Here is a 123,830-nt window from a genome sequence, read left to right on the forward strand (position 1 = left end):
TGAGTCTCAAGACTGCGACCCCATCCTGCAGATTTTGGACTTCCCAGCCTCCATAATTACATGCTCCGATTCCTTAAAATGAATCTCTTTGTATATATATAAATATAAACATAATATTAAGTAAAAATATATAAAACATAAATTTGTAGAAATATGAATATATTACATAGATCATATATTAAATATATTTTATGTATATGTACTTAACTCTAAATCGGCTTGGAGTCCTTGCGTATTTTCACACGGAGGGGTAGATGTTACAGAAATCAGAGTAAAAACTACACATGTCCATGTATCTGCTTTGAGAAATAGAGATCAAAGACCATTTTGTGGGGACACCTGGGTGGCTTAGTCAGTTAAGTGTCTGCCTTTGGCTCTGGTCGTGATCCCGTGATCCCGGGGTCCTGGGATTGAGCCCCACATCAGCGGCTCCCTGCTTGATGGGGAGTCTGCTTCTCCCTCTCCTCTGCTCCCCCCTCTGCTCATGCTCTCTCTTTCAAATAAATAAATAAATAAATAAATAAATAAATAAATAAATAAATAAAATCTTTAAAAGAAAAAAAGAGACCCTCTTGTGGATCTACTTGCTCGTTACTGCCTTTGTAGACACCCCTGGACTATGAACTCTATTTGTCTACTACCAACCATGATGGCAGCCTTGCTTCTAGTCCCCTGGGCATTTCCTGAACACTGGATCCGGTTCAACTCCCGGAAGCACTATGTGCAGCTATGACTTCATACCTTTGCTACATTCCTAGAGTTTGCACTTGACACAGTCTCCCAGTCTTCCTGGACTTCTAGTTCCTGGATTGTACCTTCATGTCCAGGTAAGTAATGTTCGCTCCTTTCCTCATTAACCAGACCCCTGCTCTCAGCCTCCAGGTGTTCTCTGCTTTCCACCATAATGAGTGCCATGGGTCTCATGCTGGTTTTCCCTGATGTTCACAACAACCTGACAAACCGGTAAGTGTCTTTTGTTTTCATTTCTAATGTAGTTCATATGTTTTTACATTCTAGTCTATAATGTGAAGTTGGCCTCGATAGGAAGGACAAAACTTTACAAATAGGAAGACTATTTTTAAAACATTCAGTGCTCAGTATGTCATCACAAGCACATGGGAACCTTGGGGAGGATAACTGAGACCTGATGATTCTAATACAATAAATAGTCAAATAAAATAACTGAGCGGTACTTAAGCTGTTAATAATACAGATCCAGATCTGCAGTTCTACCTGAAATCAGTCAGGGTGAGGTCAGGACATACGCACCACAGCAGTTGGTCTAACAGACAGAATTTAATGTGAAGTGTTATTAACCAGGTAACTAGAGTAGGTTTCTATTACCGCGATTAACAAATTACCTCCCACGGAGTGGCTTGAGACAACACAGATTTGTTACTTTACAATTCTGGAAGTCAGAAGCCCAAAATCATTTTCAACTGGGCAAAGATCAAGGTGTCAGCAGAATTGTGGTCCTTTTGGAGGCTCCAGCGAATCTGTGCTTACTTGCCTATTCCTGCTTCCAGAGGCCACCTGCATTTCTTGTCTCAGTGGCCCTCCCATCACTGCAACCTCCACTTCCATTGTCACACCCACTTTTCTGACTTGGAGCCTCTACCTCCCTCTCGTGAGGACCCTTGTGACGACACTGGGCCCATGCAGATAATCCCGGATAACTTTCCCATCTCAAGATCTTGAACTGCTAAATTCCTTTGGCCGTGCGAGGTAACATATTCACAGGTTTTGGGGGTTAGGCTGTGGATGTCTTTGGGCGGGACTGTTACTCCGCCCATCAAAGTAACCGGCAAGGCAAAAATGGAACACTAAGGTGTCACATTTTATAGACTGAATTAGCGACTACAGGAAGCAGCGGGCCCCTCGAGGCTTCCAACAAAGGGAAGCTGTTGGCATGGTGAAAATTTAGGAGCTTAAAGGAAAGGCCCACAGAGCAGAAAAAGCCTCCAGCTCTGAGGACAAGAGGCCAGCAGCTAGTGGTGACCTCCCTGAGGGGACAATGAGGCAGGGGCTCCAAATGTTAGGAGGACTGCAAAGCGCTTCCTCTGGAACAAAGTGCAGCTTCAGTGGGGACAAAGCGGGGACGAAGTGGGGCTTCTGATGCTGACCAGAACAGGAAGCCACCAAAAGGAGTAGGTCCCTTTCCTTCTTCCTGCCTCTTAGTCTTCCTCCAGTGCTCCTCACTGGCACTCCACGAGGGAGCCAGCATGCACAAGAAAATGGTGCGTAGAGTCCCAGGCCCCGCGTTACAAAGCGGAGCATAAGGGGTAAGTCAGAACCCGAGAGACAGTAGTTTTACAAGTAGCACATGACTCAACGTGATGAAAAGAAAAAAGCATAAATCCATCAACTGTTTTGATTCTGTATCCCTGAAGCAAGCTTTTTTCGCTCAGTTCATTAGTTTTTTGTTTTTTGTTTTTTTAATATGTTGTAGCTTCAGATCACTTTAAGACACATGTATGGTAACTATATAGTGTTTTCAGATACACTCTAGATAATGCAGTGATTACCACACTGCTTAGAAAGGATGTACTCTTGGGTTATTTTGTTTTATGACACTCCATGGGATCTCCTTAAATCCCTTCTGGTATATTTTTAGTTTGTAGTTAAAGCAAATTAAAGCGATTAACTCATTTGGGGCACCTGGGTGGCTCAGTCAGTTGGGCGTCTGCCTTGGGCTCAGGTCATAATGCCAGGGTCCTGGGATCGAGCCCACTGGCTCCCTGCTCGGTGGGGAGCCTGCCTCCCTCTCTCCCTCTGTAGCTCCCCTGCTTGTGCTCTCTCTCTCAAGTAAATAAAATCTTAAAAAAAAAAAACCCAAAAAACTATTAGTTCATTTGTTTGTGGATTTCATACCATTCTTTGAAACAACTAAAGACAACTTAGGATACTCAAAAACAAGAGAATTTCTGGGGCAGTACAGTGGATGGTTTCATCAAAACTTTCATAACAGTAAGTGAAAAGAAACTCATAGAGGAAACATCAAGTCAGAAGTCCAGGTTAAGAGAATTGTATCCTATTTTGAGAGCGCAATCTTTGCACTTTCACTCATATTCTGACCTCATATTTTGATGGCTTGTGTGAGGTCTTTCCGGACCTAGTTTTCAGTTTTCGAACACCAGATTTGTGTTCTGCATTACTATATATGTTCTCTAATATACTCTCCATATTATCAAGTAGTTCTTCAGTTACAAAAGCAAGACTAAGGGGCGCCTGGGTGGGCTCAGTCGGTTAAGCGACTGCCTTCGGCTCAGGTCGTGATCCTGGAGTCCCGGGATCGAGTCCCGCACTGGGCTCCCTGCTCGGCGGGGAGTCTGCTTCTCCCTCTGACCCTCTTCTCTCGTGCTCTCTATCTCTCATTCTCTCTCTCTCAAATAAATAAATAAAATCTTAAAAAAAAAACAAACAAAAGCAAGACTAAAAGAGCTGAACATTCTTGTGTCTATCTAGCATTATATGCTCCATGTTGACTTCTAGAATGTACCAGGCTTGAGCACCTGCGGTGCTGTACTTGATGTTCTCTTTCATTTTCAAGGAAACTGATCACAAAGCTCTTAGTCCTGGCTTTAGTTGGCTACTTCGGCTTTCAACCTCATTCAGTACACTTTCTTGTCCTAATAACCAAGAATGACTTTAAGTTAAAATATTTGTTGGACTGCTTCTCATCCTTCATTCTTAATAATTCTGATTCCTTTCGTCTCCTGCATTTATAAGTGCATCTTTTGACATGGAAGAGTGGCACTAGATTGCTGCAACTCTGGAAGTTGTACTCTCCTTTAAAGTCATTGCTTAACCACTTCACTGGAATCCTTTCGTAAGCAGATTTTTAAGAAAAAGAAGCCAATACAAGGAAACCACAAATTATACCAGGAATTTATTCCAAAAGCATTGTTCAGGATCAACTGGGTCTATGTAAATTCTTCCGATTCCCATACACATTTGGCATTTCCATCTTCCCAATAAAGACTATGTTCAAAGTGCTAATCCTAAAAAAAACTGATGATAAAGTCCTAAAGTAACAAAAATTCTTGAAATACATGATATGCATTGTAACTATTGAGGCAGAAAATAATAGATTAACTATGGAAAACTGATTTTTCAACAAGAATTGATATTGAAAGTTTTCTGTTTAAGAAATTTTATTTCCTTGAATTTTATTTTACCACCACTTCATTTTCTATTATTTTTGTTGGTGATAAAGCTTCTTTGAAGATTGCTTTCTTTCTTTTTTTTTTTCAAATGCTACTGTGCTTTTGTTTTATTAATACTACTCTGCTCTTAGTTTGGCTTTTATTCCCCGCCATTAACAGCAACCATAGAGTTATCCTAATTTTTATATTTTAAATCTCTACTATTCTCACATCTTCTTATCAATTCATGTTTTGGATGGCAATTGTTTTGTCCCTAATAATTGATTGACCATTTGCATCTTATAATCTTATTTTATTACCTAAGTAACTGTAATATATATCATTCATCTTTCCCCCCTCAATTTCTTCTATATTATCACTAAGAATTGAAAATTGGGGTTTATATAACAAATTTCATTACATTTCCCAGGCAAATGTACCAAAGTAGGGAGGTGATTAATCATAGAGTAGAATATATACAGGAGATAAAATATATAGAAGATAACAGAGGTATTGAAGACTACTGAGAAGCTAAAGCTACGTTTCACTTGTACTGTTTATGTTCTTCATAGGTATGTTCATACACATATGATTTCTTTTTTTTTTAATTTTTTTATTGTTATGTTAATCACCATATATTACATCATTAGTTTTTGGTGCAGTGTTCCATGATTCATTGTTTGTTCATAACACCCAGTGCTCCATGCAGAACATGCCCTCCTCAATACCCATCACCAGGCTAACCCATCCCCCTACCCCCCTCCCCTCTAGAACCCTCAGTTTGTTTTTCAGAGTCCATCATCTCTCATGGTTCGTCTCCCCCTCTGACATACTCCCCTTTTCTTCCTCTCCTGTTATCTTCTTCTTTTTCTTTTTTCTTAAAATATGGTGCGTTATTTGTTTCAGAAGTACAGAACTGTGATTCAACAGTCTTGCACAATTCACAGCGCTCACCGTAGCACATACCCTCCCAATATCTATCACCCGCCACCCCATCCCTCCCCACCCCCAACCACTCCAGTAACACTCAGTTCTTTCCTGAGATTATAGAATTCCTCATATCAGTGAGGTCATGTGATACATGTCTTTCTCTGATTGACTTATTTCACTCAGCATAACATATGATTTCTAATATTTGTAGCCTACCTTTTTTTCACTCTGATTCTTTTCATTTATACCTAAAGATTTTTGTTCTGGGAGTTCTCCTTCTGATTGTGGGTAACCTAAGTAATTCAGATTACTCTTTTGCTAAGAACTAGAAGAGCTGAAAAATCATTTTTTTTAAAAGTGTTTGAAGGCATCAAGGAATTAAGAAGTCAGTGAAGAATCAGGGAGGCAAGATCTTAGAAAGAAGGAAACACAGGAGATGGCATTACATCTGGGTCTCTGGAGCTTCCAGAAGAGGTGGATGAGAGGCTGAGGAGTTCAACAGAGGGTGACAAATTCATGAAGTTAAGGAGAAAACCCTGGAGTTCAGAAACTACCAAAGAGGAGGATCCAAATACCCCTCTAAGCTTTGGATAAGCTACACAGCTGCACCTGGGGACTAACTGTGAACTATAAAAAATCTGATCTCAAAGGTACTAAAGCAGCTACAAATAATCCCAGTCCTTGACTGAACTCAGGTTATCAGGGATAGCTTGAACGCTTAGCTATTAACAAGAAGAAAAACATAAATCCTCTCTACTGAAAGAGACTATCATCCTAAACTTCAGTTTTTTGTCTACAATTTTTCATATACAATATCCAATATTTGTTTTAAAATATTCAAGACCATGAGAGACAAGTTACTGTGATAGATAACAAGGTGGGAAACACAACAAAAATAGACTTATGGGTATCTGGGTAATCAGACACAGACTCAAGATAACTGTACCTAATATGTTTACAGAGATAAAAGACATAATTGAGAATTTTTGCAGAAAAAATGGAAATTATTTTAAGAATGAAACTTCTAGAACAGAAAAAAACTGATAATGGGTTTAAAGGCTGGAGAGAGAATTAGGGAACTGAAAGATCAGTAAAAAAATGCAAAATAAAAGCACAGAGAAACAAAAGAATAATAAATGCAGAAAAGGACGAAGAAACATAAAAGATACAGTGAAAAGTTTTATGATATGCACAATTGCTGTCCAGAAGGAGAAGAAAGAAGAGAATTGAACGGTATTGCTATTTGCCAAGATAACAACGGAGAATTTTCTAAAATGGATGGATGATATCAAACTACAAATTCAAGAAGCACAATAGAAACCAAGATGGTAACTCTAAAAACACACCTAAGCCCACCACAGTACAAATGCCGTAAATGAAGGGTAAAAAAGGTCTTAAAAGTAGCAAATGAAAGAAGAAAATTACCTTCAAAGTAGTGACAATAAGACTGACCATTCATTTTCCAATAGAAACAATAAAAGCCAAATATCCTCAAAAATAAACAAAAAGAGAATTCATCATCAGCGGACCTACACTAATGGAAAGATTGAAAGATGTTGTTCAGTCAGAAAGAAAATGATTCCAGATAGCAGTTCAGAGATGCAAAAAAGCTGAAGAGAAAAATAAAAGATGCACAGACAAGGAAATATAAATAAATATTGATGATTGCAATCATGGTAATAAAATTTAATGGGGTTGAAATATATAAAAATCTAAATACATGGCAAAACCACTTTGGAAAACAATTTGGTAGTTTCTTAAAAAAAAAAAAATTAAACATACCCTATATGTGACCTAGCAATTCCAATATCCATCAAATTGCAACTGTATAAACAAATTGTGGACTATTAACAAAACAGAATATCATTCAGCTATACATAACAGTGAACTAGTGATATCTGTAAGAACATGAATGAATCTCAAAACATGATGATCTTAAAGAAGTCAAACACAAAAGACTACAAAACAAACCTATAATAACAAAAATCAGGTCGATAAATGCCTGAGCAAGAGACGACTTTTCAGGGTGAAGTAAATGTTCTATATCATGTTGGTTTTGTGGGTGCATACATTTGTCAGAACTCATCAAACTGTATGCTTAAAACAGGAACATTTTATGGAGTATCAACTCCATCTTAATAAAGTTAATTAAATTGACAAACATATGGAAAAAATAGCATCTCAGTTGGGTAAGAAGGTATAGACAGTTAAGGTGCTACAAGGTCCTAGCATTGTCCAGGAAGAGATAAAAGTATTTGTATTTGATGTTAATTTTTTCAAAAAGGGTGTATGTAATAATATCTAGGGTAACTACTAAAAGAATAGTAAAATAATGTATTAATACCAAAATAAATGGGGAAAACGAAATAACGGAAACAATCAATTTAAAAGTAAGAAAAGAAATATAGAATAGGTGGGACAACTGAAAGCAAACGGTAAGATGGTGGATCTGATTAAGAAAACAACCATATGCTGCTTACAAGAAACACATCACAAAGGTAAGGACAAGGAAATATTGAAAGTAAGGGAATAAAAAAGAGATGTACCATGTAAACATTAACCAAAAAAAGCGAGGGTTATTATATTAATATCAGACAAAGTGGACTTCAAGGAAAAAATTATTGATAGAGATAGACTATTTTATAATAAATAGTTTAATTTTACCAGAAATATGTAATGATTCTAAAACTGTATGCACTTAATAAAAGAGCCTCAAAATGTGTAAGCAAAAATCAACGTAACTATTGGGAGGAAATAGATAAAATTTTCACATGCCTTTGTCATTAAGGAGGCAAAAAAATATAGATTTGAACTTCACAATTAACAAATCTGACCTAATTGATATCTAAAGAATATTTCACCTAACACTGTAGATTATATTTTTTAACATTACACTTGGAGTATTTATAAAAACTACCACATGCTAGGTTTAAGTCAAATCTCAATGAAAAACAAAGGATTCAAATCACACAGTTTGTTGTCTGGCAGTAGTGGAATCACATTAGAAATAAATTATAAAAAGATAATTTGAAGACCCCTCTAGGTATGGAAATTAAGAATTATCCTTTAAGGGGCACCGCAGTGGCTCAGTCGGTTAAGCGACCAACTCTTGATTTCAGTTCAGGCCATGATCTCAGGGTCATGAATTTGAGCATCACACTGGGCTCTGTGCTGGGCATGGAGCCTGCTTAAGATTCTCTCTCTCCTCTCCCTCTGCCCCTAGCCCCCATGCTTGCTCTCTCTCTAACTAAAGGAAAAAAAGGAAAAAAAAAGAAAAGAAAGAATTATCCTTTAAATAACCCATAAATCAATGAAGAAATAACAATGGAAACTAGAAAATATTTTACCGGAATGATAATGGAAAATATTGCAAAGCATGTTCAGTTGCAGCTAAAGTGATACTTAGAGGAAAATTTATACGCTTACAACACATACAATAGAAAAGAAGAAAAGCTGAAAAGGCAGTGATCTAAGCATCTACCTCAGAAAGTTGGACAAATATCAAACCCAAAGTGGAAGGGAGGAAATCATAAAGACAAGAGGAGAACTGAATGGAATATAAGATAAATATAGAATAGAGAGGCTCACCAAAACTAGAAGTTGGTTCTTTGAAAAGACTAATAAAGTCCTAATTCCCTAGTGAGATCAAGGGAAAAAAAGGTAAATATGTTAAGAATGGGAACGCGGATGGGGCGCCCGGGTGGCTCAGCCGGTTTAAGCATCTGCCTTCGGCTCAGGTCATGATTCCAGGGTCCTGGATCGAGCCCCGCATCGGGTTCCCTGCCTGCTCAGTGGAGAGCCTGCTTCTCCCTCTCCCGCTCCCCCTGCTTGTGCTCTCATGCTCTCTCTCTCTGTGTCAAATGAATAAATAAAATCTTAAAAAAAAAAAGAATGGAAGAGGGGACACTGTTATAGATCCTACAAATATTTGAAATATTGTAAGGATATTAAAACTAATGTTATGTAAATAACTAGAATTTTTTTTTTTTAACCAATGGACAATTTTCTAGAAAAGCACGGTTTATCTAAATGGACACAAGAAAATCTCTACTGGCTTGTAACAATGAAAGAAATGGAATGAATAATTTTAAACTGTCCATAAAAAATCTCAAATCCAGATGACTTCACTGGTGAGTTTTATCAAATAGTTGAGAAAGAAATAATGCCAGTTGTACATAAACTTTTCCAGAGAATAGAAAGTGAGACACTTTCCATTTGTCTTCTGAGGCCAGTGTTACCTTGATACCAAAAGCTGATGAGAACATTATAAAAAAGGAAAATAATAGGCTAGTATAACATGTTTTACATAAATGTAAAAAAAAATTAAATGAACTATTAGCAAAACAATCCAGCAATGTCTGGTGAATACACTGTGACTAAAGTGGACTATTCCAGGAAGGCAAGAATAGTTTTACCATTTGGGTTGCCCTGACAGGATGGAGAGAGGTCATCTGGCTGGAGATACACGTGACACGCTGACTTACTGTGAGCTAGAAATGGTTGCCAAGGATGTCTTCAACAGAGGACTTGTGTTTGGTATAGTCAGTAGATCTGAGAACCCAATCCTGTGGCGGAGTGGAATTTTCTACTTCCAGTCATGCTTCCACAGATACAGGGAAAGCATCAGACAACCTAGAGACCAAATATAAGATCTGTAACGAGGGACTTATTTTCAACCAAAAACGAAAGAGACAACTCCCTTGAGGCAGAAATGTCTTTGGAGAGTAAGTTGGTTGAAGGGTTGAAACAGACTCTTGATACCATATTTGTACTGAACACAGGACAGAAGAGTGGGAAATTGAAGTCCCCTATCAATAAGATTGTCTCCATCTCAACAGTAATGTTGATATAGACTTTTCTGAACCAACCATTTATGATTGGGTTGTGTTAGCCTTTGAAGGTTGGCTTGCTGGCTCTCAGATGAGTTTTGACAGAGCCAAATCTAAACAGTCACAGAATAATTTTGCCCTGGGTTACAAGGCTGCAGACCTCCAGCTGCACCATCAAGTAAATGATGGCACTGAACTTGGAGGTTGTATCTACCAGGAGCTTAAAATGAGAAGATTGGACCACCAGTGAGCCTTGCTCACATAGCTAGCACTAACACCTGTTTTGACGTTGCTGCTAACTACACACTGGCTTGTAGAACTCCTTTATCTGCTAAAGCAAATAATCCCAGCCTGATTGGACTGGGTTATACTCCAACCTTTCAACCAGGCGTCAAACCAACCGCATCAGCTTTAACTGATTAAAAAGAACTTCAGTGCAGGAGGTCACAAGGTTGGGGTGGGATTCGAACTAAGAAGCTTAATGTGGTTTTGAGTAAAGCATCAGTTTTGTCCCTGGCGATGAAGAGACGTGAACCTGCTGTGTTTTGGCCTTAAAATTCTCCTGTGCAATTTCAGAAGTGTGAACTCTCTGTTCTTCCAAAGAATGGTAATCTTCCCCACGCCGAAGTCTACAGACTGGAAGTCCATCCTAAGGTCGGTGCTTGAAGGCACGCCTGGAAGTTGTCGTGTCTGTGGTACATTTCAGCCTGGTGCTGTACTGTTAGTTTACCTGCGTGCCTCAGTAACAGTGTAGTGTCATGTTGTAAAGGAAATGACCCAGTCCTCCAGTTTGTATTTCATGTCTTGCATGTGCCACACCACTTTTTCAAGACTTTTAGAAATATAATGGTCTCTGTGCTGTAATGGAATCCTTGGTTTTACAGCAGAGTAAAATGAAATAAGTCCACCATGGGGGCGCCTGGTGGCTCAGTCGGGTCGGCCCTCGGCTCATGTCATGATCTCAGTGATCCTGGGATTGAGCCTCACATGGGCTCCTTGCTCAGCGGGGAGTCTGCTTCTTCCTCTGCCCCTGCCCCAGCTTGTGATCCCTCTCCCTCTCTTTCCCAAATAAATAAAATCTTAAAAAAAATAAATCCAGCATGCTTGGAACAAAGAAAGAGAGAATGGTTTAATGTTTGAAAAAAATGAAATTTGTCACATTAAAAGAATGAAGGGGAAAACATCATATTACCTTCTAAATAAATGCTGAAAAAGAACTTGCCAAAACTCAATATACATTCATGATTAGAACTTCTAGCAAATATAAATAAAATTGCCTGAATCTAATAAAATGCACCTATAAATAATCTTACACAAGCATGATTAAATGTTAAAAGCATTCCCTCTGGAATTGAGAGTGAGACAAAAATGTCCTAGCCAATTTGATAAGCAAGATAAGGAAAACAAGTATAAGAATATGAACACAAGGATAAAAACAGCTCCTATTCACAATTGGTGATGTACATAGACTACCCCAAAAATCTACAGATAAATTATTAAATTTAATTAGTGAGTTTAGTTAGCCAAGTTATTGGATACCAATATACAAAAATCAATTGTGTCCTTCTAGCCTAACAACAAGCAAAAATTAAGTTTTTTATTTTTATTTATTTTTCATTGTTTTATTATTGAGGCATAATTAACATTTCAAGTGTGCAACGTAATGATTTAAAAAAAAGAAAAAAGAAAATACATTGTTAGGTAGATCAGCATGTAAGGACATGGAAAAAAGTAGCCATAATATATTATTAAGTACAAAATTAAGTTGTAAAATACTATATTATAATGGATTCCTATTATTAAAATGAAGTCTATAATACAGAATTACAAGAATTCCTGGAGGATAAAAAACTCCAAACTCACCAACCCTTCAGCTCTAGGGATTACGAGCTGAAGGAAAAAGGAATTTCACTTTCTACTTTTATATGCATCTTTATGATTCTAACTGTTTTCCAACAAGCATGAACCACTTTTGAAATTCTTAGGACAGCAGTAAAATGTTCGAATAAATGCTTTTCCTATCTAAAAAAAATAATGATTTCATATTTGCATATACACTACAAAGAGATCACTACAATGTCTAGTTACCATCAGTCACAATATATAGGTATATTTTTTTGCTGTGATGAGAACTTCCAAGATTTACTCTCTTAACAACTTTCAATTATGCAATATGTTATTAATTATAGTCACTATGCTGTACATTACATCCCATGACTTACTTATTTTATAACTGGAAGTTTGTACTTTTTGACCCTCTCCATCCATTTTGCCCACCCGACTCCCCCTCTCTTCCGACAACCACCATCTGTTCTCTGTACTTATGAGCTTGGCTTTTTGTTTGTTCGTTTATTTTTGTTTTGTTTTTTTTATTTTTTTTATTGTTATGTTAATCACCATATATTACATCATTAGTTTTTGGTGCAGTGTTCCATGATTCATTGTTTGCTCATAACACCCAGTGCTCCATGCAGAACGTGCCCTCCTCAATACCCATCACCAGGCTAACCCATCCCCCTACCCCCCTCCCCTCTAGAACCCTCAGTTTGTTTTTCAGAGTCCATCATCTCTCATGGTTCGTCTCCCCCTCTGACATACTCCCCTTTTCTTCCTCTCCTGTTATCTTCTTCTTTTCTTTTTTCTTAAAATATGTTGCGTTATTTGTTTCAGAATACAGATCTGTGATTCAACAGTCTTGCACAATTCACAGTGCTCACCGTTTTGTTTTGATTTGTTTGTTTTAGACTCCACATGTAAGTGAAATTATATGGTATTTGCCTTTATCTGACTTCTTTCACTTAGCATAATGCCTTCAAGGTCCATCCATCATGTTGCAAATGGCAAGATCTCATTCTTGTTTATGGCTGAGTAATACTCCATTCCATATATATCTACCCCATCTTTGCTCCTTATCCATCTATCAATAAGCACTTAAGTTGTCTCCATATCTTGGCTATTGTAAGTAATGCTGCAGTGAACATGGGGGCGCAGATATCTTTCGGAGTTAGTGTTTTTGTTTTCTTTGATAAGTACCCAGAAGTGGAATTCCTGGGTCATATGCTCTATTCTTGACTTTTTGAGGAACCTCCATACTGGGTCTATAGTGGCTGCACCAATTAACGTTCCCACCACCAGTGCACTAGGTCTTTGCCTTTCTTCCACGTGTTTGCTAACACCTGTTATTTCTTGCCTTTTTGATGATAGCCATTCTAACAGGTGTGAGGTGATATCTCATTGCGGTTTTGACTGGCATTTCCCTGATGATTAGGGATGTTGAACATCTTTTCATGTGTCTGTTGGCCATCTGGATGTCTTCTTTGGAAAAATGTCTATTCAGTTTTTCTGTCCATTTTTTAATCAGATTGTTGTTTGCTACTTCAATGGAATGAATTGAGTTTTAAGAGTTCTTTATATATTTGGGATATTAACCCCTTATCAGGTATGATTTGCAAATATCTTCTCCCACTCAGTAGGTTGCCTTTTCATTTTGTGGATGGTTTCCTTTGGTGTGCAGAGGCTTTTTAGTTTGACGTAGTCCCACTTGTTAATTTTTGATTTTGGAAATTAAAAAAAAAATCATCACCAAGACAGATGTCAAAGAGCTTACTGCCTATGTTTTCTTTAAGGAGTTTTATGGTTTCAGGTCTTACATTCAAATCTTTCATCCATTTTGAATTTAATTTATTTTTGTAGATAGTGTAAGATGGGCGTCCAATTTCAATCTTTTGCATGTAGTTTTCTAGTTTTTCCAACACCATTTATTGAAGAGGCTCTTTTTTTTCTATTATGTATTTTCTTCTTTATCATCGATTGACAGGAAGTCTTAAACAAGACAGAAAGTATTACTGTAAGGGAAAAGATTGACAAATATGGCTACATTGAGAAATTGTTACTCAACTTTATGTAAATGATATTCTTCCCTGAACGGCTCCCCCCGTCCCTCCCCCCCCGGAAAATTGTGCTTGTGAGAGTCATCCATACTTTTTTAGATGCTTTATGTTTTGTGTATGGTCTGAGATAGGGGCCTCCGTCCATTGGCTTAAACATCCACAAGCAAGTGGTTGGTTACCATTGGGGAGGCCTGAAGGGAAAATGATCGGGAGAGGAAACCAAGAGGGCTCTGCATTGCTGGTAATGTTCCATTTCTTGTCCTGGAGGTGATCACGTGAGTGTGATTCCTTGGCGTAATTCACTGAGCCGTATGACAATTTGCTCACTTTTCTGTATTTGTGTTATACTTCAATAAAAAGTTAAAGAAAATGTATCTTCCTTTCCCTTAGAGATATAGACTAGCGATAAATACATTGGTTCCTTTGCCCCTGAATTGTCCCCAGTTTGTTCCCTTTTGCCAACTGCCATCTCACCATGACCTTTAACATTTTTTATTGGCCACCAAATGCACGCCCCCTACGTTGCTAGATTCAGTTACATATATTGTCACATTGAATCGTCACGACAACTCCGTGAATTGGACGTCATTACAGCTGAGGCTTGGAGCGATTAAATGATCTATCGAAGTCGAACACAAACAGCAAGCAGAAGAGCCAGGATTAGATTCTGGTGTGTTTGCTGCATTCTACTGTGCTTTTAAAATCCAAAGATTAAAAATAGAAAATTCTAACACTTACCAATTCACTTGGGAATCTCATTGATCTATATAAAAACGCTATAAAAAAAGCTACATCTAAGTAAAATGAAAAATAAAATATTCTTTTCTATGTACCTGGTATAAATTAACAGCGCTTGTCAAGTTTGTGAAGCTTTTAAAAGTGGACATCAGGGGCGGGGGCACCTGGGTGGCTCAGTCAGTTGAGTTTTGGCTCAGGTCACGATCCCGGAGTCCCATATCGGAGCCCTGCATCTGGCTCCCTGCTTAGTGGGGAGTCTGCTTCTGCCTCTGCCCCTCACCCTGCTCGTGCTCTCTCTCTTTCACTCTCTCTCAAATAAATAAAAAATCTTTTAAAAAAGTGAATGTAGGGCGCCTGGGTGGCTCAGTTGGTTAAGCGACTGCCTTCGGCTCAGGTCATGATCCTGGAGTCCCGAGATTGAGTCCCGCATCGGGCTCCCTGCTCAGCAGGGAGTCTGCTTCTCCTTCTGACCCTCTTCCCTCTCGTGCTCTCTATCTCTCATTCTCTCTCTCTCTCAAATAAATAAACAAAATCTTAAAAAAAAAGTGAATGTAGGGGGGAAAGCATAGATTTATAGTCAGGTAGCTCAAATCCCAGATTGGCTACTTAACACTTGTGTTTCCTTGAAAACTTCCTTAAGCTATTAGAGGCTGGATTTCCTCATCTGCAAAAAGCAAATAATAACACCTTTGGTAAGCCAAAGGAACTGTGTAGAAATCATTTGGGACCGCAGATAAACTGCAGCCGGCCTACTAGCCTGAGAAACTGAGAAGACCCAGCTTGTAATGACTGAGGTTGTAGCAGAGGGCTGAGCTTAGTTAAGTACTCAGTACATTATAAAGGCAGGTAGAGTCTAACTTACCCGAGACCCACATCGTCATACTTACAGCTAAGTAGTCCCCACTCTCCACCCTCTACCTGTTCCCCATCCTTCCACCCTGCCTGCCCCCGCCCCCATTGCTACAGATTTCTCCACTGCCCATGTCATGAGAGCTGCTGTGAGGGACATGGACATATTAGAGATTGTCCGAGTGAGGTCCAGTAACCCACCAAATGCAACTTCAGCCAACAAGATACCATTGTTGTCAATCAAATCAGCAAAGACAGGTCGTATGAAAATACTCAGTGTGGAAAGAGTACGATTAACTTTCTCATGAACAACTGGAAGACCCAGGAGCCTTTCTGGAAAACCATACGAGAAACAAATTGGAAAGAAAACATCAAGAGAAGTTTAGATAACATAATTGTTACAGTAATGCACCTTCCAGAAATCTATTACTGGGAAACAGTACTATCCGTCACACACTCAGACAGAGCTTTATGTCCAAGGATGTGGCAGCCTTACCATGGCAAAAGTCTGAGGTAACCTAAATGTTCAAACATAGGAGAATGACTAGGTCATCTCTTGTGCACTCGTAAGGAAATTGTCACTCAATCAGATAGAATGTGCCCCCCCAAAATAAAATAATAAAATGGATAATTATATATGACAATAATAACCAAATTTGTGATATAATTATATTTGTGAGTATATATAATATATTGAATATATATAATATATAGCATATATATAACAAGAAATATATAACACAAATAGAGAATGCTCATGAGTAAGAAATTATAAAGTGCAAAAAAGGAGTTGCAAAATGGTAAATACTGGAAAAACCCAAATGTTCATCAATGGCTGAATGGAAAAACAAAATGCGGAATATACATACAATGGAATAGTACTCAGCCTTAACATGCTCCAGTGTAGACGAACATTGAAAATATTATGCTAAATGAAATAAGCCAGAAGCAAAGGGACAAATACTGTAAAATCCCATTTATAAGAGGTACCTGGAACGTGTAAATGTAGAGAGACAGAAAGCAAAAAGAGGTTATCAGGCACTGGGGGAGGAAGGAATGGGGAGTTAGTGTTTAATTGGGACAGAGTTTCAGTTTGGGATGATGAAAAAATTCTGGAAATGGACAGCAGTGATAGTTGCACAAATTGAGAAAGTACTTCCTGTCACTGAAATGTATACTTGAAAACGGTTAAAATCATAAATTTTATGTTATGTGTATTTTACCACAATAAGAATGCACGGAAAAAAATTATATGTACAAGTTTACCCAAAAAAAGTGCTTTGAAATGTTGGATAATATCTAAGCTGAGCTTAGTTAAGTACTCAGATATTAAGATGTAATCTCTGTATACTGATTGATTCGTTTTAAAAATATGGATTGATTCATACCAAAAAAAGGTGTTATAATGGACACCTACTATGTGCCGCTTACTCTTCTAGGATCTGGGGGATAGAGCTTGGTAAACAAGACATATGACTCCTTACTCTTAGTGCAAAAGATAACAGATATTGAGATTACAAGGAATTTTCTGTTTGACCCTTTCTGTATTTTCTGAATCCTTTTCAATGAGTATGTCATTTTTTAAAAAGAGTTTATTTATTTGAGAGAGAGAGAGAGAGCACAAACAGAGGGAGGGAGAGAGGGAGAAGCAGACTCCCTGCTGAGCGAGGAGCCTGACGTGGGGCTCGATCTCAGGACCCTGAGATCATGACCTGAGCAGAAGGCAGGCACTTAACTGACTGAGCCACCCAGGGCCCCAAGTATGCTATTTTCATATTTAGGGAAAAAACATAAGTGGAAGAAGGGAAGCAATTATGAAAAAAATACTAGCTCAAGATGGGGTTTTCTCCCTTGGTGTAAACTCATCCGCTCATAGAGAGGAGCAGGTTTGGTGATGCTGGATGAGGACATGGGGTGGGGCACAAAACTTAAGGAATGAGACCTGTCATTCCTGCTCAGTCAACCATCCAGCTCTTCTCCTTGTTATGTGTTGGGGTTTCTGGCTTCTAGAAGCATGTGGACCGCAGTTACCCTGTTAATCCTGCTCACTCTTGTCCATCACCAGCATAGTTTACATCAGTGTTCAAAAGACTAAAAGCTCCACTTTTCTGGTATATGGATTTTCTTCCTTTAAAAACAGGGCTGCAATAACTTTTGAATAATTGTCTTGTCCCTCTGCCTACTTCCAATAGGACATTACGCATCTTCTAGAGACTCACAGAGCTGATCTGAAAATATCGGGCAGAGGTTAGTAGACTTCCAGGCTTTGCACCTCTCCACCAAGAAACGGTTGTTAATTTTTGGCTCCTCTTACAACAGAGCAAAACTGAGAATAATTTCAGGGCTTTGCAATGTATAAAAGGTCCCCAGTGGCCTCGTTTCTACACACTCTCTCCGGCCCCAAGTCACTAGACCCTAAGTTTTTGTTCATTCTTGTCTGATCTTGGCCAAAATTAGGGGAGGGAGCCTGACCTGGATGAGTGGAGTTTGAGTTTCTTCATCATGGCACAGAAACCCCCCCTCCACCCTTGCTCTGCGCAGAGACAGGAGGGATCCTCTGAGTGAGAGAAAGAGAGAAAGAGAGAGAGAGAGAGGTTCCCCCCTCCCCCCCGCATCTTTGCTGAAGCCCTCCTGTAATTCTCCTGTGACCTTTGGCCCAAGGATCTATTTTAGGCAGTGATTTCCATACTCCGTCAGAAATCTCTTTTGTCACCAAACTAGACTTCAGAGGTGTGCAAACATCTGGTTTTAGCCTGTGAGTCTCCTGAAAGCTGATACCACGTTTCCTTCCAACTATTCAATGAAGGTTTAATTTATCGGTATATGACGATGCATGAATAAACCCAGCTTTGAAGGCTTCGTTTTCATCTTATTCCCCAGACAACTTTTACTCTCTGTTTCCCCCCTACACATGGATATTTTTCCCCTCCAGTTCAATTCTTTTCCTCTCCCTCTCCCCCAAATCTCCAGCTATCAGTCCTTCCCGTGGAAAATTCCTTCTCTACGCTCTATTGCTACTTGTTCAGGATCTAGCAGCTTTAATCTAGGAGAGAAAGACTGTGTGGTTTGGTGGCTCAAAAGCATAGGCTGCCTGAGTTCAAATTCTGGGTGCGATTCCACCACTTTTGGCGACTTCCGTGTGCACCTCAGTGACGTCATCCATCAATCGGGGCTAATAATAGAAACTATGTGACAGGGCTGTTAGGGGTGGTGATACATGTATCACACACGGAACCTGGCAATGGAAGGATTTAATACACAGTCATTGGTAGTGATGTTTCCTAAATGGGTATAGGCTATAACAGTATTTAGGTAGGCGGTTCTTTCTTCACAGCCTTTGTCCAACCCCAGACTTGATCAGATGAGGAGAAAATAGGTAATGGACCTGTGAGGGAAAATCCGGGAGAAGGTTTTTGCCCCAGAAGAGAGGTGACTGGGAAGGGTAGCACTCCACCCGCCCAGCACCTTCCAGCTCTGAGAGCACTTCCCCGAGCCTCAGCCCCTTTGACGCTCTAGCTGCTGGGCCACAGGCACAGACTGAATTTTGGGCCATCACCAGCTTGCTGAGATTCAGTGTCCCTACTTATCAGCTATGTCATTTCTCCCTTTAAAAGGAAGAAGCTACAACCTAGAGAGGACAGAAAATTTGCCCAGAGTCAGGCAAACTCCTAAGTGACAGCACTGAGTTGCGATTCTAAGGTCTTCAGAGGACCGATATAGGACCTTTGGGACACACAGAGCTCTGGGTCTGTTCTTCATTTCTATTTAATCTTCCCTGCTTCTGGGGCCGTTTCTTCCTAATCCCCTCCCAGCTTCCTAATCCTCTCGTACCCCCAGCCCTAGAGCCAGCCCTGAATTGCCACAGACCCAACACATAAGGGTCTCCACCCTCCTCACATATCTAGTGTGGCTTGAGAATAAGCCACCAGTCCTGTGGCCTGGCCACAATATCTGGGCTCAGGTGACTTCCAAGGGACCTTGCTGTCTGTCCGACCTGGTGGCTTCCAGAAGCACTTCCCATAGTCCCCAGCCCTCTCTTTTGCTGCACTCATCTCCAGCTGGGTACTCCCTCCTCAGGCCTGATCTGTTGCCCTCTCTAGTCTCTAGGCCACGGGGAGGCCAGCCTTATTCTGAATTCCAGTTCAGTTGGTGGTGGCCTTGGCACCCAGCCTGGCCCTATCTCTGCGGCTTGAACTGACCCATAGTGTCATATCCTGCTATAAACAGCCAGATTCCAGAGAGCAGTTCTGAGCACTTGAAGGCTGCCTGCACCCCCCCCCCCAGCTCCAGGCCTTACCCACCCGATTATAGACTCTTTCTTTACCCACTGCTTCAAAAACAAGGGTCCTCCTTCTCTCTTACTCCCCAGCACCCATTTTGTCAAAGGACCTGTGATATTTTGCATCCAAATAGCCTCAATTTGAACACAACTGTGGGTTTGCTCCTGTGTCCTTTTGGAATGGACTATCCACTCCATCTGTGACATTGGGCAAATCATTTTCCCGCTCTGAGGAAATTTCCTTCTAGTTAAAATGGGCATTAAATTAGATTACCTCTTTTGGCTATAAAACGCTGAATTTAGAGCTGAGACATCTTTTCTGCTACCTGAGGACTCTGTGGGGAGAAAGCATGGTTCTTGGACTAACTCTTTAAGTAGATCTATGTGTCTTCTAGGAGAGTCTGAAAATTCTCACTGCAGATAAACAGCTCTAGTCTATTTCCAACTCCTATCCCTCATGCTATTGCTTCAGAATGACCTTTCCAATCTTTATAAGCTGTATCATACTGGTCAGGTGTTTTTACCTTCAAATCTACCTTTGACACCTCTGTAAAATTCCCTGAGCCTTGTACATTAAGATACTTGCATGCAAATCATAATAATTTCCTTCAGTCCGAAAGTGTTTTGGAGACCTAAAACAAGAAAAATAACCTTTGGGGCGCCTGGTTGGCTCAGTCATTAAGCGTCTGCCTTCGGCTCAGGTCATGATCCCAGGGTCCTGGGATCAAGCCTCGCATCGGGCTCCCCGCTCAGCAGGAAGCCGGCTTCTCCCTCTCCCACTCCCCCTGCTGGTGTTGCCTCTCTCGCCGTGTCTCTTTCTGTCAAATAAATAAATAAAAAATCTTTAAAAAAAGAAAAAGAAAAAGAACCTTTAAAATGAAATATCCCCCCGATGCAATTATGGAACATCAAAGTCACTAGATTTCAAACATTTCAATGCTGTATACTTTTTGTCTCTTGGTACACACTCTAATTGTTGGCTAACTGATTAATTTTCATAGCTCTCTTCTCATTTCTGCTTCTTAGAGTTTTACGTTTTCTTTGTTTCTTGGTGGGGCAAAATTAGCTTCCACTGTATCACGATAGAAGCTTCACTGATTTAACAACACATGCATTCAACAAATAAATTCTTGCAATCTTCATTTACTCGGATGCTTTTACCAAAAAGCATATGGGATCCCTCTGCTTTTTGGGTTTTCACAGCCCAAAATATCTGTTTGAAATAGAAAGTTAAATCATCCCACATTTATAGGTATGCTGATGGGCAGAAAAATATGAATCACTAACCTGGATTTATTTTTTACCCAACCCAATACTATATTTTTTCTCTAAAGAGATTGACTTACCCAGCCTCTTTCATCCTCCTAAGAACACAGTAGAATTAATTTCCCAATCACTGTAGCATCTGCAGGAGGCGGTATAACCAGCGCTCGTAAATGGAATATAGTGGAAGTGATACTGGCCATGAAGGGCTAAGGAAGTTCTGCCCCACTCCCCCATCTGCTGACTGGATGATACCGGGACAAGCTTGAAATCCTGTATTGACAGTGGAACTGCATGAAAGAAGCCATGTCCCTGAATGATCATGGGAAAGACCACATGCCTTCCACATGATTGGATGTGAGGTGAATCACTGGAGCTCTGGGATGGTTTGATACAGTTAGCAGACCTGGCTGACACATTCCTCTTCTCCTTCACGTTGAAGAACTACACACTGCAGTCTTGGGAGTAAACAGCCTTGCTACGTGGCACAAAGATGGTGCTTTACGAGTGACTTACGACACTCCTGGTACTTACTCTGTCTTCACTCTAAGTAATGAAAGTTACATCTCCGCAGCAGAATTAGAAGGGAGTTCAAAGTCATGAACACAGTCTCTCCTTTCAACTTATCTTTGCTGCTCAGCCACGGTGGCCAGTCCCTCCTGTCAAACCTCATAAACTTGTCAAGGTCATTGCCCATTTTGGCAATTTCACGAATACGGCAAAATGGCTCTGTGGTGGGTCTCAGCCTCAGAAACCAACACAAAGCCTCCATATCTAGCCCTTTCATTTCTTTCAGATCACTCAATAAACATAATCTGGTTTCTTTCAAAATAATATGGTTATATAATTTCCTTCATTAGTAGCTAGTTAGGCAAAGCTTCTGGCTTCTTATGACCCAATTTACTGAGTCCCTGAGCTCATTTAAGGCTTCTCCTCTTACTCTTGAGGACAGTCACTATATTACTTCTGTAATACAAACTCCGGGTTTTCTGTTGAAGTGTATTTCTTGTTTTTTCTGTTATTAAAACAAAAATGAATGTCTTGGATCCCCCTTTCGCTACTTCCAGGCTACTGATCCTCATTCTTATCTGGGTCTCTTTCACTCCCATTCCCTGAAAATGTATCTCAAGTCATTTCTTCAAAGAGCTCAGTAGTATAGAGATCTACTGTTGCTCTTTCTCTGGACCATAGTTGTTATCAACCTTTTTTTCTGAACCACCTCTCCCAGTCCAGGCCTTATCTTACAGGATAAACTAAACACAGATCATTGATTGCTAAATCAAATCAAGCAAGATAATGCCCAATTTGCTCTCTTTTCTCTCATGCTTCTCCTAATGTTTAAATTTCTCAATCAATCAATTAACAAATCACTCCGTACACTTTGCCAGGACCTTTGAGATGGGAACAGAAAGAAGATGAGAACAGAAGAAATACAAGCAAGTGCACAAGTCACATGTGAGTCTTATTTACAGGAAACCATTAGAGAATAAGATAGTATATAATACTAGTCATCTCGTGTATACAAAAAGTGTATTCACAACTGTCGAGGGGAGAGATCAGTGTTTGCTGGAGTAGAGCAGAGCTTCATAAAGGTGGGATTTGGCCTTTAAGAACTGTTAGGTTAGACCAATAGGAAGGACAAGCATTTTATATGTGGGTAAGATCATGAACAAAGGCACAGAGGCAGAAATGACACCACCCGTCGCAGTGGGTCCTATTTATTATGCACCCGTTACATGCCTTGCACCATGCCATGCCCTGTATATTCATTATATCTAATCCTCACAGCAATCTGGGATTTTTGAGACGGGTATTTTACAAATAAGAGAACTCAAATTTAGAGAAGTAGTAAATGTCAGAATCGTGACTCAATGTCTGTGCTCCACCCACTACATAGGAAGGTAGGGGCAGTTAAGAAGAAGGGTCTCCCTCTATTGCCTCTCTCTCTATGGAGCTTCCTCATTGCCCCAGCTGGTCATAATATATGCCTCCTCTCAAATCTTGAAGAACCCAGTCAACTAGATAGCTTGGTGAAGCTCGATTATGGACACACTGGATGTTGAACAAGGGTGCTAGGCTTGACCCGATAAGTAACAGGAGACCGCTGGAGATATTTTAGCACATACACAGCACGGAAGACTTTGGAATTAGACAAGATAATGAGTTCACGGCCATACTCCATGTTACCTGAAGGACTCTGGGAGACAGCTGAACTTGCTGAGGTTCAGTCTTCTCGCCTGTAAAATGTGTTTGGCAGTAGCACCCGTTCTTAAGGGAGGTAATGTGTTTGAAGCTTCTGCTAAAGTATTTGACGTATAGTAAGCGTTTGACACATAGTATTTCTGCTACTATCACTGCTGCCAAAACAACATTCCCAGATGATAATTTAGAGAAAAACAGCTTGCAGGTTATACCCTGGAGACATGTGATGAGGGGCCTGGGATTCTTGGGAGGAGAGACAGCTGAGGATGAATTCACAAACACAAACCCAAAGATGAGTCCACGGGACCTGGCGGCTGATATAGGGGACAAAGGAAAAGATAAGCCCGAAGACACACATTTGGAAGCAACGGAGAAGCATGATAACATGACCAGAAATGAGGAAGCGAGGGAGGGAGTTAGTTTGAGGAGCTAGGTGATGAGTTAAGTTTTGGGTATTTTGAGTTTGAAAGGATGGTAATGCATTGAGGACCAGGCACTAGAAACTTTGACAAAAAGGTTGACTCTGGCCACGTAGATTTGGGGATTGCTATAATAATTGTACTTCATTTGAAAAACAAAAATGGACTCGAGCCTGATATAAAGAGAGAAGACCAGAGGACTCTAATTGATACCTGGAGGTGCCTGCAGTTGGGGCACATGAGCTGGGAGAGGAGCCATTGAAAGACCAAATGAAGGAGTAGAGGGAGAGATAAGATAAGAATGAAAAAAAAAAAAAGACAATAATGCAGATCACAGAAGTCACAAAACAGAGAAGGGATTTTCCAAAGGAGAGAGAGGTCTGCTGAGGAGAGAAAAGACTGAGGGGACTCGGAAGAAACTCTGCAGTTGGTGAGGTGACTGCTGGAACCCAGCCTGAGAAGAAGCAGGTGGCGATAAAAGTCAGCAGCAGGCACCGCCCATTCATCCATTCATTGGAGAACCAGGCTGTGGCCAGAGGTAGTAGCAAAGGAAACACAGGAAGTTATTTTTTGTTTTTTGAAGAGGCCAGTACCACCAATAATTCTCAGAGTGCATTTCCGTTTCTCCCCACCCCTTCCCACAGCATATCTCTTCGTGGACACGTCCCCTTGGCCCATCGCTAGGTCCACAGCCTTCGTCTGACCTCTGTGAACTCTCGTCTTCTCCTTCAGGTCTCACCACTCTTCAACCCAAGCCCACCATGTTTGACGATATCCTGGGGCCTATGACCTTTAACAACCCCATCAAAGATTGTTTCTCTTTCAAAGGCATCATCAGGATTGAAGGTTATTTTACCTAAGTTCTTTTTTTTCTGGTTTGACACAGGTGTCTAAAAACATGATAGCCAACTGTTATCGTTGTGGGTTTTAGATCACTCCTCACACGCACTCAAAGTTCCTTCCCCTCTTACCCTGGAATTCCATCATGAGCTGTAGCCCCCAGCTATTACTTGGAGCATGTCATGGGAATCACCTCCCTGCCCCGGCCCACTTTGGGAGTGATTCTTAGGGTCATATTTCCTCCACAAAGCCTCTCCTGTTGGATTTCTCAAATTCCTGCCCTGGGGAAGCATGGGACTTTGGTGATTCGTTTCCATCCATCCCCTTCCCAAACATGACGCCTATTTTCCATCTCAAGTGACAAATATTATGTGCCAAAGAATAATGTAGGCACAATTGCCACATCTGTATAAGTAATGTTTACTTTTCCTTCTGTTGTTGGTTTCACCCAATAAGCTAGCTTGAGTTAGTTTCATTTGACATTACCTTGCATCGTACAAGTCAGAAGCCATGTCTAATTCAGTGTGTCTAACTAGCGGTCACTTTCTGCCCTCCAGTATCCCCACCCAGTGTCATGTAAAGAGTGGTACTTTATAAGCACTTTTTGTCGCTGGTTGATAATGATGGTGACCCCGCTCCTTTTCTCTGCAGGTACCTCTTTATGGTGACAACGAGGTAGCCTTATTTCTCTTCCACCTCCTGCCAACCCACTGCAGATATTGCTTCTTATCTGGGAGTCTGTCTTCCTTTCAGAGACTTTCAGGACAGACCCTCTTTCTTCACACTTGTATCATTACGTTTTCTGATTTCCTTGCATTTTTTTCTGCCTTTGGAAAGGTACAGCAATGACGTCCTAATGAGAAGCATTCTCCATGGACAAGCTTCTGGTTATGTACATCTTAACTTTGTTTCTCCACCACTACACATATATTTCCAGTCTAATTCCAGATACCACAGGGCACAGTCATATCACAGTATAACCTTGCGTTCCGGACTTTAGTATCACAGGGCTGGGTGAGTCAGCCAATAAGCTCTAAGAGTATTCCTGGAAGTCATTCTACTTTGGGATTCCCAGTAATACCTTAACTATATGCTGAAGTTCCTGAAAAACACATCAATCTATCCTATTCCACCAAAAATAAATGTATCCATAATTTGATTTCTCCTTAACTAGATCTCCAAAATGCCAAAACCTACTCCCATGACACCTGACACAGGAACAATGTGATGGAGGGGAGGTTGAAGTGAAAAAATGTGGTAGATTTAACCAATTGCAGTTAATGTATCTTACCTCTGAACATTTACCAAACGTATGACGATGTAACCTCAATTCTGGGCCCCTCGTAGGGCTTTGGAAGAAGGTGTCAGTGCTAGTGAGGGGCACTGAAGCTAAAGCTTCATTAAACTCATGGTAAATCCACTTTCCCATGCCATCTCTCTGAGTTTCTTTTTTCATCTGCAAAATAAGAATACTATTTACTTTCTATCTGGAAAGCTGTTGTGCTATATGTACCGAAATCATGTATGTTTTTATTTTTATTTTTTAAGATTTTATTTATTTATTTGACAGAGAGAGGGAGAGAGAGAGAGAGAGAGAGAACACAAGCAGGGGGAGCGGCAGGCAGAGGAAGAGGGAGAAGCAGGCTTCCCCCTGAGCAGAGAGCCCGATGCAGGGCTCAATCCCAGGACCCTGAGATCATGACCTGAGCCGAAGGCAGCCACTTAACCAACTGAGCCACCCAGGCACCCCTAAATCATCTATGTTTTTAAAAAGCACTTGATATTACTATTTAATGCATTATTGGAGTTTCTTCTCACATATATTTTCTGACACTGGCTACAACAATATCTCCCTTCCTGCACTCTCTTCTTACAAAGACTTTGATGCTCCTACCATTGAGAGTTGCAGTCTCTGTTCCTACTCTTTGAATTTGGGTGGGCTTGTGACCACAGCAGAAGTGATACTATGACTCCCCCAAAAACGGTCATAAAAGGTAAGAGATCTTCCATCTGGCTCTCTTGGAATGTTTACTTTTGCAACCCAACAGCTGTGAGGAAGCCCAAGCTATAGAAGAACAAACAGCCACCTCCAACCTTCCGGCCATGTGAGGAAGCCATCTTGAAAGTGCATCCCCCAGCTTCAGTTAGGCTGACAGTGATGGGACAAAGCCATGTTGTAGAATCCTAAGAGAAGTGATTGTTGTTATTTTAAGCCTTTAGGTTTTGGAGTGGTTGGTCATGCAGCACTAGATAACTAATATACCATCCGTGTTTCCAATGAAACCCCTCTCCGCTCACTCCAAACTCAATCTCACGATCACACCTTACAATTCCCTGCACCTATGCCTTTTGTCATAACATTTCTTCCACTGGAATGTCCTTTTCCCATTGAAATTTGATCTATCTTTAAAGGTCTCCCTCAATTGCCTCTTTCTCTATGGAGCTTTCTCATTGCCCCAGCTGGTCATAATATATTCCTCCTCTCAAATCTTGAAGAACTTCGTTTCTACTATTTATATAGTGCTCATTGCCAGGATGGATATTCAGAATATTTATCAGTTGGCATGGCCAAGGACTGACCAATCAGAAGGGGGGGGGGGCCTCCTGAATTATCGGCCCAGGGATTGACCTCAGCCATGCGACGAAGTTGGTTCCACATGATCTTAGCTCCTTCTCTGGCCTGTATGCACCTTCAGGGCAGGCACCTCATATATTTTTGCAAGTATCCCATCCCCCATGCAAAACATAGCATCTTGCATGTAATGTGCTATGTATATTTTTTGAAAACAGTTTGCTAAGACTTAAAAAATAGATCTTTGACTAATAAAAGAGAAGGCACAGAGAAAATACCCAAGGGAAAAAGGAGCTTAAAACTTTAAAACTGTAAATAACTAAAAAACAAGATAAATTTTCTCAAACCAGGGTCATGAAGCCACAGGAGTTTTCGATCTGAGAGCTTAGACATCGTCTAATTGGTACTCACACTTGCGTGTGCAAAGAATCACTTGGGGGAAAATTAGTGTATGTGTGGGTCCAAATTATTGTATTTGTGGAAACAGCACAGATCTGCATTCCATACCCAGGCATTCTGAATAAGTAGGTCTGGGTGGGACTGATGAAGCCTCCTTCTTCTTTCTTTTTTCTCATTGTGTTTTTTTTATAGAAGTATAATTAACGTAAAATGTTATATTAGTTTCAGGTGCCCAACATATCGATTCAACAATTCTATAAATTACTCAGTGCTCACTAGGATAAGTGTAGTTATCATTTGTCACTAAGTGTAGTTATCATTTGTCACTATACAGCAGTATCACAGTATTATTGACTATATTCCCCATGTTGTACTTATCATCTCTGTGACTTATTTATATTATAACTGGAAGTTGTTACTTAATCTCCTTTATCCATCTTACCCATTTTCCCACCCCCATTCCATCTGGCAACCATCAATTTGTTCTCTGTATTTAAGAGTCAGATTTGCATTTTGCTGATGATGAGTGATGGAGCAACTTTTCATTTGCCTGTTGGCCATCTGTATGTCTTCTTTGGAAAAATGTCTATTCAGATCCTCTGCCCAGTTTTTCATCAATTGTTTGTTGTTTTGCTAACGAGTTGTGTGATTTCTTCATGTATTTTGAATATTAGCCCCTTATCAGATATATGATTTGCATTTTTTTTCTTTTCTTAATGATAATAATAGTAATATTATTTTTATTTTTACCATTGTTAGCTAATGACTTTGATGCTGGTTGATTGACTGACATTTTCTTTCATTTTGCTTCTTATTTGCAACTCCTAGGAAGCTTTCTTTTTTTTCCCTCCAAATTTTTATTTAAATTCTAGTTAGTTAGCATGTAGTGTAATATTGGTTTCAGGAGTAGAATTTAGTGATTCATCACTTACATACAACACCCAGTGTGATGAAGTCTCCTTAATGAGCTCTCCAGGTGACTCTGATGCAGGGGGTCGGTGGACCTCACTTTCAGAAGCCCTGGCTTAGCCAGACCCCCTCTGCCCGGGTCTAGTTTATTCCCTCTTGCTATAGTCATGTGCCCTTTGAACTGGCCATGGATGCAGGACTGCCATAAGGTAGAAGAAGTAGCATGGCCAGAAGGAAGGAGAAGTTGAGAAAGCCATAACTTTAAGGCTGGCTTTGAAGGAGAAATCACTGCCTTTAATCTCTGGGTGGTGGCAAAATGAATCAAAGCACTTCACTGAGATCAGCAGGGAGACAAGCAGCCTGGTTGGGGAGTCTTCTGTCTGGGGGTGTCCTTGGGTGGAGTGACCTGTTTCTTCATAGTTGAGTACATTGTTACTGGGCTGAATCACTTGGTATAGTTCAGCCTCCACCCTTGGCTACCTGGTTCCTACCAGTCCAACATCTCATTTCACTTACCCACAACCCCAGAGCCAACATTAGAACCCTAGAGTGTAACATCAGATTAGCTACTTCAAACCCCCACCACCCCCTCTTTTTTTTTTTTCAGAATGAAATCTACACTGTTCTAAATCCTTCAACTATTTAGAAATAAATCCATGGAATCTTTCCAGCTTTCTTCTTCCAGCTTTCCGCACTCCATCTTCTAGAATCCTTCACAAAATGGGTGATCTGGAATCTGAGTCTCTGGATGAGATCTCAGAGCCACTGCTTAGGCCTGTCATCGTATGCCCTGCAGTGTCTAAGAGGTGTCTGTCCTGCCTTTCAAACCTCAGTATTTGCCAAGAATATAAACTGAGGGACATCTTTTAACTAAAACAGCTTTGCATCAGCAGGAAACTACCGCTGGTCCTCCAAGGCAGAAAAGGAAAGCAGGGAAGCAGTGAGCCGATACCGCTGACTTACCATGAATTATCATCAACCGTGGATTATTTGGAAGCAGCAGAATAGCCCTCTTTTACAAAATGTTGGATCTTTCTGAAAATACTCATTGTCCCCCTTCAATCCCTGTGCCTTTTTAAATTTTTTAATAAATATCTGCCTAGAGCATAATCTAGAAACTGACATCTAGTAAGTGATGAGACCCTCTAGAATCCGAATCCTGGAAGAGGACACAGTATTGTACAAAATGTGACCACAAAGATGGGCAAATCCCCATCATTGCCACAGACTCTTCTGACAGCAAAATTCCAGACTTTCTGTCATCGGTCTTTAATAACTGCGCCTTGTTGATTTTGTTACAACATGCGCATTCGTATCAACATTGTAAAAGCACTCTATGCCATGTGTGCCCATTTCATTCCTCACCACACTGTGAAATAGCTGTTACTTTAAAATCAAGACACCGAGGCTCTGAGAGGTTAGGTGACTCAACTAAGGTCACAGGGCCAGTGACAATCAGGGACTCTGGGCTCCACTGCCCAGAACCTCGATGCCAAGTCCTCGGGCACATTCCACCATGTCACATGGACTTGCCCTGGGTACAAGGCAAGCTGGGCCCGCACAGCTCATTTGAGAGAGAGCCTGCACGTGGGCCTACAGGGGGCCCCTGAGGATGCAGACCTCCAACTCCTCGGGGGCGTAACTGGCCCAGGGTACCTGCCGCTGCACTCTGCTCTGCAATCATCTCTGCCTTGCTGAGGCCACGCTTCCCACAGGCTGCACCCCACCGATGACTGAGGTGGTGGGGCGCCGGGAACGGGCCCCTTTCCTGGGAGCCGTGGGACTGGTCTGACTGGTGACTTTGTCTCAGGACGCCCTTGGGCCTTGCCCAACTTTCCTGATTGCACCAAAACCAAGGAAGTGTCCACTCCACCTTCCTTCCTCTCCTTCACTCAAGGTTACACTTGCAGGACAGTCTGACGGGAATCGCACTCTTCTCTAGCTCCCGAAGCAAGTCCTCGGCTACTGCTTCTCAGGGGCCCCAGATTATCCCAGCCTGACTAATGTAATCACTACCACATGGCCGGGAAACAAGACAAGGGGGGCTGTCTGGGGGAGACCCTGGGATTTATTACTGAAGATCAACTTTTTTTTTTTTTAACCCTACTATTACATGTATCTACCCTGGTGGCGATGTTGTCATTTTAAAAACACACAGCAATTATCCTCCAGCGGGTCAACAATTAATCCGGGTGTGGCTAGGGATAGCTGGATACTGGGCTGTGTCTCGATGGCACCTGTACCATCAGGCTGCCATTGCCGGCCCCTCGGAAAGCAGGCTCTGGGACGGTGATCCTCGGGGTTTCAGGCGCACTATTTGACAGCATCCTAGAGCTCCAAATGGTCCCCAGTGTCCTGAGATGACCAGCGGGCAGAAGGGAGGGGTTTAGACATCAAAAAGCAAAGTTGTACAACACCTTCTAGATCTGGGCTGTATGTGGCTACTGAGTCCTTGAAGTGTGGGGTTCATCTGAACTGGGACGTGCTCTATGTATAAAACACGCAATGGATTTTGAAAATCAAATTTAAAAAAAGAACGGAAGATAGCTTATTAATCATTTTAATATTGATTACGGGTCGAAATGACATTATTTGGGACATATTGAGTTAAATAATGTATATTCTCGAAATGAACTTCATCTATTTCTTTTTACTTTTTTAATGTGGCTGTTAGAAAATTTAAACTTACGTCGGGAAGCTCAGATTATATCACAGTGCTATTCTAGATTTCAGACTCGGTGAGGGTGGGGATTGCGTCTATCTGTGCTCATCGAATCACCATTGTACTCATAGAATTTAACACAGTATCTAGAACTGAAAAGAACTGAATAAATAATTTGAGGAATGAATGACAATATGAATGAGCAAATGGACATCAGTTACTCATTTCTCTGAGGCAAGAAGCATTTCTACCCCCTCTAGCCCCTCTCTAACGTCTGAGGAAGAGGCAGGAGATTTGCAAAAATCCATCTCCCAAATTTCAATCTCCAGCCCTGAACCCCCCTGAGTGTATACCTGATTGCCTGCACAGAAACTTCACTGAGGTGGGTAACAGACATCTCAAACTTAACATCTCCAGAGCAGAATTCTTTACATTCTTCCCATACTGGTTCCTGGTTCTCAGTCAATGGCACCCAATCTACCAGTCTTTCAGGGCAAAAAAACCTAGTCATTCTGGAGTCCTCTGTTTCTCCTGTTAATACCACCACCCAACCCCATCTAACCAAGAAATAAGATTTATTGGTTGTACTGCAAAATATATTCCAGATATACCCAGATTTCTCCACCATGCCTGCTGTCATATTGGTAGAAGCCACCGTCATCTGTCACTGGCACAGCTGTTCCCAATTGGTCCACGTACTGCTGCCATGGCGCTCAGAAATTCTGTGAACCATTATTATCCTTCTGACAGAGACAAAGAAATGGATGCACAATGAACTCTACAGTAAGATGACTTTTATTTGTATTTAACAAATGTGTTTCAATAGAGCACGCAAACTGCAGGATGGATACAGGTGGGCAGTCATCTAAATATACACCAGCCTTCGGACAGGTCTTAAGCTTGTCCAGAAAAAACTCTGCTCTATTTATAAAACTCTTCCACGGATGGGGGATTCAGAGACAGGCCGGCAGAGGCTTTAACCCCATCCTTTATTAAGCTGTATCACCCAGCCTCTCCTGGGGGTTGGGTACAACAGCAGAGCAAGAAGCAAGCAAGCACCCCTTGCCCCCCACTTACCAAACACAAAACATAAAATAATAGCTTTCATCTGCTGGATCAAATAAGATAAAGGAGATATCAAACACGTATAGAAATAAATCACGGGCACGCTTTGCTGATTTGGTTATTTAAAGAGTTCATATTGCTACAGAATTGCAGGGGAAATTAGCCTAAAGGAAGAGGGCACGCCGAGCTGGAATATTTCCCATGGGATTCCGCCTGCCCATTTCCATACAGGAGAGCAGGAACCTTCAATGCTCTTCTCTGGGATTGGACCCGGGGCTCTATATCCTCATGCTTGCCCCCCACCCCCCGCCCGAATTTCACCTTCTCCTAGGATGACCCTCCTCAAACACCCTTCTCCCTGACAAACACACCGCCATCCCTCGGGTCCCTGGTGTCATCTTTGGCTCTTTCTGGTGTGATTTTTGGCTCTTCCATGTAACGCTACACTTCCCAGGGGTGGCCCTCTCTTCACTGTCTCTTACTCTGCTGTGGCAGGCGAATCTTCTAGAAGCACCATTTTCTTTAAGTCATTTTCCTAAATAGGAATTTGCGTAGGTCCTATGGCTCATTCATTCATTTTTTTAAAATTCATGCATCCAACGTACGTTTATGTCAGGCCATATGCTGGGGATGATGATGAGCAACACAGACCAGCGCTAACTCCCTAAGTCTGAATGAGCTCCACACTCTTTCCTGTGATTTTTAATACTTTCCCATCTCAAACAGGCCTTTGCTGTCATTATTTCCCCAGATGGGGGTTCTGCCTTCACTCGTATTCATACTATGAATTTTGCTCATCACGAAAGACCAATTCGAAGCCTTCTTCCTCAATGCTTGTTCTGCATTTATATCACGTATTTTCTGTAAACTACTAATTTGGTTGCTATCCTTCGCTGTCTTATTTTTTTAATGCAGCTACTTTTTCATATGTGTGGGTCTTATCCCCACAGTCAAACATAAATCTAAATACCTTGAGTGGGATTCTCCCACAGTGTCTAGTTGGTAGAGTGTGTTGCGATAGTTTTGATTAATTGCTCCATCTGTATGGAAATTTACTATTCGAGAGATCTACTCCATTATCCGTGAAAATCCTATATAGACTGCAGTGGACCCTTGAACAACACGCGTCTGAACTGTGCGCAAATTTTTTCAATGAAATATTGGAAAGATATTTGGAGAGTTGTGGCAATTTGAAAAAACTCATAGATGAAACCACATAGCCTAGACAAATCGAAGAAATTCAGGAAAAGCTATGTCACGAATGAATAAAATATATGTAGAGACTAGTCTATTTTATCACTTGCTACCATAGAATATACACAAATCTATTATAAAAAGTCACAATTGATCAAAACTTACACACAAACACAGATTTTACAGGCCATGATTTGCAGTCGGGCGAAATGTAAACAAACATAGAGAGGCGGTATTAAATCATAATTGCATTAAACTACTGCAGTACATATTGCACCACACTAACAATTCCGTAGCCACCTCTTGCTGTTCTTGCACGTATCCTTTGAAAATGCCCCGTAATGCTAATTATCTCCATGTTGGCCACTCATCTCTCCAGTAAACTGTGCATCGCAGTAGAAAGTGATCACTCACAGGTCTTGCGTGTTTTTCATCACGTTTAGTGCAATACTTTAAATAACGCCATGGAATCCATAGGAAGGGCCACTAGTGATGCTGGAAGTGCTCCCAAGAAACAGAGAAAAGTCCTGACCTTATAAGGAAAAAGTTGAATTGCTTGATATGTACAGGAGATTGTGATCTATAGTTTGTGACTGCCTGTGGTGTCAAGTAAATTCATCCAGCATAAGGACCATTGTAAAAAAAAAAGGAAAATTCATGACGCCATCGCCATAGCTATGCCAACAAGCATGAAAATCTTGCACTCCTTCCTAAATACCCTTTATCTCATATTGAACATGTGTGTATGTGCAAGTTGGGCAGGGGAAGGGGGGAGCAGTCAGGGGAGGGGCAGAGGGAGAGGGAGAATCTCAAGCAGGCTCCACACTGAGGCTTGATCCCATACCCCTGAGATCACGACCTGAGCTGAAATCAAGAGTCAGACTCTTAACAGACTGCAACACCCAGGCACCGAGAATGCAGCTTTTATCTGGGTGCAGGATTGCTGTAAGAAAGGCATACCTACAGCCGCTAACAAGATTCAAGACAAAGTGAGTCCTGGTATGACAACTTGAAGCAAAAGGAAGGCAGGTGATCTAAAGCTGAAGAATTTAATGCCAGAAAAGGAGGGTTTGATTTTAGAGAGGTTTGACTTAAATCATCTCAAGATAACAGGAGAAGCAGCTTCTGCGAACCAAGAGGCACCAGGTAAGTTCCCAGACACATTAAGAAAATCACTGAGGAGAAAGATCTTCCCGAATGGGTTTTTAAATTTTTTTTAAAGATTTTATTTATATATTTGTCAAAGAGACAGAGAGAGAGAGCACAAGCAGGGGGAGTGGGAGAGGGAGAAGCAGGCTTCCCGCTGAACAGGGAGCCTGATGCGGGGCTCGATCCCAGGACCCTGGGATCGCGACCTGAGCCGAAGGCAGACACTTCACCAAGCACAACATCTCTAATTCAGCCTCTAGATCGGGGGTCATAAGGACTTTTAAGGCTCATTACACACATTACTCTATAGAAAGGATTGCCAAAGCTATAGAAAAGAAGCCCAGTAGAGAGAAATCGTGAAAGTCTGGAAGAATTACATCATTGGAGACATTGTTATAGAAAAAGCTGTGAAAGCCATCAAGCCTGAAGCAATGAATTCCTGCTGGAGAAACCTGCTCAGATGCTGTGCGTGGCTTCACACGAGTTACAACAGAGCCAATCAAGGAAATCAGGAAAGAGATTATGGATATGGAAGGAAAAGGTAAGGGAATGAAGCGTTTCAAGATATGGGTCTTAGAGAAATTCAAGAACGAATAGATGCCACATCAGAGGAATTAGGAGACGACCTGATGGAGATGAATGCTTCCAAACCAATGCCAGACCATGGGGGAGAAGATGCAGGAGGGGCAGTGCCCGAAAAATGGTCATTGGACAATCAGGCAGAAAACAATCTGATCATTCAAGACCGCTTTTGACTTTTTTTTTTTTTTTTTAAATGACATGGACCCTTCTATGATACGGACATTGAAACTGAAACAGTGGAAAAAGGATTGGTACCATATAGAAACATTTTTAGAGAAATGAAAAAGCAAAAACATCAGGCAGAAATTACGATATATTTCTATAAATTTACACCCAGTGTGCCCACCTCTCTTGATCTCCCTTTCTACCTCTTCTGCCTCTTCCTCCTCTGTCCGCCCTGAGACAGCAAGACCAATGCTTCCTCGTCCCTCTCCTCAGCCTATTCGATGTGAAGATGATGAGAATGGAGACCTTTATGATGACTCTCTTCCACTTAATGAATAGTATATCATTATCACACCATTCCATTAAGAATGTGTATGTGACTTCTGTGAAAATCTAGCATCAGCGGGGCAAGAACTGTCTGAGATGTTCCTGTGTCATCATTCTTGCGATGGCCTAGGTATTCACTGCATAGAATACCGTGGGCAAGACTTGTATGGAAATGGATGGCCTATCCTTATGTAGGCATGGCATGAGTAGTATTTAATATAACGTTAATAATGTGTTAGTTTTCTTACTGTTTTATAACTTTGCTTTCAAAGAATTACATCACTGTACCGTACGCCTCTCTCTCATAATTGGAGAAATTACATATTGGCCGATAATGGGTAAGTGGTTTTAAACAATGTAACAGTGTTTTCAGTACTGTGTAACTGTGTTATGAATATAACTATAATGTTGTGGGCCATAAAAATTTTATGGCAATTCATTCATTAACGTATAGGCTAGGCTTCTGTGAAGCAATCATACAGGATAGAGTAGGCTACCATAGAGCAATCATCTAGCTGCTTTTTCATTATCAATGCATGAATCATTATACCTGTAAATAAATACGAATTTTTTTTACATTATATTTTCATTTGTTGATGTCTAGTGTTATTAATATGTGTTAACATCTACATTGTTTTTGTATCATATAAGACAATATTGAGGTGGGTACTGACAGATGATTCATTTTGTAAACATGATGTAAAGTTACAGTATTGATAAATACAGTACAGTTCTGTAAATGTATTTTCTCTTCTTTATGATTTTCTTAACACTTTCATTTCTCTGGCTTGGTTTACTATATATATTATATATTATATTACACATACAATATATATAACATACAAAATATGGTTTAATCGACTGTTTATGTTATTGGTGAGGCTTCTGGTCAACAGTAGGCTATTAGTAGTTGAGTTTTTGGGAGTCAGATGTTATACGCAGATTTTCAACTCTGTGTGGGAGGATCAGCACCCCTAGCCTCCTACATTGTTCAAGGGCCAACTGTATTTATTTTTGTCATCATCGTAAATTATCCAATTGAATTTCTATTATTTGAACTTTATATGAAGCCTTTGATCAGCAGATATTTAATATCTTTTCTCTACACTGAAAAATTATTTACAAATTCTATTTGTCAAACAGGAGGTATGCTTAAAGTTGGGATTTGATATTTCACTTTTTATTATTATTCATTGTGTTTAATATTGGCATTCGGCAAACAGGAAGTGCCTGATTAAAAAACAATCGATTGTAATGTTTCCTATGTTTCAATGGTTGATTTTCTTGTCAAACTTTGCCATTATGTTTATGCCATTAATTGAAAGCAGGATTGTGTTTTGTTTACTGCTGCATCAACAATGCCCAGGACAGATCTGCTTCCTGTTAGAAAGAAAAAGAATCAAAGGATAGGATGGATGGATGGATGGATGGATGGACGGACAGACGGACGGACGGACGGACGGACGGACGGATGGATGGACGGACGGACGGATGGATGGACGGACGGATGGATGGATGGATGGTTGGATGGATGGACAGATGGATGGATGGATGGATGGATGGACAGATGGATGGATGGACGGATGGATGGATGGATGGATGGACGGATGGACAGATGGATGGATGGATGGATGGACGGACGGACGGATGGATGGACGGATGGATGGATGGACAGATGGATGGATGGTTGGATGGATGGATGGACGGATGGATGGATGGACAGATGGATGGATGGATGGATGGATGGACGGACGGACGGACGGACGGACGGACGGATGGATGGATGGACGGATGGACGGATGGATGGACAGATGGATGGATGGATGGATGGATGGATGCATGGATGCATGGATGCATGGATGGACAGACAAATCGATGGATAGTGTGATTTCTTCCAACCTAGGTTATAAGACATTTCCTGAAGAAACTGGTATTTGAGCTTATCTTAAAGACAAAAAAGCTTTAGGTATGTGGGTTGATAATAAGGGCAAAGCTGGGCAAAGCAAACATGTTAAGGAAGAGCCTGATAGATGAGAAGAATTTGACTGAGTTGGCAAACTATGAAGTGCTGGAAAATACGGTCGATGACTAAAAATGTGTTTGACAACCCGTGAGTGCATTAGAAGCATTTTAAGATCCTTGAAGGCATGGCCAGTTAATGGGTGTGTTCCCAGAGCTTAGCCCCGTGTCTACCACACTGAAATAATGGAATAAAAACAAGTCATGGAGGAAGGTTGGCCCATAGCCACTTCTCTGAAGTCATCTACTGAAACCCTTTTTCTGGCTTGCTCTGTTCTTCCGTATTGATAGCCCGTCCTTCCTGAGACATGACTCAGGGCCTTTGCCTTCGCTCTTCCCTTTACCTGAGACTTTACTTACTCTCCTCTGCCTCATTGACCTTCCTGCTCTCCCTTAAACATACCTCACTGACACCTTTGTGGTTGCCATTTATTTTTTATTTTTTATTTTTGTATTTTTTTTTTTAGTTTCAGAGATAGAATTTAGCAATTCATCAGTTGCAAGTGACACCTAGTACCCATTACGTCACATGCCTTCCTTAATACCCATTACCCAAGTTACCCCATCCCCCTACCCACTTCCCCTCCAACAACCCTCAGTTTATTACCTAGAGCTTAGAGTCTCTTATGGTTTGTCTCCCTCTCTTTTTTATCTTATTTTATTTTTCCTTCTCTCCCCCTATGTCCATCTGTTTTGTTTCTTAAATTCCACACGTGAGTGAAATCATATGGTATTTGTCTTTCTCTGACTTATTTTGCTTAGCATAATACTCTCTAGTTCCATTCATGTCGCTGCAAATGCAGTTGCCATTTATTCACTCACTCTGCTGGGAAAATTCTTCCCACCTGTCTTCATGGCACTTGATCCCTCCTTCATTTAAATATCTTCTCAAAATCTTTTTTGCTTCCTTGAGAAGCCTTCCCTGCCACAGCATGTAAGGAGTGCCTCTCTCCTGTCACTCTCAAACCCGCCAACTTCTATTTTTCTATTGCTTTATTTTTCTTGATAACACATATTGCCACCTTATATCATTAGACATTGCTTCTTTATTGTTGACCTCCCACCCTGTTAGAATGTAAGCCCTTATTCCAAAAAGCTCACAGAGTGTTGGAGAATTTTCTTGTCCTCTGCTATGTCCCTAGAACAGTGCTTGACATAGAAAACTCAATCAATATTTGTTGAATAAGTAAATAAGTAGTTCAAATACCTTACCCTGGAAATGAAGGCCTTTTATACTTGTACTCCAATTTTCCTTTGGGATGACTAAACCTGAACTTCTAAAGGGAGAATGACCACGTTCAGATTATCTTATCCACCCAGGGCACCTGGATGGCTCAGTTAGTTAGGCGTGGTGGGACTCTTGATTTCTGCTTAGGTCATATCTCAGTCAGGGTCATGAGCTCGAACACTGCCTCAGGCTCTGCACTCAGCAGGGAGTCTGCTTGAGATTCTCTCTCTCTCTCCCTGTCCCGCTGCCCCCCATCTAAAATAAATAAATAAAATTTTAAAAAAGATTTTATTTATTTATTTGACAGACAGAGACATAGTGAGCGAGGGAACACAAGCAGGGGGAGTGGGAGAGGGAGAAGCAGGCTTCCCGAAGAGCAGGGAGCCCGATGTGGGGCTCGATCCCAGGACCCTGAGATCATGACCTGAGCCGAAGGCAGACGCTTAACGACTGAGCCACCCAGGCGCCCCAATAAATAAATAAATCTTTAAAAAAATTATCTTATCCAGCCAAAGCATTTTCAAGATGGAAATAATGAGGCCTAAACACGCAAAGCCTAAGTTGGAGGACAAATCACACAGTTAATTGGTGTAAGAGCCAGAAATAGAAACTTGATCTCCCATGGCCTACCAGGCTTAACCCCAACCCACACCCATTCCTGCTGTCCACCCTCCTCCATCAGGGATCAGAGTGAGCTTTCTAAAATGCAAATGTGAGCCCCTTCTGTTTGAAACAGTTGAGTACCTCTCCATCACCCAGGGCAACCAGCTGGGCTGGCTGAGAGCAACTGTCATGGCGGCCTCAAGTCCTTGTTCTACTCCTGGTACTTCATGGTCAGTTCTGTTTCACACATCTGTACCTCCCTACATGCTCATGGGAGCCTGGACTTGTTATCGTCAGCTTGATGATTCTTATGCATTTATCCTTCAAAACTTTGAGGGGCTACCCCACCCTGAGGCCTACTATAATCCCAACACCCCAAGCCCTTGAGAAATAATTAATTCCCCTCCTGTACATTAATTCCAATCCTAGTACCTGCCTCTATCATTGCATAGGTTATATATGCATATGTTTGCATATATATGTATATGATATATATGGTACATGTAACCAAATTGCCCCCCCCCCCCCACGGGGTTACAGAATGTGGTGGGCATTTGTCATTTTTTATTCTGCAGTGTTCAACCCTCCTCCTATTTGGTGGGGCGGGGGGGTCAAACTACCTTGTTGGCAATTCCAAATGACAAAGCAGAGAGATCCTCCCTCTTTATCTCTCTCTACCCCCGGCAGCCAGGGCACAGGCCCAGGGCCAGAGGCTGGCAGCTAGAAGCTCATCTTACAATTTGGACTCTTGAGTGAAGGTAACAGACACAAAGGGAGGGTTGGAATCTGCCTGTGGCAGGTACCGCAGCTGTGGTGGTGGCATTCTAACGAGACTGTTCTTGCTAAGAGATGGCTAGACTTCTTCCTGCTTCTCAGCTTAGATACCAGGTGAATGTCCTGAATGTTCTGTGAGTTCTTTCCAGTGTTCCAGATCTATCCACATCAGTCATAAGCTTTCTTAGCTTACAGCTAAGAAACCAACTGGTTTGGCATAGGGCATAGGGCAGGTGTACTAATCCCTCCAGGCGCTCCCCGCATTGGTGGAGTAAAGACCGTGTGTTTCTGCAACAGACTGTCTCGGTTTGAATCCTGACTTCTGCACTCACCAGCTTTGTGGTTTCGGGCCAGGAGCTCGACCTCTTGAACTCACAATTTCTCTAAAATGGGAAGAAATCTCATGGTAGAACTAAAGAAGAGTATATTTATCAAAACTCCTAGTGCAAAGTTCAATAAATAGTAGCAGTTACTATCATGTATCCATATATAGTGAATCAAGTATTTCAACCTTTCTCCTAAACAACCTGCCTCCGCCAACCCTATTCTGTCTGAATGGTCTATTTCTTGTTATCTGAATATGTCTTGGGCACTTGGCCACCGCATCTAAGGGCTCAGCACCACTCCGTCTGTCTAAATCCTAACTATCGTTCAAGGCCCTTCAGTGGCTCCAACTGAGAGGCCCGCCATAGCTACTCTTCCAGAGAGCTTCCCCCTCTTCATTCCTGGAGTGCTCTGTCCCTACACTATTTATGACAGATGGGTTTCTTGGGCCCTCTTATTCAAAGCCGGTGGAAGGATTATACATCACCCTCATAACCTCTGGGGCCAGTAAAATGTGAGCAGAAGTGACATATGCCCCCCTCCTCATCCAAGCAGAGCTTTGAGAGTGATCTCGTGGCCCTTCTCTTGCACTTTCTTCTCTGCCACGAGTGGCATCTGCTTAGAGAGAGGCTGTTCCCTCCAACCCGGGTCCTAGAAAGATGAAGATCTGTGGCATCCACAGTTGATCTCTCGTTCAGCTGTCATGAGAAAGAATAATAAACACAAGTATATCAGCCACTGACATTTTAGAGCTCAGGTTACTGTAGCAAAACCCAGCATAAGCTGACTGAGGCACCACTCATTCACAATTCTCATGGGCTCTTTGGTATTCTTATTTATCTTTAAATAATATATCCTGTGTTCCTGGCATGTTTTCTAACACCAACAGCCAATTTTCTGCTGACGTCAACAAATCAATTCCGTGCCTGACCTAGAGTCAGCACAAACCTCTACAGGTTAAGGGCTCAGTCGCAAAAGACTACCCTCCAGCTTCAGATGTCGATTGCAAGTAGCAAGTCCCCACACTTAAGATGTCCGATTTGCTTTTTTCTTGTAAATCACTAAGACGTTTGTAAACTGATAGAGACTCAGGTCTTGCAGGACTGTGATCGTTCTTAGTTAACCATTTGGTTTTTTCCTTCCCTTAATGTTAGGGCAGTCAGGAGTGCCTGAGGAATGCCACACGGATCCCATCTGGAGTGTGTGTGTGTGTGGGGGGGGGTTGTGGGGTGTCAGATTGTGCTTTGCCCTCAGTTTCCTTTCTTCTCCCTCATCAATATCACTTAAATTGTCTTCTTTAACCATTTTTAAAATACTGCTGAGAGGCAGCAACCAGCCTTGAATTCTATCTTTATAACTCCAAATTGAATACTCTTTCTATTCGATCAGAGGCTCTTAAACTAGGGACCCTCAGACACCCATAGACAGCATACGGTAAACGTTTATGAAGTGAGGATCCATATTGTTCATCAGGTTCTCAAGGTGGGCAGTGGCCTCCAGAAGGCTGTGGTGTGGGCTGGGGGCGGCAAGTAGGAGCTGGGCTTGTGCAGTGGGGATGAAGGAGAGGCCAGAGCAGATCTGCGGGAGGCTGCGTGTTGCTCCACTCACCCAGTTTCAACACCTCTCAGAGCTGATGTGCCAACCCTAGGGGAGTTACCAGTGTGCTGTCCCCAGGGACATGGGGTGACCAACGATCTGATCCAGGTCTCCCATACTCCCCATGGTATTTTTAGACACATTCTATTCACTGAGAGAAACTTAAAATACTGCTGGGTGTTGTGGGCCTGCCACGTAAAAGTTCCTTGTGTGGGGGTGGGAGGGTGAGAGAGGCCCCAGGGATGGTGGGATGGGCCTCCACTGATCACTGTCTCAAGCATGTGGTGAGGGAGCAGCACCGTGACCTAAGAGGAGAGGGAAGCCAGGGAGCTCAGGTTCTAGGAAAGAACTAGAAATAACTATTGATGAATTACATAACTAAATCTAATTTTCCTCCAGACTTCTAGGCCACAGGCCATCCTGAGTGTAACTAGAACAGGGATTTGAAACACTGTTTTTATTCATTTACAAGAATCTATAGAGTGCTACCTATCAGGCTTAGTGCAGGGAAAAGGAGGGGGGGGGGTCTCTGTGTGATATAAAGGAGAATGAGCCACATTCTATCCATGTGAGTGTTACACAAACAAGTAATCACACCTGAATGTGACAAGTCCTATGATGGAAACATTACAAAGAGCTGTGGGAGCACCTCCAGAGGAAAGAACAATTATATCTAGGGGAATGAGAAGCAGGTCTGTTGGGGGCGACATACCAGTTCAGTTGAATAAACCTGTATCGAGTGTCAGGCATTGGATTGGCATGGGGGTAGGAGGTGGCTAGACACAGAACATCCACCGGCAGGGAGCTCGAAGCTGGGCCCACGGGTCTAGAAGCACAGAAGTGATAACCTGTTAGTTACAACAGACGACCAGAGCAGGCTAGCACCGCTCTGGGGACAACACAGTGTGTGTGTGCGTGTGTGTGTGTGCGTGTGTGTGTGTGTGTGTGTGTGTGCGTGTGTGTGTGTGCGTGTGTGTGTGCGTGTGTGTGTCCTGGAGAAAGGGATGCCTGAGTTAGGTTTTGGATGATAAATAAGACTTTACAGGGTTGCAGGTAGAAAGAAGCGTAAGCCACAGAGACTTTCCAAAGAGAAGCCAGAGAGCACAAGCGGGGGAGGGGGCAGAGGGAGAGGGAGAAGCAGGCTCCCCGCTGAGCAGGGAACCAGATGCCAGGGCTCGATCCCAGGACCCTGGCATCATGACCTGAGCCGAAGGCAGACATTAAGCCACTAAGCTTTAAGGTGATTTGCTCTGCAGTAAAAGCTAAGCAACATAGGGGGCATCTCTCAACTGTGATGTTGTAATTATAATGTGGAGCATTTTTTTTTTTCTTTCTCAGAGAGACATAAAATAATGGTTCATCTTACAAAGGGTTGTGACTTAGATTGGATGCCATACGATATTATACTCACTTGGCAGATAAGAAAGCTACAGATTAGGGGCGTCTGGGTGGCTCAGTCGATTAAGCGTCTGCCTTCGGCTCAGATCATGATCTCGGGGTCCTGCGATAGAGCCCCATGTGGAGCCCCGTGTCAGGCTCCCTGCTCTGTGGGGTGTCTGCTTCTCCCTCTTCCCTTGGCCCCTCCCCCTGCTCATGCTTTCTCTGTCACTCTCTCTCTCTCTCTCTCTCTCAAATAAGTAAATAAAAAGCTTTAAAAAAAAAGGAAAGAAAGAAAGCTAGGGATTAGAGGGTTTCTTGCCCAAGGTCAGGAACCAGTGAGTTGTGGAATTTGAATCCAAGCAGTCTGACTCCAAGCCTTTGTTCTTAACCTGCAAGTATTTCCATCCAGCTGGACAGGAGCCGCGGAGAACCTCTGGGAGCCTCCCAGTGGGAAGAGGGTACACCCGTGGAAGTTACTGCCTAGAGAGCTGTAGACTAACTTGCCCTCATAAAGTTAATGAAATCAGAGGATCAAGTGCACATTAACAATAAAGGGGGTATGGGAGAAGGGAGGACTATGGCTTCAATGAGGGCCGCTGGAGACCATGTGATAATCACCAATAGTTACAGATCGGTGTCAGTTTGGTGGAAACATCCTTTTTCCCTATTGCTGGAAGCCCAGCAAATCTGAGATTCATGGCACACTGTGCCTGCTCTCTAGGCATTAACGGTTTCATGGGGGAGATGGATATATGCCTAACGTAGATGCAGTCTCAAAACAGACTGAGTGAGGAGCACCCAGCCACTGATGCCAACTCTTTCTTTAACTATCCTGGAATTAAAAGCACATTGGCCACTACTAATTGATGTGGCTATCCTTCAGATGACCATGCTCAAAAGCAGTAGATACAGAAGATCTATAATAGTCACAACTCTACAGTTGGCGATCACAAGTGAGAGCTTTTGAGACAAGATCGCAGTCAACCTGTCCCTCAGCTTGTCCCAAAAAGGACCTTGACTCTCTTTAGCTTCTCTAGAAGATGGTTCAATCGGTGTTCCATAGATTTGGATCTAGCCAGAATTAGCCACAACATTTAAATCAAGCCAAAATGGGGCTGAGAACAACTGATCAGAGACTCAAACTTCCATTAGGAGATTTATTCCACCGCAACATCCAGTTGGCTTTTGTTCTGGTGGCTACAGAAACGTTTGGGGAAAAAAGAAGGTGGAAAAGAGAGTTGAGACTGTGTTCCTATGTCTTCCCGAGTCACAAAATGGAACCCCCAACCATGGAGTCTGGAACCTTCATTTAATGAGAAAACTGAGGCCATGGGCTGACACCCTTCTAAGGTGGGTACCATTATTCTTGTCTTATAGAGGATGAGATGGGGCTTAATGCCCAACTCTGAAGCCTAAGTTTTTAACCAGTGTGCGATACTGCCTACCTTCAAAGTCTTTATTGCATGGTTATGGGACAACCCCATACATTGTGAAACTTTCTGAAATGATTAGGGAGATAAGTTGTGTTTTTTGTTTTTAAGTGTTAGCACTGAAAGGGACCTGAGAAATTATTTCGTCTAGTCCCTTTATTTCCAGAGGAGAAACCTGAACTTGCCGCCCTAAGTCACACAACAGCTTTACCAGAGAGAGTAGGAAGTGAGATGTAATCCCTGGTTGTGTGCTTTTCCCACTCTCAGGTGGTCAGTTACCTGCATTAGGGCTAGAAACCAAGGAAGAGCATACTGATGAGGAGAAAAGTGTCTTGGAGGGGGAAGGGTCAGGGAAGACAGTCAGTGACAGCTATCACATGTTGTGGGTTGAATTGCATCCCATCCTCTCCCCAAATTTATTTGTTGAAGTCTTAACCCCCAGTACCTCAAAATGTGACCTTATTTGTTGATAGAGTTTTCACAGAAGGCATCAAGTTAATCCCCCTATGGTGGACCCTAATCCACTAGGACTGGTGCCCTCATAAGAAGAAGAAATGTGGAGACAGGCACACACAGTGAGAAAACCAGGTGAGGAGACATAGGGAAAAGACCGTTTTCTCCAAGCCAAAGCCAAAGAGAAATGCCTGAAGCAGATTCTTCCCTCGCTGCCCTCAGAAGGAACCAACCCTGCCCACACCTTGATTTTGAAATTCCAGCCTCTAGGACTATGAGACAATGCCTTTCTATTGTCTAAGCTACCTGCTTGGTGATCCTTCAGAATGGCAGCCCTGACAAACCACTAGAGCAGACAACTTTGAAGTGCCTAAGGAGGGGCTGAAGGACTGGCTGGAGAAGCAAGAGAAAAATGAACAGGCTAAAATGATGAAATCACGGGTGAGGAGGAAGAGACCTGAGCAGAGAAACCAAGGATTATCCAAGTTTGGAAACCAACAGAAAGGAAAGTGGAGTCCATTTTTAATCCTAGGCAGACAGTCTATGTGTAGAAGGGGGTCTTAGAGCACTGAGCTGCTACAGAGACCACTGGAGTGTGGGGCTGCTCTCACCATCACTGTCCTATGGTGCCCGGCACCCTTTGGGACAAAAGTCCTTAGGATATTACTTGCTCGAGTCAACTTGATATGCTTGTGGCCTCCAGTGAGCACAGGCTCACAAAAACGTAAGGACAAAAGGTAGTCCGGTGGTTATTATGTGCGTGCTCTGGCAGCCGACTGCGTGAGTTCCAAGTGTGGTTTTGCCCGCGCTAGCATTCAACCTCTGTGCCTCAGTTTCTCCCTCCTCTGTAAAAGGGGAATCATGTCAGCAGCCACCTCATGGGGTTATGATGAAGATTCTAGAAGACAATGTGTGTGAACTGTTTCAATAAACTGTAGCTGTTGTTATCAGAGGGGTTTACCATCACAGTAATGCTTCCCATTCTTCATATTCAAAGAAGTACTAGATAGCCCTCCTCGCAATACTGGGCGCAAGTACCACCGTAACCCGAACCATTATTAGAGATTAAGGACACTGGCAGGCCTCAGGTGCTAGGAGGAAAAATAACATTTGAGATAGGACCTGAAAAAGTTCATGCCAAACGGGCATCGCACGGATGCAGAACCCCTCAGAACCACAGCCAGGGCTAAGTAAGATACACAGGCCCTAAGAACTTGGCGGGTGGATATTTGCCCTTGAGTAACGTTGGGTCTGCATTCTGCTGTAATGCCACCCCCACACCCCCCACCGTCCGCCAAGAAGTCAGTCAGCAAGGCAGGCAACTGGGAGTGGAAGACGCAAAAGGGCGTCTTCCGGGCCCCGTGGCAACGGGACCCCAGGGCCGGCCGGGCTTCTAGGTTGAGGCCCTACAATATACCCTTTGCCCTTCCACAGATTCGCTCTGAAAGCGAGGGCACGCGAAGCGACTCTTGCTGAGTTTGCTCGCCGCCTCCCTGCACCCGCCAGCAGGCAGCCCAGCTCGCGCTTCTCCAGACGGGAGGCGGGCGCGCGTCGGGGGCGGGGCTTGCTGTCGGAGGCGGGGCCGGCGGACGGGGCGGGGCCTGCGGGGCAGGCGTGGCTGGCGCACCGGCAACAGCTTGGCTCGGCGGCCGCAGAGGCTGGGCCGCAGCCAGGGCGCAGTGGCTACGGCAGCGCCCTTAAATAGCATCCGGAGCCGGGACTGGACAGGCAGTGGGCTGCGGTGACAGCCGGCGGCGCAGCGGCCCGGCCAGCCGAGGTGAGTGCTCTTGCCGCGGGGAGCCGCGTCCTTTCCGGCTGCGGCGCCGGTGGTCTCGGCGGAGGCGCGGGGGCTCAGGCTGCCCCGCGGGCCCAAGCCCGGGAGGCGGCGGCCGCAGCGGAGACGCGTGAGCCTCCCCTCGGCTCCCGGGGACGTTCTGCTTTTCCGGCCTCTGCCCTCGGCTCCCCTTCCCGCGGCAGCGGAGGCCTTCGGGCCGCCCGAGCCGCCGCCGCTTCCTGTGCCTGAGCCGGGGATGCCCCGCCGCCGTTTCCCGCGGGCTGCGCGGGCGCGGGGCTGGTGCACGGCGGGGTCCGGGTGACGCGCGCCGCGGGACCGGCCTCCTGTTTGTGTGGCGGCGGGGACCGGCCCGGCCCAGAAGCCGGACCCCGACCTTCAGATGCGAGGGATGATCCCGCGGGGCTGCGGCCGGTGGTCTCTCGGCCACGGGCGTCCCTCCTGTCCCCGTGGCGGGGTTTTTGAGGCGCTCTCGGACCGCGCCTGGAAACATCGGAGCCGGACGGTCCTGCTACCGCGGCGTGATGGTGGCCCCTGCGCGGAGCGCTTGCAGGAGGGTCAAATGCAGCATCGAAAGCCGGTTGCCAAATGTAGAAATTCTCGCGGTGTCTCCAGAGGCGTGCCCATAGCCGCGGTACATAGCCGTGTTGGAGTCACTGATGTACGAAGCCTGGTGTCTTGAAATTAGGAAGCAGAAACGATACCTGTCTCCTTGCAGCGTAGACGAAGAGTGGTGGTAAATGACTTGAATGGACACGTGGACTAGAACCTAGAGACAGACACTAATCAGTGTGTATGTTAGAATCTCAGACCCCTGCCCCAGTCCACCTACTTTCAAGGTTATGGAGCTTAATTAAGACCATCATAAAAGGGCTCTTTGCCTTTAAAAGTTAACACTTTTTTAAAAAAGCATCTTCTTGGTGCAGGAGGATCCAAAGTGCCCCCGACTGTCAATACCCTTCCTTTTATTTATTTATTTATTTATTTATTTATTTATTTATTTATTTATTTATTTTTTGTCTTTGCTTAGCATGAGAAAAACAAGAAATCTCACAGTTTCCGACACAAATTTCACCTGTGATTATCTCAGTGTAAACAGTCATTTGCTTAACACAAACAAAACGTCAGTCAAAAATTTCTGGTTGATTCTGCACTTTCAAGTGGAGATGGCAGGTTAGTTTGGCGGATGAGTGGGGTCCAGGAGGTGGAACTTTTAAAGGAAAACTTGCTTCCCATCATCGTGGAGCCAGTCTATGGAGACGTTCTTTCATGTCCTCACTCAACTGGGAGAATCCCTTCCCAGTCTGAAACTTGACTCCTTATTTGTGGAAGGACTGCATTAGGCTAAAGTCTTTTGTGAGCTAAGATTCTATGACTGGAAAAAGAAGATCCTTAAAAGAAGCAAACCTCATACCTCCCTTCCTCGCTTAAAATAATATAGACATATTATAGACCATATATTATAGATCTGTTTTCTGCATTTACTGTAAACAGAGAAGACTTTTTTTTTTAATCACCCTTCCCTCACAATTATAAGCATTTTGACCTGTTTCCTTCCTGTCTCTGTTATGCATATTTTGGCAGTACTTTTATTATTCTTGCAGGCAGCCTGACTAAAAAGATATCTCTGGGCTTTTTAATTTGGGCCATTTAAGAGATAGCTACTTGGGACAAATGCAGGTAGGGACGGGTTTCTGTTTGTATCACAGAGGTAGAGTTTTCATAGCTATCTCTCTTTTGAATGAAGTGTGAAAGAACTGAAAGTGTCCCCGCATGCCACAGTGTCATGCCTCATGTCCAGGCCTTACTACATCTTTCATTTTTGATGTAGCTGTCTTGTGGAAAACGGACGTGTTCAGAGGAGGGGCCAGGGAAAGATCAGATTGTTTTGTCATCATAGCTGGGGATTTCTCTTCTCTCTCTTCAAGTTTCACTTTTCTGGAAAGGGCAAGACTATAAGAATACTAGTAATATCTGTTGATACTCAGTAACCTGAGATGAATATATAATTTTTAAGGTCAGTTGCTGAATTTATTATGCAAGTTTGCCACATAAAGCATATGTCCATTATTCTTTTGCACTTACTCTCTCTTATATCCAAATTCTGTTGAGTTAGGATCCATTAATAATGTTTTATGAACAGTATTGTTTGGATGATACAATGGGTTAGACTCTTGTATTAAAAAAATACAGAGGAACTTCCTTTAAGGCAGCTCCAAGCTGTTGGTATCCTGTGGCCTAACCTGAAATCTTGGTCTTCAAGCCTTGCTCTCTCACGGGCAGGTCAGTCAGAGGAGATAGACTGAAGGTGCCAGAGTTTTTACTGAAGGTTATCACTCCAGCTTAGGCAGACAAACATCTTAGGGTCACTTTTCTTTGACACTCACTCCTGGAGATTACATCTCAGTGAACAGAGCTGATCTGAAGCTGCCAGTGGCTGAATTTAGTTTTAAACATTGTCATACTTAAAGGGGCCCTGAGAGCTTTTCTTTTTTTTTTTAAGATTTTATTTATTTATTTGAAAGAGAGATAGAGAGCTTGAGCAGGGAGAGAGGCAGAGAGAGAAGCAGACTCCCCACTGAGCAGGGAGCCCAACCTGGGGACCTAGGGCTACATCCCAGGACCCTGGGATCATGACCTGAGCTGAAGGCAGATGCTTAATGACTGAGCCACCCAGGCGCCCCCCTATCTGTGTTTTTCTAAACATTTTTTTTTTTTACTTTAAGCATATAGTTTTAATTGAAGATAAAAATTTTAATAACTTAATTTTAATCACCTAAGTTATATTGTGAACATTTTTCCATGTTGTTACCTGCTCCTCAAAAAATGAGTTTTGAGGATGACTGCATAATGTGGTATATGAGATATGTCCCGATTTATTTACCCTTCTCCTGTTGTTGGATATATATTTTTTAAAGATTTATTTATTTATTTTAGAGAGAGAGGGCGCATGTGTGTGTGTGTGTGTGTGTGTGGAGGGGGAAGGGCAGAGGGAGAGAATCCTCAGGCAGACTCCCTGCTGAGTGCGGAGCCTAACCTGGGGCTTGATCCCAGGGCCTTGAGATCGGGACCTGAGTTGAAATCAAAGAGTTGGACGCTCAACTGACTGAGCCGCCCAGGCTCGATCCAATATTGTTGAATATTTAAGAATAACTATTTCACAACAGTTTGCCAAGCTTCTCATATATTTAAATGTGTCTTTTTTAAAAATTAGGGCATGTTCTGCTCTAAAACTGTTGAAATTGACAATGGTCTGAAAATTATTATTATTTTTTTTTAAGATTTTATTTATTTGACAGAGAGAGACACAGCGAGAGAGGGAACACAAGCAGGGGGAGTGGGAGAGGGAGAAGCAGGCTTTCCGCGGAGCAGGGAGCCCCATGCGGGGCTCGATCCCAGGACCCTGAGATCATGACCAGAACCGAAGGGAGACGCTTAACGACTGAGCCCCCCAGGTGCCCCTTGAAAATTATTTTTGTTGGTGAATGATTTTAATGGACTTTTGGGTTCATGTGTTCTAGTCCAAAGCTGTTGAAATAAGGATTTCATGGTCTGGAGAGAGAAATGGAAAAAATTAGGGCATCAAGGGAGGAAATGTGGGTTGCTGTTTATACCATTTCCTCATTCTGGAAGGCCTTCTGATAAATGTATTATCTCTCCATATGCACAGTTTTGGCTGCGGAAAAAATGGGTACTTTCCCCCTCAAGTTTGTTATGAGAGAAATATCGGTATATCTAAGGCCCAGATACCTCGAATACCATCTATTCTTTTAATAACTAGAGTAAAGACAAAGTTGCTGCAGAGACTAGTTTCTCCCTCAAGGCTCAGCTGTCACCTACAAAGCAGGGCAGTTATCAGCTGACTAATCTTGTGGCCACAGCCCCGGTGGGGGCAGGCTCAGGGCATGATAGGTGGTGATAACAGCCAACCCCGCAAGGCCCCGTTCTCAGTGGTTCTCATGTTTAACTCAGTTAATCCTCCCAACAGCCCTGCGAGGGAGGTCCTACTAAAATCCCTATTTTACAAAAGATATAAAAACAGGTGCAGGGCTTAAGTCGCCCAAACCAGGATTTGAAACTACACAGTCAGGCTTCAGGGTCAGAGCTCCTAATTAATTGGCTCGGCTGCCTCCCTAGAGCTTGAAAGGTTCCTAGTCCGGGAGTGTCTGGAAAGTTCCAGGTTACCCAGCTAGTGGCGAGACTGAGGACAGAGCGGATTCTTTTTCCGTGTCACTGCTCCTTGATATTTCCGTCTCACTTTGACACTCTGTCTTATACCACCAGAGTGCTGAAAATGACAACAATTTTGGTTCAGCTTGGTTTGGTGAGCGGCAAGATCACCTGCTACACAGCTACAACTTTCTAGAGAATTAAAGAGTAAAAGGCTTTGCCTGCCCTGGAAGTGGGTCTCCTAAGATGGGCGAACGGTTGTGGCGCCTGCCCTGGAAGTGGGTCTCCTAAGATGCGCAAACAGTTGTGGCGCATGGTTAATGCATCAAGTGTGTGGAAGGAAGAGAGTTCATGGCTGGGAGCAGGGACCAAGTCTTAGCAGAGATGGTCAAGCACCACTCACTTAAGGAGGAGATCAGCCTCACCATGACACATAGATTTGCTTTCTGTTGCATATCTTAGGGTACTTTTTACCAGAAACAGACTTTCTCGGCATGTTTTAGATAAGAGAACAGAATAGTGAATTTTCAGTGGGTATGGGTGCCTTTTTTCCAGTAAAATTTTAGGCAGAACCCCAAGATAGCACACAAAAGCAGGGCTGCCACGGTCGAAGGGGGGAGGGGAGGGAGCATGTATGCTTGCCCTCGGTCACCCCAGTCTGAGGGACTTCCAAATGACCCCAGGCCCTCAGAACACTGAAATAGCCTAACTTGCTCCCTGGGCAGACCTGTTGTGTGGGAGATGGGTGACTTAGCCCAGGTTACACAACCTGTGTTCCCCTTTGGCCATGGCACACAGTGGAATTTGTTCCTGGGCTGGTTCGGGGAATGACTGGATCTCGATATACTCCTTGATTTGTGCCCCGCAATCTGCTTTTCCTAATTTATTCTCTGTACGTATTGCACAACACATACCCATTCTTCCTTTTTCTCCTTGGCATCACCGCCCAATCCATAGCACGTTACCTCTGGTTTAGCAGAGACCCTTCGCTTAAAAAAAAAAAAAAAAAGAGGGAGGGTGATTACTTTTCCTAATGCAGAACTCTGATTGAATCCCTCCTCTGCTCAGAAGCCTTCCAGGGCTTCCTCTAGAAAGCCCCAAGTCTTTATTTAGCGTGGCTCTTGGGAGCTTCTAGAGTTTGCTTCCAACCTGCTGTTTCCCGTGCCTCTCCCAAACTACCACATCCTGGGACTTCTGGAAAGCAGACTCTGGAAGCACAGGGTTACATTCAAGCTCTCTGCATCCCAAGACCCTTTCCATGAGCCCTCTCTTCTACCTGACTGGCCTTCCTATGTCCTGGAAGGGCCTCATGGACCCTGTGCATTTAGCATGACCTGTCTGCAATTCCTCATTGCACCCTCCTTCCTCATAGCCCTGCTCCTTAGAAACTCCAGATCACTCACTGGAACCCTAGGCTGACATTCACCTAGCTGGGGTGCACCAGCAGCCACAAGGATGGTTAAAATGCCAAAACACTCCCATATTGGTTAGAAATAGCTGCCACCCCAAGTGCCCCCACCCCTAAATCAGATTTGGGAGAGTTAACGCCTGGTCCATCCAAGGATCTCCTGAGGCTGTTCTGGGCCAGTGGCCTACTTCTTTCCCAGGTTGATGCCAGGCTGTACTGGTTATTCATTGTTTGGAATAGCACCCCTCCCTCCCTCCGCCACTTGCCTTTCATGCGAACATATCTTGCTCCCTCACATAGGCTCCTCAGCGACATTCTAGGCCCTGGGCATTTAATAGACCTAGTCATTGTCATTTGTGTGTTTTCAGCAGCATGTAACATGGGACCTTACCACGAGTAAGCACTTAATATCATCTGATGGTTGGTTGAGACCAGGAGACATTCAGATGGTCAGGTGTCCTATAGAAGGGGGTCACTGACAAGAATAAACATTTAAATGTTCCAGGTTTGTGTATTATGATCAAGGCATCAAAGATCACTAGACCAAAGCCTGAACTTTCATTGGGCTGAACTTAGTGTCTAGGGGTACATCTGAGGTATTTCAGAGATTTTTGAACAGCAGGTGGTTGTAGGCTTTGCAGGATGTGGGAGGAAGGCAGATCAGTGTCAAGTTCCAGATAATCTTACATAACTGTACTGTAGTCTTCATTTACCTGGTATTTCTCCTTAAAACCATACCTTGTTTCTGTTTCACTAGGGAAATGGTCAAATAGCTATTTGTTCTTTCTGTAGGGACAGTTACCCATATTGTGCCTCAGGCAAGCTTCTGAGGTACCCAAATTGTGGAGCTGGCAGGGAACTTGCCTGTCAAGCAGTCCGACCAACCACCTTCCAGAGGGACAGAACCACGATCCAGAGAGGTGTGGCTGACAGCCCAGAGTCAGGCTAGACTCCGAAGCCAGAGCCAGCCAGTGTTTTCCTCTCCGGATAGGATTCAGAGATAAGCGCCACCGATGTCCACACCTCTCTAGAGTGTAGGCTGGCTGAAGGTCCTTGGCCCTTGAGGCAGGGACTGAAGCTAGGGGCTCCCCAGGAGAGGCCTCCTCAGATGAGGCCAGCCCCTCTTGTCGGCCATGGCCCCGAGGTCTTGATTCTCCTTCCTCCAGATTACCCGGCCCGGTCCATTTAGGCTCTCACGCTTGGCCAGTGACGTCATTGGCAATGTCCTGTCCTCTCCAGAACACTTCTTGCCCTCATGGGCAATGTTGAGTATCTTTGTCTCCCTCTTAGGTGGGAAGTCTGTGTGTGGGCTTTGGCCGCAACTGTTACACTGCCCCCTAGCTGTGGCAAGCTTTTCAGGGTGCTCCAGTTAGCCCTTTTATTTATTGCCTCTCATACTCAAGAACTGACAAGAGACTCTAGCCAGGCGGGTGCCCAGAGAATTTAGGTACGGCTCAGTAGTAGTCTCCAAAATGGGGCATACGTGCCCTGCAGTGGGGGTGGATTAGAACTTCTGTAGATATTTATTTTTTAGCGTAAATTCATATATGTATATTTTACAGTGTTCAGAAAATATTTGCAAATGTCTAGGGTTCATAGATGAGTGCATTTACATATTAAGCACACATTTATTTATTATTTTGGATGCATTTTAGAAAGTTTAGAGAACCAGAAAATTAACTCCTTCTCTACATCAGCGTGGCAAGACACCTATAAATGCTATTAAAAAGAGAGAGAGAGAGAGAGAGAAAGAGAGAAAGAACTCAGTGTGTCCAGTTTAGGGGGCATCAAAACTGCTTTACCAAACTAGGTTGTGATTCATGTCAAATTGGCCTCGGATGTCAGAAGAGTCATGTTAAATCCAGAGTATATTTTGACTTTTGAACCAAAGCTTAATAATGTAGAAGCCTCATTAGGACAAAGATTTTATTTATTTTTTTATTTCTTAAATATTTTATTTTGTATTTGAGAGGGAGAAAGAATATGAGGAGGGGGAGGGGCAGGCGGAGAGGGAGAAGGAGACTCCCCACTGAGCGGGGAGCCCGATGCGGGGCTCCATCCCAGGACCCTGGGACCATGACCTGAGCCGAAGGCAGATGCATAACTGACTGAGCCACCCAGGCGTCCCCAGGACAAAGATTTTATTTATTTATTTTTTCTGTTTTATTCACTACTCTGTCCCCCGAGGCTGGAGCAATGTTTGATGTAGAGTGCATACATCGTAAATATTCTCAAATTGGACTTATGGACCTTTCCTTGTGTGACAATTAAATATCATGCTGGGTATGGCACTTTGTGTCAATATTTAGGTTGGCTTTCTTTGTTGAAATCTTTAGTCAGTTGGCAGGACGCAGGGAATGTGTCAGTCAGCGTGACTCCCAGCAGATCCATTCATAGAGCTGTAGGAGCATCGTGCGTGATGGGCCTCCAAAGTGTCACCTGAATGACAAGATGTGTGGGATTTGCTTTAAAATCATTTTTTTTTTTTTAATGGGTGTAAAAGGAGACAATAGTCACATAACGTTGATCGTGATTAAAGCTGAAGCTGGGATTAGGGGCACATAGTGCCTTCTTATGCTATTCTATATACCTTTGAATCCGTGTGGACATTTTCATAATAAAGTTTAAACAAAACACAAAGGGAAAATAGAGACCCCCAAACTCGTGTCACTTGTTGGAAGTAGGTAATAGCTGGATGAGACCATCTCTTTTTCTTCCTTTCCCTTTGAACACAGTGTCATTTTTCAACAGTCCTCTGCAACTTGTTGGATTTGTTTTGTTTGTAGCTTCCCTAGGGCCACCCACCTCCTTTTGTTGTGACCTAAACTCTGGGTGTTATTCTAGCTCTTGTCCCGCGGCTGTCACCAAGCCTGCCCTCTCCCTCCACCTACAATGAGCTTAATCCTTCAACCCTGGGTCTCATGTGTCACTTCCTGCACCACCACCCAGGTCTCCCACAGAGCTGACGACATCTAGAGGTCACAGTGGGGTCCCACGCTCTTCAGAGGCTCTGTTTGATCTTGAGGAAGCCCACCGCTTAAGAATATGTGGTAGGTTCCCTTCGTCGCTGCTTTTTAGGGACACAGACCATTAAATGAAACAATTAATTTTCGTGCTGAAATCGTTAAACCCTCAAAAGTGTCCCCATCCGAGAGTGTCTGGCCCTCCTCTGTGTGGGGAGAGGTCTGTCTGTGTTCTGCCTCCCACTTACCCTGTGCGGCTAAGCCGTCCCTCTAGTTTATCAGTCCCCCTGAAGCCGCAGTCTATTTTGAGAGGTGTAAGTAACTCTACCCAACCTTGTGTGCCTTCAGCCTCCGTATCCAGGTCACTGCTACTTGATCGTCATGACCTCTGTGCGCAGGAAGGACTGGGCCTTGTTCTCTGTCTCCACACCAGGCCTCGTCCTGGTGGGGACATGGGATATTCTGCAGACGCCTCCCCTCCGCAGGGGGACAAGCTTCTGCAGCCAGCTGCGGCTTAGCCTGAGCCCTGGTAGCGTGACCGTGACCCTGGTTTGTGGCACCGTGGTTCCTAACTGGCCAGCCTGGGCTGGCTCTCAGACTGTTTCCCCACCCCCACCATCTCTGCCTGCTTCCAGCCGGCTCTCTAGAAGGCCCTGCCTCCACCCTTATGTGGAAGTTGCCACGGAGCTGGTCAGTGGCTGCGCCAGGGTCCCACACAGGGCAGATGGTGAGAGCCTCGGTGTGTATTACCTGGGAGGGGCTTCTACCCATCTGTCACTCTCCTAGAAGGAGAGGTTGCCACACTAGGCCATTTTCTGGAGCAGGTGGGAGATACATACGTATAAGAGGAAATGAACTGACTTGACCCTAGTGATATCTTCATTGTCTTGAGAAATAAAAAAAAAATAATAATAACACAGCAAAGTACATAGAATAATAAAGTCGCAAAACAAATACCGATGGGGCACAAGCATAGAACTGACAGTTTCTAATGTTGCTTGTTCTCTTTCTGCGCCGTGCCATCCTCTGGAGTTTCTGCGCGGCGGTGGGAATCCTGTTATGGAGTCCCCGGAGTCAGGGCTGTGTGGCCATCTTTTGCTTTCTCTACCACCTTCTTGGAGATGCTCCGTGGTGTTGGTGACAGCCAGGGGCGTACCTCTCCTCTCTCGCGATCCTTCTTTTATCCCCTCTGAGGCCCACACAGGCAGCAGTGAAGTAGGTGCAAGACTCTGCAGCTCGTCGGGCACAGCCAATACCTAGAACGGTGAGGTTTTTGCCTCTGAGACTAGTGTTCTCTTGGACACAACGTCTGAGGAGACCCCGGGACTTAGGTGCCTTCTCTGCGTGCAGTTTCTCAAACAAATGGCCCCTCCTTCCCGTCCCGGGGCCCTGAGTGGAGAGGAGTTCCTGCCTCGCTGGGTCCAGCTGCGGCTCTTGGAAAAGGACATTTGTCCTCTTTCCTATTAAGTTCTTTCCCGGCTAGGGGGTGGAGCCTCCTGTCTCAGGGCTTGCTTTGTAGGTCATCGCAGGCCAGGAAGGTGGAGAGTCCGTTCCGAATTATATTTCCTTCCCTAGCTCTTGTCATAATAGTCTCTCCCTGTGTTGCCCTGTCCCCCAGACCATGGTGTCATGTTCTTAAAATGCGGTCCTCCAGACATAATTAGGGCTTTCCCTGTGCCACATGTCAACTGAGTATCGTGCCTTGTTGGATCCAGTGGATGAGTGGGAAGCTGGACGCACAGGAGCCTCTTCTGTCTCAGTTCCTGCAGAAGGGTTGGGCTGGCCTAGCCAGCAGGTGTTGTGTCCATCAGCTCAAGTGAGGTGACTGACTGAGGCCCATCCCGCCCAGCCTGCCCCTTCTCGAACTCGTACCAGGAAACGTCCCTGGCTCATCATGGCTTCCGAGGACTCACGTAACAAAATTAAATGTTTGAAGACCAATGGAAAACTCTTGCTTCCCTTAGGATTTTTTTTTTTTTTTTCGAATGGAAAACTTCTCTTAAGTTCATGCTGCCTCACATTGCCTGGGTGTCTTCGCTGGGCATGTGCAAACTGTAATTATCGTTTTCCCAAGTGGCTGTACGTGACATGTCTTCGTTCCTATGTTGAAGGGTGATGGAAGGAGAGCTCTTTGGCTTTCTTTCCCTGCTCTCGGGAGAATGCCAGGCAGGTCCTGCTTGCAGCATTCCTTACATCTCAGATGGCCACCCACCTGGTGCCCTGGGCGTGTCCAAGGGCTCTCCTCACTGCAGTCCCGCCATTGCTCCCCAGCAGCTCCTGGGAGGTTTCTCTGGTTTCGAGGCTTCTCTTTTGTGTCATAGAAGACTTGCTTACAGAAGCTGGATGCCAGCCTGGTGTCAGGCTCTGGACTCGAGCCCTTCTGACATTTGCAGTTCTACTTAAGAAAGGTATTTGTTTGGGGCGCCTGGGTGGCTCAGTCGTTAAGCGCCTGCCTTGGGCTCAGGTCATGATCCCCGGGTCCTGGGATCGAGCCCCGCATCGGGCTCCCTGCTCGGCGGGAAGCCTGCTTCTCTCTCTCGCACTCCCCCTGCTTGTGTTCCCTCTCTCGCTGTCTCTCTCTCTGTCAAATAAAAAAAATCTTAAAAAACAATAAAAAATAAAATAAATTCCTTAAAAGAAAGAAAGAAAGAAAGGTATTTGTTTGTTCCTCTTCCCTTCCTTATGGGCAACCTTGATCTTTCAAAAAGTGATCCACGGTGTCCTGTCTGAATGTATGTCTAAATGTCTGCCAAGGAGAGGAGAGGACCCTGGTCCTTTAGTGACCTTGAGGTGACATTATACATAAGTGAAACAGTCTGAGAATTGAAAAACATTGTGGGAAGACAGGCAGGAGAGTATTTTTGTGTAGCTTTAAATCAGTGGTTTTTGACCTTTAAATCCCCCTTCCACATCACCTTCTGGCACACGGGCTCGTGGCACCCGCCACCGCAATGCGGGGTATAGAAGGAGAATGCTCAAGTTTAGAAATACTTTGAATACCTCCTTTCTCTTTGGAGAATCATTGTTCTATAAATACACCCTCCTGGGATGGGTAGCAGAGAATTGGGCAGAATCACAGGGGGTCACTCAGAGCTCAGTAACGGTTAATGAAGCTCCTGTTCTGGGCAAGGCATCAGGGGCATAGAAGGACATAGGCGAAGAGGCCCTCGCCCCGAAAGAGAGAGACACATACACCCCGACAAGTGTAAAGTAGGAGGTGCTGAGGATCGCACACGGGCTACAAGGAACATACTCCTGGAATTCGGAGGAGGACTGACTGCTTCTAACCTCCTAGGTCAGGTGATTACGAGCTGATGAGAGAAAGTGGCCTATGTGGGTAAGGCTGGACATCTTAAACAGGGCCAGGGAAAAGGGCTGTAGGTGAAGGAGACAGCAAAGGAGGGGGGTGCAGAGAGGGCATGGAGGCATAGTGAAGACTCTCTGGTGGGTTCCAGGGAAGGGCAGGAGCTCAGCGGAGGAACTGCGAGGTGCCAGGAGGGGAGCTCACCCAGAGACACAGGAGAGGACCTCATTCCGAGGTTCATTCTCCAGGCTCAAAAACCCAGCCCTCCGATTTCTCCTCTTTTTCTCCTTTACATCCACTTAGTTACCAAAATCTGTGGTTTTTTTTTTTAAGTTGTTAAAAACTTCTTAGTGTAAAAAAGGCATAATATAAAATTTACCCTTTTAACCATTTTTACGTATACATTTCAGTGGCATTAAGTACGTTCTCAATATTGTGTAACCGTTAGCGCTATGGAGTTCCAGAATTTTTCATCATCCCAAACACAACCTCTGTGCCCGTGAAGCAATAACTCTCCTTTTCCCTCCCTCCCTCCACTCCTGTAGCCTCTATTTCTGTCTCTACAAATTTGCCTCATTCGAAGTCCCGAGAACATGTATCATATTTTCGAGGTTCATCCACGTTATGGCACGTATCAGAATTTTATTCTCTTTCTTTTTAATTTAATTTTATAATATTATGTTAATCACCGTACATTATACCATTAGTTTTTGATGTAGTGTTCCATGATTCATTGTTTGCATATAACACCCAGTGCTCCATTCAATACATGCCCTCTTTAATACCCATCACCAGGCTAACCCATCCCCCCCTCCCCTCTAGAACCCTCAGTTTGTTTTTCAGAGTCCATCGTCTCTCATGGTTCGTTTCCCCCTTTGATTAACCCCCCTTCATTTTTCCATTCCTACTATCTTCTTTTTTTTTTCTTAACATATAATGTATTATTTGTTTCAGAGGTACAGATCTGTGATTCAACAGTCTTACACAATTCACAGTGCTCACCATAGCACATACCCTCCCCAATGTCTATCACTCAGCTACCCAATCCCTCCCACCCCCCACCACTCCAGCAACCCTCAGTTTGTTTCCTGAGATTAAGAATTCCTCATATCAGTGAGATTATATGATACATGTCTTTCTCTGATTGACTTACTTTGCTCAGCATGATACCCTCCAGTTCCATCCACGTCATTGCAAATGGCAAGATTTTGTTTTTTTGTGGGTTTTTTTTTGATGGCTGCATAATATTCCATTGTATGTATATACCACATCTTCTTTATCCATTCATCTGTTGATGGACATCTTGGCCCTTTCCGTAGTTTGGCTGTTGTGGACATTGCTACTATAAACATTGAGGTGCACGTACCGCTTTGGATCACTATAGTTGTATCTTTGGGGTAAATACCCAGTAGTTCAATTGCTGGATCGTATGGTAGCTCTATTTTCAACTGTTTGAGGAACCTCCATCCTGTTTTCCAGAGTGGGTGCACCAGCTTGCATTCCCACCAACAGTGTAGGAGGGTTCCCCTTTCTCTGCATCCCCGCCAACATCTGTCGTTTCCTGACTTGTTAATTTTAGCCATTCTGACTGGTGTGAGATGGTATCTCATTGAGGTTTTGATTTGGATTTCCCTGATGCCAAGCGATGTAGAGCACTTTTTCATGTGTCTGTTGGCCATTTGGCTGTCTTCTTTGGAAAAATGTCTGTTCATGTCTTCTGCCCATTTCTTGATTGGATCATTTGTTCTTTGGGTGTTGAGTTTGATGAGTTCTTTATAGATTTTGGATACTAGCCCTTTATCTGCTATGTCATTTGCAAATATCTTCTCCCATTCTGTCAGTTGTCCTTTCGGTTTTGTTGACTGTTTGCTGTGCAAAAGCTTTTTATCTTGATGAAGTCTCAATAGTTCATTTTTGCCCTTGCTTCCTTTGCCTTTGGTGATGTTTCTAGGAAGAAGTTGCTGTGGCTGAGGTCGAAGAAGTTGCTGCCTGTGTTCTCTTCTAGGATTTTGATGGACTCCTGTCTCACATTTAGGTCTTTCATCCATTTGGAGTCTATTTTTGTCTGTGGTATAAGGACATGGTCCAGTGTCATTCTTCTGCATGTGGCTGTCCAATTTTCCCAACACCATTTGTTGAAGAGACTGTCTTTTTTCCACTGGACGTTCTTTCCTGCTTTGTTGAAGATGAGTTGACCATAGAGTTGAGGGTCCATTTCTGGGCTCTCTATTCTGTTCCATTGATCTATATGTCTGTATTTGTGCCAATACCATACTGTCTTGATGTTGACAGCTTTGTAATAGAGTTTGAAGTCCGGAATTGTGATGCCACCAGCTTTGCTTTTCTTTTTTCAACATTCCTCTGGCTATTCGGGTTCTTTTTTGGTTCCATACAAATTTTAGGATTATTTGTTACATCTCTTTGAGAAAAGTGGATGGTATTTTGCTAGGGATTGCATTGAATGTGTAGATTGCTCTAGGTAGCATTAACATCTTCACAATGTTTGTTCTTCCAATCCATGAGCATGGAACGTTTTTCCATTTCTTTGTGTCTTCCTCAATTTCTTTCATGAGTTTTTTTATAGTTTTCTGAGTACAGATTCTTTGCCTCTTTGGTTAGATTTATTCCTAGGTATCTTATGGTTTTGGGTGCAATTGTAAATGGGATCAACTCCTTAATTTCTCTTTCTTCTGTCTTATTGTTGGTGTATAGAAATGCCACTGATTTCTGTGCCTTGATTTTATATCCTGCCACTTTACTGAATTCCTGTATGAGTTCTAGCAGTTTTGGGGTGGAGTCTTTTGGGTTTTCCACATAAAGTATCCTATCATCAGCAAAGAGTGAGAGTTTGACTTCTTTGCCGATTCGGATGCCTTTTATTTCTTTTTGTTGTCTGATTGCTGTGGCTAGGACTTCTAGTACTTATGTTGAATAGCAGTGGTGATAGTGGACATCCCTGCCGTGTTCCTGACCTTAGGGGGAAAGCTCTCAGTTTTTCCCCATTGAAAATGATATTCGCTGTGGGTTTTTCATCAGTGGCTTTTATGATATTCAAGTATGTACCCTCTGTCTCTACACTCTGAAGACTTTTAATCAAGAAAGGATGCTGTACTTTGTCAAATGCTTCTTTTGCATCTATTGAGAGGATGATATGGTTCTTGTTCTTTCTTTTCTTAATGTATTGTATCACATTGATTGATTTGCAGATGTTGAACCAACCTTGCAGCCCAGGGATAAGTCCCACTTGGTCGTGGTGAATAATCCTTTTAAGGTACTGTTGGATCCTATTGGCTAGTATTTTGGTGAGAATTTTTGCATCCATGTTCGTCAGGGATATGGGTCTGTAATTCTCCTTTTAGATGGGGTCTTTGTCTGATTTTGGGATCAAGGTAATGCTGGCCTCATAAAATGAGTTCGGAAGTTTTCCTTCCATTTCTATTTTTTGGAAGAGTTTCAGAAGAATAGGTATTAATTCTTTAAATGTTTGGTAGAATTCCCCTGGGAAGCCATCTGGGCCTGGGCTCTTGTTTCTTGGGAGATTTTTGATTAGTGCTTCAATTTCCTTAGTGGTTATGGGTCTGTTCAGGTTTTCTATTTCTTCCTGGTTCAGTTTTGGTAGTTGATACGTCTCTAGGAATGCATCCATTTCTTCCAGATTATCTAATTTGCTGGCATAGAGTTGCTCATAATATGTTCTTATAATTGTTTGTATGTCTTTGGTGTTGGTTGTGATCTCTCCTCTTTCATTCATGGTTTTATTTATTTGGATCATTTCTCTTTTCTTTTTGATAAGTCTGGCCAGGGGTTTATCAATCTTGTTAATTCTTTCAAAGAACCAGCTCCTAGTTTCGTTGATCTGTTCTACTGTTCTTTTGGTTTCTAGTTCCTTGATTTCTGCTCTGATCTTTATTATTTCTCTTCTCCTGCTGGGTTTAGGCTTTATTTGCTGTTTTTTTCTCTAGCTCCTTTAGTTGTAGGGTTAGGTTATGTATTTGAGACCTTTCTTGTTTCTTGAGAAAGGCTTGTATTGCTATATACTTTCCTCTGAGGACCGCCTTTGCTGCATCCCAAAGATTTTGAACAGTTGTGTTTTCATTTTCATTGGTTTCCGTGAATTTTTTTAATTCTTCTTCAATTTCCTGGTTGACCCATTCCTTCTTTAGTAGGATGCTCTTTAGCCTCCATGTATTTGAGTTCTTTCTGACTTTCCTCTTGTGATTGAGTCCTAGTTTGAAAGCATCGTGGTCCGAAAATACGCAGGGAATGATCCTAGTCTTTTGGTACCGGTTGAGACCTGATTTGTGACCTAGGATGTGATCAATTCTGGAGAATGTACTATGGGCATTAGAGAAGAATGTGTATTCCGTTGCTTTGGGATGGAATGTTCTGAATATGTCTGTGAAGTCCATTTGGTCCAGTGTGTCATTTAAAGTCTTTATTTCCTTGTTGATCTTTTGCTTAGATGATCTGTCCATTTCAGTCAGGGGGGTGTTAAAGTCCCCCGCTATTATTGTGTTATTGTCGATGTGTTTCTTTGGTTTTGTTATTAATTGGCTTATATAATTGGCTGCTCCCATGTTAGGAGCATAGATATTTACAAATGTTAGATCTTCTTGTTGGATAGACCCTTTAAGTAGGATATAGTGTCCTTCCTGATCTCTTATTATAGTCTTTGGTTTAAAATCTAATTTGTCTGATATAAGAATTGCCCCCCCCAGCTTTCTTTTGATGTCCGTTGGCATGGTAAATGGTTTTCTACCCCCTCACTTTCAATCTGGAGGTGTCTTTGTGTCTAAAATGAGTCTCTTGCAGACAGCATATTGATGGGTCTTGTTTTTTTTTTTTTTTTTTTTTTTAATCCAGTCTGATACCCTGTGTCTTTTGATTGGGGCATTTAGCCCATTTACATTCAGGTTAACTATTGAAATATATGAATTTAGTGCCATTGTATTGCCTGTAAGGTGACTGTTACTGTATATTGTCTCTGTTCCTTTCTGGTCTATGTTACTTTTAGGTTCTCTCTTTGCTTAGAGGACTCCTTTCAATATTTCTTGTAGGGTTGGTTTCGTGTTTGCAAATTCTTTTAGTTTTTGTTTGTCCTGGAAGCTTTTTATCTCTCCTTCTATTTTCAGTGACAGGCTGGCTGGAGATAGTATTCTTGGCTGCATATTTTTCTCATTTAGTGCTCTGAATATATCATGTCAGTCCTCTCTGGCCTGCCAGGTCTCTGGAGAGGTCTGTTGCCAATCTAATGTTTCTACCATTGTAGGTTACAGACCTCTTGTCCCGAGCTGCTTTCAGGATTTTCTCTTTGTCTCTGAGACTCGTAAGTTTTACTATTAGATGTCAGGGTGTTGACCTATTTTTATTGATTTTGAGGGGGGGTTCTCTGTGCCTCCTGGATTTTGATGCCTGTTTCCTTTCCCAGATTTGGGAAGTTCTCTGCTATAATTTGCTCCAATATACCTTCTGCCCCTCTCTCTCTTTCTTCTTCTTCTGGGATCCCAATTGTTCTAATATTGTTTCGTCTTATGGTATCACTTATCTCTCGAATTCTGCCCTCGTGATCCAGTAGTCGTTTATCTCTCTTTTTCTCAGCTTCTTTATTCTCCATCATCTGGTCTTCTATATCACTAATTCTCTCTTCTGCCTCATTTTTTCCTAGCAGTTAGAGCCTTGATTTTTGATTGCACCTCATTAATAGCCTTTTTGATTTCAACTTGGTTAGATTTTAGTTCTTTAATTTCTCCAGAAAGGGTTTCTCTAGTATCTTCCATGCTTTTTTCAAGCCCAGCTAGTATCTTTAAAATCATGATTCTGAACTCTAGGTCTGACATCGTACTAATGTCTGTATTGAGTAGGTCCCTGGCAGACAGTACTGCCTCTTCTTCTTTTTTTTTTTTTTTTTTTGAGGTGAGTTTTTCTGTCTTGTCATTTTGTTCAGAGGAGAATAGATGAATGAGAGAACAAAATGCTAACAGGGTAACAATGACCCCAGAAAAATATACACTAAACAAATCAGAAGAGGCCTGAAACGGGGGGGAAAGAAAGGGAAAGAAAGAAAAAAGAAAAAGAAAAAAAAAAGGAAAAGAAAAAAAAGAATATGATCAAATATGATCAGGCTGGTGAATAGATCAGTGCCACACACTAGATTTTCGGTGTATTTTGGTCTGTCAGAAGAAACTGCCGCCCAAAATTGTAAAGAAAGACAAGCTTATATATGTACAAAAATAAGGGTAAATAAGATGAAGGGATGGAATGTGACTGTATAGATGAAAATTATAAAAGATTTTATAAAAGGAATTGGTAAGAAGTTGGTTGAAAAAAGAAAGAAGAGAAAAAAAAGGGAGAGAATGTGATCAGGCAGGAGAAGACTAGAACAAAGCCATACACTAGAGATTTAGGGTATATTTTGGTCTGTTAGAAGAAACTGTATCCCAAATTTTTAAAGAAAGAACAACTTATATATATACCAAAAATAAGGTTAACTACAATGAAGGGATAGAATATGACTCTAAAAATGAAAAATAAAAAAGATTTTTAAAAAAGGGATTGATAAGATGTTGGTAGAAAAAGGGAAAAAGAAAAACTCAAAAAAAAAAACAGAAAAAGAAAATTTAAAAAATTAACTTTGAAAGACTAAAGAATCATGGGGAAAAAGCCATAAATTCTATGTGCAGTATTCCCCCAGTGCTGGAGTTCTGCCATTCTCCTTGATGGGTAAACTTGGTCTTGGCTGGCGGTTCTTGCTTATCTTCTGGGAGGGGCCTGTTGCCATGGTTCCCAAATGTCTTTGCCGGAGGCAGAATTGCCCTGCCCTTGCCGGTCCAGGCTAAGTAATCTGCTTGGGTTTGCTCTCGGGAGCTTTTGTTCCCTTTAAGCTTTCCGTTGGGCTTTGGAAGACAAGAGTGAAATGGCGGCCTCCCAATCTCCACCCAGGAGGAGCTGAGAACTTGGGGCCCCGCTCCTCAGTGCGCCCCCAGAGAAAAGCAGTCACTCCCGTGTCCCCGGTCTCCGGCCGCACTCCGTGCTCACCCGGCCTGTGACCGAGCGTTTCTATCTCTGGCACCCGACCCCATGTGGAGTCTCCAAACCCAGCAGATCCCTGCGGTGCGCTCCCGCGCCGCTCCTCCCGGGGGAGGAAGGGGAGTCTCCCCGGCTCTGCCGCTTGTTGGGTCCCTGCTGGAGGAGCAGTGGCCTGACTGTGCCACGGATCACCGTTTATGGCCACCCCGAGCTGAGAGCCCGCGCCTCGGCTCCGTCTCTGCAGCCGGCTTCCCCGCTCCGATCCCTGGGAGCTCTGCCGCACTCAGGCACCCCCGGTCTTTCTGTGACCCCGAGGGTCCTGAGACCACACTGTCCCGGGAGGGTTCCACCCCCCGCTTAGCCACTGCAGCGACGTCCCTCCGCAGAGCCGACTTCTCAAAGTTCCGATTTTGTGCTCCGCGGCTCTATCACTTGCCAGAAGCGGCCGACGGAGGCCCCTCCCCCGCCGTCTATCCTCCCGAATATCGCCTCGGCTTCACTTCTCCGCACGTCCTACCTTCCAGAAAGTGGTCGCTTCTCTGTTCAGAGAGTTGTTGCTACTCTCTTCTTCGGTCTCCTGTTGAGTTCGTAGGTGTTCAGAATGGTTTGATCCCTATTCAGCTGAATTCCTGTGACCAGACGAAATCCAGGTCTCCTACTCCTCCGCCATCTTGCTTAGTTCTCACCAGAATTCTCTTCTCTTTTTAAAGGCCGAATAAGACTCCGTTGTCTGCCGGTACCACATCTTGGGTGTCCCTCCATCTGTTGATGAGTGTTAAGATTCAGATCCCGGCTTTTCAAAGCCCTGTGTGTCATGGCTCTTTGTCATCCGAGCATTGCCTCCCACCTTTGTCTAGATATGAATCACTGCGTGCCTCGGTGGCAACACATGCCTTTCAATGTCCACAGGCTTTGCCTTCAGACCTGGCCTCTAGTCCGGTTCTTGCGTGGAGCTGGGGCAGGACGCTGAACTTTTCCTGGGCACAGCCTCCTGTCTTTGAATTGAAGCTCGTAACATCTCCCTACAGCGAGGACTGTTGTGAGGATTGCATTTAGTCATGTTTGTAATTGCTTAGCACAATGGCTCCTAAAGAAATCATGATTTCAGACTGATTTCCGTGAATGTCTTCCTTCCCTTCTCCTGAACCCAATTTAATCCCATCACTCCTTCCAGATTAATTTGCCAAAAATCCTAGAGCTGAGCTGGGGAGTTGCTTCTCGCCATCCTGTTTGGCCCCCGTACCCTATAGCGGAGCTAACGTTCTGAGACCACCCTTATCCCTTGAGGACCAGCCCCCCTTGTGTCTTCTGCATGTGGGTCCTCCTTGAGGGTGTGTGAACTCTTTTCTCATTTCTTTTGCACTGACTGCTGCCTTGTTTTTCACTATGTTGTATATATATATTTGTGTTACGTCTTTTACTTCCATGCCTCGTGAATGGGGTCCACATATGAAGAGTAAATAATGTACATGCCCCGAGAGAGGGTGAGGATTTCCCCCAAACTCTGTCAGTCATCATGTGTCAGCCAGGCTCTCATTTTGTGAGGGGTCCTGTCGGTCACCTAGTTTGAACACCCATCAGGTAGAGAAGGCCCCTTTCCTGAAACCTCCTCTGCCAGCCCTAGTCTTGGGTTCTCATAAAACCCACCCAGCTGATTTCAGGCTTTTCTAAGGCAAAGAAATTTAACACTAGCCGGGTTGTTATTTCTGGAGGCTTGACCTTACAAAGGCAAATGGTGGCTATTACTGTCAAAATCTTTTAAAAAGTCAGTTTAAAAAGCAATCAAGTATGAGGTTGAGTTATCTGAATATGGACCCATCAGACACATTTTTTAAACTGTCCTAACATTATACAAATACGTTCCTGTGACGTGGGAGAATTTGTTTGGTGATGGCCACATACATGACCACACAAAATCCTGCTTGAAGAAGCATGTTCAAAGAATTTTAATAAAATATCAGTGAAATGTAAATAGGGAAAAAGCACACACTTTTCAAGTAACTTATTTAGTCATGTGACGTAAGTATCTATATAGCTTACTGAATATAGAAACTATAGGAGTAGGCAGTGGACCATTTCATCATCCCTAAAAGTTTATGTGTTCACCCACGTTATATTTGGAATCTCACTGCTTGGGGGCGTATATGGTAGTTGTGGCTTTGTGGCCAATATGAACAGGTGAGGTATTGTGCTAATCTTGCTGGTTACAAATTGGTCGAGCTTGATGCTTTAAAAGCTTTATGCCCTACTCTTTCTGACTTTGGGGAGATGGGCAGGGAGAGAGTGGTTTAGTAGAGAATTTTCAACTTGACTTGAATATTTCCATATCAGGTTTCTAAAAGCAGAGCATCTCCGCTTCCTTTCTCCTTTGAAAATCTTCTTGGAAGTTGAATTGGTGACCCAGAGAATCACTTTCATGGAAATCAGGCACGCTTAAGGTTTACTATTACTTGGGGCGCCTGGGTGGCTCAGTGGGTTAAGCATCTGCCTTTGGCTCAGGTCATGATTCCAGGGTCCTGGATCGAGCCCCACGTTGGGCTTCCTCCTCAGTGAGGAGTCTGCTTCTCCCTCCGCCCCTCACCCTGCTTGTGTTCACTCTCTCTCTAATAGATAAATAAAATCTTTTTTTTTTTTTTTTAAGGTTTACTATCCTTAGTTGGAAAGAAACGCTCCAAGGCAGTGGAAGGAAGTAATTAATTCCTTGGAGAATGACTTGCCTACTTTTGTGTGGGATCCTGGAGTTCCCCGGGGGGTCTTCCTCCTTCTCATGCTCAGAATAGGAAGATGGTCCCAGGGCAGTGACCATGGTCTAGAGGTCCTGTATAGAATGGGGTTTGGACAGCGACTTCTGTTTTTCCTCTCTAACTGGTGGACTCTGGCATCCCTGTGGAACTCCTGTACATCCCTCTTCAGGGGGAGCCCGGCTGCTCTTTTGGTTCAGGAGGGGATGGCTTAAGCAAATCTAGCTTTAGGTGATTTGCCAGCCAGGGTTAAGGAGCACAAGACCAGCGGTTCTGGAGTGGCACACTGAAAGAACAGCGCACGGTCTGGCCGCCCGCTCCCTTGTTCCTCCCTGAGGCCGAGCTTTGCCCAGCTGGCGCGGGACAAAGGGGGAGTTTCAGCCTTCTGTAAATAGCCTATTGTATAAGCAGAGGAGGTGGAGCAAGGAGGGAGGCAGCATCTTGCCAGTTTGGCTTGCTGCTTTTAAGGAGAGATGTCAGGATTTTTTCATCTGCGGCTGCCGGGGCAAGGGTGCTATTTATGTGGGTTTGCTTGGAGGCAGCATTCTTAGTGAAGTATTCCATCAGACTGCTATTATTCAGCTGAACGAAAGCTTGAGGAACTTTAGAAGGGGAGACACGTCCAGATCACCCATTTTTTTATTGGTTTGTAAATGATAGGAAGAAAATAAAATGCTGATGTAAGTATAAATCTATGGAATCACAGGAGCTCTGTGTGTGTGTGTGTGTGTGTGTGTGTGTGTGTCCGTGTGTGTGTGCGCGCGCACGCGCGCGCGCTCATGTCCCTGTGTCCTTAGAGAATGATGCCCTTGTGAGTCACCTTTGCCCCACACCACTTTTTCCTGGTATAAACAAAATGGTAAGAGGTGAACCTTTGTTTCTGTCCGGGTGGCCTTGGACCCATATGTTCAGACTCCAGGACAATGGGGCAAACGCGAGCGCTTATGTAAGACATGGAGTGTTCACATGGAGTTCAGATGCTAAGCTCTCATCATGCCATGAAATGTGAGTGCCAGAAGGACCTTTAGAGAGCAACTGCCCTCACCATTTCTGAGCCGGGGTGGGCTGCAGGGGACTTGCGAGCCCCCCATGCAAACGAGTACCCACGTGTTCCAGGTGTAGAGGATCAGAGGCTCCGCAGAAGTTAGGAATTTGCCTAGAGGAAAAAGCGTGACTTGAGAGTCAGGTCTCCCCATCTTGGGACATACTCGGGGAAGCCTCTTAAATCTCCAGCCTCAGCTTCTTTAGGATCATTTCGTACTGCGAGACAGTGCAATACAGGATGTGAAAGCCTTCCCGAAACACTAAATCAGCGTTTGTTGGGCTGCTAGCTATGCTTCCCAAAGTGTGGGTGGCTAAGTACCAGGATTTCTGTTTTCTGAGAGTCATGCGATCCAGTTTCTATTACTTGGCCCCATATGGCTATTTCTGCCCAGACATCCCTCCCTCTGGTTCTTTGCCCCGGACATGCACCATGCTTCCCTGACCACTGTTATGTCCTCTGTCGTTCTGTGGTTTTAGACTCCAGGACCCGAGTGAGCAAACCCACTTTTCATAGGTGTGGGGAGGAAGGAGATGGAGGAGTAGCTGCCGGGGAAGGAGAAGCTAGCTGCCCATAGGCTTGTGCGTTCTTGACCAAGAAATACTGACTGCTTAAGCCTTTAAGCCGATTGAATCATATTCTTAGCCAACAGTAGCATTGTTATTTGCCTGGCCTGCAAACGTCCAGAGAGGATGTGTGGAAGTTTGCTTTTGAAAGAATCTTAAAAATATTCCAACGGGAACACCATTGGAATAAGAATAAAGTCAGTCTGGCTTTTAATCATTTGTTGGCACATATGAGTCTTGATTCTTCTTCTTTGAGACCTGTTGGGGGACTGTCTTAAAGCGTGGTGTTTATATTCACCTGCAGCCTTGAAAGGCTATTTGCTGTGGCCAGTTTTCTTTGAATGTGGGTCTGCCTCCATTTCAAAATACCCCAAGTACTTTTTCCTTAATAGCAGTTCCATAGACGGGAGAAGGTTTATAATGCTTTCCATTCACGTTGATGAGTTGTTCTTCACGTGGATCTAAAAGAAGGATTTTCTTTAGTTCTTTATTGGATGGACTATAGTTTTCCAATGCACAGCATTAACCGGTGGGTTCAGTGAAGCTGGTTTGCAGCCTATCACCCACTGAGAGGCATGAATTAAACTGCTATACCTTGTCATTACCCACTAAAAATAAGAATCTAGCTGGATTTAAACCCTTAGCATTACAGACTCATGTCAGATTAAATATTCTTGCATGGGTGCTACTAAATCAGTCATTTTCTGAAGTATTTGTTTTTTCCCAGGTTTTCTTTCTTAGTTTTTTAGTCTCTTAGTTTATTTCTTATCTCTAGAAATAGACTTTTTTTTTTCTTGCTTTCTTAGTCTAATGCTGTCTACAGCTTGGCTACTGCTGGTGCCTAAAATAGAAAAAAAAAAAAAAAATCACCAGCTTCTGAGTGCATTTGTTCACGGGGGAATTATTTCGTATTCTCACACAGAAATGGGATTCTGTTGAGCAGCCCCTGCGAATTCACGCGATCTAAGGTTTTATGGAAATCACCTCAGGGACCTGTGGGGGAGAAGAGACAAGGGCAGGTGTGTGGGGGGGAGGGGGTAGGAAAGTCCTCTTCAGATTTGGGGTACCGTGGGTATGAGGACGGCTGGAAGGTGAGATGATTGGAGGGGAAGGCAGGTTTGCACATTGTACACGTCAGCTTGCTTCACGTTCTTAGGGTGGTAGTGCTGTTTATGAAACCTGCCCACTCAGTGCCAACAAGGGCCGGACTCGATTTGTCTGCTTATCCTCATGGTGTCAGTGTACACGTGCCTTCCTCCCAGAGGCCTTGCCTCATCCCCGGCTCCCACTGGTGGTAACGCTTCTTGCTTCATTTTGTGCCTTCCCCACCAGCTAGTTGGCCCAGGGAGACCCTGCACCGGGGTCATCAGCACCACCCTCCCGGCTGCTGGGCACAGGGCCTGGCACACGCCGGGTGCTCTGCGCTGGGCATTGACCAGAGTAGCTCAGTTCCTATGCATTCATCTAGAATAAATCTGCTGGGAGTATACTACGGACTATCTGTTTCTTCCTTGGTCTGTCTCACGTTGGTTCGACATAACCACCCAGCATCTGATCATGTATTTCACTGGTGTTTTTAAAAAACTCTGTCCATTGTCTCTTCTTATTGGGAAGCCAAGCAGAAAGAAAACAGTGTCTGTTTTCAGATCTGGCACTGGCAGATGCCTGTCCCTGCCCATGGGTGGAGCAGTGGGGTGACTCTGCTTCCAGCTGCTCATTGGCCCATCCTCCACCCTGTCTCCTCCTGGGAAGTCAAGTATGAATTTTGTCTGCTAGTTACCTTTAGCCCAGTGGGCATCAGTGCAGGAGTCGGCATGTGACTAATGCCCTGAGAGACCTTGGCAGGTCGGGTAAGCGGCAGCTGAGCTCCTCCAGCCCCCCTCCCACCCCCACCCTCGCCACCTCTTCTGTTCTGCATGGCTGCATGGCGTGTCACCTAGCCGTCAGCTCTGGGTGGCACAGATGGTGAGTGGTTTTTAAGTCCTGGAGCTCTCTCTCCATGATTATGACCTGAAGAAGTCTTGCTTATCTCTTCGTTCTCGACTATTATGTAAAACCTGGAAATTTCCTCTGTGTGTGTGTGTGTGTGTGTGTGTGTGTGTGTGTGTGTGCGCACGCGCATGCACCTACACAGAGCTGTTGTAGCACTAGACTGTCTGAGCTGAGCAAATATACTACAGAATTGGTGGCCAGTGAAAACCGGATCCTCTGCTACTCCATTAAAAAAAAAAATGAACCATAGTATAGATTGAAATGTAAAGATGTCTGTATTTGAAAAAAGAAAATTATCTTCAGCTTTGTGACCTAGCTATTTAAAAGAACATGTAGTAAGTAGCTCACAAATACCTTCTGAATGATGGCTAAAATGTTAGCACTTCGTGGCTTGGCAGGCAGTTTTTGAGAAAAGCCTTCAGAGCATTTACTATCATGTCCTTCCCTTTACTGCCAAAGGCGCTTTAAAGCACTTCTTCATCAATAATTTTCTTGTTAGAATTATTCTTATTTATTATCTGTACTGCACACTTTTTATATTGATGTATATATAAGTTGTCTGTAACATCCAGTGTGAGGATTTTCATCTAGTTTTCTTCTGTGTGTTTTGGCTTCTTAATTTTGTTTGTAAACTCTTTGTGGTCAAGCACTGTTTTTAATGAACTCTGTCCCTTCCTGTTCTGCACACAGGACTAATCACAGAATCTTGGTAGGTGAATAGTGATAGTACCTAGAATGTATTGAGCAGTTTCTGGTGCCCCATGCCATTCTGAGCTGTCAGTGTAAATCATTTAATCATAAAAGCCCCACGAGATTGTTACTATTTTCAGCCTCCATTTATACTGGGGGAAACAAGGCTCAGGGCGGCGAAGTAATGTGTCCCCAATCCTACAGCTAATAAGCTGGGAAGATAGGATTTGGCTCTCGAATCTGGGATCTTAAGTACCATTCTGTACTTTTTCTCAGATACTATGCTGCAATCTCTCTCTAGATATTTGGTGGTTGGTTTAAAGTTTATGTGCACCCTTTTATCATTATAATATTTTAGCTATAATATCGCAAGGAATATAAAAGAGATTATTTGATCAGAAGAGCGAACTACAGTTGCCTTGCATTTGTATTGCTGCTTTTGTGGTACAGAGTATGGGGAAGGTGAGAGGCACATTGGAATTTAGGTTGGTGTGTTTTACCCATTGGGAGCTAGTTCTGAGAGGCGTGGGAAGAAGCAGGCGCGGATGGCCGTCAGGTGGTGCCGGCTTATTTGTACCTCTGTCCCTTTCTTCTCATTAGCCGTGATAAGGAGAGTTGAGTGTATCTGATCAGGTGGAAGAGAACAGAGAAGGTATCGGGGAAGAAGGTGGTAACTTACGCCACTTGAGCATGTTGTGACAAGAAGTCTTCGTGAGCGAAACCTTTTCAATGTGGGGAATGGAAGCTCGACACAAAATGATAGACATAAAATGAATTTCTAAAGGGTTTTTAGGGAAATGACATTTGACAGCCAAGAAAAGAGCTGGACCATTAGACTGTGGGTTTAATGCCTTGATCGGTCAGCCAGGCATCAAGCCGGATGGCTGGCCTTTGGGAATTCTGGAGACAAGTCTTGCCTTCCTGAGAGGAATGTGACATTTTTCTCTTTTGACAGAATTCAGCCTAGGGAGCCACCAACACCGGACGATGCAAGCCCACGAGCTGTTCCGGTATTTTCGAATGCCAGAGCTGGCTGACTTCCGACAGTACGTTCGCACGCTGCCGACCAACACGCTCATGGGCTTTGGAGCTTTTGCAGCCCTCACCACCTTTTGGTACGCCACGAGGCCCAAAGCCCTGAAGCCACCATGCGACCTCTCCATGCAGTCTGTGGAGGTGGCGGTAAGTGGAGGGGCCGGCCTGCCTGCTGTGTGCATTTTCTCTGTGTTCCCCGATTCCCATGTTGAGTGCTATCTTGGTCGACATCAGTCACCTTCAAATATTTGTTTGCAAGGGCGCTTTGTAAGCCAAAATGTGCTCAACACACGCAAGTTTGTCAACGGGGTAGTAGATGGAGGGTAGGAGCCAAAATATAGGCAGAGGGACAAAGGAGGTGGTGTTGGTGGGGTGTCTCCCTGTAGTCACACAGAGGCTCATTGCACGAATCCTGTTGAGTTTCTGCCCTATGCTAGGCACTACAGGAGGCCCAGAGGGTTCCGTGAGCGGGAAAGGATAGGCATAGAGTCGCTGCTCCTGCAGGGCTTACAGAGAAGAGAGTTGTCAAACAAAACGTTCCAGAAGGAAGGATTTCATCTGTGGTATACCTGATACTTAGAACACCTCCCCCAGCTTTTGAAAGGGACTCTGCGATTTCACCTAGGAAAAGGCGAGGCTAGGAACTTGCCAGAATAACATGGCCACAGAATTTCAGGTAAGACATGAACAAGCCAAGGGCATTCAGGAGATATCGAAGGTTGACTTGTTGAGGACCATGGTTGTATATAGAACTTGGGCACATTACAGGCCATGTTCGTGTCGTCATGAAAACGAAACCAGAGCGTGCGTTCCCTCATTAGGGCTGAATGGGTCGGATGGCACGGGGAAAGCTAAGAACGCTTTTCAGAAGGATTCTTTCTTAATGCTTTGGCTCTGCCTTCCTTCCTTTCTGAATCTCTTTAGTACAAAATGTGAGGGGTTGAAAAGATGAAGCAGCCAGGTTCTCACTGGTGCTGGGACTCTTGGCCTACTCTCTGCACTGTAGTCTCTCGCTTTCCCCGACCCAGGGCAGAATCGATTTTCAGTATTTATAACTTTCAACACACATAAAGAATGTTTCTTCTTCCCCATCCTGCCCCGCTCCCCAGGCTGATGGCCATGAGCAGGAGAGGTGCCCTTTCAAATGAAGCCTTGGCCTGCATTGAGTACCTCTTTGTTATTTATAGGGTTTTAGTTCTTTGCTTTCCTTTAGACAGTTGGTTGGATTCATTAATTTGAAACTTTTAAAATATATAGAAGATATGTCAGTCTAATTCATGCCAAAATGTAAAAATAGAATGACTGAATTATTGCCAAGGAAAGTTGGTTCTATACCTTATTTAGAAGGTAAACATGACTTAATATTTTACCTCAGCTAATCGCAAACCATGAGGGAGTAGAATTCGATTTTCCTAATAGATGTGTGTGAGGTTTTTGACATTCCTTTTTTCTGGAGGAGGACCTGGTGTCTCATAGTAGCATTACCATCGCTATGGAAAGAGTACTTGGCAAGTGCAGATTTAAGATATTTATAATTTAGCAGTAACTGTAAATGCCTAATTCGTATTGTATGAGAAATTGTGGAGGCGCTTACAGTGTGCTTTTTAAGCTCCAGCTAAGCATAAAGTCGTTGTGAGACTTGGGAAAATAAGCATGCATGTCCTCCGTAGAAGAGTTTAAAAATTATCGATAAGCAGAAGGAAAATTAAAATCTCCAATTCCACTACCTCGCAGAGAGGCCTCCTGATTCTTCTCTTCGCTTATAGAAATGGATTTAGCTCTGATTTTCAGAACTTCTAGGTCTTAGGAATAGTTACAAAATTTGCTTTGCGTTTCTAAAAAAGAACTCAAAATATTGAATTTGAGACGAGCTTTGAGTTCTGATGCTCGGTAAGTATAGGGGCTTTTATGTAGCTAGCATGGTCATACAGACTGCTATGGCAGAAAGAAGCACTGATTTGATTTCATTACGTCTTCATGAAGAGCCTGCCTATCTGGCACGGTCCGAGGAGCTGATTGCCAGAATAAAATGTTGTTTTGTTCCTACTTTGAAAACAAGTAAGTGCCATTTGCCAGCCCACACCCTGATCCCTTACCCTCTGCCCCCATTTCGCATCCAGAGTTTTGCCTTCCTGTTCCCATAAACCTTACCTGGATATTAAAACGAGAGGAATCTGCACTTTTTGGTTTTGCTGCATCTCATTACTACCCACAGCAGCTGATTCCAAGCTACACCTTCGTAAAGTAGCAGCACAGAAGTTCTTGATAAGGTACAGCTTCTGACATTTCCTTTTTTAAAGTCAGGGTCAAAGGGGCTCCTGGGTGGCTCAGTTTGTTTAAGCGTCTGCTTTAGGCTCCGGTCATGACCCCAGGGTCCTGGGATCGGGCTCCCTGCTTCTCCCTCTCCCTCTGCCCTTCCCCCCTACTTGTGCTCTGTCTCTCTCCCCCTTTCTCTCGCTCTCTCAAATGAATAAAGAAAATTAAAAAAAAAAAAAAGAAGAAGAAGTTATGTTAGCACTCTAGCTGTAGCCCCGTGTGGGAAAGGTAATGAGGACATAGGCTGCGGAACGGGACAGAGAAACCGGAGTTTGGAACAGAATCCAACAAGCCTTTCTTAACTTCCAAGCGTGGTTTGATCTGGACCTAGTTTAGAGGGCTATGCCTGTGGCAGTGGGCCCCGAAGGGCTGCCTGAACTCTGAGCTGTGGAGCGAAGCGAGTTTTTCTGTGTCCGTGTGGCCTTTAATCACTTTCACAAGTGACGTGCACGTTTCCAGGTTTCAGCTTGCCTCTGCCTGTTGCCTGAGATCCCCATGTCCCTTGGTGAGGATGACCTTCACCACAGTGACTAGAAACCCTTCGGGACCCCTGAGGGTCCAGGCCGTGGTCGTTGCGGCTAAGGGACAGAAGAGAGCGTGATGGCGCTGGAAGGGACCAGGAAGGCGGTGGATGTGGTAGAGGCTGGGCCTGGCTACTCTGCTCAGACCAGGCAGCTTTGGGCAAGTTCCCCTGACTTTCCTGACCTTCAGCTTCCTGGAAAACAGGAGTGACAGTTTCTGTCTTCCCTCGTGGATGTTGAGAGGACTGCATAGATACTTGCAGAGTGTCCACTTGGCCCATACTAAGTGAATGTTAGTTTTCTTCTTCTGAAAAGGCCTCCTGTTTTAACGATCATGTTTTATATACAAGAAAACAGCTGAATCCAAAGAAGCAAAATTGTATCATACAGCTAGTGGAATATCAAGAGCTCTGTTCTGCTGCTTTCATTACAGTAGTTGAAAGTTATATATTATAGCTAGGGCTTGTCAGGGGCAGGGGGCGGACGAAAATAAGGATAATAAGGAAGGTTTGGGTCTGTCTATATTAATTTTTTTTAAGATTTTATTTATCTGACAGAGAGAGAGAGAGAGCACAAGCAGGGGGTGTGGGAGAGAGAGGGAGAAGCAGGCTCCCCGCAGAGCAGGGAGCCCGATGCAGGGCTCGATCCCAGGATCCCCAGGATCATGACGTGAGCCGAAGGCAGATGCTGCGCCAACCGAGCCACCCAGGTGCCCCTGTCTCGATTAATTTGAAGAGCCAGTGGCTAGACCTTTGGACCCAGGAGCAGCCTCTTCTGACAATGGGTATCTCAGGCAAATGAGTCTGCAGGTGGTGATGGAATGGAAGGAAGAAAAGGAACAGGTAATAGAAGAATAGAGTCTGAGCTTCCCGCACAGGTTGGGTGTGGGATCAGACACCGTCGAGGATGGGTTGGGAGTGAGGCCCGGGGCTGGGAGCATGGAGCTGTCAGAGCCTGGGCTAGCAGCAAAAGTGGATTTCTGGTGAGCTTCTGCCTCCCCTCCTCCTCTGCCCCTGCACCAGGTTGGACATAGATGGGCTCAGAGCAAAACTTGGTGCTGATGGGGGTCATAGGCCCACCTACCAGAGTTTAAGGGATCGAGGCAACAAACCATTCCAAAGTATAAAAAGGAATCATTGTAATTGCTGAAGGAGGTAGTAGAAAGAATATGAGAATTCCTTTAACTGGTGAGAGATAGGCCTTGAGATAGCTTACCTGTCAAATTGAGATGGAAAGATTTTGGGTAACTACTGCTAGATTATAATGTACTTAAATGAAAACCCAAGTTATTTGCTTTGTTTTTAAATATCAGAGAAGGAAGTAAATTGTAGGATGCAAAAAGTTGGGTGTTTTTTTTTTAAGATTTTATTTATTCACGCGAGCGAGCGCACAAGCAGGGCGAGGGGCCGAGGGGGAGGGAGAAGCAGACTCCCCACTGAGCGGGGAGCTAAGGCTGGTCTTGATCCCAGGACCCCGAGATCATGACCCGAGCTAAAGGCAGACTCTTAACCGACTGAGCCACCCAGGTGCCCCCCCAAAACTTTTTTATACCAATAAATCCATAGCCTTTCTGAGACTTCATTTTAAGAATATCAGAACTTCATTTCAAATTTACCTTTGTAACTAAACCAACTAGTCTGTAACAGATTCACTGTTTAAACTTGTTAGTGATGGCTCCTTGGTTCCAGTGTGGGTTCATATCTTTCAAGATGCAGAACCAGTTCTTTGGGTGTCAGTCAGCTTGTCTAAGTTAGGTGACTTTCACACCAGGTGAGCTAGTGACCTTCAGGTGCATGCCGGCTGGCTCCTCCTTCAGCATGAGAGCTTGGGACTGACCCGTCCACATGGTGGGCTATATATGGTTAGCACCTTGCCATAGCATTTTAATCCTGTGCTCCAGACGGTCTCTTGAGGAGGATGTGACGCTCTGGATTTCATCCTCCATGAGTCACAGAGTAATGGTCTGACAGACATCCATTCAGAAGCACTTGAACATCGGCCGAGTAGTGTGTGCACAATCCCTGGGAAGAAGAGGCTGCTGGCCTCCTGCAGTTTACAGGCGGGAGGGCAGTACCACCAAGGACTCCTTCTGTCTCTGGCAGAGCATCCTTAAACTAAGAGTAACATGAGCAACTTGTTCTCATGCCATCGAGCTAGAACTCTGGTTCATTCTCCCATAAGAACTCTGAAAGGAGCAAACTTTCACACATCTGGCCTGTGAACCGACACTCCACAGATAGCGTGGTTTTAAGTTTTGATGAAGACTCGCATGGGACTTGCACAGACAAATGGCCTGCCTCTGGGGTAATGACACTGGCAATCCAGAGAGTGAAAATGACCCAAAGAAGTTGACTCACAGAAGCAGTGAGGAGAAGGGGGGTTGCCTGGGGCTGGAGACCCAAACTTCCAGCTGCCCCGTGAGCAAGGACTGAGGAGCTCACCCACAACACGGCGCTCACCTACAACATGGCGACCGTGGTTGAGAACACTGCACTGTACAATTGAAATTCGCTAAGAGAATAGGACTGAAGTGTTTTCACTGAAAAATGAAAAAAAAAAAAAAAGTAAATTCTGCGAGGTGATGAGATGTTAATGACTCCATGGCGAGAATCTTTTCACACTGTAGGCAACACTCTGGGTACACTCTAGGGGCCTCACGGTTTTATCAATGACACCTCAGTAAAGCTGGAAGAAACAAAAGGCAAAGAATGGCAATGCACTGGACTTGAATGGCTGGGGCTGGTTCCGAGCGGGGGCGCTGTTGTCCAGTGGGGCAGGGGCAAACACGGCCATGAGGCAGAGGTGCAGGGAGGGTCCGCATGGGAGCTGCCAGGGCAGAGCAGGAAGAGACATTGTCTGGGAAGGGCAGGTGCGTTCAGATGGTGGAACCATGGCCGCCTGCCTGGTGGTCTGTGGCAGAGCACCTGTGAGAGGGGGTGTTAGACTCATGAATTTGGAACCCGGTGGGAGATCGCAGGGGAGCACGAAGAGGAAGGGAGGAGTATTAGGAACAGCCTAGTTGTTTCTGCAGTCGCTTGTAAATAGAAACCTAAATAAAAACAGAATTCTCATCCCTGGGAAGACTCGGAATGGTTGACTGGAAGTCTGGGTGGGACTTCCAGAGAATCTCCTGGTTTGATGCGCTGGCTTCAAACCTGTCAATAATGTGTAAATTGTGTATATTCAATGTACAAATGATTGTGTAAATCCCTGTTTGGGGGCATTAACCTTCGTTTACTTGCCGTTTGTAATTGCGGGTGTCCGGGCAGTATTCCGCCACTGCCCATACTGGATGTCCACGGAGCTGGGTCCAGGACATTTTAGATATCCTGCCAAAGCCTTGCCCGGGGGCTGTTTTCTCACCTGATGGCAAAATAACGGGGTGTGTGGTCAAACAAAGATGTATGCAAAGATTTGCCTTTCTTTCTTTTATTTATTTTTTTTTAAGATTTGCCTTTTTAATCTTATCCCTAGCAACTTGGCTGCTGCGGTGTTCAGAGAGTTTTCAGGCACATTTTTTCTGAAGCGTTATGGCATCTGAGGGCATTTTCAACAAGCAGTCCTAGCAGTTGGGACAGTGGGAGTGGATGGAGAGAATGTGATGGAGGGGTGTTTTTGTTTAGACTTATTATTCTGGGAGTGTGCAAACATCAGCATTCTGTACCTTGCCGTAATTTTAGCACCTCTTCTAAGACTCTACGGCTTCTTAATAACCAAGTATGAAAAACCTTGCTGATTACTTTTTCTTAACTACACTCACATTGTAGGAAACTTAACTGAGCTTCTATATGTTTTTAGGCTCGTCTACTAATTGAAAGTGACTAGGGCTTTGAATGAGGTGGTGCTGGTCACAGGGCAGTGGTGGGTGGGTGAGTGGGTGGGTGAGTGGGCGCAAAAGCGAAGGACAAGCATGACAGAGAACTGAAGGCTGAGTTTCTGATCTTCCTGCCAAGACCGGGCCACAGAGGATATTAAGTAGCTGCCTTTTGGAATTCAAAGGAAGAAAGATGGTTGTTTTAGAAAAATTTATTCTTCGGTTCCATTTAACCGGGCAGTAAAAGCTTAATCTGTTCACTTAATAGGAATACGGTAAAGCAGGTCTGACAACACAATTTGATTTTGTACAAAGGATGCTGCCTCTCAGAGGCTTCGTTAAGCAGGGAACGTGTATATTTATAAATGACAGAAGTGTGTGCTGGAATATTTATTTAAGTTTACAAATAGCCTCCCCCGAGGCAGGGTCAACTCGTGCCAAATGAAAAATGACAAATATCAACTTTCTGAGCCTCTCGACAAAAATCCCTGCTTTTCACATTCATGTCTAGAAGGTCAACCATGGATAAGAAAGACCCTGGTTCCCTTTAGAATAGTCAAAAGTGGAGCAGAATGTCTCACATATTCTAAATGGCAGGCATGTAGAGATGCCGTAGGCAGTTTTGTTTTGCTGGAACAATGTATGTTTGTGGGTTTTGGATTTGGTGGCTCCAGACTTTCTTCCCTCTCACGGACGTGGGAGGGTGCTACTTTCCCTTTGGCTGGTTTGCCCTGGTGATGACATTGAAACGGGCTTGGGGGCACAGAACTGTAGTTTCTAAGTGCTGTGCCAGCCCCCCGATCCCCACTAAAGCACACCCTCCCCTTGGGATAGCGGGGGCTCAGGAAGTAGGAAACTGGGGGGGGGGGGCGGGGGTTGAAATGGAAGCCCTTCTGAGGATTAGAGGAAATTGTTGAAGAACCAAATAACCGAGTCAGCCCCCCAGTGATCTGGGCCTGGCTCCTCGAAGATAGAGATGAGCAGTATGTGGGTGAGTTTGAACCTGCTCAGGATTCACAAAAACCTCTTACCATACCGGATGTCCACGGAGCTGGGTCCAGGACATTTTAGATGTCCTGCCAAAGCCTTGCCCTGGGGCTGTTTTCTCACCTGAAGAGCCCCTGGTGTGTAAGAGGCGCTCAGGAAATACTCACTTAGCTTCCAGCTTTCCTGCATTCAGATGACAGAACCCAGCACTGATTGTGATGTGATGGTTCTGCCCTTTCTTTCCTCCCTCGGCGTAAAGGATCTCAGCAAGTCAGCTAGTTCAGTAGTGAGCATGAGCTGTGAACCTGAGGGTTCCCCGTTATCCTGGGACATAGACAGTTCAGCATATCATGGGGAGTCTATGTGTTTTGTCTGTTCGTGTTCAGGAAGTATGGTTGGAAAAGTCACCGACTGGCTGGCCTCTAAAGGCCCTGGTTCATATAGCAAAGATCTAAGGTTGCTAGAAATGAGAATCGACGGCCAGGGAGTCTCTCTAAGAGGTCACTGGATGGAAGAGTGGTTTTTGTGCCTGAGAAGCAGACAGTAGTGTTCAGGGCAGGGTAAGATGCATGTAAAAATATGAGTGCTGGGAAGAATATTTCACATGGAAGATACTGGCAACAGCAAAAAAAAAAAAAAAAGCCAACAAAAAAAATCCCATGCCCATGCCCCCAGAACTGTGATTCTACCTGCTGCTTTTCCGCCTGGAGATGCATTTAACAATAAAATCCAGCCACGTCTTCAACAGCTTCCTTACAAGTTACACAGTTCTCCTTGCCTGCCTTGTCTCCCCCCCAGCAGGAGTAAACAGTAGTAACACAAGAGGAACTTGAATGTCATGGCCTGCAGATACCCATTTTCTAGATTGAGATGAATGAGACGGGTTTATAAAGCCTGGATTTTTCTATCCCCCAGAAATCCTCAAGGATGTAATTCCCTTTTGGCATTTAAATATGAGAGTGCACAAAATGACTCTCACCATCAAGAATCCTTTTTGTCAAATACAGGTTTCCCCTGCTATCCAAAAGTGGAGCGCCCCTATGAAAGCTTTTGTAAGCCTAAATGGCATAAAGCAAGAGTGTCCCCCACTTTCCAGAAGTTCAAGTTATGCCACTTCCATTTTACAAAAGACCTACATAAACGCAAAACTCCTTTTTGCATGAACGCAAAACTCCTCTTCAGATTTTGTCCGGTTAGTGAAAACAAGTACTACTGATGTGGGTCTTTCATAAAAGTCAAGTGTCATAAAGTGAACTTTCAGAAAGCGGGAGCAAGGGCCCGTATTGGCAAAGGTTCTGGTCTCGGGAACCACGGATATGCAGATGTTCACTGTGGTCCTGCCCTTACTGGCCCCATGTGGAACTTACACTTTCATGTCCTCATTCAGCTCACGTGGGGAGACTGACCTCAAGAGGAACCTTAGCTTATATAGATGTTGCGGAATGGACTCAGGACCACTGATGGGATCGTAGTGTGTTTGACTCACGATCTTCTCTATTTTTTTAAATTGGAAAAACTCTAAAACCACATTAAAGAAGTGTATAGCATAATCCTCCCTGACACTCAATCTTACTGATTTCCTCCACGTTTAATTGGGGTTGTCTGCTTAGCTCTCCCTGTTTCTTTCTTTCTTTCATTTATTTATTTGTTTATTATTTATTTTACGGAGAAAGAAAGAGAGAGCACAAGCCGGGGAGAGAGGCAGAGGGAGAGGGAGAAGCAGGCCCCTCACTGAGCAGGGACCCCCCCCCCCCATGGGACTGCATCCCAGGACCCTGGGATCACTACCCCAGAAGAAGGCAGATGCCCAACCAACTGAGCCACCCAGGAACCCCACTCTCCCTGTTTCTTGAGCATAATTGAAACCCCGGCCTCTACCCTCCATCTGTAGGTTCTATCAGAAGTCCAGAAGTATTTTTCTTTTTTCATTTAAGTAGGTGTTCCTAGAAATAGCGACGTGCACTTGCATGACCCAGTAACGGAATGCCCTCCTTTTGAAATGGCTCGATTTGTAGCACATATAGACATTTGAGCTCAGTTGTTTTAGCTGTGATTCCCAGCACTCAGAGTGCAGTCCCTCCCCTTTGTAGGCATAATTAAGGTTGCTAACACCCAGCGTATACAGATAGCATTTTGTTCAGGAAGAATAGCACATATGCACATCAAAAATGATGCTTCTTCAGGGGAACGTGTGATCATTTCATAGAGCAACAAATTTCAAAGCACAAATCTTGCTTAGTGCCCCCCCTTCCCCTTTCATTCAGACTCCTCTCTTGAAATTACAGTGTATATTACAAGCAAGTGAGAGTGTGACTTTTTATCTGGTTTCACCTATGCCTTAAACGGTGTGCCTTTTTGGCATAGAGTTCATTTATTGCTTCATCTTCCTTTCCTTCCTTCCAAAACCAAACCTTTGCTAAGTATTCTAAGTGCTAATTAGAATAATAATAAATATCTTGTCTTCAGGTTACTTTGTCAAGATGATGGCTCTTTGGGATATAATGAACTTCTTTAACTTGGATTTGGCTGTTTTACCTCCCTGTTTCTCAAAGTTTTGAGGACTGTATACCACCAAAAAATTAACCTTAGCCAAAGAATTATTTAACCAAAAGTTTGTTATAAAATTATACTCTAGAGCAGCGATTCTCAAAATAGGAGTTGGAAGGTTGACCTACTATCTCGAAAGGGATATGGTCTCCATATATCCAAAGCTAAACTGACGCTCTTCTCAAACCTGGCGCCCATGCCCAGTCTTCTATTTTTGGTTAAATGGAACTGCTATTTTTAGACGTCCTTCTCTAGACCCAGTGACCGGCCAGATCCCCTTCATTAACCCTTCCTACTTCTGGTGTCACCCTCTCCCCATTTCCACTTGCCACTGCCCTCCCCCAGGCCCACAGGAGTACATTTTTCTCTAGTCCTTTCCTCTCCATGCCATTCTCCATGCTGCTTGCTCTCTTCTTGTAGATTTCTTTCTGAAGCATTATTCTGATTTTCACTACTTCCCTGCTGGGACCTTAATGTCTCCATTGAGTGGTTCTCACTTCAGCATGCTCCAGAATCCCCTGGAGGGCTTGCTGCACTGCTGGATAACACCCCCCGAGTTTCTGATTCAGTAGATCTGGTGAAGGGCGGGCTAATTTGCTTTCCTTTAGAAGGGCCCGGTGTTCCCCAGACCGTCCTTCATCCTTCGGGGACCTTGGCTTGAGGACGAGCCTGCACTCCGAAGATTCCAGGCTACTTCTGTCTATTCATTCTGACTTTCTGAGCACTCTTTGCTCCACCAGTGCTCCGTGGAGCCCCTCTGGGGCTGTAAGGATAAGAGTCACTCGGGTTCCTTCGGAAAAAGCTCTGTGTCTTTACTCACCTGATTCCCCTCTGCCCCACTGGCAGCTGTAGGAGTTCTCAGCAGAATACTTGAGAAGGATAGGATTGCTTTTGCAGAGAAACCCCCGAGCGATACCGTGCAAGTGATATCACGTGTCAGGACGAGAGGTGGAGGAGAGCCCATTCCTAAGCTGACCTGTCTGGGCTACCAGGCTGCCTGTTGCCTCCTGGCCACGCTTGCTAGGTGGAGTGGGCTGGGCTGGACCGATGGGCAGGAGGCTGTTACTTACTGCAGAGTCCACTCCTGTCTACTGGGTGTACTCTTTTCTTAGCTTTTTTCTCTTTCCCGTTTTCTGTCACTCCATCCCTTGCTCCTTTTTCTCCTACCTTAGCCGTGATGCCCTGGCTCTTTTGGGTGGGTGGCTTCCTGGGTTGGACAGGCTTCCAGTGCTTACGGTAAAGCCACAAAATTGCTTCTGAATTTTAATCCGAGTATTTGTCAGAGAAGAGATGCAGGCTAAGCAGGACTCGCATTGTAGTTAGGCCACGTAACAGGGTGTCTGAGTAGTATTCTACATATTTTACGGGACCTATTTTATAGGACCGATTTTGTTTAGCTAAAGATAACCCTGGACGTGGGCACATGGGATCCCCATTTTGCAGACAAGCAAACAGTCTCAGAGATTAGGTAATAATAATGCATGATTCTACAGAGCGGAGATTTTCCCACCATTGTGCACACAAAGAATACCTTCTCTGCTTTATTAAGTAGTGTGTTATAATTAATAATCACGTTTGGGATCATGGCTGTAGGTATTAGAAAGTGTCTGCTAAGGCAGAGAAGACTGTGATGATGAGTAACATATATCATCGGGTGATATTTATTCCAGAAAATGATTAGTAGCTTTAGATCAAGTGTCAAACACATATTTAGTACATCGTAGATAATGAAAGAGTTTATATAAATGTAAAGCGTAGACAAAAGTCTGGAAGGATCTCATCGAACTGATATGAGACCCAGCCCTTTGCTCCTTCTTCGTGAAGGGTTTCCTCTCTGCTTTCTTCAAACCTCATGCTGGAAACGATGTCTCCCACTTGTGAACGGTCCTTTCTTCTAGTACCAGAAGTTCTTGTAGCCTCATCTGATTTCCCTGGAGAATCAGAAGTTCCTAACAGGTTATATTGCTGTTGACACAAAGATAAAACAGTGGCAGTAATCTCAAAAGGAACATACATAACATGATGGAAGTAAAAGCCAACGGGGTGTCATTTCCATGAGAGCTGATGCAAACTTGAACTCCTGGGCCATTGATGGTGGAGGTCTGAGGATGCTCAAGACATGTGTGTTGGTCGCAGGTTTCCAGGCCTCCTGCTCTCTTCCCCTTATCCAGCCAGACCCCTGGGGCCCTCTGACAGCTGTTTGGTCTTAGCCTTGATTCTCTGAAGCCTGCACTTGACCCCAGATGAATGAATTCTCTTAGCAAATCCTGCACTTCCATTCGTTCAACAAATACTGAGCAGCTCCCCCACAGGGGCCCCATGGAGGGCCTGGTGGGCATGCACGTTAGGCTTTTTATTTTAAACATTTTCCTCTAACGTGCTCATGCATCTGTCTCTTTCCACAGGGTAGCGATGGTGCTCGGAGATCCCCGCTACTGGATAGCGATGAGCCCTTGGTGTATTTCTACGATGATGTCAGAACCTTGTATGAAGGCTTCCAGAGGGGCATCCAAGTGTCAAGTAAGCATTTTCTGAACTTGTGTGACTAATGCTTAACAATTTTCATTCGGAACAAACAAGCGGTCTCTCTTGAGGAAGTCGTATTTGCTCTCATCTTCCATCTACTTCCACCTGTTCAAGTCCCCCTCCTCCCATAGCATCTCCCAGAGTGAGCCCCAAAACACACGAGCCCCTCTTGCTGCTCCCCGGGCAGAGTGGCTTCTATGGTCAAATAGGTTTGCAGCATGTCCTGGGCTTTCTGGAGAGTCTCACATACATCGGCTCATTATCGGGCTCTGACATTTCCTGAGGTCAAAAGACAGGTTTAATGGGGCCCAATCCAACATTTTCAGACTAACTTGACCATGAGACCCATATTTTGAGAAATGAACACCGACATCCCAAGGAAGCAGTGTTCTATGAGACCCTTTGCAAGGGTCAGCTCACGGGACCACGCTTCCATACTAACAGTGGCGTGAGAAACCCGGCCCGCCCTCCGCGGCTCCTGCCTAGCTTTCCTGCCTCTCTCCTTGCCAGGCTCCGGGTAGACTCTCCTCGAGTTACGCTGAACTTCTTGCAAAACCTGGACCTCCTCCCCTTTCTCATAACCCCACACCGTTGTGCGCTTGTCTTTTTCCTGATCATAAAGCCTCTTCTTTCTCACCTCCAGCCCAGAGTGCTTGCTGTGCGCTTACTAACCCTCTACAGCTCCTGTTGCATTTCTCCCTTTTCTGTAACGCCGCCCTAGTTTGTCGTTTTCATCTCCTACCTCCAGGTGAGGGGGGGCCCCCCCCGCCCCCAGCATCTTGTACTTATTTCTGTGATAGCCCCTCCAGGGCACAGAAGCATTCACCTGCTGTTCCGTCCCACTTGCCAGGGCTCCTTGAACAGGGTGGCCGTCTCTTCTCTCGGCACTGGTACACAGCCTAGCACACAGTAGGTGCTCCATTAATGTGTCCTCAGTGATGGAGAGAGTACCCCCTGCTTCCCGCACCCCTTTTTGTGTTTTAGCCTCTTCATTTTGGCTTGTTCCAGCTTACTCCCTAGAAATGGTCTCTGGGATCCATGTTTGTCATTTAAATCTCTTAGTGATTAGCTTTTATTTTTGCTACAACTAACTAGACTATAGTCCCCTGACAGGGACTGCATATGATATGTGCTCAAAAGTGCCCTGTTTTTTACTGGGTCCTGGTAACATTGGATTGCTCTCATGTGTTTTTGACCAGTATTGCCGTAAGAGATTCATTAAGCCCCGTTCTAAAGAGAAAGCAAACTTCTATATTATGAACTTGTTCAAAGTTAGTGTCAGGGTCAGGGTTGGTCTGTGATAGTAAATATCCATATAGCCGCCTCAAAATATTTACATATTAAACACTTCTCTATGTAGAGATGTGTATATATGAATATAGAATCTTTACCATTACCACAAAGTCATGTGCAGAAATGTTCTTACGTTTTTCTAGCAGAGAATGAATTCATCCTGGTAGTATGGTGACTTATATTATACTTCCGACTCTCCTCTGACCTCAAGACAGTACCTTTATTTTTTTTGGTCACTTTCTGTACTTAGAAAATGAAAGTCTTATATGAATGTTTCAGAGAAGTTGAAGAAAACAAAGTTCACTCTTCCCAACCTATACTGATTGAAGGAAGCTGCTTTGCAGGTCACTTTTGCCTTCTTTTTTTTCTTTTTGAGAGGAGCTTTTTATTCTAAGGTGTTTTTTTTTTTAAGTATTTTTTTTTAAGATTTTACTTATTTATTTGAGAGGGAGAGAGCACCAGCAGGGGGGAGCGGCAGGGAGAGGGAGAAGCAGACTTCCCGCTGAGCAGGGAGCCCGATGCGGGGCTCGATCCCAGGACCCCGGGTTCATGACCTGGGTCGAAGGCAGACGCTTAACTGACTAAGCCACCCAGGCGCCCTTATTCTAAGTTTTAATTTTCCTAGGCTACCATAATATTAAGCCTTTATAGGAGAGCAAAAACCAGCATCTAGATAAGGTAGTTGGGAGTTTGTTGAATGACAGGAGAAGCCAGCGTGGAGTTCTTAAACCTCGTCTTTTCAAACTGTGCACAGGGAGCTGCTTATAAGGTGGAGGCCTCTGCCTGTGAATCCGTGGATTCTCGTCCCTAGCTACACTGCAGGATCCCCTGGGGAGCTTTGAAAAAATACTGAGGCCCAGGCCCCATCCCCGTCCAATTTTATAAAAAATTTGGCTGGGTGATGGACACTGGGGAGGGTATGTGTTGTCATGAGCACTGGGTATTATATAAGACTGATGAATCGCAGACCTGTACCCCTGAAAGAAATCATATAGTATATGTTAATTGAATTTAAATTAAAAAAAAAGTTTAAAAAATTTTTGGTTAGTAGGGCCTGGGTTTGGTATTTTTTTAAGTTCCCACTGTCCTGGGAGCTGGGGTCTGCAAACCTTTTCTTTTATTTATTTATTTATTTTTAATTTTTATTGTGATGTTAATCACCATATATTACATCATTAGTTTTTGATGTAGCGTTCCATGATTCATTGTTTGTGCATAACACCCAGTGCTCCACGCAGAACGTGCCCTCTTTAATACCCATCACCAGGCTAACCCATCCCCCCACCCCCCTCCCCTCTAGAACCCTCAGTTTGTTTTTCAGAGTCCATTGTCTCTCATGGTTCGTCTCCCCCTCTGACTTACTCCCCTTCATTCTTCCCCTCCTGCTATCTTCTTCTTTCTCTTTTCTCTTAACATAGGTTGCATTATTTGTTTCAGAAGTACAGATCTGTGATTCAACAGTCTTGCACAATTCACAGCGCTCACCATAGCACATACCCTCCCCAATGTCTATCACCCAGCCACCCCATCCGTCCCACCCCCCACCACTCCAGCAACCCTCAGTTTGTTTCCTGAGATTAAGAATTCCTCCTATCAGTGAGGTCATATGATACATGTCTTTCTCTGATGGACTTATTTCACTCAGCATAACACCCTCCAGTTCCATCCACGTCGTTGCAAATGGCAAGATCTCATTCCTTTTGATGGCTGCATAATATTCCATTGTGTATATATACCACATCTTCTTTATCCATTCATCTGTCGACGGACATCTTGGCTCTTTCCACAGTTTGGCTATTGCGGACGTTGCTGCTATAAACATTGGGGTGCATGTACCCCTTCGGATCCCTACATTTGTATCTTTGGGGTAAATACCCAGTAGTGCAATTGCTGGATCGTATGGTAAGCTCTATTTTCAACTGTTTGAGGAACCTCCATACTGTTTTCCAGAGGGGTTGCACCAGCTTGCATTCCCACCAACAGTGGAGGAGGGTTCCCGTTTCTCCGCATCCCCGCCAACATCTGTCGTTTCCTGACTTGTTAATTTTAGCCATTCTGACTGGTGTGAGGTGGTATCTCATCGAGGTTTCGATTTGGATTTCCCTGATGCCGAGCGATGTGGAGCACTTTTTCATGTGTCTGTTGGCCATTTGGATGTCTTCTTTGGAAAAATGTCTGTTCATGTCTTCTGCCCATTTCTTGATTGGATTATTTGTTCTTTGGGTGTTGAGTTTGATAAGTTCTTTATAGATTTTGGATACTAGCCCTTTATCTGATATGTCATTTGCAAATATTTTCTCCCATTCTGTCGGTTGTCTTTTGGTTTTGTGGACTGTTTCTTTTGCTGTGCAAAAGCTTTTTATCTTGATGAAATCCCAATAGTTCATTTTTGCCCTTGCTTCCCTTGCTTTTGGCGATGTTTCTAGGAAGAAACTTACCATTAGCATGGTAAATGGTTTTCCACTCCCTCACTTTCAATCTGGAGGTGTCTTTGGGTCTAAAATGAGTCTCTTGCAGACAGCATATTGATGGGTCTTGTTTTTTAATCCAATCTGATAGCCTCTGTCTTTTGATTGGGGCATTTAGCCCATTTACATTCAGGGTAACTATTGAAAGGTATGAATTTAGTGCCATTGTATTGCCCGTAAGGTGACTGTTACTGTATATTGTCTGTGTTCCTTTCTGATCTATGCTGCTTTTAGGCTCTCTCTTTGCTTAGAGGACCCCTTTCAATATTTCTCGTAGGGCTGGTTTCGTGTTTGCAAATTCCTTTAGTTTTTTTTTGTCCGGGAAGCTTTTGCTCTCTCCTTCTATTTTCAATGACAGCCTAGCTGGATATAGTATTCTTGGCTGCATATTTTTCTCGTTTAGTGCTCTGAATATATCTTGCCAGTCCTTTCTGGCCTGCCAGGTCTCTGTGGATAGGTCTGTTGCCAATCTAATGTTTCTACCATTGTAGGTTACATATCTCTTCTCCCGAGCTGCTTTCAGGATTTTCTCTTTGTCTCTGAGACTCGTAAGTTTTACTATTAGATGTCGGGCTGTTGACCTATTATTACTGATTTTGAGAGGGGTTCTCTGTGCCTCCTGGATTTTGATGCCTGTTTCCTTCCTCGCATTAGGGAAGTTCTCTGCGATTATTTGCTCCAATATACCTTCTGCCCCTCTCTCTCTTTCCTCTTCTTCTGGGATCCCAATTATTCTAATGTTGTTTCCTCTTATCGTATCGCTTATCTCTCGAATTTTGCCCTAGTGATCCTGTAGTTGTTTCTCTCTCTTCTTCTCAGCCTCTTTATTTTCCATCATTTGGTCTTCTATATCACTGATTCTCTCTTCTGCCTCATTTATCCTAGCAGTTAGTGCCCCCGTTTTTGATTGCACCTCATCAATAGCCTTTTTGATTTCGACTTGGTTAGATTTTAGTTCTTTTATTTCTCCAGAAAGGGGTTCTCTAATAACTTCCACGCTTTTTTCAAGCCCAGCTGGTATCTTTAAAGTCATGATTCTGAACTCTAGGTCTGACATCATACTAATGTCCATATTGAGTAGGTCCCTGGCTGATGGGACTACCTCTTGTTCTTTTTGTTGAGGTGATTTTTTTTCGTCTTGTCATTTTGTCCAGAGGAGAATAGATGAATGAGAAAACAAAATGCTAACAGGTTAACAACGTCCCCAGCAAATATACTGTATACAAATCAGAAAAGACCTGAAACCAGGGGAAAGAAAGGGAAAGAAAGAAAAAAGAAAGAGGAAATAAAAGAAAAAAAAAGATAAAAACAAAAACAGAACAATACAAAAAAAGCAGAATATGATCAAATATGATCAGGCTAGTGCATAGATCAGTGCCACACACTAGATTTTGGGCGTATTTTGGTCTGTTAGAGAAAAGTGTCTCCTAAAATTTTAAAGGAAGAAAGACATATATGTACAAAATAAGGGTTGATACAATGAAGGGATGGAAGATGACTGTAAAGATGAAAATTATAAAAGATTTCATAAAAGGAATTGATAAGTTGTTTGAAAAAAGAAAGAAGATTTAAAAAAAAAAGAAAAAAGGGAGAGAATGTGATCAGGCAGGAGACTAGAACAAAGCCATACACTAGTGATTTAGGGTATATTTTGATCTGTTAGAAGAAACTGTATCTCAAAATTTTAAAAAGAGAGAACAACTTATATATATATATGCCAAAAATAAGGGTAACTACTATAAAGGGATAAAATATGACTCTAAAAATGAAAAATAAAAAATGTTTTTTTTTTAAAAAGGGATTGATACGATGTTGGTTGAAAAAGGGAAAAAGAAAAATTAAAAAAAAAGTTAAAAAAATTAACTTTGATGAACTAACGAATCATGGTAAAAAAAAGCCATGAATTCTATGTGCAGTATTCCCCTAGCGCTGGAGTTCTGCCGTTCTCATTGATCGGTAAACTTGGTCTTGGCTGGCTGTTCGTGCTGATCTTCTGGGGGAGGGGCCTGTTGCCGTGGTTCCCAAATGTCTTTGCCGGAGGCGGAATTGCCCCGCCCTTGTCGGTCCGCGCTAAGCAAGCTGCTCGGGTTTGCTCTCGGGAGCTTTTGTTCCCTGCAAGCTCTCGGTACAGTTTTGGAGGATGAGAGTGAAAATGGTGGCCTCCCAATCTCCACCCGGAGGAGCTGAGAACTCGGGGCCCCGCTCCTCAGTGCGCCCCCTGAGAAAAGCGGTCACTCCGGTGTCCCCGGTCTCCGGCCGCACCCCGTGCTCACCCGGCCTGTGACCGAGCGTTTCTATCTCTGGCACCCGACCCCGTGTGGAGTCTCCAAACCCAGCAGATCCCTGCGGTGCGCTCCCGCGCCGCTCCTCCCGGGGGAGGAAGGGGAGTCTCCCCGGATCTGCCGCTTGTTGGGTCCCTGCTGGAGGAGCAGTGGCCCGACTGGGCCGCAGATCACAGTTTATGGCCACCCCGAGCTGAGAGCCCGCGCCTCGGCTCCGTCTCTGCAGCTGGCTTCCCCGCTCCGATCCCTGGGAGCTCTGCCGCACTCAGGCACCCCCGGTCTTCCTGTGACCCCGAGGGTCCTGAGACCACACTGTCCCACGAGGGTTCCACCCCCCGCTTAGCCACTGGAGCGACGTCCCTCAGCGGAGCCGACTCCTAAAAGGTCCGATTTTGTGCTCCGTGGCTCTATCACTTGCCAGAAGCGGCCGACGGAGGCCCCCTCCCCCGCCGTCTATCCTCCCGAATATCGCCTCGGATTCACTCCTCCGCACATCCTACCTTCCAGAAAGCGGTCGCTTCTCTGTTCAGAGTTGTTGCTACTCTCTTCTTCAGTCTCCTGTTGCGTTCGTAGGTGTTCAGAATGCTTTGATCCCTATTCAGCTGAATTCCTGAGACCAGACAAAATCCAGGTCTCCTACTCCTCGGCCATCTTGCTCCGCCCCTGCAAACCTTTTCTGAAAAGGGCCAGATAGTAAATATGTAGGCTCTTTGGGCCACATGGTCTCTGTTAGGCCTGCTCAGCTGAAGGTCTTAGATAATATGTAAATGAACGAGTAAGGCTGTGTTCCATAAGACTGTGTTTACAAAAACAGGTGGCAGGCTTGATTTGGCTGCAGCCTAGACATTGCCAGTCCCTGTTCTCGAAGAATAAAATAACGTTTCATATGGCACATGTCTGAAAACAACTGATGGAACTGGAGGTGTCCAGCCTGGTCTTCACTGCAGTCCCTATGAATGGCAGAGGGTCTGAGAATGAGGCCCTTTGTGCTCTTTCTGTTTTCATCAGAGCAGTAGAGACAGCCAGAAGTCAGTGTGAAGCAGTGAATCGGTCCAGCCTGGGTCCTCCCCATCCTCAGGACTGACCCGCACACGCGCACATCCCACTTCTCTTCTCCGGGACAAAACTCCGTGTCCTGGACCCAGCCTCATCAGGGCGGTCGATGGGGCCATGCTCTGCCTTCCTGCCCCCATCCTCCAGGCCCCCAAACCGGATCAGGACACCTTAGCTGACACTCAAACCCAGAGTGGGGAAGCTGCATACGTTACAGTCTCAAAACAGAAATGTAGAGGGGTGTCTGGGTGGCTCAGGCATTAAGCGTCTGCCTTCGGCTCAGGTCGTGATCCCAGGGTCCTGGGATGGAGCCCCGCATCGGGCTCCCTGCTCCGCGGGAAGCCTGCTTCTCCCTCTCCCACTCCCCCTGCTTGTGTTCCCTCTCTTGCTGTGTCTCTCTCTGTCAAATAAATAAAATCTTAAAACAAAACAAAACAAAACAAAACAAAACAGAAATGTAGATCCCCTGTTCCAGAGGGGAGATGACAAAAAACACCCTGTAGAAAGAGTGAGGAGGCCCAGCCTACCACAAAGCTGTTGGGTGAGCCTGGGTTTTAGTTAGGCAGCATTCTTGTATGTGGTCAGCTCTGATCATCGGAACATGGCAGCTTTCTCTCTCTCTCTCTCTCTCTCTCTTTTTTTTTAGGTGGACATAGCTTTTCCTTCAACAGCTACAAACTGAGCATGAAGTGAGCTTGGAGTTAATCTGTAGAAGGAATCCCATGATTCCAAATATAAATGACTCGAGTGATATTTATTACTATGCTAGCCCTTAGTGTGAATACTTAATATGGGTCTTCTTGCTTCCTGCTTATTCAGTACGTAAATTAGAGTCAGGGCACATCCTGATATTTCTTTAGTTTTTGCTTTCACAAATATCCCCTTATTTTCTCTTGATTTAGCCTCTTTTCCTCATTTTTGTTTCTCTGCAATTAAGGTTTCACCCGTGTAAGCCCATCCCAGGTCGTCAGAATTTGGGCAATTAAGAGTCATCTTTTCCTTCTTATATCCTAAGTTAGAATGCATCACACGTTAGAAATTTTGAGGAATTCTTCTGAAAATCTACACCAGGATTTCTTTACCATGCAGCTACTGACTCCTTTCTAAATCAATAGGGTATGGAAGAATTCACAAACTGAGTGTCCTTAAAAATTGTATTTGCCTCATGTCCTTTTTTTTTCTAAGATTTTATTTATTTCTTTGAGAGAGAGTGAGTGAGAGAGAGAGCACAAGCAGGGGGAGCAGCAGAGGGAGAGGGAGAAGCAGACCCCCCTCACTGAGCAGGGAGCCTGATGTGGGACTTGATCCCAGGACCCCGGGATCATGACCTGAGCCCAAGGCAGAGGCTTAACCGACTGAGCCACTCGGGCTCCCCTGCCTCATATTGTCTTATTTTTCCTCTTCTCCTGCCCCATTTAAGAAACAAAACAGAAACAAACAAAACATCAGACTAGAACCCAGGGAGAACACATTTCCAGTCTGAACTCCTTATTTCTAATCTGGGGACCAAAGTCTACCTGATACTTTGTAGAATAAAGTGGGATACAAATTAGAATATTTGTGCATGTTAAATCCATTTTTTTTTGTTTTTTCCTTTTTTTTCCTTTTTTTAGATAACGGCCCATGTTTAGGCTCTCGGAAGCCAGACCAACCCTACGAATGGCTTTCATACAAACAGGTGAGTTTTCTGGTTCTCTGGGTCCTTATGCATGCCGTGGGGCTGAAATCCATCCATTCTTGGAACCACTGACTGTGAGGGCTGTAAACTTGCTATAGAATCTGTGCGCTGGACTAGCTCAGAGCTCTGGGGTAAACATGTATCATCCAAAGGGAGAAGTTTTACACAAAGATTTGGGAAAGACTGGTTAAGTAACTTAATTGGTGGGTCAAAAGCACTTTCCTGTAGAACTTAAGTGGATGCGTTGTGGGGTAGAATATAATTCTATGATAACATTCTAGAAATGTGCTTGAAGCAGGTGACTCTCTCCCAGAGCCCATGGGGGGATAGAAATTCTCTGCCTTGCGGGGTACTAGAGATATTTAGAAGCCCCAGTATAGAGCAACTCTCTCATTTTATAGATGAGAAAACATCCCCTAGCAAAGGATGGGACTCGCCTAAGGTCACAGCTGGTCAGTGGCAGAAACAGGACTGGAAGTGAGCTCCACATCTTCTGGTCTAGGGCTCTTCAGTGCATCATATGAACCTGACCAGCTTGGGGCTGGTGTGACATTGAACCCCAGGGCAGCCATAGCGAGAGGTACAGAGGTTCAGGGGTGACACCTGCAGTACCGTACAAGCACAAAGGAAGCTGGGATCTGGGTGGATTTATTCTTGTCCCTCTGCAAGCCCAGCTGATCCACAGCTGCAGCTGTTTAAATAGTTTCTGACAGCAGGGAGCAGAGCAGGAAGACATTGCTTTTTATTTTTATCATGATAACAGGATATCTCGAAGCTCCTGCTCCTCCCCCTCCATGGATGTAGGACCCCAGGGGTGTATGGGAGCCACTGGAAGTGTCCGCTCTGCTGCCTTTTGTTTCCAGCACAGCTGTCCAGGAAACGGCTCTGTGCTCTAGGGCAGGTCGTCCTGTGGCATTCGTGAATACAAATGAGCTTCCTCCTTCCCCGTTTGGTGTGAAGGGTGCTTCTAGCAGTTGGCACGCTCTGGAGTGTACGTGACAGGGGGTGGTCACGAGGAGCCCCAAGGAGCCACAAGGAACTCCTGAGGCCCTCCCTAGACTGAGACACACACCACACTTTCTTCCCCTGCACTCCTCTGAGGAGGAATGAAATGCAGAGGCTTTGCTTGCGTAGCTCTTGACAGAGAGCAAAGAGGCAAAACAGCTCGGTGTCCCTTCCTTGTGGAAGGAGCGATGAGCTGTGTAGCGCCAGGGGCCAAAGGGAATCCACTCCTTCTATTTTGCATTACCAGAGCCAAAATAAAGTTGCTGCAGAGCCTCCTCATTTTCATACATGGTGTATAAACAGTTGATGTGTGTTGGACACATAAATGTTGCATGGTGGGGCTTCAGGCCTCACAGAATCCCCAAGTGCTGTCTGGTTCCTTCTGTTGTATGCTGGCCGGAAGGCAGAGAAGGCAAGTCCATGGCAAATTGGATTTTTTGAGGTGGATTGAAAATCACTGCGTTTTCTGAAGGCGTTAATCTGTGTTTTTGTACATTTCAGCGAGAGGCTATCTAAAACTAGATGATCTAAAACTAGATGATCTAAAACTAGACCCACGGGGCGGGGGGGGGGGGGGGGGGCGCGGCGGCGCCTGGGTGGCTGTCGGCTAACGGTCTGCCTTCGGCTCAGGTCATGATCCCAGGGTGCTGGGATAGAGCCCCGCATCGGGCTCCCTGCTCCGCAAGAAGCCGCTTCTCCCTCTCCCTCTACCTGCTCCCCCTGCTGTGCTCTCTATCAAAGAAATAAATAAAGTCTTTAAAAATAAATAAATAAAACTAGACCCATGGAAGCCAACTCTGGATTTGTCCATTCAAATGTTTTCGTTAGCCTAGCGACTCTTGACCTTTGTGGGGCTAGGAGCCCCTTTGAGGTTTTCTCAAGAAAGGTATGGAGCCTCTCTCTAGAGCTAGAAATGCCTGCAGATTATCCCGATACGCTCTGCAAACCACGGCAGCATTTCATGGGTTCCCATCCCCGACGTGCAAGCAGAGGTTGTGAAACAGGCTGTGGGTAGAAAAACAATAAGCATATGCATATCATTCTTGCTGTCACCTCACCCGTGTCAGCTCTCCTTCCCATAGGCAGAGTGCAGTGGCGCTATATGCCAGGACAAATGGAGTTCTGGGCCAGAATAGGTGTGGCTTTATTCCCTACAGGCGTGGGTGCAATTTCAAAGTGTTCTTGAGAAGCCAGCAACTGAGAATCAAGAAAATTATTCCAAATTTGAAGATTAAAAAAAAATTTTTTTTTAGTTACTTTGGGACGGGAAGGGGGAGAGGACAGAGCCAGGTTTATAGTCCTACCCAATTTTTATGCATCTGCCTGTTTTTACTTTCAATAAGAGCATTTATTTTCTTATTTATTTATTTTACTTAAAATTGTTACACATTTTTTGAAGGTGTCCCCCAAATTTGCTCTTTCTGTATTTATAGCAAATGACAAGTTTTGGCTGCTTTGCTGCTCTTTATAACTACCAATAGTCACAGTAATAATAATAATTATAATTCTGTGTCCTTGTATTACTTTTATAATTTTATAAAACTAAAGTATAAAATATAAATGTGTAAGAAGGCCTGGCATCCACTGTTCTGTGACCCGCAGCTGTCGGGATCTGATTCGTCCGCTTCACCGGAGGAACCCTGTGATCAGTTTCCTTAATAGTGCATTCCGGTGAAACAGGCCTTGCGTTTTACAAAAATGTAGAGCAAAAGGAGTGCCTGTTTGCTCCCGCTCTCCCCCTCGGTGTGGGGCTGCTTGCTGGCCAAGATGTCAGGCTTGGCTGTCACCCGGTGAGCTTTGTTCCTTGCGTTGGGCCTGACGCAGTTCCTGATGTTTGTCCTCCCTGTTCTAGGTTGCGGAGATATCCGAGTGTGTGGGCTCAGCACTCATCCAGAAGGGCTTCAAGGCTGCCCCGGATCAGTTCATTGGCATCTTCGCTCAGAACAGACCTGAGGTATTGACCATGAGACAACAATTGTGTGTGGTGTTGAGAGTTCTCAGATGGAAGAGCCAGTTGGGAGGTCACACCTACCTTTGCCTGGGACCTAATTTTGTGCTCTGATCTCTACTCAGAATATATGTCTCTGTGTTATTCCTTAGAAAGTGACACAGTTATCTTATGATCTTGCTGATAGGTGGAATTTAAGAAACAAAACAGAGGATTATAGGGGAAGAGAGGAAAAAATAAAACAAGATGAAATGACAGAAGGAGACAAACCATAAGAGACTCTTAACCATAGGAAACAAACTGAGGGTTGCTGGAGGGGAGAATGGTGGGGGATGGGGTAACTGGGTGACAGACATTAAGGGGGGCACGTGATGTAATGAGCACTGGGTGTTATATAAGACTGATGAACACTGACCTCTACCTCTGAAACCAATAATACATTATATGTTAATTGAATTTAAATAAAAATAAATAAAGTTTTTTAAAAAGTGCCACATATGAAAGCCCAAGCCAAGGCCTCCTTGGCCTTTATCTTGCAGCGGGTAGGGGGAATCACTTTTTGGATTCTTGGCTTTGTTTTTTTAAAGCCAGGTCCCAAACAAAAACTAACGAAGAGGTTGCTAGAACAAATAACTCACAAAGAATCGTCTTACCTTGAGGCTTCTGTCTGTGATTAGAAAAATAGCATCCGTAAATTGTAGAGAAACTTGGACACATTTTTGTCAGTTGCAGACTCTCCTCTTTGCTCTCTGAAAGGTAGGAGCTTGCCCTCTGATCAGGTTACAAAATTTAAAATACTCTGAGCAGCGGGGAAAGTGCCTTGACCGTGAGTCAGCCTTAATGTGGGTGTGCAGTCTATCTGGCTGTCAAGTCCGCTGCACTGTACTGCAGATCCTTGCATTAAAGGTCAGTTTATGTGAGAAGCCCTTTTGGAGCTGTTGCTTATAGCGCTCATGAACAAATTAGTGGCATAACTTGGCTGGGAAAAATTCAAGCACCTAAGCTTGAAGGAATTGAATTGATTCTTGTGTCCAAAAGACGTGTGGGCTCCATCCCTGTGCTACTGACTGTTTTATAAATGAGGATGGTTTCCTACACTTTTATGTATTGGCAAGGGAAAAAAGAGCATTTTCCCACAGCTGGACGACCAGGCTCATGAAATTTAGTTTCTTTCATCGCAAGTAAAACTCATTCAAGGGAACACAACCCAGATTTTTGCATGAGTGGAATTTTATAATGAATCTATCACGAGGACAGGTATTCCTTACTTCACGGAGTAAGCTCCTTCCTGTATTTATCAGCGAGTTTAATAAATGTTTATTGAGCACCTGCTATATGCCAGGCACTGTGAGGCTCCAAAGCACCACAGTGACTTGGATCCTCCTCGTAAGGTACCATGTGAGGGAACACCGGCCCATAAGCTGATGCTTTCTCTGTAGTGTGGTAAGTGTGGACACAGGGAAAAAGGATTATGGGAGCTCAGTCAAGGAGGACTTCCTGGAGGTGGCCTTCCAGGGGCGTGTTGAAGAATAGGAGGGTGGGGGAGCCAAGGGAATGTCAGGAACAACCACATGTTTGCATCAAGCAGCATGGCTGTGTTGGGGAAGGAGGCATTTTCTTATGGTAGAGCTTGGAGGTGCAGGAGAGACAGGACTGCATGTACCACATGACCCTGCTGAGGAGCTTGGACCTGACCTCCATGTTCGCAGCTTCACACTGGTGCCAGGAAAGCAAAGGGGGAAAAACAGTTCTGGGCCGAGGGAATATGAGTGTGTCATGCACCCTTCCCACAGCAGCTACATCTTTATCTGTGCCGCGCGTCGGCATTCTGCAGGGGGTTCCCGGAACTGCAGCTGGAGGTAACGGTGCCGCCAAGCATTTTAAGTGAAAGGCTGATTTCACCATGTTTGCTGTGTAGACTGAGTAGTTGCCACATGGCTGATGAGTTTAGGGGCAAGGGGACCAGTTACTGTATCACGTCTTTCCCTTCGTCACTTTTCTGGGAAGATTTTGCCAGAACATTTTTCCTGTTACACAAGTGTGTGTCCCTCCTTCCCCAGTTCCCAGGTCCTACTGCACACAGCTGCCAGGTTGATCTTCCTTGGACCCCAGGGCCTCTGTTGTGCTGAGAAGCCCTCCGCAGCTGTGCATCCCCCGGGGAATGGAGCCAGGCCCCTCCCTCGCTGCAGCCTTGCTCCTGCCCGCCATAGCCTTGCCTACTGGAACACCCATTCCGGCCAGGGTGCTCACCCTGCTCTTCCCTGCTCTCCATCATGCAGTCCCCACTACTGAGGTCTCCTTGCCTTTCTCTCTGTCCAAACCGTGCTGCCTTGGCAAAGGGTGAGCTCAGTTACCTTCCCCGCAAAGGTGGCCCACCGTGGGCTCCCTCGTGTCCAAGTCGGTCACTCTCTTGTATTGTTAATTAGCTTTTCACATATCTGCCTCAGTTCTTCCGGCAAATTGCTCTTTCCTTCTAAGAAGGGGGCAGGTGTTTTGTTCTCATGATGAGTCTCTCATGGTGCCTGGCACACAGTAGTAGACACACAAATGTGAATTTTGCCACGTCTCGTGTTTCCACTTTGAATCTCTCTAGAGTGTTGTTCTCCTTGGAGTGGTTCCATGATGACATCTCGTTTTCTCCCCCCGACCTTTACTGTTCATTTAGTGGGTGATCATTGAACAGGGATGCTTTGCTTACTCTATGGTGATCGTTCCCCTCTACGATACCCTTGGAACAGAAGCAATCACCTACATAGTCAACAAAGGTATGTCTGTGGTCTCCGGGTGGACGTTGGCCTGGTTATCAGCTAGATTTGGTCACTTTACATTTGGTTATATTTGATTTGATAGGCATTTTATGTTTATTTTTTTAAAGATTTTATTTATTCATTTGAGAGAGAGAGAGGAAGAGAGAGAGAGAGAGTATAAGAACCGGGGGAGGGGTGGAGGGAGAGGGAGAAGCAGACTCTCCCCTGAGCAGGGAGGCCAACATGGGGCTCAATCCCCAGACCCCTGGATCATGACCTGAGCTGAAGGCAGACACTTCACTGACTGAGCCACCCGGGCGCCCCCGGGATTTTATGTTTAAATGCACATCTATCTTTCTCTTCAAAGACTGTAGTCCTTAAAATAACCTGGTGTCAGATGTGATACAGTCAGGCTTTTAATATCTCAAAGCTCATTCTTCCTTGTATCTCTTCCTTCCCAGCTGAACTCTCTCTGGTTTTTGTTGACAAGCCAGAGAAGGCCAACCTTTTATTAGATGGTGTAGAAAATAAGTTAACACCAGGCCTTAAAACCATTGTCCTCATGGACTCCTATGGCATCGATCTGTTGGAACGAGGCAAAAGGTGTGGCGTGGAAATCATCAGTATGAAGGCAATGGAGGTGAGTCATCCTGCCCACTTCTCTGATAGGTGCCCCTGAGGCCATTTTGGCTCAAATGTGGTATCCTTTGCAATCACACAATCCCAGCTCAGCAACCCATAACAGATGCAGAGTGGAAATTCCTGTCTCCTTACTGGAAAGAAGAATTCTACATGCATGCCCCACTGTGAACTCATCACATAGAAAGTATTCTCATAAAGCAAGTTGCAGTGCTCACATATTTATTCTAGAGTACTGACAAGCCACGCCAATATATGGTAGAAATGTGCATTTCCAATTCAGGCAGAGATTTAAGTTTGTATGTTCTTATACGCTTTCATGCCATTTACTTACTGATTTGTTTCTAAAACAGAGCCAGCTACAGAAATCTGCCTCATTATTCTTTTTCCCAAGTTGTGAATTTCTAGCATAGATGTTGGATTTGGCTTATTTTTATATTAAATTTCTTAAGATTCACATTAATCAAAACTTTAAAGGTAACCGTTCTAGGAAAATGAGTGGGGCCTATGTTTAAATTGGTTGTTTGACATCACATCGTGTAAGAAGCTGATTCTCCCGGTAGGATTTGGATTAGAGTTTAATCCCAAGAAGCTGGTAAGAGCTGGATCTTGTCAGGTACATATCACTGGAATAGGCTAAATACGGTAAGTTGTTCTCCTTCCGAAAATGTTATAAACATTTTCCTGGAACTGTTATAAATAGGGTTTCAAATTTTATTTATAGTTCTCCTTCTACAAGGAATTGGAGGCTACAAACTAGGATCTGTGTAATACCTTTACGGAGGAACTTAGCCTTCATAGGGAAACTGTAATTTGTTCTAACAGAGCCTCTGCCACATACCTGTACACACACACACACACACACACACACACACACACACACACACACGTGCGCGCACGCACACACATGCACGCACACAGAGTAGCAGAGAAGCTGAGTCCTTAAGAACGGGTGTGGTATACTGTTTACTTGGGCTTTTAGCTAGCTTTCTACCTAGTGTTTCTGCACGTTTGTTTTTTTACGTCTGATCGCTGCTCACAGTAATGTCCTCATTTCCTCCCCTCTTTCCTCCTTCTCCCTAACCCCACCACACAAACATGCACACGCACACACGCGCACACGCATACACACACAGGAATTTTTTGGTATTTTTCGACAGCTCTACGATGAAGTAATTTTAAGATGAAAAATTTTAGGTAAGTTAAGATTGTAATATGAAGTTTATATTAAAAGCTCTATTTTATAAAAGACACTGTTCTACACTTCCCCGTGTACTATGATTCATACTTGCTTTTTAAAAATTTTGTAAGCAAAAGGCTAATTTTCAAGATGTGGATTTAAAATTGGCTCTATGGTTGGTCGTATGATCAAGTTTATAGTAATAGATAGTTTTATAGGATCAAAAAGAGAAATATTGGTATTTGGAGTTTTTGCTTTTTTTGGTATTTTATTATGAAAATCCTCAAACAGGCAAGCAAGTTGGGAGAATTGAGCAGTAGACTGCCGTACAACCCCCAAGCACCCCACAGCTAGCATCTTGATATATTTGCTTCATCATGTACCCGTGCCCCACTCCGTCGCTCCATTCGTTCATGAATCTATTATGTTAATGCATTTTCATTAACTTCTAGTTTTTGTCACCCCTAAATACTGTAGCATGCTAATCATTAACCAGAATTCGGTTTTTCTTCTGGTTAAAGTGTTTTGTTTTTGGCATTTAGAGCCTGAAGATGGGAACTCGTTTATTTTTATGGTCGCTGTCCTCTCTTCCACATAATGTCCTTAGGTTTGAGGCTGTGGACTTTCTTGGCTAATAGGGCACTCATTTGGATAATGTTTGATCCTGATAAATTAAAAGCCAAATCGCCTGTAACTACTGAAGTTGTGTAAGAATTTTGAACAGACGAGTGGAGATTTGGGTCTGATGAAGATTCTTTTGGGAAAAAAAAATGGAATTACCATTGCTTCAGCTCTTGGTTGACTTCTATTCGGACTTCACTGTTCCTATTTTGAATCAGTGGTCTGTTTATAGATATAATTTAAAATGTAATTAAGATTAAAAACAGTTTAAAACCATACACCGGGCAGAAACTCCCTGAGCCCTGAGCACATTCATCAGATTTCCATTTAATTCTAGGCATGCTCACTCCATATGCTCATTCAAGCCATTCAGTTTTAATAGGAAAAGAATATAAATGGTTCATTAGCAAAATTAATAGCTAATTAAAGTGGCCACAGAGATGCCTCTGTGCAGTGAACTGAAGAGCATCGAAATGACCCCCTGGTAGTGACGGGGAAGCCAGCTGCTGAGAGATGCGCCCCTCAGAAATGAACCTGCTGTTCTTTATGTCCATTCAAGAGGACTGTTTTATAATTGAGGGTTCCCAAATCTTTTTTTTTTTCATCCACTCCATGTGGGGAGTACAGATATTTGAGCCTCTAGCATTTCATCTGGCAGAGATTGGTTTTTCTCTCCAGACTGAAGAAGATGCCAGTTACCCAGAATTGGGTGATTTTTGGGAGGATGCAGAACATCTTCAGTTCTTGTGTTATGATTATGGTTTGATGTTGGTTAAGAGCCGGGCTTTGCTAAAGGCCATGAAAGGGTGTAGGAATGGGGGCAAGAAATCCATTGTCAAAGACTCTGATACCTGTCTTTTGAGTAAATCCTGTTCAAAGACTAGTCCTTATACCATTTATATGGTTTTATGTACGCGAGAAGACAACTGGAAAATGGCGTCTGAGAACAACGCATAAGTATTTCGCTTCAGGTTTATTAAAATTGCCAGTTTCTTTCATTTTAAATGTCTGCTGTCTGAGCCAGCGATAAGTGAATCCCACAGTAAAGTCAGCTGGAAGTGAGTGGATGTCACCTTCTTCTTTACATTTAGAAAATATTTCCATTTAAGATTTCATTTTTCTCTTCTTATTAAGGACCTGGGAAGAGCCAACAGACAGAGGCCTAAGGTAAGTTCATCATGTCAGCCCCCTGCTTCAGCCCTTCCAATATCTAGTTGTCTCCGAGACTAGTACAGATCTTGGGGGTTAGCAAATGGCTTCTTAACAGTTTTCTTTTCGGTTCTGACTTATACCACCTCGGCTGTGTTTTGTCTTGTTTGTTTTGTTTAATGTGCTGTAGCCTCCAGCACCTGAAGATCTTGCGGTCATTTGTTTCACCAGTGGCACTACGGGTAAGTTTGAAATGTGGTCGCTTCTGAGTGGATCTGGAAGTGTGTAGCCCCTGCCCCTTTTCTTGGATGGTGGGTGACGGGGGACTTAGTTGAGCTACAGATGGACCGAAAGCAGAGGACCCAGAGGGGCTCGAGCGCTCTTCCCTTGTTGCCATATCCGACCTTCGCAGAACCTGAGCGTGCCGTGTACTTCCTCGGACGGTTATGGAAGGCAACAGTAGATTCCCCATTTCCTGGGACAAACCGACATTTGATGTCCAGAAATAAAATTCCTGCGTTTTCTCCTTTTACGTGCCCTCTAAAAGTCACCTGTGTTAATAAAGGTTGTTTATGATAAGAAGTTTCATGTAAAGTATGGCAGATTGTTCCGGAATGTAAGGTCATTCAATGTTTGGCTTTCCTGGGTGCACCTAAGGCTAGAGGCATAACCCAATTATACAGGGTCCTTGGCTTCCTTAATTTCTGTCACTTTTGGATGGGCTTTCTTTAACTTTGCTCTGCTCCTCTGTGTTCCTCAGGCAACCCCAAAGGAGCACTGATCACTCATCGAAATGTAGTGAGCGATTGTTCAGCTTTTGTGAAAGTCACAGAGGTAAACTGTGGGGATTTTGTCATCTTTCTTTGTGTTCTTTGGTTGGCATGAGGCCTCAAGAATGAGAGTGGTGAAGGTAGCCCCGCCATGTTAGGCCCCTGCTGTATTTGAGGTAGAGAGAAGATCTGAGCTTTAATATGATCTGAGGTCACCTGCCCTCAAATTGTTTTCATTGTGGACCTAATCTCCCAACTCCTGCGTGTGACCATAAAGCTGAATTGACAGAAGTTATTATAACTTTTATAGGGTACAACTTTATATGGATACTGCCCTATAAATGTTTCCAGGACAGGACCAAGAAGAAATGACTCTCTCGTGCTCTTACCTACCTACTGTTCCAGTGTGGGGAAAATAATTTCTTTAAGTGGACAAATGAAATGTTAAATGGTACACGGAAGGTTTCTGAATTATTATACTTTATCGCAGTTGACTTCACTTCCATTTTATAAGAAAGATTAAAGCCTTAAACTTTCAATGGTTTCCTGGAATCTTAAAGTTTGTCCCCCCAGGGGTCCTAGGCTTCTGGGTGGTCCTAACAAAATCACACGGGCGTAGTGGCTTAAATGGCAGATGCTTATTTTCTCACAGTGCGAGAGGCTGGAAGTCCATGATCAAAGTATCAGCAAATTCGGTTGCCGGCGAGGGCGCTCTTCCTGGCCTGTGGGTAGCCACCCCTCACTGTGTCCTCACCTGCCCTTTCCTCTGTGTGTGCATGGAGAAGGAGGGAGAGGTCGTCCTCTGCTTACAAGGACACCTGCCCTCCTGGGTCAGGTCCCCCACCCCGTGACCTCATTTCACCTGAATTACCTTCCCCAGGGCTCCATCCCCAAATGCAGTCACACATGGGGGTTAGGGCTTTAACATGAGTTTGGGGAGGAGGGGGCACAATTCGGTCATAGCAGCAAGGGTATATTTCACACTTGAGTTTTAAAAGTACTTCTTGGGGAATATAATGCCTTTCCCTCATACCTTTGCACATTGTATATAATTTGCTTTTGCAGTCTCTGGGAGGGTTCTTCTGTGAGCCCTAATTTTCACGACAGGAGCCCCCACGCCTAACGGTTTTGGGGACTGCGTGTCTTTGGTGGCCACACAAAGGCCCGTGTCACTCCCGCCTACACTCACACTTTCTTAGTCCCAGATACCTTTTTTGGCGTGTATTTCATAAACAGAATTCAACATTTAGTACCTCACCTAGGTGGAATTTTAATTGCCTAATTAGCCTCCGAAGAAAACTTAAAATACACTCGTGGCTCACTGAGGCAAATGATTACAGACTTTGTTTAAAATTAATCATATGATCGGGGCATTCTCAACTTTGTAAAACTTCTAATCTTGCTAATGCACATTTCTTGGGGTACCAAATCAGAAAACTGAAAAGTGTAGAAATTACCGAGTCTGACTTCTCATATAAACCGTTTCCTCCTGAGATGAACTAGTCGGGATGCAGATCACACTTGAATACAATTAATCTAAGATTGTGGCAGGTTCAGGCTACATCACATGCTTCTGGGGTTGCTGGGTTTGCTTGGCCAGAATTCCTTACGTGAACATTCCGCGCAAACCCTCACTCTGCCTGGCTCTGAGTAAAGCCCATTCTTAGCCTTGCAATGGAAACCAGATGTCCAGCTCAGCCCTGATGCAGACCTCTATCACAAACCAGCATTTCATAGGAGATGGTATCAGATCAGAGCTTGCACTGAACAAACCGAGACATTTTTTCGTGGGGTGTAAAGCAGGCCATTCAGGTAAAGATGTTGATCAAACTAAAATGCTCAAAATGCATTCATACTATCAATTAAAGCAGCCTGGAAATCCATTTCTCTTATCTTCCCTCTTCCTATCCCTTTACAACATAAAATGCTATTTTATGTTGGACTAGATCTTTCATTTCCACAACATAATATGCTATGTTCTGTTGGAATGGACCCTTTATTTCTTACTTAAGGTGGAATTGAGCTTGCTGGACAGTGGGGTCTGGTGACTTTGAAATACTAAATGATTAAAGCACATGATCCCTTAATTAATATCCCAATTTGGACAAAATTTTCCCTATTTGGACTAAAGCCCGGAGTGGGTTTACTTTACCATGAGGAACGACCTCCACTCCGATTGAATAATTAAAAGCATTAAAGTGTTGCTTTTTCATTTCATCCTTTGGTGAGAAGTAACTGCAGATTGTAAGCAAACGGTACTTCTCCTTAGCATTAAGGTATTGTGTGCTCTGAAATAAAATGGGAAATTACTGGGAATCTTAATGCTTCTCTCCTTGCCGGTGTCTTTGCTTACAGAATACAGCCAACCCTTCCCCAGATGATACTTTGATATCTTTCTTGCCTCTCGCCCATATGTTTGAAAGAGTTGTAGAGGTAGGCCTTGTTTTGTTTTGTTTTTTGTGCTTGCTCGTTTGTTGGTGTTCTGCTAAGTTGTTGTGTTTTACAGAGCGTTCTTGCCTTGAATGCCAGTGACACACACATTTCGTTTTTACCACTTGCACACATGTATGAGCAGCTGCTGCAGGTAAGTTTTCATGGGCAGACTGTCATCCCCAGAGAGAATTCTTTGCTCAGCCCCATTTTAGAAATGGTGCCAATTACTTAAAAGAGTATAAATGTTGGGAGTGGAAGTGGGGGTGGTCTGAATACTTGAACTTTAATCATTCATTTTAAAATTAGACGCTCAGACTTCTGAAGGCTATGCACGTGGGCATGATTCCAGAAAGATTAACTGTAAAAAGTAGAATTTTTATGAACGCCATCCTGCAAAGCCTCGTGAAGCTTCTGCCTCTGTAAATAGCTTCCGGTTTTCACTAGGCTTGTTCATAATGCACAAGTCGCCTTAAGATTCATTTTTTTCACCAATATTCCAAGTGCCCTTGGAAAAGCAGGATGATCTTTAGCTAACCTTGGCCTGGGTCAAGTGTATACAACTGTGACGAGAACCATCACTTCTCCTTCTTGGGCAATGTTGGATCATATACTTCTAGGAAAAACCAGTGGGCACCATTCATTCATTTAACAAATATTTATTGTGCCAGGCACTGTGCGAGGTGCCAGTGACCGAGACGAATCGAGAGGTGACTCACTGAGAGCGAGCGGCCCTTTGATTGGCTGCTGGCCCGTAGGATGCACTTACCCTAAAGGATCAAGGGTCACGAGATCCCATCTTGCATCTGTTACCTCGGCTCCTGCACACCTCAGGAGATCTTGTGACTTTCCAAAGCGATCTCAAATGAGTTGATAATGGCCCATATACACCTAATGGTGGTTTTGGAAGTGTGCCTGGGAGCACACTCCCTGAGCTTGAGTCTTTAAGCCATGAACCAGGGTGTACGTTTCCAGTGGTTTCTGCGTTCAAGCCTGAGACCATTTGTACGTCCGTGGCATCATCTTTTGAATCTCTCTTTCTCTTTAAAATTTAAAATAGGCTGACTGTGGGTCAAGGGCATATGGCTTGCCTGTGCGATCTGCATCGGGCGGGAACAAATCCGTGCAGTAGATTATAGCTGAACAGTCAAGCCAATCTGCTGTTTGATGCCCCAGTGTCTGAACTGCAACAGAGTCAGCGGCCTTTCAGACATTTTTTCGTGAGATTCAGATTTTAAAAATGAGACTTTAATAAGCTGGCAAATAGCCAAGTTTGCAAGTAGCTAAATTTTGGGGGAATAAATTAGGCCTAAAGTTTCCAGGCAAGTACAATATTTGGATTACATGACACCGTGTCATTCATTCACCAGCTATTTATCCTCAAGCTAAAACAGCAGAAGCTCCATGATTATCACTAAAAACAACATAGTCTGGTTTCTTACCAGCTCCTTTATCTTCAGGGGGATCAAGAGAAAAAAACCACACTTTGATGTTGTGCAATGACCAGGGAATGCAAGAGCGTTTTTTTGAAAAGCTGTCGACATGCAGGAACTTAATGGTCTCTGGAAACTGGTCCAAATGCTAAAACAGAAGCCTTGTGTGTCTGTGTGTATGTTGCGTAGTCCCTGCTTTGATGACGACATGTGGATTATTTTTGTTTACTGCCCTAGTGTGTAATGCTGTGTCATGGAGCTAAAATAGGATTTTTCCAAGGAGATATCAGGCTGCTTATGGATGACCTCAAGGCACTTCAACCCACAGTCTTTCCTGTGGTCCCCAGACTGCTGAACCGGATGTTTGACCGAGTAAGTTCCAAGGAGCAGCAGAGTGGGGGACAGAGCACTGGACCCAGAGTCCGAGACTTGGGTTTGAATTGGGCCCTCTGGGTACCTTCTGTACGCGATCTCGAAAAAGTGCGGTTTACCCAGCGGTAAAGCCTGAATGCATTGACCTCACAGAGCCTTTGGTGAAGATGATAAGAGAAAACAGGTGAACATACTTTGTAAACTGGAAGGGCCATACAGGTGGAAGATGGAAGGTCATATTATTTGTACCGTAAACTCTTTAGAGCCTCTATTTTCTCATCTGCATGATGGACGATGTTACCTCCTCCTCCTGCTGTCTAGCTCATAAAGTTGCTCAGTGCATCCCATGAGAACTATAACTATGAAATGGTTCTAGAAATTGTAATGCCCATGCACATGTAACATTACTTAGCCACATGGAAAGAAGTGACAAGCCAAGCCAGGGATGGAGAGAATGCCAGCCCCTCTGTGGGGGGGTCATTGTGGCATGGACCACACATCCCGGGCAAGACCAGGGTTGTGACATGAGCAGCCTTCAAGATAAATTTGGACGGGGCAGTTTTCATGCTCTTCATCGTAAGGCAGGGCTTCTGTGATCTATGAGAACCCCTCTCTCTCTCTTTTTTAATGGTCCTTTAAAAAAAAAAACTTTTAAAAACAGCTCGATTGTGATATATAATTCACATTCCATATAATTCACCCGTTTAAAGTGTAAAATTCAAAGGTTTTTGGCATATTCACAGAGTTCTGCAACCATCCCCACAGCCCATTTTTATCACCTCAGAAGGAAACCCTGGCTCTGCTCACTAGCTGTCCTCTACCCCCTCCGACCGCCAAGCAAAACGAATCTACTTTTTGAATCTGTAGATTTCCTTCTTCCGGACTGTCATGTAAATGGAATCACACAACGTGCGTTCTTTTGTGACTGGCCTCTTCCACGAGGTTCATCCATGTGGGAGCACGTGACAGTGCTTCCTCCCTTTTAATGACCAAGTAATATTCGATGTATGGCTAGAACATATTTTATTTATCCCTTCATGCATCAGTAGGCCTGTGGGTTGTTGTCACTTCTTGGCTGGCATGCAGAATGATGCTACGAGCATTCTATACGAGTGTCTGTGTGGACCCGTGTTTTCATTTCTCTTGGGTACTTTACCAAGGAGCAGAATCGCTGGGTCCCGTGGTACTTCCATGTTTCACTATTTGAGGAACTACCAGTCTGCTTTCCAAGGCAACCGCGCCCTATTACATTCCCCGCCCCCAGCAGCGGACGAGGGCTCCAGTTTCTCCACATCTTCACCAACTCTTGTTATTACCTGACTTTTCGATTCTCACCATCCTTGTCATTTTGTAACTGTCTTTTCCTTCTTCACCCGTCAGATTTTTGGGCAGGCAAACACCACGCTGAAGCGATGGCTGTTGGACTTCGCCTCCAAGAGGAAAGAAGCAGAGCTTCGCAGTGGCATCATTAGAAACAATAGCCTGTGGGACAGACTCATCTTCCACAAGATACAGGTGCCACATTCTCAACTCTTGTTTGCTAGGGAGACTGCCTTGGGCTTCGGAGTGTCTATGAGGGCTCCTTCTTAAAGCGAGGTGTGGTGGTGAGGGAGGAGGGCACGTTGTTAGTAATCCGGGTACATTTCTAAAAATTAAGGACAAAGCCGGTACGTAAATCTCAGTGTCCCATGCAAACCCGAACAACATGGTAACATGGAAAGGCAGAAAAGACCTCAGGGTAGTAGAGCCTCTGTAATTTATTTTTTATTTATTTATTTATTTTAATTTAAATTCAATTAGCCAACATAGAGTACCTCATTAGTTTCAGATGTAGTAGTTCAGTGATTCATCAGTCTAATTTTTTGTTTTTAAGATTTATTTATTGAGAGAAAGAGAGGGAGCACGGGAGGGGGGGAGAGAGAATCTCAAGCAGACTCTGCGCTGAGCACAGAGCCCGACGTGGGGCTCCATCTCATGACCCCACGATCACGACCTGAGCCGAAATCAAGAGTCAGACGCTTAACTGACTGAGCCACCCAGGCACCCTGGGCCTTTCTAATTTTTTGTTTTGCTTTCCTTTTCTGAAACAAGTATGTTACTCATTTCTTAGGCACCAGTGGTAAAGAATGTGGAATAATAATACTCTGTCCCCAAAAATGCCACACGTGGTGGTTGCCTCCCAACCCACCACAGCCTTGTTCTAATTCCTTCAAAATACCTGCAGGTAGAGGTATTGGCTTGTTTTTCATACCCGTTGAGAGAGAAGGGTGTAGCATCAGGAGGAAACCAGCTCCAGCCAGGCCTTCCTCTTTTGAATGCCCGTGAGTTCTCTGCGTGTTGGTGAGCTCCGTGCGGCCTGCAGAGAAGGAGCTAGTGGATCCGGGCCCCGGGTTCCCAGAAGGTGTCTTTGAGGAGCCCGCCCCTGTGCAGCCATCGGCCCCTCAATATCTCCCCTCTCCTTGCCTTGTAAGTCGAGCCTGGGAGGAAAAGTCAGGCTGATGATCACAGGAGCTGCGCCCGTGTCCGCCACCGTGCTGACGTTTCTGAGAGCAGCGCTCGGCTGTCAGGTGAGGTGGGCGTCATGTGGCTGGTTGTCTTGGGCTTTTTCAAGCCCAGGACTCTCCTTTCCAAAAAGTCATAAGTGTGTGTCTCATTTTGGCTTGGAAGATCATGTTATTCCCAGGTTGCTTAGAGACAGGAGTGTGTCTGTCTTTGCCCCAAGGCAGGAGATGATGCGTCTCTCTGGCCACCACAGACGGGTAAAGCACCAGCCAAGAAACTTGCCTTTAATCCGGCCTGAGGGCATGGGGATGGGTTGCAGGTAATAAGCCGACCTGCAAGCCCTGGAGAGAACCTGCCTTAAAGGGGGTGGGGGAGGCAGCTGAGGCTGGGCAACCAATAGGACCGGTGTGAGGCACAGCCGTGAGCGCCCAGAGCCCCGAGTGCATTCCTGGGTGGGTCGTGTGCAGTGTGACCTGTCGGGCCGTGTCGATGGCCCCCTGGCCTATCTATAGGAGGGCGCGTAGAAGATGACTGTGGACAGCGGCCGGGGTGTCGAGTTGGGGGTGAAGATGTTTGGGTGCTATCATAGTAGTTCTGAACAGATTTTAAAAAGAGACACGTCACCACAGTTAGCCATCACTCAGGAGTGAGAAGAACGTCCTGATTTGTGCCCGTGCAGCACAGGTGTGACTGTTCTCTTTAATCACGTTTTGTCTCTTGGTGGCCCAGTTTTATGAAGGCTACGGACAGACCGAGTGCACTGCCGGTTGCTGCCTGACCGTACCTGGGGACTGGACAGCAGGTAGGAGCTGTGGGACACTCCTTATGGGATCTCGTTATTCCGGTGGGCATTCTTGGAATTGGGTTCATCCTCAGTTCGTTGACCAATGGAAGTTCTGTGTCTTGACTGATTAGGCCTTGGGGCAGTCTTGTAAATCAGGGATCCTTGTGGAAAAGGGCTGCTATGGCAGAGCACCTGTGCTTGGAGGACCAGCTGGAAGGCGGGTGGTGTTAAGAGATTCACCTAGAATCTGAAGCTGACAGCTGAGGGATGAAAGCCCTTCCCCCCAGGTTCACAGCGTTTGGCCCCACAGAGCTTTCCGGGAATGGATTGGGGTCGAATTATTTGCTGGTAAATTTGACTTGAGTCTACACTGGGTGCTGGGCCGGGTGTTGAAACCACAGAGAGAAAGAGACAAGTCATTTCTCCCAAAAGGCGCAAGGAGAGGCAGATATGAAAATAATCGGCGGAGCAGCTGTCCTTAAGCACGTGGGTGCGTTTCGTCCCCGCACCAACCCCGTGGCCTAAGTCCTGTTACCTCTGAGAGGAAATGAGTGTTGGTGAAAAAGCACATAAACAGTGAACAAGAATTTACCCGGCATTATGCTTCAGAGCCAGGATTCCAACCCAGCTCTGACCGATGGTACATTCTGGGCTCTGATATGCGAACGCCACTAATTTATTTGGTATATTATAAATATGAGCACCGTCTAGGAACATGGATTCTCATGTCCAGGCTCTAGTAGCACAATTCTGCTGGGACTCGTACTAACAGTCTCTGAACCTTTTTCCTGGTTTAATTTTTAACCCCTGGTTCCTTACCAGCCTAGAGAATTTGGAACAGTGATCTCTTTACACAAACATCATTAAAACATAGGAGGAATTATTTGTGATGCTCTTTTTTGTTTTTTAAGATGTTATTTATTTATTTGAGAGAGAGCGAGAAAGAGATCACAGGCAGGGGTGGGGCAGGCAGAGGGAGAGGGAGAAGCAGGCTCTCCGCGGAGCAGGGAGCCCAGTGCAGGGCTCGATCCCAGGATCCCTGGATCATGACCTGAGCTGAAGGCAGATGCTTAACCAACTGAGCCACCCAGGTGCCCCTGCACCATCCTATCTTAATAAATTTAAATCTAAAATGTGTTCACTCATACCTAAGGAAGTAAAGACCATCTTGGTCAGAACCGGATGACATTGAGAGAATAATCCAATTTGGCAAAGTTGTGTATTTTCTCTTCTTAGAGAAAGTAGGGATGTTGAGAAGAAGTCTGTGTGAGTGAGAGGTGGCAAATGATGAGCAGGGGCCATCAGACCGTAGGAGCCTGGTAGAAGTTTTAGAAAGCTTGCTTCCAGGTGTTTGTAGAAACCCTTACAATCGACAGCCAAATTATTCATACTTTGAAAAAATAATTTGGGGCATCAAACTGGGGAAAGATCCTAAGAGACTTGTGAATGTTTGTCTCTATTCTAGAAATACACTTTCTGTGCTCATTTACTGGGGGAGCTGGGCTGTCATCGCTGCAAACAGACGTTTATATCAGCTGTTCCCATCATGAGCAGGCCTGTTGGCCATAAACATCATTTGGCCTAAGGATAGTAGGAGTCCTCCTGGGAATGATCATTCTTTTATTTACCATGCAGGCCATGTTGGTGCCCCAATGCCTTGCAACCTTATAAAACTTGTGGACGTGGAAGAAATGAACTACTTGGCTTCCAAGGGCGAGGGTGAGGTGAGTGAACCACCAAGTCGCTCACCCATATTGCCTTTCCCCCTGATAGCTCGGCCGCTTCTCGGCAGTGTCCCATAAAGCCTCTGAGCTTGATGTTATTGGTGATCCTGGATCAAATAGGCTTCTCTTTGAAGGTGCCTTTATGGGGGAGGGGGACCACAAATGTCTCTTCTGCCAGACACCGCAGAGACCTGGGCTCGAGAGCATGCCAAGTCTCCATGGCCTGAAGACCTGAAGCACAGCTCCTGTCAGCTCATGGCCCTGGAAACCTATTAGTGAGCCACTGGCTAGTGGAAGGAAAGCCTAATGACTTCAAAGTGATTTCCTCCCCTTTGGGGCTTTGAGCCAGAACCCGGGCAAGCATTAGCCCTACAACTTGACTGCAGCTGACGTCGTGAGGACAAGGGAACAGGGGTACTGAACATACCTCCAGGGTTGCAGTGTGGCTCCGCTGGTTCACTCTGGATCATGGAATTCAGGGCTTCTCGCTAAAGGTTGAGATACGCACCCCCCCACGCACACACACATACCCGTTCTCTCTGGAGAACCCCCGGCAAATGCTGTTACAGATCACCTTTGTCCCCCGCAGTTCTATCAAGATGTCATTGACATACACGCTGTATGCGTTTAAAGGAAACGGCATAATGAGTTGACGTCCATCTATGGTGGATGATTCCCCACGATAAGTCTCGTTAATATTCCATCATCTCACACAGATACAAGAAAAACAGAAAAAAAAAGATTTTTTTTCCTCATGATGAGGACTCTGAGGATCTCATCTCTTAACTGTTAAATATAATCACGTGTTCGTGTGAGTTGTGGTCGCCGGGCTGTACGTTCGGTCCCCGGTGCTTACCGGTCTCCTAACCAGAACTTTCGACCCCCTCCCTCCACTTCCCCCTAACCACCCCCCCTTCCCAAACGGTCTCTCTTCAGGTGTGTGTGAAAGGACCAAATGTATTTAAAGGCTACTTGAAGGACCCAGCGAAAACAGCAGAAGTTCTGGACAAAGACGGCTGGTTACACACGGGGGACATTGGAAAGTGGCTTCCAGTAAGTGCTCACCTCCCTCGTTGGTTTACAGATACTTTTCTTCTGCCGTTTGCTGTTGTGCGACCTCACTTTTTCCCTTTCCCTGCTGTGGGGGGTAGGGGGGAGCCTCTTCCATTTCCTGCAGGGAACAGTTTTATACTCTTAGCGTGCCTGGGTAGGGTTGTCACTTGAACTGTAGCGAATGTTTGGTTTTGATGCATGACATCAATCCCGGTTGCTGCTTCCTGTTCGAAATCCAGAGAGACAATGTATGGCTCTTTCTATATCAGTTCTGGGCCTCGATGTGAAGGCCTTATTAGTTGAGCGAGGTAGGCGGGGCATGGTGGTCGACGGCCAGGAAGGTGTGGTGGGCAAGAAGTTGCAAGTATATGTGTTTCTTAGGCTGGTCATCTCATTAAAAATAGGATAAGCGTCCCACGGTTAGGCCAACGCCTTCGAACGTAGTCTCAGAATTGTTACTGTAGACAGAGGCCAGGGTCCATCAGAGGAGGGAAAAGAACCTACAAGAAGCTCCACCCATGGGTTTGACCAGTTTGGCTTGCTGCTGCTTTTTCTAAGTTGTCAGTGTGTTGAATTGCTATTACTAAAATGGCTAAGGCAAGTTTTATTATTGCATGTCATTCGATTCTTATGCATTCGATGTATGCGACACTCCCGGAAATTTTTATTGATTTGGAAAATGCTCCTCCTCCCCACGCAGTTAATTCAGACTTCAGAATACCGAAGTTATTCAGAAATAAGTTAAGTCCCTCTTTTCAAGTTCAAGAGGGATTAGGCGTCAGTTCCAGTTCTGGCTCGGGCCATCTCGTTGGACCTCAGTCTGCTCCTTGGGGAAGTGGCACAGAACCAACGTGCAGTGAGAGAGCCGGAGAAACTTGCCCACAGCTGACCTTTGGAAACACAGGAAGGACCCCGGGGTGGGATGGCTGGACAGTCAGCTGGGGGTTTTGGTGACCAGAGGTGGACACGATGGCCTTTGGCCCTTCTCGGGCAGTGGTTGTATCCTTCCCACGGTCCCCACGTGGGCCCCTGATGGGCCCTGCCCCAGGGGCCCAGGAGCGAGCCCCTCCCACCCCCACCCCTGCCTCCGCCTTGAAACAATGACGAAGGTGGCATTTGGAGGCATTTTATATGCCTCCTCTCTGTAGGAGCCTTTACTGAGCCCTTGCTCTGTGCAGAGCGCTCTGGGGGTGTCTGTACCCTTAAGGAGCGTGACGGACCCTTGGGGAGGCAGGTACAGGGTGCACAGAGCGCGGCTAGCGGGCTACAGGGATGAAGTGAAGGGCGTGGACTCTGGAGTCCCTTTCTCTGTGCTTGGCTCGCTGGCGTTGGGCGGGTTACTTAGTCTCCCCAAGCCTTAGTTTCCCTCTCTCTAAAATGGGCTGATAACTGGCCCCTGGGCAGTGTTACTAGGATTAAAAGAGAGCATGTGAGAAGCGCCCTGGACTGTGTGTGATTGACACGGGGCTGAGAGGGGGGCGTCCCCCAGCCACAGACTCACTCACAGTGCCCCCCTCCCCTCCCCTCCCCTCCCCTCTAATAAACAGAACGGTACCTTGAAGATTATCGACAGGAAAAAGCACATATTTAAACTGGCACAGGGAGAATACATAGCACCCGAGAAGATTGAGAATATCTACCTGCGAAGTGAACCTGTCGCTCAGGTGTTTGTCCATGGAGAAAGCTTGCAGGTACATGTGTTCTGGGGTGTGAGCCGTGTTGCACAGGTGGGCCTGGTGCCTCGAACTCCGGACGTTTGCAGTGCAGTGGAAAGTCTGCGATGAGTATTGAACTGCCTTTCACGTGTGACATGCTGGAATATTATTGGGGTTTGCTGCTTGGCATTTCTCATCCAGAAAAGTTTTTCTCTTTAAATTCCGTATTTTTATTTTACCTAACTAGAGTGGTCTGGCATACCAAGGGGAGTTGAATAAAGATATTAGGGACTGGGTAAAATAGGCTCCTAATTTAAACTACGAAAGGAAATATTGATAGATTGATTATAAGAAAGCTTAGAATTTTCAACATATTAAACCCAACGTATTTATGCTGTGTCTCCTAAATCATGTCTGAGCAGTGGGGGTTGTGAGCCGGTATATACGTGAAGTTGAAAACCAAGGTCAGTATTGTAGTGTAACGTCTCTTTGCCAAAATATTGGGCAGATGGTGGCAAGGGAGAGAAAGTGGTCTGGTTTCCTGAAAGCTAATCTTTTTATGAATCTTAAGACTTTTAGATACTTGTAGAAGAATGTTTTATTATCTTATAAGGAATGCACCGATTTTTCTTTGAGAGTATACCTGTTTTTCTTTGACCTAGAATCTTTCTTTTTTTAAGATTTTATTTATTTGACAGAGAGAGAGAGAGAGAGTGAGAGAGCACAGGCCAGGGGGCAGCAAAGGGAGAGGGAGAAGCAAGCTCCCAACTGAGCAAGGAGCCTGATGCAGGACTTGATTCCAGGACCCTGGGATCAAGACCTGAGCTGAAGGCAGACGCTTAACTGACTGAGCCACCCAGGCACCTCTCTTCGACCTAGAATCTTAACATGCCTTCGATTTTTATTTAGTTTTATTGTTACTAAATTGTAAAAAATGTGGCATTGGAGATCTAAAAACAGCTGTATAAATTTTTTTCTCTCCTTTTAAAAGCAGTTACTTGATATCTATTATCTTGTCTGCTTATGTAACTGTTTTATTAAAATATATATATATAAATATTTATGCAAAAGTAAATAAAAATTAGGGTTTTGTTAGGTTTTGATTCCTAGTGGTCCTTTTAAAACACTTAATTGCAAAATTCCTGATGCTTGTCTGTATTTTAGAGCCAGGAGCTCTTAACCTGGGCTCAGTAGACTCCTGGGGCTGGTAATATGTTCCAAAAAGAGGGTCTGTAACATCTCTCAGATTCTCCTGTGGTCCATCATGCAGAATGATAAAGAATCTCTATTTCAGAATACCTGAATCAAGCCACGTAATAACTCACTTGTCTGTGTTAAAGGCATTTCTCATAGCAATTGTGGTACCAGATGTTGAGACATTATGTTTCTGGGCCCGAAAGAAAGGATTTGAAGGCTCTTTTGAGGAACTGTGCAGGAACAAGGTAAGGCTCAGGGAATGTGTGGTCTGCCTCCTGTACCTTGGCTTGGCATCGAGCATGCCTTCAGAGATCTCCAGCACAGCAAGCGTGTTGTTTTCTCACCTTCCTAGGACGTCAAAAAAGCCATCCTGGAAGACATGGTGAGGCTTGGGAAGGAATCCGGCCTGAAACCATTTGAACAGGTGAGATTTGCATCACCCGTGCACGCACCCCTACAAAACAGGTTTCTGACCTGAGGATTCTATCTGAATAGGTATGCAGCACGAGGGGACCTAAAGAAACCCATGAGGAATGAGTAAGGGCGAGCTTTGGCCAGCAGGGAGGATTTCTGTAACCAAGGGCAGGCACTCTCTTCCCCTGGAGGTCGGGGTCCAAGCCCAGATCTTGTCCTGGGGGCAGCCCCTGCCTTGTGTTGAGCGAGCCCGCTGACCCGAGTCCAAGGAGGGACTGGACCGGCCATGGGGTCTCCAATCCCTTCCGACCCACGTGCTTTTTTAGGCCCAGGTTGATTCTGCCCTCGGTTTTTGTTTTAATGGCCTCGTTTATTTGCAGGTCAAAGGCATTAGCCTCCACCCTGAATTATTTTCTATCGACAATGGCCTCCTGACCCCAACGATGAAGGCAAAACGGCCCGAGCTTCGGAATTATTTCAGGGCACAGATAGACGAACTTTATTCCACCATCAAAGTTTAATGCCAGGAAGAAACCACACCCCTCCGCAGTCTCCTGCTGATGGCCTTCACGTTGGTAATTTTGACTAGAGCGCGCATAGGAAAGGGAGCGTCCACGTTTGACTTGTGCATTCGGGGTTCTCGTCATAAGAATTTTAGAGGACACGGAACACTGCCTTACGGTCACCTCCTGTTGCAGACCATGTATATGGTGATACACAATTTCCAAAATGAGCCTTAAAATCATAAAGGGGAAACGATCCACGTGCTAAGTTATTTGAGACTTCCTCCGTTTAAAAAAAAAAAAAAATAGGCGGGTGAAAACTTCTGTCTCCCAGTTTTCTAACCAAGGGATTAGGACTTTGCTATTTCTGAGATGTCTGCTACTTACTGCAAATTCTGCTGCTCTGCAAGGTACAGTGCACTGGAAGAAAGCTGTCCCTTCAAAGCAAGGACTGTCCCAGCTGGAGAACGTGGCAAGCGGGCCAGAGATTTTTTTTTTAAACCCCTGTCTCCTCCCTTTCCCCACTTCACACGCGCTCCTACGAGCCTTCTGCTGTCGGGTCCTGGAGCGGCGCGTGCTTCTCAGCAGTCCCTGTTGTCCTGTCGGAGCAGAAGGCTCCCGGGGACAGAACAGATCCGATTCAGAACAGCACAGACGTCAGTCTCGGATGAATGGGCGCTCACCTGAGCGGGCGGCTTCCGGCGCCCTCGGAGCAGAATGACCTCAGACCCTCTTCTCCAGACCCGATTCCTGTCCCCCACCGCCCCACCCCCTCCCAGGGGTTATTAAAAAGTCTGCCTTAGACTCTGCAGTGAAGACAAGCATTTCAAGAAGGAAGTAGTTACCTGGATCGCCCATGCTCAACTGTGACGCCTAATGAACTGGCCCTTTTATCTCTGCTGAACCAGTCATTCTTTGTGATGGCCAACGGATTTTTAATGTGGTTTTCATATCAAAAGATTGTGTTGTGATTAAGTGGCTTTTTCCACCCCCGAATAAATTCTCAGGCAGGGCATGTCTTTAAACCTATTAAGGGAATAGATATACTTGGGTACTTATTGAAATGGACAGTAATAAGCAAATGCTCTTATAATGCTACCTGATTTTTATGAAATGTGTTTGACAAGCCAAAATTCTAGGAGGTAGAAATCTGGAAAACTCATTTTCTGGGATTAACATCTCAAGGGATTTTTTTTTTTTCTTTTAAAGAAAAAGTTCATTTGGGAATTTAGCTGCATTTCACTTGAGTGCAAGTCTTTGCTACGTGTGACTGAATTAGGTTGTCATTTATACATTGAAAGCAGCTGGTTTGGGGTTTGTGAGAGTTCCGTGTATTATATACAGGCACGACAGGGTTGACACCGAAGAACTGTCATCATAGTAACAGTATCTGGTAGCCTAACTTCATATGTGTGTTCTTCATTGCACAAAAAAGTCAATAATTTGTCACCTTGGGGTTTTGAATGTTTGCTTTAAGTGTTGGCTATTTCTATGTTTTATAAACCAAAACAGAATTTCCAAAAACAATGAAGGAAACCAAAATAAATATTTCTGCATTTCAAGCAAGTGAAAGCCTCTCTTTTCATGACTGGGGTAGTGTTCGGGCCAGCCTTGGACCTGCGTGGGTACAGCCTTGGACCCCGCTTCCCTTGGCGGCAGCCCCGCCCTCCTGCCACTTCCCTGACCCCCACATAGGGTGACCTGGGGCCTCCGGCCGTGTTCTCTGGCAACAGCCCTGCTATGTTGTGCAGAAGAAACCATGGTGTGAATAATACGGATATTCCTGGAAATGCAAATTCTTTGCTGGGAATCTCTGTTTCTGGAGACCTTGGCTGTAGGTGGCGGTTCTGTGGTGGATTTAATTCCGTGTATTTTAGTAATTCTCTTACTAAGCACTGTTTTAGAAGATGCCTCATTTGTAGCAGCCAACTTTCTCTCTTTCCTTTCCCTCTGGTTTCCAGGCTACACTGTCATTGTAAAGATTTTCCTCTCCTGTATGTGTTCAGCCCCCAGTTCCTTCTCTAGTCTGTGGGGTTGAAATCCACCTCCCTCCCTTAAATCTTGTGTTTGGTGTGGAGGTGGCTGGTTTTTTTCCTCTAAAGCCCAAGCCCTGTTCACATATCTCTGGTGAGGCTCCTGATCCATTGTGCCTTTGGCTTTGAGCTAATAAATTCCTTGTCTCGCCTGCCCTCGTTGCCTCCCCATTCTCTTCCTCTACCCCTGAGTCGAGCGAGTGTGAGCATCTTCACACTGGGCATGACCTTTCTTTTCCCTCCCTGAGCGCCCAACACGGCCTGCAAACCAGTAGGTGTTCATTAAATCTCATGTGAACGAATACTTGCGATTTTGAACAAAGCTTCTCTTGCAATGAGGTTGATCTTCACGCTGGGTTTTATCCTTTTTTAAAAAAAAAAAAATGGTAAAACCACGTAAAGTGTATCGTCTTAATTATTTTTTTTTAAAGATTTTATTTATTGATTTGACAGAGCATGAGTGAGGGGCAGGGGCAGAGGCAGAGGGAGAAGCAGGCTTCCCGCGGAGCAGGGAGCCCGATGCGGGGCTCGATCCCAGGACCCCGGGACCCTGACCTGAGCCGAAGGCAGACACTTAACTGACTGAGCCACCCAGGCGCCCCTCATCTTAATTATTTTTAAGCACACCGTTCAGAGGCTTCAAGTGCATGCCACATTGTTGTGCAACCATCAGCACCATCTGTCCACAGAACTCTTCATCCTGTAAAACCGAAACTCTGCTCATCCATTCCCTCTCCCCAGCCCCCGGCAACCACCTTTGTCCTCGCTGTCTCTGTGAATTCCACTGCAGGTAAATCCTACGGCATATCTGTCTTTGGGATTGGTGATCTCACTTATCATAATATCCTCCGGGTTCATCCATGTTGTAGCGCGGGTCAGGATTTCCTTCCTTTTTATTTTATTTTTATTTATTTTTTGGTTACAATAGTAAATTTTATTTAGTGCCAGGCCAATTTATTGTGCCAAGATTATATGTCCTTCATGACCAATTCAGAGTAAGAACCTCTGGCCTTTTTGAAGGAGAATGGATACTCTTTGTTACACTCTTATTAATAATTCCCTTTGATCTTTTCTTTTTATTATTATGTTCAGTTAGCCAACATACAGTACATCATTAGTTTTTGATGTAGTGTTCAACGATTCTTTAGTTGCGGGTTACACCCAGTGCTCATCACAACACGTGCCCTCCTTAATGCCCATCACCCGATTTCCTTCCTTTTTAAGGCTGAATAATAGTCCATTGTAGGCACGGACCACATTTTCTTTATCCTTTCATTTGTTGTTGGACGTTTGAGTTGTTCGGACCTTGTAGCTATTGAGAATAATAACTGCTGTGAACACGGGTGTACAAATATCTGTTTTAGTCCCTGCTTTCAATTCTTTTGGGTACGTACCTAGAAGTGGAATTGCTGGATCATATATATACAGTAATTCTATGCTTAATTTGTTGAGGAATTGCCATCCTGTTCGCCCCAGTGGCTGCACCCCTTGACCTTCTCACGAGCAATGCACAAGGGCTCCAATTTCTCCACATCCTGCCTGTAAACGTCTTCTCTGGTTGGTTTCTGTGTTTGTGATAACACACATCCTAATGGGCGTGAAGTGGTACCTCGTGGTGGTTTTGCTTTGCATTTCTGTAATGATTAGTAAGGGTCAGCCTCCTTTCTTGGGCTTACTGGTCATTTGTATATCTTCTTTGGAGAAGTGTCTCTTCAAGCCCTTTGCCTATTTTTACAAATAGGGTTATTTGTGCATTTTGTTGAGCTTTAGGCGTTCTTTATATATTCTGGATATTAATCCCGAAACACTGTCTCAGGTCTTAACTTCTGCAGTGCACTGTCTGGGGTCTGAGCCTGTACAACAGCAGTAAATATTTAGTGGCACTCTTCCCACAAATCAGACCACACCTCCGGAGCCCAGTGCTCGGTGTCTCAAACCCAGCTGGAACAGAAGAGGATGGCTGACTGGGAGTGAAGCAGTCTTTTCTTCTGTCCAGACCCCCTGTGTGTTAAGCTTCTCTCAGGAACAGCCAGAGAGCAGGCGTCTCCCCGCAGACGAGGAGCGAGGACGCACGAGGAGTGAGGAGGCGTGAGCTAAAACCACAGTCGTCTCTCTGCGCTCAGAGCTCGTCCTGCCCCTCCCTGCAGGACACCCCCACCCCGTGACACACCCACATTCTAGATCCAAACTCAGAAAGGCAGTTGGTTTTCAAGGATATTTGGCATTTGGCAAATAGGTTTGC

At 44.4% G+C, this 123,830-nt stretch overlaps 2 protein-coding genes and 1 pseudogene across 6 annotated transcripts; 2 read left to right on the forward strand and 1 right to left on the reverse strand.

Annotated features, from left to right (window-relative positions):
- Positions 1–9,511: 9,511 nt before the first annotated feature.
- LOC113925373 lies at positions 9,512–10,397 on the forward strand (annotated as a pseudogene).
- Positions 10,398–46,841: 36,444 nt separating this feature from the next.
- Positions 46,842–121,122, forward strand: ACSL1 (acyl-CoA synthetase long chain family member 1). 5 transcript variants are annotated; one of them, XM_027597897.1, is made up of 22 exons: positions 46,842–46,992; positions 73,865–74,091; positions 86,535–86,649; positions 95,365–95,429; positions 98,287–98,388; positions 101,048–101,147; positions 101,591–101,769; positions 104,704–104,736; positions 104,909–104,960; positions 105,479–105,552; positions 107,844–107,921; positions 107,995–108,072; positions 109,589–109,723; positions 111,104–111,238; positions 112,195–112,290; positions 112,955–113,027; positions 114,645–114,733; positions 115,670–115,786; positions 117,334–117,477; positions 118,782–118,883; positions 118,991–119,062; positions 119,433–121,122. In XM_027597897.1, the coding sequence occupies exons 2-22, from the start codon at positions 73,897–73,899 to the stop codon at positions 119,571–119,573; spliced, it is 2,175 nt and encodes a 724-aa protein (XP_027453698.1). In that variant the 5' UTR covers positions 46,842–46,992; positions 73,865–73,896; the 3' UTR covers positions 119,574–121,122. The 5 variants fall into 5 exon arrangements, with proteins under 5 accessions (XP_027453698.1, XP_027453694.1, XP_027453695.1 ...); XM_027597893.1 differs by lacking the exon at positions 107,995–108,072 and having other exon boundaries at positions 119,433–119,573; XM_027597894.2 differs by lacking the exons at positions 46,842–46,992; positions 107,995–108,072 and adding an exon at positions 69,096–69,299 and having other exon boundaries at positions 119,433–119,573.
- On the reverse strand, positions 46,913–49,513 carry LOC113925372 (serine/arginine repetitive matrix protein 1-like). The gene has a single exon (XM_027600058.2). The coding sequence runs from the start codon at positions 47,498–47,500 to the stop codon at positions 46,913–46,915; it is 588 nt and encodes a 195-aa protein (XP_027455859.1). The 5' UTR covers positions 47,501–49,513.
- Positions 121,123–123,830: the final 2,708 nt, after the last annotated feature.

This window comes from Zalophus californianus, chromosome 2, assembly GCF_009762305.2.
Source record: "Zalophus californianus isolate mZalCal1 chromosome 2, mZalCal1.pri.v2, whole genome shotgun sequence".
NCBI classification, from domain to species: domain Eukaryota; kingdom Metazoa; phylum Chordata; class Mammalia; order Carnivora; family Otariidae; genus Zalophus; species Zalophus californianus.

Bases quoted from the DNA above. Each gene is read 5' to 3' on its own strand.
- ACSL1 (XM_027597897.1), top strand. From the start codon at position 73,897: ATGCAAGCCCACGAGCTGTTCCGGTATTTTCGAATGCCAGAGCTGGCT. The intron at 101,148-101,590 runs GTATGTCTGTGG...CTTCCTTCCCAG, and splicing joins CACCTACATAGTCAACAAAG to CTGAACTCTCTCTGGTTTTT. The intron at 109,724-111,103 runs GTAAGTTCCAAG...TTCACCCGTCAG, and splicing joins TGAACCGGATGTTTGACCGA to ATTTTTGGGCAGGCAAACAC.
- LOC113925372 (XM_027600058.2), bottom strand. From the start codon at position 47,500: ATGTTTCCAGGCGCGGTCCGAGAGCGCCTCAAAAACCCCGCCACGGGG.